This window comes from Pogoniulus pusillus, chromosome 5 (assembly GCF_015220805.1).
Source record: "Pogoniulus pusillus isolate bPogPus1 chromosome 5, bPogPus1.pri, whole genome shotgun sequence".
NCBI lineage: Eukaryota > Metazoa > Chordata > Aves > Piciformes > Lybiidae > Pogoniulus > Pogoniulus pusillus.
In genome coordinates, this window is record NC_087268.1 from 19,386,521 (window position 1) to 19,496,869 (window position 110,349).

The following is a 110,349-nucleotide window of genomic DNA, read 5'->3' on the forward strand; positions in this document are numbered from 1 at the left end:
GACTGGATTTCAAACAACAAAACCCAACTTTATTCATGAGCTTCACCTCACACATAAGACTTTGCTCACCATTACATTCAACAAACCTCTTTTCAAATCTCCACGTAAAATGTTTTCACTTCACAGTAACTCGGTTCTAGGATTTCCAGCCTCTGGTCCACATAAGACTTCTAAAGACTGTATGAAAAAGTAAGAAACTACTGATAAAAGCACGCCAGTTGTCTATAGTTGTGAAGTGGCATCTGACTGTGCACTGGAGACCAGCTGCCTTAATAGCAAAATCTCAGATCTAGCTTAGTTCCCTTATGTAAGCATTGTTCACAGTTTTTGTGTCAGATAATGATAAGAAACAGGAAATCCAATTTATCAATTAATGCTTAGGTGTAAGTGAACTAGAAACATTTATTGAAGTACAGAAGCTACTGCTGTGTTCTGCATACTGGTATATAGTCACCAAGGCAAAATACTTCTTGACCGACATGGCAGCCTTTTACCATGGGCATAACTGGATGGATTCATGAAGGGAGAGAAGCGGATGCTGTCTACATTTGCAGACACTGTCTCCCACAGCATCCTTACAGCCAAGCTTAACAAGTGTGGATAGGATGACTGAATAGCAAGGTGGATTGAGAACTGGCTGAAGGACAGAATTCAGAGGGTTGTGGTCAGTGAAAGCAGAGTCCAGTTGTTGGCCTGTGAATAGTGGTGCTCCCTAGGGGTCAGGACAACATATTTGTCAACGACACAGTTGAAGGGACAGAGTGTACTCTCAGTAAATTTGCTGATGATACAAAATTGGGAGGAGTGGCTGACACCACACCAGGCTGTGCTGCCATTCAGCAAGACCTGGACAGGCTGAAAAGTTTGGTGCGGAGTAGAGTTTGGTGTGTAGAGTTCTGAACCTGGGAAGAGTGTAGAGTTCCAAACCTGGGAAGGAACAACCCTAGGGAGGCTACAATACACAGTTCTATCAGTACAGCCTGGGGGCTGGCCTGCTAGAAAGTGTATCTGGGAAAAAAGACCTGGAAGTGCTTGCGGAAAAAAACATTTACAGTGAGCCAGCAATGTGCCCCTGCAGCCAAGGCCAATGGCATCATCAGATGCATTAAAAAGAGTCCAGCCAGCAGGTCAAGGAGGCTCTCCTCCCTCCTCTACTACTCCCTTGTGAGGCCTCATCTGTGCCCAGTTCTGGGGTCCTCAGTTCAATGACAGGGAACTGCTTCAGAGAGTAGTGCAACGGGAGACTGAAACATCTCTCTTACGAAGAAAAACCAAGGGACTTGGAGCCTTTCAGCCCAGAGAAAACTGGGAGGAGATCTTATCAATGCTTATGAATACTTAAAGAATGTGTCAGGAGGATAGGGCATCTTTCTCAGTAGTGCTGAGAAGACAAGAGGTGACAGGCACAAAGCTGAACATATCAAGTTCCATGTAAACATGGTGAGTGGTGAGTACTGGAACAGGCTGCATGCACAGGGGTGGTAAGTAGTCCCTCTCTGGAGTCATTCAAAATGCACCTAAACATCACCCTGTGCAACCTGCTTTGGTGGGGGCACTGGACTAGATAATCTCCAGAGATCTCTTTCAGCTCATATCATCCTGTGATTCTGTGTCTACAGCTTCATTTCAAGTACTTGTAGACAGCAAGAAGATCTCTCCTTAATCGCCTTCTCTCCAGACTAAGCAACCCCAGTTCTCTCAGCTGCTCCTCCCAAGACCCATTTTCCAGGCTCCTGACCAGTTTCAATGCTCTCCGCTGGACCCACTCCAGCACTTCAATGTCTCTTGTCATACTGGGGCACCAAAAACTGAACTCAGGTCTCAACGTGTAACTGCACAAGTGCTGAGTCCAGGGCAACAATCACTTCCTTGCTCCTGCTGTTCACACAATCCCTGATACAGGTCAGGATGCTGGTGGCCTTCTTGACTACCTGGGCACACACTGGCTCATATCCATCTGCCTGATGACCAACATGCCCAGGTTCTCCTCTACTGGTCAGCTTTCCAGCTACTCTTACCCAAGACTGTAAGCATTGCATGGGCTTGTTGTGACAAAAGCGTAGGACTCAGTACTTGGCCTTCTGTACTCAGAAGTTTGGATTTACTGACATGACTGATTCAATAATCAAAAAACAACCAGGAATCAGAAAGAGAATGGACAGTCTCCAAGAGGCTTTTTATATACAGGAAACTTTGAAACAAACATTCTGAGAATCTTTGCTGTTGTCCCTAAATACCAAGCAATCATCACACAACATGTGAAAATTTATAGCTCTTAAAGGGCACTACAGCAAGAAGCTGCTGGGTTATTAAACATGTTTTTAAACTATGCTCCTTGCACAAAAGGAATGCACACTGACAATACTGGTATGTTTCACATTCCAAAGGCACCAGACTGTAGACTGAAAAGAATCAACATTTGATGTGAAGTGTTAAATAGATGTATACACATATGTGATTTCTGTTATCACCACTGTGATAAAATGCTCAAAAATATTTCAAGATAATGATAAGTTAATGACTTCTGATGATGTAACATTTGATAGCAGATGGGCAAAAAAGGAAGTAGAAAAAAAGTAGATGGGCTCTCAGCCCATGAAGCTGACCAGTGTAAGGAAGCTTTTTCCATAGGTAAAGACTGCAGAATCTTCCTCTCTTATTCCTTTATCTCAGGTTAAAACAAACATGTCACTGATAACTATGACTGATCTTCCTATAGAGAAGAGAAATGGATGACTAAATTAATTAGATAAATTCCTTCCAGCATTATTTTCCTGTACTCTTAAACACGTAGCAACTTTGGTAAAGGTTAATTTTTGGATGGACGTACTATGTCTTATACAGGCAATGGAAAAACTGGAATGTTGAATCGAAGACATGAAACCAAACACCAAATCAGATACATCAATGTATCTAAGTATACTGCAGTTAGTCTTTTGTTGGTTAGAATTCTGAAAACTAGACTCACCTTCAAAGCGATAGTTCAGGGACTGCCACTCTCCTCCATCCCACTTACTTCAGTTAGTATTTTTCAATCCATTTTCCCCAGTACTGGAGGTTTCTCAGGTCACAGTCACATGAGCTTCTTCTGCTGCTGCTGCCACCTACCAGTTTTATTACTCTGTTGCAGCAGAAGGGCATACAGAAGAAGTTCTTGTTGAGCATGCACATAATAATCATTCTTTGTCTAAGATGTCATGGTTTATTCAAGTTTTACAACATTCCTCCATATACTAGGCAAAGCACTGGACACAAACAATAGGAGGGTTTGAAAGTCATTCTATTAAGAGGAAGGAGCATGATCTGTAAAATCACCTTTCAAGCAACATTAAGACATTAACTTCTGCAATATGTGGTAAATTTTGATCAGCTCTCATCATCAAAGATCATTTGAAGGCACTGCAAAGAACAAATATTGCCTTTCTTATCAAGGAGATCTTCACTACATATATGTATATAAATAAATAAGATTAGAGATGAAAAACTTTGAAACAATATGCATTTGTAGAGTAAACTGGAGGAAAATAAACTTTTTTTAAAGACAACATTCAAACTCACAAATTTCTCCCCCAAAAAAAACACCCAACCACATGCCTGAAAGTGTTACACCCGTCTCCTATAGCAGCTGATGCACAAAAATATACACAAATAAAGGAATAGGGCTGCCCAGTGCTGAGACTCAAGAAGTGGGTGTGTCTGAAAGGAAAAAGCATTGGAAATATAAGTATAACAGGTCTGTAAATTATCTTGGAAGTAAAACTGAAGACACAAATTATACACTCAGCTATACCAGTGAAATTGAGTATGATTCCACTGCCTTTCACAGAGCAATTCCAGGCTTATCTCAGCATAACTGGCTGTAAAATTATTCCCTCCCACCTTGATTTGAGCTGCAATTTATGGTAATTTTTGCTGATAAACTTGCTGTGTTTTAGAGAAAATAATATAAATTCAGAATATGAGAAGTATATTATTTTATGGTGCTGTAAAACAGTACACAGAAAAAAAGTCTGAAACGAGCTAATTCTTTACTGTTGTCAGGGAAAATAAAATATTGCATAAAATTGTCACCTTTTTGAGGAAAATAGATTATTCTCCTTAGACAAAGTAAAAAAATATTCAGTTTCCAGACCTTTAAAGTGATTTGAGATTAAGGCATGGAGTTACCAGAAAGGTATAAGTATCTTAAGCACTTTTACACTTTAAGGGTGACATAAAACACATCACCTCGTTCTCCACAACCAGACATAATCATCCCTAGTCTTTAGCACATATATTCTCTGATCTTTCCTCTTTACGAGACCCTACTCTAATGAATTTCAATACATTAGTAGTAGTTTTTTGTACCTACAAACTCCTAATTGATGGAGTTAAATTTCATGTTAAGTTGGTAAATGGAAGTCATTGATCTTTCAAAAATCTAAGTTTAAACAAAAAAACTGAAGGCAAACTACCTTGAAGTGATAAAGAGTAGGTAGAAATAACATATTACTAAATGATCCCACGTGAGGGGACATTGCGTTTGTCTCACCCAAGTAAAGCAAAGAACAATGAGAGTTTTCTTAAAGGCCAACATGTATGAGAGGAAATAAAGAATAAGAGTAAGATTTTCTCTAAATGACATCGCTGAATCATTCACAAAAGTTTAACCAAAATGAACTGATGGGACAGAAGGAAGGCAGATAAGTTAGCAAACGTATGGAAGTTACAGTAAGATCAGAAAAGAGTCAATTTACCTGACAATAGGTGGGTTTTGGATGTCACCAAACTGCAGCATTTACCATTTTACCCGCTTGCATTAATGGGGGGAAAAGTTTAGGAAGGAACATTCTCAAGGACTTTTCACTCTCGCCATCAGAAAGGGGAGAAGGGAAGGTTTTCTCTGGATTGATTGACTTTTTTGGCTCCTGAAAAGTTTTGCAAAGAACAGTAACAAAGTGTGAACTGTTAGAATGTATTTCTGTAGAAAAAAGGGAGAAAAAGTCACCAAAAATCAAGCAACAACAAATCCCACCCAAAATCTACACATGATTTGTGTCATTGTTTTAAATAAATGAACAAAATAAAAACCTTTTCAACTCAAAAACTGGAAACAAAGAGAGGCCTGGAGACCTCCCAACAGCAGGCCAAGATCCACCATAAGAACGCTCGCAAAAATCACCCTCAAACATTTACAAAAGACGGAAAGAAACAAAAGAAAGGCAGCAAACACCTGTTTATAAATCCTGCAGCGTTCAGTTTAAAACAACTCCTAAAATAGTGAAAAAATTAAAAATTAAAAAGACAGTAGCAACAGAAGTTACCTGTCCGAGCACCTACTATTCCATAGAGAGTACAGGAGTGGGTCGTGTGTCTCACACCAGCCATAAAGCCCATAAACCTTCTCAAAAAGAGCAAGCCATGAGAAAGATACTGCACATGTGATTTGTTTTCAAAGTCTCTCTAAGCCCTTAAGGTCCATTATGTATTTAACTGACAGGATTTTTACAATAAGAGAGTGAAAAGATTTAGCAAACGTCACTAGTTCAATTTGTTTGATTCTGAAGTCCAGTGCGACATCTGATGGAGTATCTCCTTTGCATCAAACAGACAGAGATGATCCAGAGGTTATTTCCTAACTACTAAATACAAAGCGGATCAAAATGCTCTAACCATCAGCTCAGAATAAAAACATTAACGGTCCACATACATATCAAGCATTGACATTGTGTTACGGATGAAGTGGTGTAACATTCCAAGAGAAAGTTTTTATAACACACATTAAAGCAATAAAGATACAATTAAAGATACAATCTCTGCATTGATACAGTAAGACAGCAATTATAAATGTGGTAAGTTGAACAGAAGAAAAATCTCCAGTATTACAAAAGACAAATTCCATCAGATACTTGCAAACAGAAGTTGGCAACTGGCCCCTTTTTAACATAAAAATATACAAAGATAGTTGCACCACTATCAGCTGTTTTGGCACTACTGTAATCCAGGGCTATGGAGACCATGATTCCAAACCCATGTAGGGAGGTAGTGTTAGCGCTACTATCTGGAAGTTCAGCATGTGTTTTTCAGCATACAGAACTGAAGGAAACACAATATACGATGCTAGTATGTGGCAAGTTCACCTTCAGTGGCAAACACTGCCTATTTACTACAGCCTATTTTTATGGGTGCTTTTTCCCTTAAAGTAAAAACAAGACACTCCCCCTTCACACCCCTTGCCCATTCTATACATTCCACTATTTCAAGAGCAATGGATAAGTAGGGAGTAAACGCATGGGAAGAGTGTCCCCACTCATACCAATGAAGCAAGGTTTTCATACAGTACCGATACCCAGTGTCTGAAAACAAATGTATATGATAATTCATATCCTGTCCCCTCCGTGACTACTATCTCCAAAAGAGCAAAGAAAGCACCGACCACAGAGGAGCATCTTATTCCAAGGGAGCCAAACTGTAAATCTCTCAATCCATTGTTCGTCTCCCCCGCCAAAAAATCTTATGTTTACTTCACAAATTTACTACTGTGAGATGTAAGATGGACATTCTAAGAATGTGGTAGGACTGCAAAGTTTCCATGAGCTACAAAATACTATGGAGACTCAGGAATAGTCTACAATGTTCAGTTACCAGCCTTTTCTTTAAAAGATGTTTCCTGTGATAGAGAGGTCTCACTATACCAGCTTGCACATCTACTCCCCTCCCTATCATTATTCCACATGTGCTCAGTGTGGAAAGATTGATCCTATCACATCTACCAGTAAAAAGCAAAAGGAAAAACACACAGAGTTTGGCTCAAGCCAGCCAAACAAACAAACAAAAGAATCAACAGAAAACCTAAATCAAGCCAAAACAACCACCACCCCCCAAAATTCCCCTTCACATAAACAAGACCAGAAGAACCTTTGGAAGAGAAAGTTTACTGCTCAGTGACTAGAAAACTGTTTCATGTTCTGATTCTGAAACTCTTCATGAAAGTTAAAGACTTTTATATTCTTCAGATATAACCTGTGAGCTTGAAAGCTCAGGAACAGACTTGAAAATACCTTTACTGCTGAAGATCCTTTTGTTGCTGGACCAGATGGTCCAGTCTCCTGCTTAAAACGAACAGCCAACCTTTCACTTGATTTTAATAATAATATTTAATTCTACAAAAAAAAAGTCATTTTATTACATTCCTTTAAAAATAAAATTTTTAAAAAAAATCAAACTGTACAAAGAAGCATGATCAAACCTCCATAAAGCAGGTTAATACTGTTTTGTTTATTGCCTCTTGAAGACTCTCTGCATAGTGTCCATTAGTTGTGTTTAAGGTCCAAGTGCAGATTAAACAGCAGAGCAGCAGAGAGGTGAGGAAGGGTCACAGAGGTGGGCAGTGCAGAGCCTCAGAGTACATGGGACATGCTCCATTAAAGTATCCAGAAAACAGTAGCATTGCGCACACACAACCCCCCCCTTCAAACAAAGCCTATTGTCACAAGATGGTTTTTCAATTGTGTTTAACTTCACTTTTTCTTTAGAAAAACTTAAAAGGTTTATCTTGTTATACATATATATATGTATGTGTGTGTGTGTGTGTGTATATATATATACATGTATTTCCAAGGCTTTATGAACCCAGAGAAAGAAAAAGGAATGAAAAGGGAAGAAAAAGAGGAGGAAAAGAAGGGTGAAGAGAGGGAATGAAAAAATGGACTTGGTATCTATTTTGGTTGTCTTCTCCAAAACAGCTCAAGGATAATGAGAAAACGCATGGCCAGAAGGACTAAGGAAAACTTGGCAGCCTGGAAAAAATAAGCCCTAACACAAAAAGCCAAAATCAAAAAGAAATAAAGAAAAGCAAATGAGCACACACAAACACACACAAGTGTGTGCACTCACACCACACACACATAAAGGTTCAGGATCAATTTGTTAATTGTTTGTGGACCTAAGTTGTTTTAATTTGTTTTATCCTTTCATTCTGGCTCAGCTACTTTCTTTCTTTTTCTCTTTTTCTTTTTTTTTTGTGTTTGTTTGCTGTTAAATTTCACTGCTTGAAATCTGCCGCATGCTTCCTAAAGCTAAGAATTCAGTAGTTCTCCCCAGTCATACTCTTTGGATTTCTGCCAACAACAGCTTTTATTTCAGTGGGGAAAAAGTAAGCCTGGTAAGCACTGTAAGAACTGCAGCTTTATTCTAAAGTACTTCTTGATGTCTGATCACTTTCAACCAACTTTGCCCTCCTCCACACCATACCATGTTTCCCCCCTCCCCAAAAGAGTAGGGGAAAAGAAAAAAAAAGGACAAAAGAAAAAAATAAACAAAGCAAAACAAAACCCCCAAACCAACCAACCAAAAAAACCCACAAAAAAACCCACAAAAAAACAAACCAACAAGAAAACCATGACCACCAACAAAAATAATCATAAATTAAAATAAAAACAAATAAACAAAATGCTGCCCCACCAACAAAAAGGCTTTAACTCAGTGGTTTTTCACTTTGGCCGCTGTTAAAGATGCAGGCATAGAGAAGGGAATGTTGGACTAACATGTATTAAAGAAAAAGAAACATTAACATTGCAGATCTCTCTCAAAGACTAAAACACTAACAAATACAAGTTGATGCACGTTTCTTTAAACTAGTGTAATTTTTGTTCACATTGCATTAAACATTATTCCGTACGCCAAACACTACAGTGCTGTTTATCTCCTCCAATCATGCAAAAAAGAGTTAAAATTATAACGTGCCAGTTCCGCCACAAATAGAATATGACCAATTTGCCTGCTCATTCCAATCCAAAATCAGGATTTGAAATGAGAAAACACACAAGCACTAAAATTCCCCTTCAAAAGCTTTATAAAGAAATATTGACACAAACCTGCCAATTAATACCAAATTGGCACAAATGACAGATTTGCACAGAAAGCTCACACTAGTCAACTGACACTTCTCAGCCTCATCATTTGAAAGACCATATCCTGCAAGGTTAAAAAGTGATGACTTCAAAACGATGCTGAACTTCCCACTCCCATCTAGAGGAGCAAGAACTGCAGGTGTTCAGATATCTGCTATTTAACACCTTCAACTCATGTGGAAAATGTGAGGCACACAGCAATTTACAGGATTAAGCCATATGGGGGTAGAATGGACTTAACTGGTCCAGTAATACACAGAAGTTTCTAGAGAGCTGCCAGACAGCTTTCTGAAAATATTCTGGTATGAATCATACTTCAAGTGCTTGCCTGTGAACACATACGAACTGTAATATGTCTGGGGATCAAAACAGTATCCAAATAAAATTCCCACTTAGGTTGTAAACTGAGCATCTTTATTAGAAAACTGATGCTGAAGAATGGACACCACTTTATGTTCTGCAAAGAAGTAGGGGCAGCAATCACAGTAAGCGTGCCTTTTGCTCTCCTGATTAACACCCCCTCCTCTGAGCTTCTCTGATAAACAGCATTGCAAGTTGGTTTTAAAAAAAAATTTTACAAGAGAGAGTTCTGGTGTCATCTATTTACACGTGGCATCACTCCACAAGAAGTTTGATCTCATTGGCTAACAGCTGGTTCATGTTGAATAGAGCCCCCGGGAGCTTGGAGAGCAACTCTCTCTCGGTGGTCTCAGGGTCGCTGTCGACAGAGCTGGAGCTAGCACTCATATTGTCGACAGCGGCACTAGCTGGAGGGCCCAGCTCTGGCTCACTAGTTTCACTTGCCGTGGACACCACAGAGAGCAAGGACATGCGCCGCGTCAAGCGACCGGGGGTAAGGAGAGAAGCGGCATAGTCCGCTATGATACCAGCTACATCTAGATTACAAGCCTTGTCAAAGGCGATGAAACCTACATTTGCGTTGGCCTCACAGACGTAGAATGAACCGTCATCCTTCATCAGCAGGTCAATACCGCACACGTCCATCCCCAAGATGTTGGACACCTGGACTGCCAACTGCTTGCCTTGTTCACTCAGTGAGCACATCATCCCTACGCCACCTGCAAGAAGTGAAAAAAATCCAACTCTCTCTCTGTGGTCTAGCGACAGGTTGCTTCATGTTTGGGAAGTTCCAAAAGAAGCCTGCAAGCATAATGCTGACGACTCAGAAAGCAACCTCCTTTCCACAGTGAACACTAATGAACTTAAAAAGCCACAGCAGCTCAAGATCATGACTTACTTTAAAAAGTTAAGTGCCCACTTCTTTAGTCATGAAAGATATTTTAATGATCCTACAATATTAAAAAGATGACCTAACAAACTACTCTTGTTACTTCTAAGGGAGAAGCCTTCCATGAATACTCCTAAGTTATCTCAAGAATCCATTTATCTTGATTAAATCAGGTGTCATTGGATAATCTGTAGTATTGTGTCCAGTTCTGGGCTCCCCAGCTCAAGAGAGACAGGGAACTACTGGAGAGAGTCTAACATAGGGCCACAAAGACATTTAGGAGGCTGGAGTATCTGATGAGAAGACACTGAGAGACCTAGGATTCTTTAGTTTGGAAAAGAACAGACTGAAAGAGGATCTTGCCACTATCTACATGGTGGAGGTCAAGAGCATGGGGCTGGGTTCTTTTCAGTGGTGTCCAGGACATAGAGCAATAGGCATAAATTACAGCACAGGAGGTTCCACCTGAACATAAGGAAAATCGTTTTGTGAGTGAGGGTGCTGGAGCACTATACCAGGCTGCCCAGAGAGGTTGTGGAGTCTCCTTCTCCGAAGCCATTTCAATCCACCTGGACATATTCCTGCATGTTTCACTCCAGGTAATCCTGCTCTAGGTTGAACTAGATGGTCTCTTGAGGTCCCTTTTGACTCCCACTATTCTGTGTTTCTGTCATGAGGCTACAGCTCTGTCTGATAAAATTGAGGAGTAAAGGGATTAACATCTGCTCACATCCCTTTCAGCTTGCTATCATAGGCTACCACCTCTAAAGCAAGAATTAGGGACCTTCAGTTGGTCCAGTTCACAGTCCCTCATCAAACTTCAGACTTCATTTAACATGCCATTTTAGTTTAAAAGCTCATATCAATAACAAATAAAAACATTTAGTAGAAAAACCTTTCAAGCTCTATTTCCTCAGCATCATGTAGTAACTAAAACCCCTCTGGCATTTCGACTAAACAAAACCTTAGTACACATGAACACATTTTATCCCCTCCCTACTCAGATTCAGTAGAGTTTCAGTGATGCAACCTCAGTCCTCCTTCCTTATTCTATCCTCAGAAACCACCATGGTTTTACACCCAAAGCTAAGCCTGAGCATACTACGATCAATGCAGCAACCTTCCCCCTCTTGCCAGAGAGTCTTCAGGGGAAAAAGCTGCAGGGAGGAGCCTGAAACTTAAGGCAGCAGAGCCTTAGGAGTACAATGCAATCCAAATGTTTATTGCCATCAAGTTTCCTCCTCTTGCCAACTGACTCTCTCTACTTCCCTTAGCCTCCTCACTTCCTTAATTTTCTGCTCTTCTTAACAGGATGAAATAAATTATAACACTGCATTAGTATGATGCTGCCCCTACCAGATCTGTTGCTCTGTGTTCCTAGAACTTTCTACCCATCCTATCCACCTCATACCTTGAGTAGAGACAGCCTCTCCTTCTGTTTGCTCAACACACATTCCACTTATTCCTCACTCTCCTGTTTCCTCTGTAAACCCTCGAGAGTAAGCACAATTAATACAGAACAAAAACTGCAGCTTATTTCAGTTGAGTTTGCGATTTTTCGAGTGGATTGGAAAATTCTGACCAAAACTATGAACAATGCTTTTCCTACCAAGTGAGCAGTTACTCTGCATCCTCCCATCTGTTGAGCAGCGGAGCATGGTGCCCACCACACGGCCTCCTACTACGATGACACGCACATCCTTGCCGTGAGACTCCTTAACGTATTTTTGAAATAAGTAAGGGGCATCATGACGGATCAAATGGCTTAGGTCAGCCAAATGGTGCTTGTCTCGTGCCAGGAACACAGCTTTACCTGTATGGAAAAAGTAACATGGGAAGATAATAACATGAGCTGTGTGACCAGTGCCGCTCATTCTGTAGTTTATGCCCATTTACTAATTCTCCTGTGTTCCACTGCTTCAGTGCTTCTAAGTGCTTAAACATTAACAGAGTTGAGGAGCTACATGAGGAGGTTAACAAAAGAAAAGAAAGAAAAGAAAAAATCACTTAGACAAAGGAGGTAGTCTTGTAATTTCAACTCCTTTTGGTACAATTCCTTAATGAGGAAAAAAGCAAGTAGTACGTAAGAAGCACATGACATTTAATTGGCAACACCCTTTTGCTCATCCAAGCATACTGGACCCACAGACAAATTGGTTCCTATGTGTTTAAGCTGTAGAGAGAACTGCTGAATACCACAGAACTAAGCACTCTGTGAAGTCCCTAGTGTGCCACTGCAGAACCAATCACTTCTCTGTCGGAAAGTTGCTGAGAGCTGCTCTTCCCAATACTTGGGAGCTTGCAACTCCAGAATGAGGTTTTGCTGTGGAACTGCTATGTTCAAAGGAAAACATTAGACTCCACAGTATTCACGATAATTTTGCAGAAGATTCCACAAGATATAAAATTAATGGAATGTACTGCAATTTTTGGAACACCCCCAAACAAACAAATAAAAACAAATCAAACATAAAACCCCACGGTAACACAAACAAAACCCAACCAACCACACCCCCACCATGCAACAACAAAGGAATCACCCAACAAAATTAGCAGAAATTAGCAGCTTTTCTGTAAGCAAAGATTCCTAGCACTTGAAGGCTTTTAACCTAAATCTGGTAATTTCATTCATTTCTAGAGCACATCAAAGACTTCTTTGTTCTTTTCCAATTTTCCTAGTAGTGATAAAAATCACTCCTGAAACAGACTACCACTTTCCACCTTCTTTCTAATCTCACAAGTTGTCATCCTTTCCCATCTCTAGCTACACTTCCTAACTCCTCTTCCCCTTTCTTAAGGATTTTTTTACGTGTCACATTAGATTTATGTTTTGCAATAAGGTCACACAATTTTTTATGGCATAATTGTTACTCAATTGTGCTACAATGTTGGAAAAAAAAAAACAAAACAAATTATAAATGTTTAGTCAGAAGAACAGAAATACAGCAGTAGCAGAACTAAGAGAAATAACACGTGAAGAATTCCACCAAGTGCTTCAAACTCTAACTGAAGCAGCCTCTGCTTCACCAGGATTTAAGGTCTCTATAAAACCGACCACTGCTTCAGGAACACGGAAGTGCTCATCACAAACAGAATATCAGAATGTAGCCTCAGAAAACATGACAAGAAAGCAAAAACCTTCAGGTCCTTTTTCTCATTCCAAACTTCAGCTTTCCTACAGGCACTTCATATTTATCGTATTCCTAAAATGACATAAGATGAATGATGCCTTGGAGGGGAACTATTTTGCTCTTGGGAATTATGAGGCAGAATGACATCTTGGCAAAAGTAAGATTGTCATGTTTGCTACCCCACCAAACTACACAAAAAATGGGCTTTTTCTTCAACCAGTACCTATGACCATGTTTGCCCGATTTTGTTTTTTTTAATGAAATTGGCAAATGTTTGCTCTTCAATTAATGTGAAAACGTTTCCCCAGCTCTCTTTATGTGAAAGGTTTTGCATTGTGCATAAAATACAATAAAATGTCTGGAATTTAAAGCACTCTAAAGCAGAACTTGAAAACAGACATTTATATGAATATTTGCTTAAAAGGAGTAAAAAGAAAGGAAATAGACACAAATTCTGTAACTATTTAGTAGATCTTAACAGAGGTGGTGGCAAGTTGAACCTATTGTCTGGGATATTCCACAATTGTCAAACTGATCTTGCTCAACAACAAACTCCAACTTGGCACCATAGTTCTATTAGCACTTTAAAACCGTATCAACATAATGCCAAGAAGCAGGTCTGATCTTCTTGTGTCCTCACTCTTCCATTACATCAACACAAGGTTCTGTGCAATCAAATGATAATTAGACTAAGGAATTATTTGAAGTAAAAATAACACATTGCCATTCATTCAACTTAAGTTCCTGAATCCATTTACTACAAGGCTACAGAAATGCTCATGCTAGCAGAAGAGATGCACCAGAGCAGCACAGAGTGGGAAGAAACTGATGCATAAGAAGAAGGAAGAAGCAATGTCATATTTTTATGCTTTTGTTTAAGGTAATTACTGGTTTGTGCACTTAAACATCAAATTCAGTCTCTTTTTATTTCTAGCATTTATTAAAGTAAGTTAAAAACAGTGCAACCTCCCATGTGAATAACCTCTGAAACAGATTTGAAACCTGGTTTCCTTTAGCAGATCACTAGCTAACACTAAACAAAATTTATGTATCATTTCATATTCAGCACTTAAAACTAAGGACTGGTATCAGAACAGTTTTATCTGAACCTGCTGTATGGTTCAGATATCTGAACCAACAGCATGGTCCGAGGTATTGCTCTGAAAAACAGAAATTCAGTCTGACAATACAAGTGATTTCATTTAAATCAGAGTTCTAACTCCAGCTGAAATCAAGTAGAAAAAAAGTGAAATTAAGATTGAATGAACTAAGATTCCCTTTCTTATGCCTCTAGAAACATGCCTAAAATCCAGGTAGGCTTCATTCTACTTCCCCCTAAGGCCAAACATTCCATTATTCCAGTTTGAAGCTCTCCTCACAGAAGTAGTCAGTGGCCCGTAATTTTGAATCCCTGTTCTCCTTGCTATGTCAAGACTAGGTTCTACTAAAACTGCTTCCCAGTGTTGCAACCTACTCAACACTCAGAATCCAAAGGGCGACATAATTTAGATGTACCACAAAGCCCAACACCTAACAGGAGACCTTCTGAACTACTATCCCTTAACATGACAAAATCTTGAGGAATGCTGATCAGAATATTCCTCGCCCTCACCCCTGACCTCACACCCACCTCGGTGACCCCGTGTGTTCTTCACCACCATAGGGAACTCCAGCACTTCCGCCTCATCAATCATTTTGGCAAAATTCTCATGACCACCTGGCAAAAAGAAAACCAACAACATTATGTGCCACCAATCTGGTGTGGATAAATTTGGGATGTAATTGCCATGCAATTCTCCCACCCTTGTAGCTTAGCTAATGCAGGGAAAAAAAGAACTATCAGTGAAGAACAACTTGGTCATAAAGCATGATCAGATTTTGAAGGTATTTGTGATCTGTGGGATACTAACTCCTACTTCCTTTGAAATGGAAGAGTCAAGCTGACAAAGACCTCTTGATCACAACCCCAAAACACTCAATCCAATCTTCCAAATTTTAATGCCCCAAGATTCCACCATCTTCTTCCAGTTTATTCCCTTTGCTTTTCCAAGTACCGCCTTTTCAAGTACCTAGCAGAAGAATAGTGCAGAAGAATAGCACAGAAGAATAGCACAAATATAACACCAGTAACAGTTCCATCCAAACTACTAGCCAGGAAAGCAACATGGAATATAAAAGACAAGTGATCTAGAGAGCAGCAACAACCCAGTCTTGTCACTTCACCTCCCCCCTTTCCATGATTTAAATTCTCCTGCGTAAAGTCTCCCTATTTTCTAAAGTAGTATTTCAACCTTTTCCTCTCACTACATCTGCAATGACCTTAGACAGTAGCTTTTAATGACCAGTCACATGACTATGGTTGATTCTACTCTATTCTACTCTACTCCTAAGGTTATTTGAGTTCAATTCAATTAACAGAAGGCTGACCAGAGTACAAGAAATACAGAAAAGACAGTCAGCAGACAAAGGGATGCGACCCCTTTAACAGCATGTGCTGTAAAGCAGAGAAATTGAGCCAAGACACTGGTCACAAAGCCAACAGCAGCCATTGCTACCCTGCCATGGATTTTAATGTGCTTCATGGAATAACATGTAATTCAGCACATCCTGTTTCTCTTGGCAAAGTCAGCTCCCAAACAAAAGACCAAACAAAGAAGTCACATTTCTGTCAAATTCCAGAGGCAGGTATTAAAACAAATGGCAGGCAGTTATGAACAAGACATGTTCTGCAACTACTTCATCATTCATGGTCTCCGCTTACCCTCAAAATATTACAGACTCCTTATTTTCCCAACGAACTAGAACAGCCACATCTACAAAGAAAAGCTGTGTTTCTTCTCAAAGGTATTTTCACAGTAATTGAAAGAAGGAGTAATTCCCAGTAACTGGGAGAAAATCATGGGTTTGTTTTTTTTCCAAGTTTGTTTGTGTTGTCAAGTACTGGTATCTCCCAGGAAGGAAAAGAAGACTGAGAGGTATCTCTAATCCTTTAATATATTGTACTTAGAAGCAGAAATAGCATCAGGGTAGCTCAGATAAATGCTTCCTCCAATTTGTACTCTGTCAAGAACCACAAACTCTGGAGGAATGCACAAGAAACATCAGTAAACAAATGTTCTGCTAGGGAATAAACTCTAAATAAGTGTTAAAGTTGAATGCAAGGGCCTGTACTTTCTTTTTGTCCATTCGCAATAACTAATATATTTGCAGATTTTTTAATTCCTATACAATTTTAACCTACTTCCATGTTTTACCAAAGTCTAGATCTTTATAGCATCCTATGACATTTAGGTCCCAGAGTTTTTTCCTACTACTTCAGATAATTGCCAAAGAGTTTACAGTGGTTTAGCAGTAACAGCTAAAGTCAGTTGCTTGGGAGGTTGATGTCCAGTTAAAGTGCTCTTCCCCAAGCATCACAGCTAATCAACAAAGCCAAAACCAGAACCTGAGTGTTTTAATTTAATTTTCCTTTCTGGTTACTGAATACTTTTCTGTGGAACCAGCCTCATGCTACTTAATTCTACCCATTTCCAGAAAGAGTTTCATCTTTTACACTACAAAAATATAAATTATGGTAGGCAACTCTGCCATCCTTTTGATCCAAATATCTTACCATATGAAAAAGTGTCTGGAAGAGGCACACCATGGCCAGCAAGTTCTTGGAATGTCCAGAACTTGTTAACACAGTTGAGGATGGCCTGAGGACGATTCATCAATCGACATCCCATCTTCTCAAGGTGGCGAAGGACTGTGATATCACTGTCACTCTGGACCCAAGGTGTTGGTACACGCACAACCACCACTTGTGGGTAAGCAGTGATGAGCTCCCCATTCACTCGGAGACCTAAAGAAGATAAAAACACGCCTGTCAATTACAAAGTCTTCAGAAAGTGAACAGCCAAAGAAAGACTGCACTGTCTGAGAAGTAGCAGACTTCCACAGTGAACACTGAAACAGCACAACTCTCCTAAAATGCCTCTTGTTAATTGCACTGCCTTGTACGTTACTCTTGATCCACTTAAAGCTGAGACTAGGCAAAGAACAGACTGTATTAGAGCACCCAATCCTGAACTCCTTCCCATGGTGAAGGACTTTGTTTATAGGTGGACACATCATCCTTCGCTTGTGTTAGCTGCACAGTGCTTCACAGCAGCAGCATCAATAGCTCAGGAGGCTTCTGCCTTCCACCACTGGTTCTTGCCTATGTAATCAGTTCATACCTTTCCCAGTCTCAGCTGTATTGATCCCTCTGTGTTATCACATTACACAACATATTGCCAAAGTAACAGAAATTACAGATGACCCATAATAAAAAGAAGTATTTTTAACACAGATCACTTCAACCACCTGATTTATACAAAGTAAGCTACTCAGAATTAATGTTATCAGATAATAGGGCAGCACCCTGTGACACTAAGGCAAGAGCTAATGTTTATAAATATCTAAAGGGTGGGTATAAGGAGGATGTAGCCTGTTGGGGTTTAAACAGGATTGAGCAGGGTTGGGCAGCACTGAATAGTCTGAGAAAATAAGGAGAGTAAGCAGGATTGAGTAACTGAACTGATAAGAAAGCACAACTGCAGAGGGGTGGCCTTGGGAGGCTAGCAGAGAAGCTGAGGGAGCTGTGAGGAAGGCAGGCTGGTCAGCCCTGGGAACAAGCAATGTTGTGGCTAAGTTGCTGCAAAGGGGGATTAAGGGGGGTAGTTGGTCAGGTCTGCCTCTGTGCGTGTGACAGCCCATTTCTGCCTATGTAAGCCTATCAAAAGTACACGCCCTTGTACCGAACTCCATTATATAGGTATCACACTTAGCTTCAATAAACAGATTGACCATTATACATCCCATTGGTGTAAGCCTGGTGTCTCTCCCTCTCCCATGTGGCCTAGAAGAGACGCCAACTCGACAGCAGACAGACTCTCCTCTGTGGTGTCCAGTGATAGGACAAGGGGCAGTGGACACAAACTGGAACACAGGAAGTTCCGCTTAAACATCAGCAAAAATATCTTTTCTTTGAGGATGGCAGAACACTGGAACAGGCTGCCCACACAGGTCACGGAGCTTCCTTTTCTGTAGATTCCACATCCACCTGCATGTGTTCCAAGATGATTTACTCCAGGTGATCGGGCTTCAGGAGGGAGTTTGACTAGCTGATCTTCAGAGGTCCCTTGCAACCACTCTGTCATTTTGTGAGAACTCAAAGAGAAGACAGCTTTACCATCATGACTAATGTATTCCATAATCATGATCTACTGTTTTACAGCATATGTCTTGGAAAATGAAAAACTGAAAGACAGGCTGCAGGAACAGGAATACAACAGGACTGTACAAGAAGGCATCAAGCTCAACAAAGAGAGCCTAGCATATGAGAATGGGGAAAGGCAAAGAGAATTTCATATTTGTTGTGTTTGCAATACATTCAAAGTAAAAGTTTCTGACTTAAATATAAAATACACAGCTCATTCTGCCTTTCACAACTTAAGGGTTAAAAAAATGAAGTAGCTGAGCTGAGAAATCACAGCGCATTTTTATGCCTATCGAAGGCCAGCTGCAACTATTCAGATCCAGTCCATATGAATTACCACCCAACTTTACTTCAAAGGTGCTACTTTTCAAATATCAACTTCCATCTTCTCAACCTCAAACACATATTTCCATTCAACAGATTTCATTTCAAGGTGCATTTAAATCAGGGAAGGTAGGTGGGGTGAAGAAAAAGGAGAGTATCCCCTTTTTTGTACTTCTGATTTCCTTTTCTTCTCCCAACTCCAACATCTGTTTTAGAGTTCATCTGAAATATTATGAAGCAACCACTTAAATCCCAAAAAGGAAGTAGAACCATGCTATCCAGTCCCTCAAGGGGACACAGAACCACACTCCAGAAAAGGCCAAAACAGAAACATAGCCAAGACTTTTTTCCAGTCCCCATTGCCATAATTGCACAGAGATGAGAAAATATAAGCAGATGGGTGCTCTGACAGTTCACCTCATTAGCACCAGGCACTGTCACATTGCAGCTGACATGACTTGTGTGTTTAAGCAAGCAGGCTTCAGACATACACACCCACCCCATTTTACAGATGCATCTCAAGCAGGACTGAAAGCACAATGTTGCTAAAAACTTAAGCAAGATGTGAACATCGCAAATCTTCAGAGAGAAGAAAGGTACAGATTCAGCAAACAAAATATATTTAACTTATTTGTTGGATTCCACCCTACATGCGTATTTTCTCATTTAGGTGCATGCCCACTTACACCCACTGTTGCCACTGGAATTGTATGCATAAGCACGCTGTCTAACAACCGTTTTACAATGCACTATATTCCTACACAGCCCCCAAAATACCACTGGATCTTTTCTGTGAACCAAAGCTACAATGTTCTAATACATCACATCTCAGTATATTTGGTTGATTTGCTTTCAAGTCACACCAATGCTAAAGTTTTGCACCACAGAGTCTAAAAAAGCAAACCAGCAGTTTGAGGAGTTGTATATGCTGTATCAGACCAGTGTCAATTCTGACAGATCACCATCCACTTCCTGCCAAAAGTGACTTAGGAAGTACAGCAATGTTAGCAACAGAACAGTCCAAGTTTTTCCTCCAGATTCAATAATTTTCTCTACTCTTCTCCTCAGAAGGAAAAGTTATCTAAGAGGGGCAGGAGAGTCCTGGCACTGGAGTTGGCAGGGCTCATTAGCCAGGCTTTAAACTAGATATGAAGGGGGTGGGTGAGGCAATTACTCTCTCTGAGAAGGAGAGAGTGGGAAGGAAACTAGGGACAATTAGGGAATCGAGAGCCCAGCTGAAGTGCATTTACACCAATGCATGCAGCTTGGGTAACAAGCAGGAGGAACTGGAAGTCCTGGTCCACCAGGGTGATTATGATATAGTTGCCATTTCAGAAACTTGGTGGGATGACAGGCATGGTTGGAGTGCTATAGTGGGGGGATACAGTCTCTTCAGGAGAGATAGGCAAGGGAGAAGAGGAGGAGGGGTGGCCCTGTATATTAGGGAGTCACTCCATGCCACTGAGCTTGAGGTGAGGGACGAAGGGGTAGAGATCTTGTGGGTTAAAATCAGAGGGAGGACAAACAAATCTGACATCCTGGTTGGAGTCTGTTACAGACCACCCAACCAGGATGAGGAAACAGATGAGATATTTTACAAACAGTTGGAGGCTGTCTCAAGATCATCAGATCTTGTCCTTGTGGGTGACTTTAACCTGCCAGATATCTGCTGGGAACTTAATTCAGCAGAGAGGAGGCAGTCCAGGAGATTTCTAGAGTGCATGGAGGACAGCTTCATGACGCAGCTGTTAAGTGAGCCTACTAGGGGTCAAGCTCAGCTTGACCTGCTGTTCTCCAACAGAGAAGGGCTGGTGGGAGTTGTGACAGTGGGAGGTTGCCTGGGGTGTAGTGCTCACGAGAGAGTGGAGTTTTCAATATGCAGGGAGATAGGGAGGCACTACAACAAAACCCACATCTTGGACTTTCGGAGGGCAAACTTCAATTTGCTTAAGAAACTTATTTCCAAAGTCCCCTGGGCAGCAGTCCTTGAGAACAAAGGGGTCCAGGATGGTTGGACCTACTTTAAACAGGAGCTCTTGAAGGCACAGGAACTGGCAGTTCCCATGTGCCGAAAGATGACCCGTTGGGAAAGGTGACCAGCCTGGATGAACAAACAGCTCCTGAAGGAATTGGGGGGAAAAAAAGAGCATGTATCACCTCTGGAAGGAGGGGAAGGCTTCTCCTGACATGTTTAAGGAGGTGGCCAGATTATGCAGGAGAAAAATTAGAGAGGCTAAGGCCCAGCTAGAACTTAGGCTGGCCACTTCCGTGAAAGATAATAAAAAGCACTTTTATAAATTTATCAACGCTAAAAGGAAGGGCAAGAAGAGCCTCCACTCCTTACTGGACCAGGAGGGGAACACTATAATTGATGATGAAGAAAAGGCTGAGGTCCTGAATGCCTTCTTCGCCTCAGTTTTCAACAGTAAGGAGGGAGGAGTTCAGGGCAAGTGGCCTCTTGAACTGGGGGATGGGGTCGGGGAGCAGTGTGTTCCCCTGGAAATTCATGAAGAATTAGTTCAGGACCTGCTGAGACATCTGGACACCCACAAGTCCATGGGACCAGATGGGATCCATCCCAGGGTGCTGAGAGAGCTGGCAGCTGAGCTAGTCAAGCCACTCTCCATCATTTTCCAGCAGTCCTGGCTCACCGGAGAGGTCCCAGGAGACTGGAAACTGGCCAACATGATCCCCATCCACAAGAAGGGTCAGATGGATGAACCTGGGAACTACAGACCTGTCAGCCTGACCTCAGTGCCAGGGAAACTGATGGAGCAGGTTATCTTGGGGGTGATAAGAGCACACCTGAGGGATGGCAAAGGGCTCAGGTCCAGCCAGCATGGGTTTAGGAAGCGCAGATCCTGCCTTTCTAACCTGATCTCCTTCTATGATCAGGTGACCCGCTTGGTGGATGTGGGGAGGCCTGTGGATGTGGTCTATCTGGACTTCAGCAAGGCCTTTGACACTGTCCCCCACAGCAAACTGCTGGCTAAGCTGTCAGCCCGCGGCTTGGATGGTAACACTCTGTGCTGGGTTAGGAACTGGCTGGAGGGCCGGACCCAGAGAGTGGTGGTGAATGGTGCCACATCCAGCTGGCGGCCAGTCACTAGTGGTGTCCCTCAGGGATCTGTGCTGGGCCCCATCCTCTTTAACATCTTCATAGATGATCTGGATGAGGGCATTGAGTCAGTCATCAGCAAGTTTGCAGATGACACTAAGCTGGGGGCAGATGTGACTGAGTTGGAGGGCAGAAGGGCTCTGCAGCGGGACCTTGACCGCCTGCACAGATGGGCAGAGGCCAATGGGATGGCATTCAATAGCTCCAAGTGCAGGGTGCTGCACTTTGGCCACAACAACCCCATGCAGAGATACAGGCTGGGGTTGGAGTGGCTGGAGAGCAGCCAAACAGAGAGGGATCTGGGGGTGCTGATTGTCAGCAGTGTGCCCAGGTGGCCAAGAGAGCCAGTGGCATCCTGGCCTGCATCAGGAATGGTGTGGTCAGCAGGAGCAGGGAGGTCATTCTACCCCTGTACTCTGCACTGGTTAGACCACACCTTGAGTACTGTGTTCAGTTCTGGGTCCCCCAGTTTAGGAGGGACATTGAGATGCTTGAGGGTGTCCAGAGAAGGGCAACGACACTGGTGAGAGACCTCGAGCACAAGCCCTACGAGGAGAGGCTGAGGGAGCTGGGATTGTTTAGCCTGGAGAAGAGGAGGCTCAGGGGTGACCTTATTGCTCTCTACAACTACCTGAAGGGTGGTTGTGGCCAGGAGGAGGTTGCTCTCTTCTCTCGGGTGGCCATGCGCCAGAATGAGAGAACACAGCCTCAGGCTGTGCCAGGGGAGATTTAGGCTTGAGGCGAGGAGAAAGTTCTTCACTGAGAGAGTGATTGGATACTGGAATGGGCTGCCCGGGGAGGTGGTGGAGTCGCCGTCCCTGGGGCTGTTCAAGGCAAGATTGGACGTGGCACTTGGTGCCATGGTCTAGCCTTGAGCTCTGTGGTAAAGGGTTGGACTTGATGATCTGTGAGGTCTCTTCCAACCCTGATAATGCTGTGATACTGTGATACTGTGAAACCCCAAAACCAACACTCAGTTCTCTACCCTAATAGACAACAGTTTATAAAACAAAGAGAAGAGCTACTCAAGGAAACGTGTAACTTGAATCACAGCTACTGACATGCGCCATAAAAACTAGCTGCAGTCTCCCAGCAACACAGCACTGCAAACGCAAGCAGCTTTATTAAAGAAAAAAGGAGACTCAGATTCTGCCATTTTGGAACAATCTGGTTTTCACTTGGGATTCTCCAGTTAACAATCAATTTGCTGGTCACTACTGCCAAGTGGGCTAGTAATATTTATTCATTATCATGTGCTAAAAGAAGTAACACAGAACATACCAATGCATACAATTAACTTATTTTCCAAAGAACTGATTCCTGAATGCAAACACAGATAAAGGAAAAAAAGATATGTTACTTGAAGAGTGGTTAAGAAGCAATCTTAACCTTAACAATTTAAGAGATAAAGAATGAAAAATTTACTTGAAGAGGGAATAGAGTTAAATCCAGTTGGTGGATAGTCACAGGGGGTGTTCCCAGGGCTCAATACTAGGGCCAGTTCTCTCTAAAATCTTTATTAATGCTATGGATGAGTAAATATGCAGATGACACTAAGCTAAGCTGTGAAGGAGAGTTGATCTGCTTGAAGGTAAGAATATTCTACAAAGCCTGAACAAGTTGAATTGAGAGGCCAAGGCCAACTGTATGAGATACAGTAAGGCCATGTGATGGGTCCTGCACTTGGATCACAACAACCCCATGAATGCTCAAGGCTCGGGGAAGAGTACCTGGAAATCTGCTCTGCAAAGACCTGGGTGTATTGATGCCCAGTTTGCTGAATGTGAGCCACCGTGTGCCAAGAAGACCAACAGCATTCTGTATCAATAAAAGGAGGCTGAGGGAAGCCCTTCTGGGTTTCTACAATTCTCAGAAAGGAGGTTGGAACGAGGTGGGTGTTGGTCTTTTCTCCCTAGTAACAAGTGACAACACAAGAGAAAATGGCCTCAAGTTGCTCCAGGGGAGGTTTAGGTTGGGTTTATAAGAAATTTTTCCCTGAAAGGGTTCCCAAACACAGGAATAGGCTGCTCATGGAGGCTGCTGAATCCCTGTCATTGGAGGTGTTAAAGAGATGCTCAGATCTGGTGTAGGGGTATGGTTTAGCACCAGACTCGGTGGAGTTAAGTAAAGGTTGGACTTGATGATCTTAAAGATCTCTTCCACCCAAAACAATCCTATAATTCTATGAAAAGGACATTTCACACTTATCTAGTGCTATGAACTTTACCAACATGAAACAAGCATTTTACCACTGTCTGGAGAACAACTTCTCACATTACCATAAAACATTTAGGTAATCATTCACCTTATGAGATAAAAACTCCTGAGTTGGAATATCAAACTATAAAACCACATATGATTTCTGCAATTGAACAAGACCTGTTCTTTCACTCAGCAATTATCAGCTTTCTTTGCTCTTTCTCTGCAATATTAAACTCTCTAAAATGGCACACAATCAACCTTTATCATTATACACAGTATCACAGTATTCAGACGATAAAGGAATTTTTGTAATGCAAACATGAGAATAAACCTGAGCAGTAGCACCACATCCCTCTACAACAAAACATCTCAAATTTCTCTCAAAGCCAGCTCAAAGCAGCACATGATAGAACTGCTTGGGCAGACGCACAATTCTTTATTAGTCTGCCCAACTGGTCTGCTGTTTTTAATTCCCAAAGAACAGCAGGTTGAGCTTAAAGTGTAAAGTAGCTGGTCTCTGCTAGAGAATGCTATCACATGAACATGTGAAGTCCACAGAAGAGGTATATACAGAAAGACTTCTTTTGTTACTAGAGAATTCAGAAGACATGTATTCATACCCTAAGAAATCTCTAAGACAGCAACACCTAACATGGCAGAGCATCTTCGCTTTGAAAGGCACTTAGGATGACCACTGCCTCTCAACAACCTGATTTAGTACAATTTTAGACTTTTTCATGGAAAAAAAATAAAATCTGAAAGTTTCCAGTCCTCATTCATGCATCCATAGCTTTTAAAGCACCTTCTATCTTCTTCCGTACAATTAATTTATCTCATCATCACAAGTCCTCAAAAAGCCTCACTCTTAAAGAGACTTACCATTACGTGGCAAGCATTTCAAATGAAATGCCCCAAAATACAGACATACAAACAAAACAAGAGTCATCCTGGCTTAGAAAGTTGTTGTCCATCAGCTATGACACCTGTATGATTTTCCCCTTTCTACAGTAAAACACAAGGCAAACCACTTAAACTCAGTCCTCAGTGAAGAGAGTCTACAATAATTAATCTCACAACACAACTGGGACAAGCTAAGAGCCCAAAGTCAGGCAGTGTAACAGTAGCCCATAAAGCTTGCATATCAAATGTACTTCCACAAGTCAATCACAAGCAGAGTACACAGGTTCTTAAAATGCAGCCTTTTGCCTTTTCCAACCCATAACAACTGGGGCTTCATCTACCCAGTTATCCCACTTTCTTACGCTTTAGGAAGTCCTAAGAAGCACTTCTGCATTGATGGCATTTTGGATAGCTAAAAAGGAGCAAGATTTCAAGAAGCTGTGTCTGGCTTCACAACCAAGCAGCATTTCATATTGTTGGACATTTTTGAAACTCAATCAACTCAGTTTGCACTCTACACAATGAAACAATACATACCTTTTCATAGAAATTACACAGCTTCAGAATACAGTTTAAAACCTCAAAGATTTGCAAGGACATCAAAATTAGTACCAGCTTTTACAGATTCAAGGAACCAATGAATCATTTTGGTTGGAAAACATCTTTAAGAGCCCAACTACAATCTAACTCTGCCAAGTCTGGTGCTAAACAATGTCTGTCCTACCACATCTCTGCATTTCATAGACACCTTCAGGGATGAGGATTCAACCATCTCCCTGGGAAGCCTATTCCAGTCTTTGAGAACCCTTTCAGGGAAGAAGTTCCTTCTAATATCTAGCCTCCCCTGGTACAACTTCACACCATTTTCTCTCATCCTATTACTAGGGAGAAGAGACCAGTACTTGCCTTATTTCAACCTCTTTCAAGAAGGTCTACACTCAGCCTTCTCTTGTCCAAGCTAAACAACATGGTTCCCTCTGCTATTGATCCAGCCTATTTGGATCCCTCTTGTGGTCGAGGGTTGCCAAGCCCTCATTTGGACAGAATTGTGGCCCAAGGACCATCAATCAAGCCCACGGCACCAGCTGCCGTCCCAGCTGCTGTTCACAGCTGTGGAAGAATTTCTCCCACAGCGGGGCATGAGCTGTAAACATGAGACCTTGTTATGGGAAAGGGTCCTTGAAGCTAGAAGGCATTGTGAGCACCCCCACACATCTGCTGAGGGCTGACCCTGCCAGACCCCTGGGGTGGAACCGAAGGTTGTTTTATAAGGAATAACCTATCTGTGCCTTACACATAACTTTGAGCCAATCTGTATTGTCCACTTGTGCCAGCCCCAGTCTGGCTGGATACACCTCCTCTGAACACTATTTAAGACACTGCATTACTTTAGTAAAAGGGCACTCGCACTCGCACTTGCACTGCACTGATCACACTGATTGGACTGATGCACAGAAGCTATAGAGTCGACTCGTCAGTGCCCCGATCCGTACCTCATCAGCCTCCAGACCGCCAACGTCCAGCTTGGCTTGTACCCGTGGAAGCTCAGACAGCGCGCCCCAATAACCTCTGAATTGTTCCAGTCCACAATATTTGGGACTTTCAAACTGACTCCGGCCAGCAAGTAACTGAGAAACTCGATCTAAGCCAGAATAATCTCTCAATAAGCCTACCAGTGGCACTTTTATGCCACAGACTCTCTTTCGAAATCTTTTTAAATCTTTGCTAAATTCCCAATTTGTTATACATAGACATTCTGTAATATAATCTCACAACCGCATACAAAGAACTTGTGGGGTAGTTGTAAATAAGTTTGGGGAGGGGGATTCCTAGTGTATATAATATTAAATCTTTTAAACTCTTTTAAAATTCGGCCTCATATTTCATTCCCCCAAACCCCAGACAAACTCCTCTGCAACACCTCTGTAGAGACTTCCTATCCTGAAACAGATCAACACTCCCACCTTAGCGTCATCTGCAAATTTAGGTTGGGAGTCCTTAATCCTCTCATCCGTATCATTGATAAAGATATTAAAGAGAATTAATTACAGCTCTCATTATAGCAAACATTAGCCATTTTTAACAAAAAATAACTCTCAGTAATATTGAACAATTTGATCAAAATATTTTCATTCCAAACTATAGTTTTTGAGAATAGTCAAAGAAACAGAGTCACCAAAGCTATGAAGTACTTAGGAGTTAAATTCAGGTCTTGAAGTATTCTATGTGACCACAAAAACCACAGCCAGCTTCTCCAGTAAAATGGTACAACATGTAGCTAAATACTTAAGAGTATTTAGTACACAAGCAGAAAGATACCTAGAAAGACTTACTATTACATCAAATTACTAACAGCCATTTTCTATCTTTATGCCATGTCAATCATCAGTATTGATAGATTACAATAAATGAAAAGAATGAAGTAGCTGGAAATGTCAGAAGCTGTAGCCTAAGGAAGAAACCCAAGGGACACTGACATAAGAGGAACAAATATTAAACTTCCAAAGGAGGAAAGACTCCTAGATGTTATTTTAGAAAAAAATAAATTAGTTCCATGATGAAGAACACCAAGCCATTCAATCTGTGTGTGAAGAAAACTGTATCATCCTTGCCACCAATGACCAACAATGTTTCTAACCAAACACATCAGAAGAGCAGGAATGATGCACGAGAGGTGGGTTTGCAGAAGTCAGTGCTGCCAGAAATCCAGCAACATTCTTCTTTCAAACTGATTTTTACAGAATTTTCCTGAGAACTTAGTGATTACGAGAAGTGTCCAAGAGTGACAAAATACTTCAATTCTTTGTTGACCATGGATAGCTACAAAAGAAACCCTCACCTCTGCGGCCACACCCCCTACAAGATGCCACTTCTCAGAAGAATTCAACTTCAGTGACTGTCTCTAACAAAATCCCTAATACCAGGTGCTCTGAAATAAAAAAGTAAAACAAAGCTGGAGAAAAGTGTTTCGGTGTTCAGACAGATCCAGACACAACTTGTGGAATACAATTCTAACAGGCACAGCATATGAGTGGAGTAACACCTGGTTATTGTGCACAGAGTGTTCCCAAAACTAAAATTCTAATTGAGCTTTCAAAAGCACTGAACATACACCAGTTCCAATCACGTTCCCTAACAGGAATAAACAGAGACAAAAAACTTCCAAAAATCTACCCAGTCTTTTTCCTCAGAGATGTGTGCTTAAAGTCTCCAGCCCTCTCAACTTCATTATACCAATTTATTCATACACCCATGCATGGAGTTGCAAACATTTCCCAAATTAACAGTCACTCAGCCAGCAGGCTATACGGAATTCAACTTAATTTCACCAGGAGAAACAGGCTGGCCTTCCATCACACAAACCTTTCCTTCTGTTCTGAGGATGCTGCAACCTGCTACCTGCATTTTCCAACTGATCAGTTATTCTAACAAAAATCACTTTTTCCTCCAAACCTAGCCTTACTCCTATAAGGTGCACCAAAATAGTGAAAGTAAGGTCCTGTAAGGTACTCCAAAATACTGAAAGTATTACTGTTTCTGCTTCATTCATCCTCCCATTATCTGTCAGCCGCAAGACTGAATAATATTTGGTTTAAAAGTTCTAAAGCGTTTAATAATTACTTACAGGTTACTTGAAGAGAATTAAATGTGTTTCACCCTAATTGCCATTGGAAAAAAAAAAAAGCAAAGCTTAAAACTCCAAAGATAAATGCCCCAAACCTTCCTAGCAGATTATTGGCAATTAATGAGACATGTTTCCTCATCAAATGCAGCAAGAAAAGCTAGATATCCAACCGTTTTACAAACCCATCATATTTTGAACATACTTTCTACCAAGAGAGTGGCAGGATTTAGGAATAATAAACAAAAGTAGAATTAACATTAACAAAACACTACTGCATACCTGGAACGCCTGCTCAACAATGTTCATTTACATTTCCATGTGTCTATCTCATAAAACAAACGTAAGCAACATAAATATCCACAAATTGAGTGATATGCACTTTAAATGCAATTTTATTTAAACTAGAATTTAATCTTTGAAGAGCAGCTAAGTGTTGAATTTTTAGAAATTCATCAACTTATTAATGCCAATTAAATTTCCCTCTGCATTTTGCACAGACATTTTCTGATTTGCATCACTTCCCATTTGACAGACAATTTATTAGTTTGAACACTCAGTTGTCATAGTCTCTGCAAAATTTCACTGCCATGCAAATGCTTCACCTAGCATTACTACACTGTTTTTTGCTCTACTGCACAGAGAAACAAACTTCTAGAATAGTTCTGTGCAGGATGTTTAAGTTTACCATTTCTCCCTTCCTAGCCTACTTACTAGAGTTTTTGAAACCACATGAACAAGTTCTGGCTTTTAACTCCATGGGTTTAATATGACTTTAATCTCTTTCTCCACACAAATTTAATCAGAAAGGCACTTCTGCCAAGGTAACACTTCCACACCTAAGCAATTCAAACAAAATTGCAAACAGCAGAGCCTAAACTCATCTCTCTACAGCAGTATGATGGCCCTCTACTCAGAAATGGAGAACAGAGAAATAGAAAAATGAGAAGCAGCTTCAATTCATACAAGATCAATATAAATATTGTGAAAACTTTCACCGAAGTCTCCAAACATAAAGCAAGCAGGTTATCTGAGTTACATCATCTCTATTTCATGTCTTTCTAGGACTCAAGAGGACCAAGAGGTCCTCTCCCAAGAAGAATGCAAAACCATTCTTAGAAATGCACAGGCTATTGAAAAACTTGGGAAGGACAACTATGCTTAATGATGGCCATATCTTAAGAATTCTTTTAAGGCACAAAGGGGAAACAGGCCAGATGCTTCTAGGCATACCTCACTAAATAAACACTAGGCAGACTGATTATGGCTAGATCTGTGTTTCTGAGCTACACTATTAGTCACAGAACCCCAAACATGGCCATAGGATGGGAGAAAATGGCCTCATGTTGCACTAAGGGAGGTTTAGGTTGGATATTAAAAAAATCTTCTTCATCAAAAGGGGTTTCTAACATTGGAATAGGCTGCCCAGAGAGCTGGTCAAATCCCCATTCCTGTGAGTGTTTAAAAGATGCAGAGATGTGTTGCTGAGGGACATGGTAGAGCACCAGACTTGGCAGAGCTAGAACACAGTTTGACTCAATGCTCTTAAAGGTTTTTCTAAACAGAACAATTCTATGATACAATGATTTAACCTAGTTTAACTGCATACTGTAGCAAAAACAAATAACCTCATCTCCTGTACCCCCATACTCCTAATTTTCACCTTTCATCATACAATTATACAGGAAGCCAGATTAGGCTGCTGCTCTAACAGGTGAGAAAATAAAATTAAAGAAAAAAGAAAAAAGAGGGGGAAAGTGGTGGATTTTTTTTTCATTTTATTATTTTTGCATTTGATAACTAGCTAACTCAGCTCAGGTAGTCATAAAGTGGTTAGGATGCAAGGATGCAAAAGGAATGCTTTGTTTGTGAGGGGACACCAGGACAATATCCTTCAGCATTTAAGTGAAGAAGCGTTTTATTGCACTTTTCAGTTAATACTGTAGTTGCAGAGCTGTACAGACTTGGGTTTCCACTGCTATTCAAAATGAGTGGTCCTCTTCTGCTCCTAATATTCACACTCAGTCTCCTCACAGAGCTCTTTCTTTTGTGCTAACCGCAATATTAGTGTGGCTGTAAAGTGAGTTAGATGAGGCAACTACTCTGAATTAATACCAAATCAGCAAAACCTTTTTCTTTTTATTTTTTTTTACCTCAAAGCAATTCCTAGGTTTGGATTGTTACAGAGACCCAAGAAAAAAAAACCTGGAAGTTATCAGTCTGATAACTGAGCAGACACCTGTCTATATCTACTAGGACATACATACCATGACAGGCAGGATATACTGAACAAGACTTGTCAGAAACAGTAACAGAAGCGACAGAAATACAGCCCATGATTAAGGATTTGGTTTATTAATTCATTTACAGAGGAATCTGTACTAATTCCTTTAGATCGTTTTACCTTTTACCTTAAAATCATCAATTTAGAAAAATATTCTGATAAAGTGAACATGAATGTCAAATTAATACAATATTCTGACAAATGAACACTAGGTGATCCAAGGAATCTTGGTATCTCTCATAGAATCATGGAACCATTTCAGCTGAAAAAGAGCTTTAAGATCATGACTAGCACTGAACAAATAGCAAAGCCCCTAAACACACACTGAAAACTGCACCATTTGAAAATGGCACTGTATAGGGTTAACCCTCCAGGGGGAGTAACCTTGAACCTGATCCTAGATGGTTCTGACCCCTCCCCAGGGGTGGGTCTGAACACTACCAGGTGATGGCTAGCCCACTCCCCCTTCCTGTCTAAAGATCCATAAAAGCAGAAGGACTTCCTGTTTCACTCTCTCTGCGCTCCCTGCTTACCAGCATCTCCATCCTGTTCCTCTTTGTTTTACCACGTGGCCATCACCATCAAAATCGGGTTCTATTTACACATTTTGTATTTGTTTTCTCTTCCCTGTACCTTTGTAACTTCCCTACCTCAGATACCTTTTTAATTTATTGTTAAACTTTTCTTTTTAACTTCCAGATGGAGTGAGATTTCTTTATTTGAGTGTGCTTACCTTTTTCTCTCTCTACAGCTAATTCCTTTCTTTTAGGAAAGAAGGGGGAAGAGGGAAGTGCACTCTATAAATTGTAATTTGGTTCTATCAAATTTATTTGAGTCTCTGGGAATTTAAATTAGAACCGAGACAGGCACCAGAGTCTGTATGGTTTCAAAGTCAGTATTTATGATAAATAAGTGTTCACAAGTGTAGTGACCTTGGAAACTCAAGGTGTTAATGATCTAGGAATACTGTGAAAACACGTTCCCAATTGAAAAGCCGATGTCATATTAATATATCAAAGACAGCATGAACCGGGTGTAAGAAAAATTAAGGACAAAAATGGAAAATTACATTTCTATAAAACAGAAATGTGATTGGAACAGACCAAAGTAGGGAAGAACTCGTGGGTCAATTAGGATCTGAAATAAAAACTGTCTTCTCCCCTGCATGTTACTCTCTCCTGTTTATCTAATACACTTTAGCTGACAAAAGAAGTAAGGTCCTAACCCAGCCAAACACCTGTGAGCTGCAGTGACTCAGCAGCTGCCAGAGCTGAGGTAACAAAAAGATGAAAACACAGGAAACAGAAAAAAAACCAAAACACCATGCTCTGTCATCAAAAGATATTCCCAGCCACATCTCCCTGTTGTTTGCACTTCAAGACAGCTTTGTAGCTCACATGCTGGCATTGTGAGCCACTTCCACAAACCTGAACTGCAAGTGCCTGCACCAGGGACAAATGACCGGGAAACAACGTCGACAGAAGAAATCAAGGGCTCCCCATTTTGGAAACCAGGAAGTGTAAGTTTAGCAAGGCCTTCTGATGATATCTTTACCTAAACCCACTGCTCAGCACAGATCACACTTCAACAGCAAATATATACATCTGTTTACAATCCAGACATGGTATTTTAGTTTCTGTGTGGCTGCAGGTGAGACCTCTTGTATCTCATTAAGATTTTTGTACACCAGGATGTCTCAGAACATTTCTGGGTCAAATAAGCATTCCTTACAATGTTTTGCAAGTCTAAATCACTCCCAACTAACAGAACACACACTGTTCTGGTAGGCCAGAGCCTACCAATGCTGAGAGCCTTAGAACTAACAAGTTCTGGAATCTCTCCACCCTTTCATCCTCAAATGAAGAAAACCATAAACATCAAACATTCCAATCCTAACACGCAAGTCCTAAATGTTACAGAACAAGAACTACATTATATTTAAACCAACCTCTATTCTTAACAGCCAGTTTAAAAACGTCCAATTTCTGTTCATTTTAAACAATAAGTAAATTAAAAAATAAGGAAGTTCAATTAGTAAGTGAATAAATAAAGACAAACTTGGGGTGAGGGGGAGAGCAGCAAGGATAATTGGAAAGGTCTTTCCCAAAGCCAAAAGAAATCCAAAGAAAAATCTAGAACGGCAGAGGGTGTTCCTTGCATCTGACATGGAATTTTCCCTTCAAGGTCCAAAATCTACAGAATACCATTAAAATGCATAACTTATGCACATCTTCTCTCTCTCTGCTACCACACAGTATCTTTTCATCTCAGTAATTTTGCTCTTTTATTACTTAAACTGATAAATGGAGCAGCAATCCATGTGAGTTTTCCATTTCTAACGAAGACACATATCCTTCAGATCTGCCTCTCATAGAAGACGTCTAGAATCACTTCTACATTGTCAGACACTTTTAATAAATAGTATCTGTTCTAATTGTCCTTTCCAATAACAGTTTCAAGCCTCTTCATGAGTAAAACATTTTCCCAAACAGGCGCACACACAAAAAATATATAAAAAGTGTTCTAGACCAAAAGATATGATCAAAAAATTCTTAGTTTTGACAGAAATTAATGTAAAATTGTACATAAAAGAAAGCTAGAGAGGAACAAAATATTTTTTCCCCACACATCTGTAAGCTTTCATGCCGAGCCTAATTTAGAGAGTTAAAACTACACTACCATAGCTGGATGTATGCTCCATGTCCATATTATAATGAAATCTCATCTCTTCTGGATGCAGAAGCTTCCACCTAGTGTCAAACTTTTTTCAAGCATGACAAATAATTACAAGCATTAAGGCATGCAGTTTACATATGCAGCATCCCTTTCACCTGCAGCCACAGACTCTTGTTCACCTCCAAGCATCCACAACGGGCATGCACTTTCAGAATCCTGCCTCACCTTTAGTCCCAAGCACGTAAGGAGGGGTGCACAAAGAACCATTTCAGTCTTAGGCCAGAATGATCCTGGGAAGACTGACAGAAAAACAAAAGGAAGCAGGATATGAACACACACATCTCAAAAACCTCCAGTCATTATTCATAAAACCATTGAATCATTTTGGCTGGAACAGACCTTTAAGACTATTGAGTCCAACCATAAGAGTAGTTTCTTCCTCTACCTTTCTACCTACACATACATCATGACTCTAAGCTATAATCTCCCCTCACTGGCAGCTGGATAGTTCACACGCCTGGAGTACTGTGGTGAACTGATGAAAGCTCTTTCAGAAAGAAAGGGTATGAGGAGGTGCTGTGGGGGTCTGTGCTCCACAAAATTGAGTGGAACACACCCATTCAGCTTTGCTTTGGAGTGCATAGCATTAGTCAAGAGACTAACTTGCAAATACAGTCATGACCATGCATTTGGATACTTCCCCCCCAAACTCCATGAGGGTGGTCAGACTTTGTGACACATTCTCCTACAGTATGCTTGGTATCTTAAATGGCTGCAAAATTAGGATGCATGCTCCACAATGTACTACGTCACAGCTCAAACTAGATTTGTGGGTTCATTGGGAAGAATCCTTTCTTCCTTTTGCACAACCAAGATGATCTGACAAGTTTTTACAGTCTTTAATAAATAAGTAAAGTTCTTCATGCTTAAAGTGGAAAGTGCCTCTACAGTTTGACAGGTGGAGAGGATGGAACCACCACTTGATTCCCTGACCACAATGAAACTGGGAAAGGGATTTAAGAAGAAATTTAGTACATGACAAAGGCAACTTCTTTCTGGAAAGCAAAGAAATTAAGTGAGGGGGGCTTTGGGAGTGACCAGGAGGTGGTGGTTGATGTGTAAATTGTGAAGCTTTTCTGTTTCAGATATAAGTAATGGAAAACTGGTCTTGTTTACAATCATTCATTCCATCCTCCCAGTGGAAGCTGCCATCCGACAACACAGTTCTTCATACAAAGATGCAAAAATTGAAAGGGGCACAACAGGGAGTCATCTTTAAGTCCCAAGTTGAGTTTTAATCCAGTTTTATGGAAAAATTAAGAGCTACTCCAAGCCTTTAAAAAATTTCTCCGGAACAAATACCATAACTCTGTCTCCCTGGGAAAAAGCAGAGGTGGATTTCAATCCATGCAAATGAGAGCTAAATCTTTAATCTTGGTCTCCAGGATATTTATGAACAGCACCAGAGTCAGAGAAACAGGGACACAAATCAACACTAAAAGGAGAACTTGATATGACTTCTTCTGTTACTAACAACTTCTCTGAGGAGGAAATGGCATGATATACAAATGAAAGTCAACCCTTGATAATATACAGCAGTACAAAGACAACAAAAGAGAACCCAAACAAAAAGAATTCCAGGACTGGAGTAAGCCATTTTCCAAAGCAGTTGAGAAGTACAATGACAAAGGGCCACACAGATACACATACTCATGAAACAGGTCTGAAGGAGAACAAGGCACAGTCACAACCTCCTTAGGTATTTAGACAATATAATAATTCCTTAGTCTCATTGCCAGGATACATATATATGTATCTTGAATGTAAAAACATCCAGGGACTACTATGCAAAGGCAAGAGTATTGGGTTACCCAAGTAACTATCTCTGCATCACTCCCAGTTTTCTCTACTATTTCCAAGATCTGGTTAGCAAAGAGTTGATGCATCCTGCACAAGCCCTCTGTGAGTGCACATATGTTATTTACAAAGAATTCATCTGTACAGTAGTACATTAAAAAAACTACACTAAGAGAAAACTATACACTAAGAGAAAATTATTGAAACCATGAAGTTAAGCACATAAAGAATAGAAAAAGTCACACTTCCAGGTATGTCTGCAGCACTGATTTGCTACCCCACTCACACACTGCCTTCAACTACACAAAGAAGCACGGGTTTTGTCCATGATATCTAACTAATGTGCATAGGAGGCAGAGCATTCAATCAGCAAGCTGCTACTCAGTACTGGATTTTCGGTGTGTATTTCACAGACAGGCGTACAGAAATCCTTGCTCCAAACACACCATTACTCCTTTCTTCTTAAGTTTTATTTATTATACTATTATACTTTATTATACTTACTTATTTTTCCAACATGATTTCCAATATGGGGAAGTGAAATACAGAGATAAGTATTAAAGAAGGAATACTAGATGCCACATTTGGGAGATAATTTCTCAAGTGCTGATGCTTCTCTGATTATTTGTAGATGCATCCAAAATTTGGGCACTCAGAAAACAGCAAAAGCATGCAATTAAAGGCAATTTCTGAGCATCCTGATTTAAATCACCAGGTTAACACTTTTCTTCCACCAGTGTTCTGCTTCAATCATCACAGAATTCCTGTAACCACAAAGAAGGCATCAAATTTCCTCTGCTCCACTATGGTAGAAGTTCAATTTCCAGAATGAACACTTTCTACTGATGATAAAACGATTACATCACTTGATGAAGTGCTGATGAAAAAGTAGCATTTGATCAAGTAATACAATTGTTTTATCTGAAAACAAACACACAACAAGGACAAAACTGTAATTTTCATTTTGCCAGTGTGAAATTTTGGGGTATTTGTGTTGCAACTCATAATAGCACTTCATCTTTATACTGACAGGTAATCAAAAGCAAACGTCATCACTTGGCATCTAAGTAGCAGGTGCGTGACACTAGTGGAATAGCACACGAAGGTTACAACAGTTCCATCTACCATACAGACCTTAGACACTTGAGCTGACAGCTAAGTATCAACAGCACTGCGGCAGCAACACTTAAGGTGAAGGGGCTCCACTGTCAGTAAATATTACGTAAACATAATGAGGAACATTTCTTTGCAGGAAAGAAGAACTCTGTAAGGTTTGATTCCACTCCAAGCCAGCAATTACTGCATGCAGCCTGCTTTGTCCCTGTGTGCTAGTTTGAAGCAAACTAGAATGTTTTGGTGAGAAGAACTAGATTATAGGCTGTGAAAGGAAAACAATGGTGATGTCTACTTCCCTCACAGTCTTGCTGAACAAGAAATGAAAACATTAGATAACACTCTCGCCATTTTTCTCACTCACTCTGGCTGGGCTGCTGACTGAGCTGCATCTCTCTAACACACCCTCCACTCACCTTTGCTTCTTAACCTCTTAGCCGAACCTCTATTCTTCCTTGGGACTGGGCTAAGGTTGAGAGGGGCAGGGGGAAGGTGCAGGGGTGGTTGAGAGCCCCTCCTGGGGACTCAGGTTTCTGGGAGGGGAGCTGTGCTTCTGTATTACCTTTTACCTTGTATATTTCTGTATATAACTGTATATACTGTAAATATCTGCTTGTATATTGTGCCAGCTGTAAATAAATAGCTTAATTTATTTTCCCAGAGCTGGCTGAGTCTAGTCTGGGTATTTCCTAAAGTGGGGGGGGGAGGGGGGCCGGGGAATACCCAAACCATCACACCCTGCTTCTCACTCTCCACTGACCCCTTATAGGGATTACACCTCTTCTCTGCCTTTGCCTTCATTCACATGTTGTTACTTCATTTGCAAACTACAGATTTCTCCTAACTGAGCAGCTTATTCATCTTTGATTTTGAACACCACTCTAACCACTCATGTTTCCCACCTTGCCTCCAATCTTGTTCTCCATTTGAGGCTCCTTGTTCAGTCTACATCTCTTTCCAAGGAAGCTCCAACACATAACCCATGTTTCCACTCATTTTCAGCTTCTGTTTCCTTCCTAAAGGTTGAAGTTTCCTATCTAGCAAGTTTCACTGCAGTCCCTTCCTGTTACTGTTTCTCATTCCAGCCTGTTTACATAACATGATTCCTTCACATACGAGTTTTTTCCTGCTGACACCACCGTCTCCAGTCCTCAATCATTCTTCTTGTATGTGCTACACTTGAGTTGAGAAATCTGCTCCATTAAGGTATTTGTCAGTGATAAGAGGTGTAACTAACACAAAATCCTCATTTTGATTTGTATGCTCAGATCAAGCTGTAGGCAATCCCAAAATAGACAAGGCCACAACACTCCAACAACCTTTTTGGCATAATACAGGAATTTCCAATGTTTAAGCTGTGAAGCTTAAACAAGTCTCTAAGATGCCTGATAGACTGTTTTTTTGAAATGGTTAATAATTTGGGTTGAATTTATGTCTACTTCACAGATACGCAGAAGCCACTTCAGACAAATTGAGCTCCAAGTAATTGTTTTTTTCCTCAAATGCCTTCCTTCTACTGAATTAACATAAAAACTAACTCCCTCATAAAGACATTTAAGAATTCAGCCCTCTCAGCAGAGATAATGTTAACAAAGAAGCACAAATTAAAACCAGTAACAAACTGCTTCATAAGAAAGTTCTGGCCCACTGTAATGATGGGTGATGAGACTCACAATGTCAAAAAATACCTCCTACAATGTTCTGTCAGATGCAGCATGTTGCTTAAAAACAGACTCAGTACTAAACTCGAAGATTTCCTCACCCAAACTAAGCAAAGTACCAGTTTTGTATCAGTGCCAGAACAATAGATTAAACCACGTTTCAGACACAAAGTGGCACCGTTTCAGACACTGAGTGACTGGAAAGATGCTGAGTACAGAAAAAAGATCTGGGGGTCTTGATAAACAAAAGGAACATGAGCCAGCAGTGTGCTCAGGTGGCAAAGCAGGCCAATGGAATCTTGGCCTGTATCAGGAATAGTGTGGCCAGCACGACCAGGGAAGTGATTGTCCACCTGGAGGACTCAGCACTGCGGAGGACACACTTTGAGCACAGGGTTCTGTTTTCTGGCCCTCACTACAAGAAAAACATTGAAATCCTGGAGTGAGTCAAGAGAAGGGTAATGAATCTGGTCAAGAGTCTGGAAAATAGGTCTTGTGAGGAGCAGCTGAGAGCACTGTGGCTGTTTGATCAGCAGAAAAGGAGGATGAGGAGACACATTCTCACTTCCTAACAACTCCCTGAAAGGAAGTTGTAATCAGGTAGTAAGGTGTGCATTGATCTCTTCTCCCTAGTAACAAGTGACAGGATGAGAGGAAATGGCCTCAAGGTGTACATGGGGAGGTTTAGACTGGATATTGGAAGAATCTTCCTCCCTGAAAGGGGTCTTGAAGACTGGAACATGCTCCACCCTGTCGGGGCCCAGAGGCTGGTGAGAGGCGAGATCGGAGTACTGACGACTCGACTCAGCAGCTTGCTATGCATCAGTACAGCTTTATTAGGGTAGTGAAGCCTCTTATATAGTGCTCAGAGGAGGTGTATACAACCAGCCTGGGGCTGGCACAAGTGGACAGTACAGACTGGCCCAGAGCCACGTGCAAAGTGAAGATAGGTTGCCCTGTGTCAAAACAACCTGAGGTGTCCACCCCAGGGGGCAGGCAGGATCAGCCCCCTGCAGCTGTGTCCGCCCCAGGGGGCTGGCAGGCCCAGCACCCTGCAGGTGTGTGTGGGTTGCTCACTTGTCCACAGCCTAGCTTCCTGAGCCAGCAATGCTCAAGGACAACTCCCATCACAAGCTCTCACGTCCTGCTGCAGGAGAATTCTCCCACACCACCCCAGCAAATCCCTATCCCCAGAGATGTTTCAGAGATACAGAGATATGGTGCTGAGAGACATGGTTTAGCACCAGACTTGGCAGAGTTAGATAATGATTGAACACAATGATCTTAAAGGCCCTTTCCAAATGAAATGATTCTACGGTTCTGTAAGACTACTATGGTTCTGTAAGCAAGTAATATGCTCTTCTTACTGGAAAGCAGAGAAGGCAGCATTACATATTAGGGCATCTCATTCATTTATCATCACAGTGTCTGAAATGATACTTTTAAATAAATCCTGACGTTCACAGGAGGTAAACAATGTCAGTACATCAGCCATTTCCACTTATGTCACCTATTCAGATGTGAAAGCATAAAACCAGCAAATTAAATTAGAAATGCTGATCTCAGTGCATAGAAGTAAGCAGTTGCCAATCTAGACGTAGTCATAAACCAAGTCTTCTAGTTGCTGTGATGTCTTTGACAAATCTTTTCTACAGATTGTTGCTGCATTCATAACCATAGCAAAACATTGCACTCATATTACAAGAACATATGCAGACTTGAACACCTCTCCTATAAAGAAAGAGAGAACTAAGACTGTTCAGTCTTGAGGAGGATCAGGGGACCTTATCAGTGTCTATAAATATCTGAGCGGTGAGTGTCAAGATGAACGTGACAGCCTCTTTTCAGTGGTGCCCAGTGACAGGACAAGGGACAACGGGTATGAGCTGGAACACAGAAGGTTCTACCTTAATATGAACAAAAACTGCTACACAGTGAGGATGATGGAGCACCAGAATAGGCTGCCCAGAGAATCACAGAATCAACCAAGTTGGAAGAGACCTCCAAGATCATCCAGTCCAACCTATCACCCAGTCCTATCCAATCAACCAGACCATGGCACCAAGGGCCCCAGTCAGGCTTTGCTTCAGCACCTCCAGGGATAGTGACTCCAGCACCTCCCTGGGCAGCCCATTCCAATGCCAATCACTCTCTCTGCCAACAACTTTCTCCTAACATCCAGCCTAAACCTCTCCCAGCACAACTTGAGACTGTGTCCCCTTGTTCTGTTGCTGGTTTCCTTAGAGAAGAGACCAACCCTCACATGGCTACAACCCCCCTTCAGGTAGTTGTAGACAGCAATGAGGTCAACCCTGAGCATCCTCTTCTCCAGGCTAAAAAACCCCAGCTCTCTCAGCCTCTCCTCATACGGCTGTTCTCCAGGCCCCCTCACCAGTTTCATCGCCCTTCTCTGGACATGTTTCACTATCTCAACATCTCTCTTGAATTGAGGAGCCCAGAACTGGACACAGGACTCAAGGTGTGGCCTGATCAGTGCTGAGTACAGGGGAAGAATAACCTCTCTTGTCCTGCTGGTAACACTGTTCTCGATACAGGCCAGGATGCCATTGGTTCTCTTGGCCACCTGGGCACACTGCTGGCTCATGTTCAGCTACTATCGACAAGCACTCTCAGGTCACTTTCTTCCTGGCTGCTCTCCAGCCGCTCTGTCCCCAGCCTGCAGTGCTGCTTGGGGTTGTGTGTGAAGCCATGAAGACTCCTTCTTTCAAAACTCAGCTTCATACATTCCTGTGCTACCTGCCCTAGGTAATCCTCCTTTAGCAGAAGGGATCTCTAGAGGTCCCTTCCAAATCCTAACATTCTGTGACTATCAAGGATTTAGTTTGTATTTTTAAAACATATTAAAATGTCCCCAGAGTATCTGGGGACTATTGAGTATAATAGTTGGGAAAAAAAGATCCATGATCTCATCCAAAACCTACTACTAGTAGGTCAGACTGTCTTGTACTGAAACAATATATACATTTGTGTTTCATCACGATATATGGTACTGTCATTTCATGAAATACTTTTTGAATAGAGCAAAACCAAACTACTTGAACCTATTAAAGGCCATTATTTCCTTGAGGGTCAAATTTAATTAATTCTAATCTATTGAAGTAATGTTTCTACCAAAAATTCCATCTCAAGATGATTCTCAATTGTGTGGTAAAAGTGGCTTCAAGAGCTAATTGAAAAATTAAGCCAGTCATTTTCATGAGGGTGAGGGAAAGTAAGAGAATCAGTTCATTAATTCAAGACCTCCATGGTACTATTTAGAGCATATAAAGAAACCTGACAGATGCAGCTTGACTTTTCACAACAGGGTCACAAAGGGATTTTGGTACTTTTCACAGTAAACATTTGGTGGTGGTGGAGACACTCTTTTCCCTCACCGTTCAAGGACAGTTACTTTTACTTGGATATATAATCCAAATACTGACACAGTGACGAGGCTACACAAAAGTTCTCAGCTAGTCTCTCTCTGTTCATTATCTATCTGGTTTGTGTTACATAAAGCAAACATCTACCAAGTCAGAGATGAAAATTTGTATCTCTAAGGTTAGCACACAAACTTAGGAAGAAATACATTTGTATTTCACTACTTATTAAGGTTGGACTCAATCTTAAAGGTCTTTTCCAGCCTCAATGATTGTATGATTCTTCACCTAAGACAGAAGTTCTAAGAGAAGTCTCTCACATCCAGGCAAATGCCCCAAACTCCAGATTCAGTAGAGTTTCAGCTCTTCTCTTCATGTGATGGATCAATAAACTCCTGAAAAGCCTCCCTAAAGACGGACATAGATGATGTGCTTTCTGGGAAGAAAGTGGGAAACAACTGACCACACCTGCAGCAAAGAAAGCTGGCCTTATACTATGAGAAACAGGATCAGAATTTGGCTTTTAAGATAGAGGGTTGTAACAGTTGGCCAACTCAGGTGAGTGAATCAACTTGATGTGTAAATGTTTATCCAGGAGAGAAGTGTGAGCCTGAATGTCTTCCTGAGATAACAAGATCAGCATGAGGGAGCATATACAGGACTCAGTATGACCCAGAGTATAAAAACCTGAATGACAACACAGAAGAGCTTTGAAGTGAGAATGGGCTTGAGCCGGCTTAAATGCCAAGCTGGGGATGTCCAGCATTGTGATGGTGACCTGTAATGGAATCACAGTTCTATTGTAATCCAACAGCTCCATCTATGCTACTCACTTCTACTGCTAAACTAATTCTCAAATAATAAATATTTTTATACTCTGAACTGAAGGGAACACTTACAAAATTTTTACAAATTACATTCTCTTCCATCCTGGCAAACACTTACATTAAAAAGAAATCACATGTGCACAGCCCTGAGTTCCACAGCACTGTACTATAACAGGCTATATACCTAGAGGCCACTTTCAAATCAAGTTCTTATAACTTATAGGAGATATTTACTATTTTCTGACTGATGCATTTTCTAACAGGTCTTTCTTAGACAAAAACTGATAAAAAGTAGAATCTGACAGCATGCATTTGGAGCATACTATTTCAGTGACATTACATTATAACTACTGCTGTTATTTACAGAGTTAGTGCAACCCGCTCTCCTTGCTCAGATAAAAAATCCAGGAGAAAATATTGATAGCCTTTTTACCACACCAAAATGGATCAAATCACTAGTCTCTTCCAATATGTGCTCTTCCACTATGCTAGTACTGGGTGTGTTCAATTATACAATATTGCTGCATGTATCACACAACATGGCTTGTCTGAAATGAATAGAACTGCACTGAAAACAGAGTATTATACTGGAGTATTTATATTGGATTACTTTTGTACTTTAGCCCTGAAAAGTGCGCATTCCTCTTCCCTCTCTTACATTAAAAAATGTTCCTGTGATATGGAAGAGAAATTCTTCACTGGTGTAATTTCACCAAAAGAAAGAAACAAAGAAAAGAAACAGAAGCATGCCCTCTCAGCAAAATAAAATGAAACAGTAAGAAAACCCGCATTTTATTTGTTGATCCTGTCAAGATGACTAAAAAGTACAGCAAGACAGTCCTCAGTTCAGCATTTGTTCTATAGGGAAGCACAGAGCAGTACAGTAGGAAAACCCTTTCGTCAATTAAAATAAACAGTTAACTAGTGTAATTCTAGCAGGGCTTCTCTGACAATACAGCAGAATACCTTTTTTACAAGGTATTCTGCTCATGTTCTCATGGCACACAACACATCCTCCTTAACAAAGCTTGTTTAAACTTTTTACAATGACAAAGACATTTTAAAACTCTTTATCACACTTCCAATCCTAAAATATTCTTCAAACAGGTAAGAAATCCTGTACGTTCTTCCATTTCAAGAACAATCACTGAAAGCACATTATCACAGACATTGTAATTATTAATTATTTGCAATACAAGGAAATAAAAAAATGATAGTGACACTTTTTTTTGTTCTTCTTTTCATTACAGACTTTTTATGCAGCAGAAGGCAGATATAAAAGGAAAACACTATTCTCAAAACGAGCATTTCACCACATTTTATACACTGAATTTGTATGAACAATTGTATAGGGTTAACACTCCTGGGGGAGTGACCCTGAACCTGACCCTAGGGGTCTTGGCCCCTCCTCAGGGGTGGGCCACACTCCAGGTGATGGTTAGCCCACTCCCCCCACTTCCTGCGGTATAAAAGAGACAGGAGTTTCCTGTCTCTTCCCTCTTGCTCTTTCTCTCTTCCTGCGTTCATGATCACACACACACTGATACTGCATACCAGCACACCACGTGGCAGCCACGAGGCAGAGACACCATCACACTACTCGGGTTGTATCCATCCCTGTTTGTATTTTGCTGTTTTCCCTTCCTTATCCTTTGTAAACTCCCCTACCTCCAATCCCTTTTTTTTCTAAGTTATTGTTAAACTTTTCCTTTTTAACTTCCAAATCGAGTGAGATTGATTTATTTGGGTGTCCCTACCTTTATCTCTCTCCCTGTCTTTTGGGGAAAGGAGGGGGAAGAGGGGAGGGCACTCTATAAATTCTATAAATTGTCATTGGGTCTACCAAATTTATAAGAGTCTCTGGGAACCTGCATTTGAACCCAAGACAATTTATTTGGCGTCTCAACGTGGGGCTAGGTAGAAAGAATTCTTTCAGAGAAGATTTGGAAGTTAAAAAATGGATATTCTGAGAGTCTTAATCATTAACGCTTTTGCATGGCTGTTGTGGGGCTGGCTGTTAAAGTTTATAAGTTACCATGTCTTCTGGATTGTCATTGATATGCTCTGGGAATATTCTAAGCATTTGCCTGCCCGAGTCTATGCCTATTTCCTGAATTCTGTTAGTAATATCACTGTGTTTAGAAATGTTTCTGGAACATGGAATCAATCTGAGTATATGCATTGGAGCACAGAAGCTCCAGATATTTTGGGCAAGAAATGGTACTGGATAGCTGTTATTTCACTGTGTGTAAATGTGGGTTTGGGAATGAACAAGGTAGCTCTGAACTTAGACACGTGGAAGTATCGAGTGGGCGCCGCCATTAGGATGCTTAGGGGGAGGGGTGGCCCTCACTGCCCGAGCTGCAGCTGCGGGGGTTGGGCGACAGGGCAGACAGGTCAGACCGCCCCTAGCGCGGCTCTGCCCCGAACTCCGCCCCCGGTCCCGCCCAGGGCAGCCCCCCGGACCCTGCCCCCTCAGCCCAGCCCCCTCCATCTGGCTCCAATTACCACGCGGCCAGCCAGATCAAACCCTCCCGCAGACAGCGATCCAGGGCAAGGGACCTCTTCGGGAACCAGCACCCCCCAGCAACAGCAACCAGCTGGAAATGGACCTGATAATGGGGTTATCCTTATCAGCTCCACGCCCAGAAAGGAAATCAGGCACACAAGGCAGGAGTATGCAAGGGCAAACGGACAGTCCCTTTTAGCCTGGCTTTTGAAATGCTGGGATGCAGGAGCAGAAACCGTGGACCTAGATCAGAGGGAGGCAAAGCAGCTGGGATCCTTGTCGAGGGATGGAGGTGTGGATAAGGAGCTGGGAAGGCTCGATGGTACCCACTCACTTTGGGCCAGGCTTCTGACAGCTGTGAGGTACAGGTACCCGACTAAGGATGACATGATTTTCCATCCCCTTAGATGGACAGATATGGAACAGGGGATCTCATACCTGAGGCAAATGGCGGTTCAAGAGATAATTTATGGAGCCAACCAGATGCCCTCGGACCCTGATGATGTCCGCATGAAGCCAGTCCTCTTAAAGAAACTGACCCAGTGTGCCCCTTCTACATATGCCCCCCACATTGGGAGCACTGCTGCTGGGCAGAGACCCCAACAACCTTCCCACAATCAGGGAGTTTGTGAATGACCTGAGACAGTTTGAAGACAGTTTGTCGAGGAAAACCTTAATTGCCACTGTAGAGACCCTCACCCAAGAAATGAACGAGCTGAAAGCCTCTTTCTCTGAAATGCAGAAGGCAGAGGATGACTGCTCTTCACCTTCAGAATGGGTGCAAGTCTCAGCTGTAAGGAACACACGCCGCCGTGCTACTCCTCCTCCCCGCAGGAGACCAGCCCAGAGCAGACAGGGTACACACAGGGGGTCACTCTGGAGAACACTGTGTGACCATGGGGAAAACATGGACAGATGGCATGGCCAGCCCACCTCTGCTCTATCGGCCAGGGTAAGGGAACTGCAGGGGACAAACACGGGGAATAACTCCTCCAGAAGAGGGGTTGCCCCAGTGTCCCGCAGGCAGCCCTCTCGCTCAAGGGGTGGTGAAGCCAGTAACTCAGGTCCATGTGCCTCATGCGGTCACACTGCTCAGAATTAGAGGTGCCCTGTCTCCAGCCAGGCGGAGGCCAGGGATAACAGAGTATATTGGGATGTGTTTGTGAAATGGCCTGGCACTTCTGAAGCTGAGAAGTACAGAGTGTTGGTAGACACCGGTGCCCAATGCACTCTGATCCCCTCCAGCCACAGGGGGACAGAAACTGTTACAATTGCAGGAGTCACAGGGGGGTCTCAGGAGTTGACTGTGCTGCAGGCTGAGATAAGCCTCACCGGGAATGTGTGGGAGAAGCACTCCATAGTAACTGGCCCTGATGCACCTTGCATCCTGGGGATCGACTTTCTCCGGGAAGGGTACTTTAAAGATCCGAAGGGGAACAAGTGGGCTTTTGGCATAGCAGCTGTAGAGACTGCAGACAAAGAGCAGCTGTCTATCATGCCTGGCTTGTCAGATGACCCTTCCGTGGTTGGTACCCACAAGGTGGAAGATGTTAAGTTACCTATTGCTTCTCGTGTAGTTCATCGCAGGCAATACCGCACCAACAGAGACTCCCTGCTACCCATACAGCAGCTGATTCGCCGCCTGGAGCAGCAGCTTGTCATCAGCAAGAGCCACTCGCCCTTCAACACCCCCATATGGCCAGTGCGAAAGGAGACGGGGGAGTGGAGACTCACGGTGGATTTCCGAGGCCTGAACGAAGTGACTCCTCCAATCAGCGCAGCCGTGCCTGATATGTTGGAGCTGCAGTATGAACTGGAAACGAAGGAGGCCAAATGGTATGCCACAATCGACATTGCTAATGCCTTCTTCTCCATCCCCATTGCAGAAGAATGTAGGCCACAGTTTGCCTTCACCTGGAGAGGAGTCCAGTACCACTGGAACAGACTGCCTCAAGGGTGGAAGCACAGCCCTACAATCTGCCATGGCATCATCCAGACTGCACTGGAGAAGGGTGGAGCTCCTGAACATCTGCAGTACATCGATGACATCATTGTATGGAGTGAGACAGCAGAGGAGGTCTTCCAGAAGGGTGAGAAGATCATTAATATCCTGTTGGATGCTGGTTTTGCCATTAAGAGAAGCAAAGTGAAAGGGCCTGCCAGAGAGATCCAGTTCCTGGGAGTTCGATGGCAGGATGGCCGACGCCACATCCCTATGGATGTGGTGAATAAAGTGGCCACTATGGTGGAACCCACTAACCGGAAGGAGACACAATCCTTCCTGGGGTTTGTGGGCTTTTGGAAGATGCACATTCCCGGGTACAGTCAAATTGTGAAACCCCTCTTTGACGTTACAAGAAAGAGGAATAACTTTGGGTGGGGACCTGAGCAGCAGGTGGCATTTGACCAGATCAAACGAGAGGTGGTCCATGCCATGGCCTTGGGACCAGTCCGAACCGGCCCAGAGATTAAGAACATTCTCTACACAGCAGCTGGTGAGAATGGTCCTAGCTGGAGCCTATGGCAGAAAGCTCCTGATGAGACAAGAGGCCGCCCACTCGGGTTCTGGAGCAAGGCGTACAAAGGCTCAGAGACCAAGTATACCCCCACAGAGAAAGAAATCCTAGCTGCCTATGAGGGAGTCAGAGCTGCCTCTGAGGTGATTGGGACGGAGTCACCACTCCTTTTAGCTCCAAGGCTTCCAGTCCTGACTTGGATGTTTAAAGGGAAGGGTTCGACTCCGCACCATGCCACAGATGCCACTTGGAGTAAGTGGATGGCTCTGATAACTCAGAGGGCTAGGATGGGGACTCTCGAGCGTCCAGGCACTGTAGAGGTCATCACCAACTGGCCAGAGGGCACTGACTTTGGAAAACCAGCAGAAGAGAAGGCAGTGACCCGTGCCGAGGAAGCCCCCCCATACAGTGACCTCCCTGAGGAGGAAAAGGCATATGCTCTCTTCACAGATGGATCCTGCCGCCTGGTAGGCAGCAAGCGAAGATGGAAGGCTGCCGTCTGGAACCCCACACGCAGGGTTGCAGAGGCAAGAGATGGAGGTGAATCCAGCCAGTATGCTGAGGTGAAAGCCATCCAGCTGGCCCTGGACATTGCAGAACAAGAGCAGTGGCCAATGCTATACATCTACACCGACTCATGGATGGTAGCAAATGCCTTATGGGGGTGGCTGAAGGAGTGGAAGAGAAATGATTGGGAGAGAAAAGGGAAGCCTATTTGGGCTGCTGACCTCTGGCAAGACATTTCTGCACGCCTGGACAAACGACCAGTTAAAATCCGACACATCAGTGCTCACATCCCAAAGAGCAGAGCCACTGAAGAGCAGCAGCATAACCACCAAGCTGACCAGGCTGCCCACATCTGCCAGATTGACCTGGACTGGAAGCACAAAGGTGAACTGTTCTTAGCTCGGTGGGCACATGACTCTTCTGGTCACCAAGGAAGAGATGCCACATACCAATGGGCCCGAGACAGGTCCGTGGACATATCCATGGAGGCCATAACTCAGGTTATCCATGAATGTGACATCTGTGCCACCATAAAGCACGCTAAGCGCATGAAGCCTTTGTGGTCCCCTTTGTGGGGGACGGTGGTCAAAGTACAGGTATGGGGAGGCCTGGCAGATTGATTACATCACTCTGCCTCGGTCTCGTAGTGGCAAGCAGTATGTGTTAACCATGGTGGAGGGAAGCACGGGGTGGCTGGAAACCTACCCAGTACCTCATGCTACTGCCCATAACACCATTCTGGGTCTGCAGAGCCACATCCTGTGGAGACACGGTACCCCAGAGAGAATCGAGTCAGACAATGGGACCCATTTCAAGAACCATCTTGTAAGTAACTGGGCAAAAGAGCATGGGATAGAATGGGTTTACCACATCCCATACTACCCACAAGCTGCAGGAAAGATTGAGCGACACAATGGCCTGCTGAAAACCACCCTGAAGGCTATGGGAGGTGGAACTCTCAGAAACTGGGAGAAGCACCTTGCAGAAGCCACTTGGCTGGTGAACAGCAGGGGATCAGTTAACAGAGCTGGTCCTGCTCAGTCTGCCCTACGGCCCATTGTTGAGGGAGATGGAGTTCCTGTAGTCTGTGAAAGGAATCTACCGGGAAAGACTGTGGGTTGCTCCTGCCTCTGGTGGGGGAAAACCCATCAAAGGGGTGGTATCTGCAGAGGGTCCTGGTCACACATACTGGGTGATGATGGAAACTGGTGTTATCGAGTGTGTCCCTCAGAGAAACCTCTCTTTAGCTGAAAAGGTTTTGAAATCTCAGAGTTGATTCCATGTGTTCCAGATACTTCAGGTTATCTTGTATTATAGTTGTATCATAGTTGTATCATAGTTGTGCAATACTTGTATCATAGTTCATAAGGGGTTACAAGTTGTTTTTGTAGTTATACCCTCACCACTACACGGCGTCCAACAGAACCTACATCACAGCAGCAGCTATCCAGAGTCCTACAACATCGCATCACACCACGGCGTCCAACCAGAACCCTGCATCTGATTCGTCACTGATGCCCTGCAGTGAGAGACTGTTCCTGATTTCCCTCCAGAGGATGTCTACAGCCATCTCATCCACACCTGTTCCCCTGATGCCAGACACCAAGAGAGACTGTTCCTGATGTTTTTTCTTCACAGAGGGAAAAGACTTTCCTGAGTTCCAACAAGAACTGTTCCTGCTTCACTGACTTTTTCTTCCGTTCCTGCCCTGCTCACATCTCAGCAACCTGCACCGGACCAGAGGAGCACATCGCCTTGAGATACAGCCGGGGACCAAGAAGGACTTTAAGAACTCTTAACCCATGGACACCTTTTTTTTCCCATCTTTGGAGAAGAAGACTGTTCTTAGGAAGGTGGAAGTGGTCTAACCAAGGGGTGGAATGTATAGGGTTAACACTCCTGGGGGAGTGACCCTGAACCTGACCCTAGGGGTCTTGGCCCCTCCTCAGGGGTGGGCCACACTCCAGGTGATGGTTAGCCCACTCCCCCCACTTCCTGCGGTATAAAAGAGACAGGAGTTTCCTGTCTCTTCCCTCTTGCTCTTTCTCTCTTCCTGCGTTCATGATCACACACACACTGATACTGCATACCAGCACACCACGTGGCAGCCACGAGGCAGAGACACCATCACACTACTCGGGTTGTATCCATCCCTGTTTGTATTTTGCTGTTTTCCCTTCCTTATCCTTTGTAAACTCCCCTACCTCCAATCCCTTTTTTTTCTAAGTTATTGTTAAACTTTTCCTTTTTAACTTCCAAATCGAGTGAGATTGATTTATTTGGGTGTCCCTACCTTTATCTCTCTCCCTGTCTTTTGGGGAAAGGAGGGGGAAGAGGGGAGGGCACTCTATAAATTCTATAAATTGTCATTGGGTCTACCAAATTTATAAGAGTCTCTGGGAACCTGCATTTGAACCCAAGACAACAATAAAAGGGACTTGTGCACAGATGCTGGCACTACTAGAAGTCAGTATCAACTAAATTTTTTTTTGGTCGTCTGTACCTTTTTGTTTGAATTCTTTCCTCCTAATTAGAAAGTTTGCAGCAAATTTCCAAGTCTTTCATTATTTTAACCACATAAACTAAGCAGTCAGAAAAACAAAGTTCTAATATTGCACTTTATTCATTTTTTCTGATCAAAAAATCTTTCTTGTGAGAGAGGCGGGTCCAGTGGAGAGTCACGAAGATGATCAGTGGCCTACTGCACCTCCCCTATAAGGACAAGCTGAGGAAGTTGGGATTGTTAAATCTGGAGGAGGGTCCAGGGATACCAGTATTTAGGGGACCTACAGGAAAGATTCAAGGACTCTTGATTACGGATTCTAGTGATACAGTGAGAAGTAGAAGTTTCAAGCTGAAACAGGGTAGATTTAGATTAGATGTAAGGAAGAAAGTTTTTACTGCAAGGGTAGTGTGACATTAAAACAGATTGCCCAGAGAAGCTGTGGATGCCTCAACCCTTCAAGTGTTCAAGGCCAGGTTTAAAGGGACTTTGAGCAGCCTGGTCTAGTAGGAAGCATCCTAGCGCACATCCAGGGGGTTGGATTAGATGATTTCTAAGGTGTCTTCCAACCCATTCAATGATTCTATGAAAATACAGGTCTGTGCAATGGAAGAGCCATCTCAACATTGAACAAAGGTTCAGCAGTACCAGTCTCTCTCATATATGCAGCCACTGACAAGCAATCAACTGTCCACCATTCACAAGGGGCTAACAACTGGAAAAAAGGTGGAGAAAACCAAAAGCATTATCATTCATTAAGAAACAAGTAATAAGAGTCCTTCTCTAATAAAAAATCTAGTAAAGCAAGTACAACTGTCGTCCACATAAGATTTTTCACATCAATACTCAACGATACTGATAGTTCTGGTATCTTCCTAACCTCTCACACCCCAAAACACACACTTTGACTTCCCAATTTAAGTGCTGCAGCACACTACTGGTTGTGTAGTCATGTTGTTCCTGGCCTTGGAAGGCTGACACAGCATTAAAACACACGCTTCAGCAAGAGGAAGCACTTACTGCTTAGTACACTACTCTGCAAATCTGTCAGACAGCTGTGCCAGGACAACTTCCTTAGGTGACAGAGCACTGGAACAGGGATTGTTGGAAAAGTGACATAGAAGCTCCCAGCTAATGTCTGTTTTGTGAAACATTAGGCTAATTTTTATTTATTGACTGTCATGTGTGGAAAATGCTTCTTTCACTTTTGTACTTTTCCATCATGTTTCCCCTAGATGACCATTCTTGAGAACTCTTACAGTTAAAAACCTGGCAATGCTTCCTGACAGGTTTTCTGATATGGTGACATGCATGTATATTCAAGATTATGGGCCCTGCAAGTATGGTTATTCAGGCTGACTGCTCTAGAACACATGTAAATTAAAAACTTCAGTCCTTAACACAGGCCTCTGAAATGACCATAATAAAGTACTTCTACAAAGAAACCTCTACCTCTCCACCTTGCATAGGTATATTTGGACTGAGCACTTACCTACCAGTGACATGACATACTGACATTTCCTGAAGAAACAGAATGATTTTGAGAAGATCACATTCATTGTTAGCTTTGCTATTAAGCATCAGCTTGAGTTAACAGAGGCAATCATCCACATAAGAATAGAAATCCAAGACAGTAAGGAAGAAAACTTCAAGGACACCCAGAGTCACAAAATAAAAATCCTTTCCTCTTATATGCATTGTAAGATAGCTGTGCTTGGTGTCACAGTACTGCCAAAAAATTCTTCCTACAATATATGGCAGCTGTTGAAATACATTGTTATTAAAACATCATAGAATCACTAAGACTGACAAAGGTTTCTAATATTATCAAGTCCAACTGTCAACCTAAAAGCACCATGGTCATTAAACCACGTCCTGAAGTGCTATATCCACAAGTTTTTTTGACACTTCCAGGGACAGTGACTCCACCACCTTCTTGGACAACCTATTCCAATGCCTGACCACTCCTTTTGTAAAGAAAATTTTCCTAATATACAATCTAAACCTCCCTGTCACAATTTCAGGCCATTTCGTCTTGTTCTCTTACCTGATATGTTTCATCCTAATAGAGCAAACATTTGAATCGCTGGTATTAATACTAGAGATGTGTTTGCCTAAGGTATCTAATGGTATGGATGACTTTAAAGGTATTTTCCAATCAAAACAATTCTATAATCTAATATTGGAGTGGTCACATAGTCATCAACCTCTAAACACAGGCAGCATTTCAGAACCTTCTCTACACAGTCTATAACTGCTATCAGTAGCGCTCAACATCAGCCTCACAAGTGACTGAACATCAGAAATGTTTTCAAGTGGTTCTGAGACCAATACTTTCAACAACACAAGATTCACTCCATGTCCAACCACCTTCCAGTCCTTTGCATACAATGTAGTTTGCTCTCCAGCTCTAATTACTGAATTACAACCCATTTCCCAACTCTGCAGACGAGGCAATGGCTGCCTAGTAGCAGGAAACAGGCCAACTCTGCAGTGCTCGACAAGGCACTTTGCCAAGGCTACTTGCCTCTGCCCCATCACTCCCAGAGCCACTGTTACAAACAGCAAGAAAAGCTTTTAGAGTAAAGTGCACTGCTGTACTAAAAAGTATCAGAAGACTGCTGCAACAGTCTTTCCTACAGTGTGACAGAAGATGATTTTAAAATATTGAGAGCTTTAATACTGTCATACAGCAACTGTTTTGTAGATGTATCTGATCAGTTTTCATAAATACTTTAAGGGTAAGTGTCCAGAAGAAAGAGCCAGTTTCTTTTCAGTGGTGGCCAGTGATAGGATGAGGGGCAACAGATACAAACTGGAAGATTTCCCCTCAGCCTTCTTTTCTCCACAATAAAAACCCCAGTTTCCTCAGCTGCTCCTCACGAGACCTGTTCTCCAGATCTTTCACAAGCTTTGCTGACCTTCTTTGGACCCTCTCTAGCACCATCATGTCTTTCCTGGAATAAGGATCCCAAAAACTGAACTCAGTACTCAAGGTGTGTCCTCACCCATGCTGTTTCCAGGAGGATGATTACTTAGCTGGCCCTGCTGGTCACACTATTCATAAGGCCATGCTAGTGGCCTTCTCATCCACCTGGACTCGCTGCTGGTTCATGTTCACCCAGCTGTTTATCAACATCCCTAGCTATTTCTCTGCTGTCTCCCAGCCACTCTGCTCCAAGCCTGTACCCTACATGCAGCTAGTTGCAACCCAAGTTGCCTTCCTACTCTCCAGCAAATCAACACTCCCTCTAAAGTAGTGCCATCTGCAAACTTACTGAGGATACTCTCAATCCCCTCCTTCAGATCACTGACAAAGATACTAACAAGAACGGTTAAAGACAGAATAGCTGCAGTATCACCCTCCACCTTTTTCCATACATGTATTCTTGCCCATGTCTATTTCCAAGGTTGTCCACGTCTATTTCCTTAACTATTTCACTCATTTTAGTTCAAGAAGCAAAAATAACAGTTTCATGCAGCTGGACTTCTCCACTTGTTCTAACTCAGCTTTTCCCTACTCTTCAGAGAACTTCTGCCAGTGTGCCATGGAAAATGGAACATATAAGCATGAGTAAGCAGGCATTTACTTAAGGCATAAACTATAGCGATTTTCAAAAACTATTTGTTGAAAATTATTTCCAAAACAGTTGAAGCATAAATCAGTTTTAAAACTTCTTTCTGGTCTTTAAATCTTCAATTCTCCACCTCTTAACTAGCATTTACAGTCACCTCTGGACTCATGAGGTGTTGAAATACCTAAACTGATCTTGAGCTGCATCCAAGTTCATCAAGTGGTCAGTAACACTGGAACTTCGCAGATGCTTGACATGCTGGACTATTCCAAGCTTCAGCTTATGATGAAAAGGAATCAACTGGTGCGGTTACACTGTTAGCTTGACTGGGAACCCAGCTCTGCTGTACAGGTGAGTAATGTCATGAGCTGGCGTTCACTGACAGCAACAACCCCACCTGTTCCTCTGGCCACATCAGATAGAAGGCAAATATTATAATTCTGTGACATTTTGTAGGAGTCTCAGAATCATAGACATTTTCTGCATCTGTCTTTTTCTCTAGACTTCAGTGATAATCTGCATCGACATGTCCATATGCCAGCATTCTGCTCCATTTTCCTAACTTTGGAAGTGTCTTTTCCACTCTATGTTCAAGATAAATAATTGTCCTACACTGAATTATTGGTCTCTGAAATCTACAGACAAAGTCCACAAAGTTTCACTTAGTGTATTGCCTACATGAGTAAAACATCCTCCAGTTTCCAACTTGACTTTGTAAGTTAATGTGCTTCTAACAACGCACTTAGAATATTGTCTAGATGACAATGAACAGAAAAACATTCTAATTGCAAGCGTATGTGAAAACCTATTGCTTCCTCCAATACCACGTGTTACAATCAGAATGTAAGGTAAGTTTTCAACTAAAGCAATGGCAGAACTGAAACCAACAGCAGATTATCCACTGAAGACACATTCTCTTGATCAACTCCTCTACGTTGTATAAAATTTTACTCCATATAGACCACTCACACAAGAGTAGATAACAGAAAGTGTACAGAACACATAACCTCTTAATTTTGTTCCAGAACATCTTTTTTTTAGGTCAACTGAGGACATCAACAAGGGAAAATGAAACAAAACTTTTGCTCTGTATCACCCATAAGAAATCAGTACCAAAACATGTGGACAAGGACTACGAAAATGAAAATTGAAAAATTAAGAGGGAAGATTTTTTGGCTCTCTCTCCAAGAGAAAGAACAAGAAAAACCCCACATCCTCCCCTCACTATAAATTAAATAATCACAATTAATGTGGTCCAGATTATTTAAAGGAATTTTCTACCTGCAATATTTCAACACTTTCCTTTCAATCCTCTTCAAAATGTAATTTATTTACATAGCTTTGAATGAACACTTTGTACAAAAAAATCATTTCCTTTTTTGCATTCTAGTAATCTTAATTTTTCTCATTCTTCTACTACATACATCTCAGCATTACTTCTACAGTTTGCACACTTTATCTTTTATCTTTTCTTCATGCAATAGATGTAACATTAGATGTTACAAGGAAAGCAGCAGAAAGGCCCACAATTGATGCTTAGTTCCTCATAAACAAGCAGAACACAGGAAAGAAGAAATTAACACAAGAAAATAAAACCCACACTGAAATGCTGAAAGCCTAGTTACACAAGTCAGAAGCTGCAGCTACAGCCCAGCATGGCTGCCTTCACAGAAGGCAACGTGCTCACAGCAATAAGATGGTCAAACTTTTTGAAAAGAAGTTGCCCTGAAGACATCCTACAGAATTTCATGTCTTTGATAAAAATCAGAGACACTTCAGAAATAGAAGGAACTAAAAATTTAGTAATACAGGCATTATAGAAACCATGTTTTCCCATACATTTGTTTTAAGCTTGACTGAGAATTACAGAGGGAACTGGACAGGCTAGATTGATGCATCAACACCAACTCTATAAATTCAACAAAACCAAGTGTCAGATTTTACACTTGGCTTACAACCAACTCCAGACTTGGGACAAAGTGTCTGGGAAGTTGCCCAGAAGAGAAAGAAGACCAGAGAGTGTTCATTGACAGCTGGCCGAACTAAAGTCAGCATGTGCTCAGGTAGCCAAGAAAGCCACCAGCATCTTAAGCATCATCATGCCCTGTATGAGGAATGGTTTGTCCAGCAGAACCGGGGAAATGACTGTACCCCAGACTCAGCACTGGCAAGGACACACCTTGAGTACTGAGCTGAGTTTTGAGATTCACTCCAAGAGGGACACATTGGTGCTAGAGAGGGTGAAAAGAGGGGCAGCAAAGCTGGTGGAAACATCTGGAGAATGAGTCTTGTGAGGAGCAGCTGAGGGAAGTGGGCTTGTTTAGTGTGTAGAAAAGAAGGCTGAGGGGAGACCTTCTGATTCTCTACAACTCCCAGAAAGGAAGCTGTAGTGAGGTGGCAGTTGGTTTCTTCTTCCTAGTAACAAGGGATAAAACAAGAGGAAGTGGCCTCGAGTTGCAACATGGAAGGTTTAGGTTGGATCTTGGAAGAAACTTCTTCCCTGAAAGGAGTCTCAAAACACAGGAACAGATTGTCCAGGGAGGTGGTTAAATCCTCATCCCTGAAGGTGTTTAAAAGACACAGATATGTGGAGACACTGTTTAGCACCAGACTTGGTAGAGTTAGAGAATGGTCGGCTTGATGGTATTAAAGGTCTTTTCCAACCAAGATGGTTCTATGATTTTTAAATGATCACCCAAAGTGAGGGATAAAATGGCATAATGCTGTCATCAGTTCTTAACTAGCCTGCATGCTGGTTTAGGCATTTGAGGTTCCTGTGTGGATCTGCAGTTTGAAGTATCAGTCACTACTCAGCATAAGCCTTTAATCTTGCAAAATCTGATTTTGTTTCTGATTTGGTCTGAAGCAGTAACATAGTTGTGAACTTTGGTCTTGGGTTTTTTTCTCATACTCTGTTAGAGAGCATCGGAAATAAACATGGAAGATCAGGACAGTTGGAAGATTGGAAAGTTGAAAGTATGGAAAGATAGGGAAGAAAGGGTAAGGTTGGCTAAACAAGTTAGACGAGAGAAAATGGCCTCAGGTCGCACTTTGGGAGGTTTAGGTTTGATATTGAAAGAAAATTCCTCACTTCAACCACTGTAAAAGTTTCCCCAGGGAAGTAGTTGAATCCTCATTTCTGAAAGGGTTTCAAAGAAGCAGAAATGTGGTGCTGAGGGACATGGTTTAGCATCAGACCGGGAAGAGTTAGATAATGATTGGATTCAATGATCTTAAAGGTCTTTTCCAACCAAAATGGTTCTATGGTCCTATGATTCATGATACAGTAAGGTACAAATTCTGAGTTGTAAGATTCCCGTCCTTTACAGACTCCCTAATAAGGAGCAAGGTATGAGATCACAGACAGCCTGTTCTTCAGGGGCAAGGGTACTTTTAAATTTTCTTCCCACAGATAACTAGTCTCTAAACACCTTCAAACATTTTTATTCTCCCCTGGATCTCCAGTGATTTACTTTTTTTCTGATTTACGCATGGGAAAAAGGAATGGAAAAGGTAAAGGTACAAAACAATACTGCAGTCTCCTTCTTCCTATAAGAAATCCAAACTAAAAGTTGAAAACAGCATTATTTTAAGAAGTGTTACACAGCTTGATACTTGTACTAATATTCTTCCTGTAACAGAAGCTTACTATCTACAAAATCCTTTTACTTAGCATTTCCAATATATTTTAATGTTTGCATTTCCTTTTTAATCAACACAGAAAAAAATACAAGAACTCTTAGAAGCTAGTTTACAAGTCTAAGTTCTAGTAATAGGCAAAGCTGTTCTGCTGCATGAGCTTTGCTCTTCAGCTCCCATCTTTTTTAAGCATATTTGTCATCACACATTTGTACAGCAGCATGCTTCAATTGTGTCACATTAGTACCTGTAGCCTCAAGAGAATTTGTATTGTCCACTGAAAGTTCCTTTTAGTTTCATTTAAATGTGTTTGCTATCTTGAAGTCGGAACAGAAACAGGATAAAGAAGTCCCCCAAAGCTTAGAATGTGACCCATGAACTTCAAGAATCTATGCTAAAGTCAAACTCTGCAGTTTCTCCTTAATCCAGAGATCCTATAGTCCTAATCCTGCAATTAAAAAACCAAAGCAATCTTTCTCTCCATTCTACAGAGTAAAACCAAAATCAGTTCTAATGCAAATTAGCAAAATTAACAATTATATTTACCGTAATAAATGCTAAACCACCTGATATGACATATATCAACATGATTTAGATGATGTATGGCAGTCTCACACACATGGAATTAATTACTAAGAAGTACACATACTCCATTTTACAACCTTTTTCCAAACTACCCCTTAGCACATTCCCAGCCTTATCTCATTCTCACCAAGATTTCCATCCTCAATGGTCAGCACCACTTCATCCATCAGCAAGGCCCGGAAATCTAGCTCCTCTTCACAGCACTTGGCCTTCAGTGCTCTCAGGATCTCCTGCTGAGGGTAATCTTCTCTGATGCGACGGTCTGTCAGGAACCAGAGTCTGGGAGCAACTGAACTGCACATCTTGGACTTGCCTTGCAACGTTCAAGGTTTCCTTACAATGGAATTTCTAGATGGTGGAGAAGATGAGACTCTGTTAGAGTACACAGGATTCTATCTCCATGTTCCCCATTGTACCAAGTCCTACTCCCTCTGCACAAGTCAGTCTTTTTCAATGAGTGCAACTTTCAACCTCCTAGTGGGAAAATAATGCAAAGCAAGTAATGACAGAAACAAATCCATTTACATAAAATTGGACGCAAATTCTGAAAATCAGGTCTTGGTCCTCTGCTTAGTTTAATCCACAAGAAGTACACATTTGACATAACTTTCCATACTGATAAGAGCATGCCCCTTTCATAATACTACTAAGAGGTGTGACAAGTACTGAAAATATTCTAAGTGACCATGCCTGAAGGCCAGAATTTCAGCATCACGATTGGGCTAATTCCTTACAGTTGGAAATAAATTGGCATCTCTCCTCTGTACTCCTAGAACACAAACGGGAGAGTCGATGTATCCCTCTCCACCATACATGGAAAATAAGAGTGCTGAATTCTTTATGTTAAAAAACAGTCCAGAAGAAAGAAATCCATTAGAACAGCACTTTTCATATGAATATTTTCAGGCCTATACTGTGTAGCATCTTTAGAAATGTCCAGAACACACTAAAACAATGGAATAGAATGTTAATACCAAACATTATAACATGCAAGATGAAGCAAAATCAGTCTGAACCTCAGTACTGGCCCTTTCTTCCTTCAATGGTTTTTTTAAAGCATCACTTTTAAACATAAGCAGCACTCATGAATTCAGTATAAAATCTGGAAAAAAAATCAGTTCAAATCAAGAATTTCAATGGTGTTACGAATCACCACAGCAAGGTACAACGCAGGAGGTTCCACCTCAACAGAGGTAGACATTTCTTTATAGTGAGGGTGACAGAGCATTGGAACAGGCTGCACAGAGAGGCTGTAGAATCTCCTTCTTTGGTGACTTTCAAAACCTGCCTGGATGTGTTCCCATGCAGCCTGCCCTATGTGATCCTGCTTTGGCAGGAGTGTTGGACTCCACGATCTCTAGAGGTGCCTTCCAGTCCCTCACATTCTGATTCTGTGAAGGTACTACTCTTTTTGCTTGGAATGCAGAGGAACTTAGGACTATTTTTCAAGGATGTAGGAGTCCTGGTGGACATCAGGATGACCATTAGCCAGAAATGTGCTGTCATTGCCAAGAAGGCAAATGGCATCACAGGATGCACTCAGAAAAGTGTGGCCGGCAGGCTAATGGAGGATGTCCTCCTGTACTACACTCCACTTCAGAGGCTTCATCTGGAATACTGAGTCCAGTTTTGGTCTCTTAATTTCAAGAAGGACAAGGAACTACTGGAGAGAGTCCATCAGAGAGACATTAAAATGCTGAGGGAAATGGAGCATCTTTCTTACAAGGAAAGGCTGAGAGACCTGGGGCTCTTAAGCCTGGAGAAGAAAAGGATGGAGCAATGCTCTTCTCAGGGGGACTCCAGTGACAGGACAAGGGACACAAACTAGAGGTCCACTCCAACCGCTACCATTCTATGGCAACTGTGATTTTTTGACTGTATACCAAAATACTTTAGAAGTCTTAAAGAATTACACGACTATTCGTTTACACTCAAAAAAAACCCTAAGAAGCAGCACGGTGCAGGGAAAAAGCGTTCTGGAGTAAAAGAAGAGTCATTTTCTATGACACATTTTAAACTTTCTTTTTAAAATAAAGGGATGGAAATATTTTACACCACTGTAGTTTGCAGGCAATTCAAGCAAAATGAAGCTGTGATAGAAAAAGTTTTGCCTGGTAGTCCTAGTGACAGGACCAGCTGTCAGCAAACATAAGCGTAAAAAACCTACAGGTATACAACTGCTTCCATTTAGTATTACAAATCATTTTAGCTTCTACAGTAGGCCTTGTGACAAAAGGATTCTTTTCCTACAACAATAAGAGCAAGATGATTTTTATTATTATTATTAATTAAAACTTTTTTTTTCTACTAGTACAGCGTTTTCTTAGCAAGAAGAGAACATTTTTACTCCTGGAACCAACAACCACAGACTGTGAGGTTTTTTCCATTGCTTTGGTAAATGCGCAATAATAAAGTCAAGGACTTAGAGTTCTTCACAATAACAACAAACTGAAATAAAGCAGAAGCTAGAGAAAGGCAACTGTAGGATGCACACAGGCCCTTGACAGTAGTCAAGATGCTGAAGGTAAAGCAGAAAAGGAGTATTTGCTCACTGCAGGAAAATGGGTACAAGAAGATGTAAAGGGTATCTTTTGATATCTCAAAGAACCCCTTTTTTCTTCTTCAAAGAAGCTGCAAGTGAAGAGAGCAAGATGAAGCTTAGGCTTAAAACAGCTAACAACTGTCAGATCCTGCCCCAGCTCTGGCCCTCTCAACAATGGCTTTCTCTATGTGGCAGTTTCCAGGAAACTTCTTAGGACAACAACCTCACCTAAAAACTGGGACAAGTTCCATTTTTCAGAAGCAACACTGCTACAGCACAGTTCAGAAGGCTTCTTGTAAAATTTTTCTTTATTTCTGCTGTTTGCGTGAATGACTGGGGAGATCAAACAGCCCCACCTATCTCCTCTCTCTTCAGAAGCAGCTCTACCTACTAGGCTGGCATGGCTGATCTTACAACACTGCTACATGACATTGAGTAACTGAAAAGAAATAGGCAGATTTTATCATAATTGAAACAATAACAAAAAAAAAGGAGGGGGGGGGGAGGAAGAACCCATGACAGATTTTCAGACTATTTGGGGGTTTTTTGGGTTTAGGTTTCCAGTTGGCTGTTTTTTTTTTCCTCTCAGGACTAGTTCTTAACACTGATACAAACAAGTTATTTTCTTTCCAGCAGCCTTCTCCCCATTGTGCTTGTTACCAACCCTTGATATCTTCACTTCAGGGATCACACCCATTTTTATAAAATCTCTTTTCTACATGGCCCCATCTCCAACCCCCCATGAATCTGCACAGGCTTTGCCAGCATCTCTGACTTTCACTTCAACACTTACTTTCTTGAAAATCTACAAAAGTTTGAAAAGGACCAAACTTTGTTCTTGAAAGGTGCTAAAGCATCATCATGAAGAGCCATCCAGGTATGTCAATTAGCACATTAAACCAGCAAGCACACTAAAATGCCTTAAGAAGTCATCTCACTCCTAATACTGTGTCTCCTTTCTTCCAGATGATCAAAGTTTTATAAATACACACACATGTATATAAAGGCTCACATCTCATCTGGAGGCAGGCAGGTAACAACTTCAAGTCTGAAGGTAAAGATTATGAAACTAGTAACCCCAACTAATGGTTCTCTGACCTTCAGCCCAATACCACATGCTTTTTCCATGTAGATAAACATCTTTTTCACACTAACATTCTGCTTATGAGAATCTACTTAACAATTTCAGCCTCTCCTTATAATCTCTATTTTGACTGTGTAAGAAGTCTTAGGGAACAACAAAACCTGTTATTTACCCTATTAGCCCATACATACTAACAATCTCTCTCACATTCTCCAAAAAATGGCATGTAGGGGGAAAGCTTGCCTTGCAGTCAGATGCACAAGAACATGGGTAAGATAGAAGCAGAGAATGACAAGGATTGAAAGGGACCTCCAGCGGTCATCTAGTCCAACTCCTCAGCCAGAGGAGGCTCACCTGGAGCAGACGGCACAGGACAGCATCCAAGCAGCCTTTGAATGACTCAGAGACTCAGGCTGTTCACTGCTCCATCACTCTCAACATAACTAAGTTCTTCCTCACATTTAGATGGAACTGTGTTCTAGACTGCACTCCACTGTTGTCTTTCTCATCTATCCATCCAGTTAAACACTCATACAAGGCCATCAGACTAGTCAGACATGACTTCCACTTAGTGAATCCATGTTGACTACTTCTGATAACAGCTGTTCCATCATCTTTCCAGGGATGGAGGTGATTTCCAGAATTATTCCCTGAAAACCAACTCAACATTTAACTGTAAAGCACACGGTCTTAGACAATATTTGGTGCGCATGAAATACTTCCAAATCTATGAGACTACCTACTGCAAAGTAAGTTTAGCATATGTAATGGGAAGAGCAGACATTTAACTGTCTTCAAGGCAAGCAGTTAAAATGCAGGCTTCACTAAACACCACTACTGTCAGAGCAATCTTTCAATAACTATTTAATAGATTTATGAAATTAAAGGAAAAAATCATCATAAGCTTCACTCTATAATAAACAGACTGGAAAAAGTAAAACAATGTTTTCTGTGATAAAAATCTAACTGCCAGTCAAGCAGACACTGTTTCATCTGCTCCAGAAAGACATTGCCTGGAACAGATTCTTAGCAATGGTGCTCTGAGTAACCTGATCTAGTTGGAGATGTCCCTGCTTACTGCAGGGTGGTTGGACTAAATGACTTTTTTAAGTCACTTCCAGTCTAAACAATTCTGTGATTCTATGAATGCTCACCTGAACTTTGAGCTGTGGCATCCCTCTACTGCTTCAGCTAGGCTTTATTCTGGCATTCATAAAGCATTCCTCCCCTCCTCATCATAAACAATAGTTCTTCCTGGATTCATTGAATTTGTAATATGCCTTTAGCTTTAGGTTCAAGAAGGCAAAGTGCAAGGTCCTTGCACCTGGGTAGGAAAATCTTCAGTACCAATACAGAGGCTACGGGATGATGAGATCAAGTGGACCTGTGGACTTGGGAAACTGTTGGATGAAAAGCTGGACTTGAGCCACCAGTGCATACTTGCAGCCCAGAAGGCAAACATCCTGCGCTACATCACAAGAAGTGCGGCCAGCAGTTGAAGAGAGGCAATTCTGCCTGTCTGCTCTGGTGAAAACCCACCTAAAAGTACTATGTCCAGCCCTGCAGTCTTCAATACAGGAAGGACATTTACCTGCTGGATCAGGTAGAGAGAAGGGCCACAAAGATGTTAATAGGGCTGAAGTACCTCTCCTGTGAAGACAGGCTAAGAGAGATGGGGTTGTTCAGACTGGAGAAGAGGATGCTCTGGGGAGAACTTTAGCTTGGAGAACTGATGTCATTAATGTTTATGTAAAGGGCGACTGTCAGGCTCTTCTTGGTGATGCCCAACAAGGGGTAATGGATAGAAGTTGAGGAACAGGAAATTCCATGTAAACATCATTTTTTTGCAGCAAGTGTGACAGAACACTGGAATAGGCTGCCCAGGGAGTCTGTGGAGTCTCCCTTTCTACATATACTCAAGACAAACCTGGATGCATTCCAGTGTGATTTGGTATAGGTGATCCTGGTTCTGGCAGGGGGGTTGGACTAGATGATCTTTTGAGGTCACTTCCAGCCCCAAACTTTCTGTGATTCTGTGACCTCATAGTAGCTTTCCAGTGCCTAAAGAGCACCTACAGAGAAAGCTGGAGAGGGACTTTTTATAAGGGCATGTTGTGATAGGAAAAGGAGCAATGGTTTCAAATCAGAGCAGAGTAGATTTAGATTGGGTATTAGAAAGATGTTCTTTACTATGAGGGTGGTGAGACACTGAAATGGGTTGCCCAAGGAAATTGTGGACCCCTCATCACTGAAAGAGTTTAAGACCAGGCTGGATGACGCTCTGACCAACCTTACCTAGTGGAAGATGTCCCTGCACATGGCAGGTAGGTTGGAACTATATCTTTAGAGCCCCTTCCAACTCAAGCTACTTTGACTGTAACAAAAGCTTTTACCATGCACGTTTCCTGCTTTCCATCATACATGACTATGCTCTACTGACATAGCAGGGGACATGGGCAATCTGATCAGCTGTCTAGAGAGATCTACGTATCTTCTCTGAGAACCACTCAGAGAAGTGTTCTTCCTTCCCTTGAAGAAAGGAAATAGGAGATTCATCTACATCTCCATTTACTTCTTTGTCCTGTCTTCCACACCCAAAAAGGAGGAAAAACTGAACCCAGCCTTTTTCTTTTTCATTATGATGCATTTTCCCCTGTGCTGAAACAAGAAATCCATTATTAGGAGATACTAATTCCTTTATGTATTATTGACAAATGTGTGACATAAAAGATAGGCAGCATGCAGAAATATCATTCTGTATCCTTTCTATTCAGACAGCAACTACTCAATGCCTTTATCAATCAGAAAGGCTAGGCTGTTCCATCCCTGTGGGGTGAATGGAATCCCAGCCGTTTGACAGCATTAGGAATCAATGTGATGTAGCCATTTCAACCACTCGAGTTGTGATCTTATGTTGTAGCACACTCCCACTGACAAAAGTGCAATCTGGGAAATGATTATTGGAACAATTATCACCGTTAGCCCCTCCCAGAACTTTCCTGGCTCAGTCTCTTGGCCTCAGTTACAGCACTTCCTCAGCTAACACAAGTCCAAGGATTTCAGTTGCTAATTGACAGGTAGAACCTAATCCTAGTTTTAGCACACCTCTAGGCATGTTTAATTCCCACAGCTCAGATAATGGTTATAAAAATCTCATGGAATTGAGAAGGAAACAGCAAAGAGGCTGACAGCCATGGGAAATAGAGTAGGAAAACCATAGTTCCCAGCACACACCTCACTACAACTAATACTGCACCTCTGCACTTATCATTAACGCATATCCCTTCATACTTCTTTCCAGAACAAGCTGGAAGTTATCCAAACTGGAAATGGTATTCTGCTTTCCTTTTTATCGTAAATTAGCTAAGGCTTGAAACTGAGTACGCACTTTGCATAAAGCAGTTGTCTCTACCACTACAGCAGTTTCTAGAATGCTGTTTAAGAGGCCACACCTCAAGACATCGAAAACCAAAGAACAGCTGGTAGATGCCTATTAAGTTTTCTCTTTTAGGGTATCTCAAGGCAGAGCTGAATTATAAAGTAAATTTAAACTGGCACACTGGTTAAATAGCTAAGGAGGGATCATTTGATATATGACCAATTATATGAGGCATCATATACCATCATGGAAGGCTCAGTCACAATTTAATGAGTAGCACTTGAAACATGCCAGAAATACAACTTTCTATCATAGGGAAGACTGGTCTGAGAACAGCTATCAGCAGCTTCAACTATAAAGCACAACTCGTTTTTTCCGTGCAAAGACAGCACCACAATGATGACCATATCTAAAGAAAGCACGATTAAAATACATATGCATGATGAGTATAATGCAGAGCGGTAAGTACAGAGATAAAAAATGGCATCTTGAGCCACTCGTTAAAATGATTTTACAAAAATAAATCCAAGATAAATCAACTCATTCCTGATGTTGCTGCGTTACAGTCATGCTTAAGGACAACCACAAGAAAATTTCCTCTTACCTACCAGAGATCGCTTTTCCTAAGACTCTCATGTAAGACAATCACTACACATTTTTTTTAAATTGAAGACTCTGCATTTTATATAACATCATGAGCAGCTGCAGTGCAATCTGCCCAATGCTGCTGCACTATTATCCACCCTCCACACATGCATCGTAGAACTGAAGTCACTGCAGTCAAGAGAACCCCAAGCACACCCTCTTGGAAAGTGTATCACAGTATTCACCTCCTTTTGCCTGTGAGATTTCTAGACCGCACAGTCAGAGCATACAGGAATATATTAATCATTACCACTCATTCCTAGTACTACCCCAGACTGGGCAAATGCAGTCCCCGTGATAGCTTTCATCTGCTATCGAAGCGATGTTAAAGATGCTAACAGCAGTACTTCCAGGCACAACTGCCTCTAAAGGCAGACATCCACACCCCAGTCTTTCCTCCTCTGTGTACATGCTTTCAAGTAGGTGATAACATTCTTCCTTCACACACCCTAGCTCTTGATCTCCAGTGAATTAATCTGGCCTCCTCAGTCTCTAAAACACTAGCCCCATACGGGTCAGCACCAGCTATGCTTCTACTTGGGTCTTTGCACAGACTGATCTTTTTCATTCTCCTTCAGTTTGTGTGCATATATGCCCGTGAAAATAAAACATGCATTTCCTCCCACATCAGCCGTTTTTCGGATAACAGAGGTTCTTCCACCTCTGCCCAAGTTCCCCCTCAGTGCGGCACAACAATCTCTACCCACCCTCCTCCCCGACCCCTATGTACAGAGCCAGCTTTTCCCTCCTCCCTTCCCCCACCTCATGCTCTGTCTGTGTGCATGGCCTCTCCCAGCGCCGGCAGTGGGGGAAGGGGCGATGAATGAATGGGCTGAAAAGACTTACCAGAAATTTGGGTGAGGAAGGAGGGAGTGGGAGACGAAATGAAAAAAAAACACCAAAGATGTGGTTTCCTTCAGCGTGCCAAGCGCTGCTTCAGTTCTGGCTCCCTGAATGAGATGACGTGTCTTGTCAGGTACCCCTTTTTTCAGGATTCTCTTATTAACCAGAAAAAGGGTGGCAATGAATTCTTCTGCACTGCACTCCAAGGGAGAGAAGGATACTACGGAAGGGTGAGGATGATGATGATGTTATCTTGATCCTACAACGGGTAATGTACAGCAGATGCCACAGGCGCTATGGGGTAAAAGGGGGAGTAGACGACTGTTAAAATAATTCCCAAATTGTCAATTGTCCTCCCCTTACTGAGGCGGAGGATGGACGGGAAAAGGAAGAAAAAGAGTATTGGTGAAGAGCTGACGTTTTCTGTGAAAAACAGGCTCACTCCTCGTGTTTCAGCTTCCTCAGAAATAAACCCTTAAATGACTCTGAAGTCAGCAACACCTAGGGAAGGGGCGGGGGGAAGAAGGAAAAAAAAGAAATATTCTTATTAGATATTAAAAAAACACACAAAGATATCCAACAGAGAGGAACTAAATCTCTATAGAAGGAGAGGTAGCATATAAGAGTGAGCAACGCCAAAAGATGGTATGCACACGATTAGGGGAAATGTGCAACTCAGTAATTTACAGAAATCTGTTACAGCACAAAGCCAGAAAAAAAAAAAAAAGAACACAGAAGGTGAACCAGGTTGTTCCTTTACTGAACAATGTGGGTTCAAAGGAAAGATAAATCTGTATTTACATGTGAACACATAAAGGAAGTTTCAAAACCCAGGAAAACTATTCCTATTTATTTGTGTCTTTAAACCCCTCCCCCAAGATAACATTGAGAATTCAAAATGAGAAGACTGAAAAAAAAAAAGTATATTTCAGGTCAGAAACATCGATTCCTACACATTAGATCCCATTCCAACAGAAAATAAAGTCATTTATAAACGGTGACAGAAAAAAAAAAAAAAAACTGAAGTAACATGTTTAGAGGATGCTTCCTTAAATGGTGCGAGTTAATAAAAAGATGAACAGCCGCACACTTTGAAAACGAAGACCCGGTTGGCTCCTAAACAGCTAAGTCACCCATGTGAAATTTAGGTCTTTAAATATCAGAAAACAAAAGAAGGGATGAAACCCAATTGTAAAGATGCTCTGGCTCAAACCGCAGGCACACACAAAATAGGAAAAACGGGCCCCAAACAAGCGCAGATTTCCACATTCAAGAGCCTGGGAGCTGCTCATCACCCTGTTCCGGCAGCTGCTCGGACACAGGACAGCGACGTCCAAACCCTGCTGTGCGCAAGGCGGGAAGCAACCCCCCACCATCAACACGCAGCATCGCACGGCTCGGCGAAGCGTGAGCACAGCCACTCGCCAGCCACTCGCCCGCCAGAAGCTGGCGCCGAGGCCCCTCCACCACTCCCCCGACCCTACCGCGCACAACGAGCTGCCGCAGCTGCTACCCACCTGGACGTCTCGGCTGTCCGGCCCCTGCGGGCGCGGCGGGAAAGCGCCGGTAGCTCGGAGCGCTGTGACCCCGCTCCTCGCTCAAGGGATGTACAAGGACCATGAGCACAGCGGGGCGGAACGGCTGAGAGGACGGTCTCAACACCCACACGCACACACACCACACACACCCCGGGCACGGCGGACCCCACCCCCGGGCTCACAGCCGCTCAGCGCGACATCTCACCAGCCCCGGGCACTGCCAAGCCCAAGCCTCTGGAGCCCCGCGAGTGGTCGCACCCCGCCGGCACAGCGCGCTCTCCCACTTCGCCCCTTCCACGCTCCGGCACCGGGCCTTTGGAAGGGAAGTCGCAGAGCGAAGAAGGTTCCAGGGAGACTCGCCCCTTCCTCCCCGCCAGCGGCGGTAGTTCGGCAGCGCAGTCCTAAAGCGGAGCGAACACCACCACCATACGCTCCACTCGTCCACCCCCGTATTCCCCTTCCTCGGCGTCCCTCCTCCCGTGGTTGGAACTAGAAACGCGGCTGTTCCCTGCTCCGAGACCCCCGCCCCCTGTGGACCAAGCTCCAGACACAGCTCTGCCGTATCCTCCAGCGCTCGCTCCCGCCGCCTGACTAAACGGCGACAGCGGGAACGGCCAAGCGCGGCTGGCACCGGTTGGGGGAGGGGGTGCAAGGCGGGGCGCCCGGCTTCAGGAGGAAAGGGGAGGTCGGGCTGTGCCGAATCAAACGACTGCTAGGGCCTACTCGGGCCCCCAGTGTTACGGGGCTGAGTATCAGCAATCATACGCAGGCATATAATGGGCAGGACCTCCTGCCTCGCCCCTGCCCCCGCCACGAGTTTGGTCAAGCTCCCCTACCCCGCCATGACAGACTTCGGCCCGGGACCCAGGCGAAAAAACACATAAATAAGAGAGCTCTGCCTGGCTGTCTCCCACCACAATGCCGAGCTCTCTAAGGTTCTGCACCCCACCAACCTACCCCTCACTGTCTGCTCACAGGTGCTGGAACCGTCTCACTGCCACCCATAAGCAGCTACAGCACAGGTAGCCAGAAACCTGTCCCTCATGGGCTACGGCAACTGTCGTTGCTGCTGTTGGTATGTGACACACCATGCCAGACCCACACACCACCTGCCACACACCATTGTGTCTGACATCCCTGGTGCACAGCTGGGCCTACATCATTCCTTAGTTTCCCTAATAACTCCTGGCAACCAATAAATATGACACATGTATTCACCAACGCCACTTATTTATCAGTTTCTGTGGCACACCTATTCAGTTTTCTCTGTCCCATACCCCTTTTATTTACTACACATTATCTGTATGTTTCATGTTGTCCTGTGTAAGTGCATCCTCCAGTCTTCATAACCTCTAGATACAGCACACACAGCTTGAACAACATCTGTTCCTCAACAACCTGTATTACGCTCTCTGCTTTTGTAAACATGGGACATACCTATGTGGTCACACTTTCTATGGCTGAACACCCACACTGGCATAAATCTCAGAATCATAGAAGAGTTTGGGTTGGTGGGTTGGAAGGAACCTTAAACAGATCTAGATCAAACCCCTTATTCACAGGCAGAGACACCTTCCATTAGACCAGGTCGTGCAATGCCCCATCCAAGCTGGCCTTGCACACTTTCTTCTACCTCTTGAGAACCTTGCAGTTCTGTTCCAACTCTCCCACCTGAACAACAGACAATTTACATGTCTCTTGCCTCTATTGTGTAGTTCATCTACATGTGACACATCCAGAACTGCTTCAGACGAGCTCACAAAGCTGCAGGATAAATACATGCCATCCAAACACTTTCCTCAATATTTGTCATGATGGGGCTGATTTCTACAGTAGTAACGTAATAGAAAACAGAATCCCCTAAAATCTGCTGCAATGTTTATTAATTCACACTGCAGAATGATATGCCGTAGTATTGTATGATCCACCTTCCACACAATTACAGCTAGTAAGAAACATATATAATGCAAACATCATAAGGCAAACAGCATCCTAACCTGTATCAGGAATAGTGTAGCCAGCAGGACCAGGGAGGTCATTGTTCCCCTGGACTCAGCACTAATGAGGCCACACCTTGAGCACTGTGTTCAGTTTTGGGGCCCTTCCTACAAGACAGACATTGAGGTACTGAAGCATGTCCAGAGAAGGGCAATGAAATGAAGCTGCTGAAGGGTCTTAAGAATGGGTTTTGTGAGGAGCAGCTAAAATAACTGGTGTTGTTTAGTAGCCCAGACAAAAGTCTTTCCTCCTCTGTGTACATGCTTTCAAGTAGGTGATAACATTCTGGCAAACAAAGTGGTGTTGTTTAGTAGCTGAGTGGAGACCTTCTTGTTCTCCACAACTCTCTCAAAGGAGGTTGGAGTGAGGTGGGAGTTGATCTCTTCTCCCTAGTAACAAGTAACAGCGCAATAGGAAACTCCAGGGGAGTTTTACGTTGGGTATTACAAAAAACTTCTTCCCTGAAAGGCCTCCCAAACACTGGAATAAGCTCTTCAGGGAGGTGGTTGAATCCCCATCCCTGGAGGTGGTTACAAGAGCCAGAGATGTGGTGCTGAGAGACTGAATTATCTCGAAGGTCATTTCTAATGAAAACAATGTGATTCTATGGTTCTGTGTTCATTGAGTACTTTCAAGACTGACTTTACTTATGAGTATGTATGTTTATTTGAGTCTGCAGACATCTGGGGACAGACTGAAAGAGTTGGGGCTGTGCAGGCTGCAGAAGAGGAGGCTCCCAGGTGACCTTATTGTGGCCTTCCAGGATCCGAAGTGGGTGTACAAAAAAGCTGAGGAGGGACTTTTTAGGCCATGAGGGAGTGACAGGACAAGGGGGAATGGAGCAAAGCTGGTGATGGGTAGGTTTCAGACTGGATGTGAGGAGGAAGTTCTTCAGCATGAGAATGGTGAGAGCCTGGAATGGGTTTCCCAGGGAGGTGGTTGAGGCCCCATCTCTGGAAGTGTTTAAGGCCAGGCTGGATGAGGCTCTGGCCAGCCTGCTCTGGGGTAGGGTGACCCTGCGCATGGCAGGGGGATTGGAACTAGATGATCCTTGTGATCCCTTCCAACCCTGACTGAGTCTATGATTCTGTGATCTTGGTCCTACTCTCCAAACTCCAGGTGTGATTCTGACAGCTCTTCTAAAAGTATTTTTGTCACAAATAAGAGGCAAGGCTACCTTACAGATTGTCAATGACCAAATCCTCATTTAGTCAGACATCATCTGATGCTCTCCTGTCTGCTTAGCTGTTCATTAAGACGTCTAACTTCTTATGTCTGCAAAGCAGAGACCACTTCTGGAATTCAGGTTCTCATCTGGGCAACTCTGCAACAATATAAGGAAAAATATACTGCCACTCACTGAAATGCCATCTGAAAGTACCTAAACACCACCAAAATGCTGGATAGTAATTTTGTTACTTTGACAGTAACAAAATAGCTCATTGACAGGTTTACTAAATTCTAAACCTTTGGGAATGGAGTTCCCACCTGCATCAAGTTCACACTTCCAGAAGTTGTAATTTCAGTTTGTGAACTGCAGAGCTGTGTTTACACAGGAAATTTTACTACCAGAAAACTACTATGGTATCATTGCTTTGCTGAAGATATATGCAGTCACTGTGCATCATTCCAGCATGCACACATATTTCAGAATAATAATTTTTATGGATTCACATCTTTTGTTTCTAAAAGGAAAGAAAATGTCCATGTTGTAGGGTACATAGGGTTAAAAACAACTTGCTACACCAGTACAGCTTGGAAGCTGACCTGCTAGAGAGCAGCTCTGGCAAAAAGCACCTGGTAAACCTGGTAGACAACAGCTGACCAGAAGCCAGCAATGTGCCCTCATAGCCAAGACAGCCAATGCCATCATGGGGTGAATTAAAAGTGTGGCTAGCAGGTCGAGGGAGGTTGTCCTTCCACTCTACTCTGCCCTGGTAAGGCGTCATGAGGCATCCTCCATCTAGTTCTAGGTTCCCCAATTCCAGAAGGACAAAGATCTACTGGAGAGTGTGCAGCAGAGACCCACTAAGATGATAATGGAATTAGAACAGCTACATTATAAGGAAAGGCTGAGAAGCCTGGGGTTGCCTGGAGGAGATTAAGGGGCACTATCTCACCTTGGCAACAACCCCAGGGCAATTTTCAACGCCTTTATCTACTGCAACCCATCTGGTCACTCCTCCCCTGCTTCTTCTTGCTTCTGAATCTGGTAACATTTGCTTTTCCCTCCCATTTGCTGATGATTTCTCTGTTCTTCCACTCAGGTGAAGACTTAGTCCCAGAACCAGAGGCTGAAGCTGAAAAGCTGCCGGAAGCACAGCATGTGGACCAAACAGGCTCAGTGCCTCATACAATTAAGAACACAGCACATGGCTCAGCATGACCTTTCTATTTCACTGAATCACAGAATGGTAGGGATTGGAAGAGATTTCATGAGATCATCTAGTCCAACCCCCCTGATAGAGCACTTTCATCTACATCAGGTTGCACAGGACTACATCCAGGCAGGATCTAAAAGTCTGCAGAGGAGATTCCACAATCTTTCTGGGCATCCTGATCCAGTGCACTGGCACACTCAGGTGAAATAAGCTGTTCCTTATATTTAAATTAAACTAATTTTGCACTTCCCTAGAATTAAGTGAGAATTTATTATTATTGTTGTTGTTGTTATTATTTGCTAGTGAAGGTGTGGTCTCTCCTACCCCTTGTAGACTTTTTCTCAGGAAAAAAATGTTCACTACTGGCTAGGGCCCCTTGTGTTAATGGTTCAAAGTACCACATTTCACCCTCTAGGAAAGAAATAGAATTGTCAGTAAAGAGTGGATACCTCTGAACACTAAACATTCCTGGCATGTTTCTTTTGAGATTTTTCCCAGGCACTTTGAAACGCAGAATATAAGGACTGGCCCAAAGCCTTAATATATGCAAAAGCTGGTTGATTCCGTGAAACATCTTTTGCCATCAGGTTCACTAAAAAACACAAATCAGTAGTGACTTGGTCCTGAAGACAAAATCTGCAGGCAATTACTCTGTTATTCCCATCAGAATCGCAGAACCAGACTGGTAAGAGTTGGAAGGGACTTCTGAAGATGTAGTCTACCACCACAGCCCCCTCTCTGTCCACCTCACCCCTCACTAGAGCAGGATTGCCTAAAGGAAAAAAAATCCTATGTCTCTGTTGTGGTATGGAAAAGCTTATGATGGAAAACCAGAGGCAAGTCCAGTCTAATTATTTGTACAAATTTGCTTGTGTGTGCAGCCACTACTCACTTAGTCAGTTCAGTCCTATAGTTATGCTTCTGGTTTCTACTTGGATGGCTGAGTAATAAATAAAAAAAGACAAGGTAAATAAATCCCAGTGTTCACACAGGAAAGTTTGGGTTCATGTATGAACACAGATGGTCTCATGAAGGGAAACAATTCCTGGATAGTCTCAGTCAGTAAATGGCCATATCATTCGTGTCTCACAATATGCAAAATGAAGACCATGCCAAATGGTGCAAAATCCTTTTTAGTTTCATGCAACCTCGGTTTCTTTGGTTTTGACTGTTACGCTGATTTCTGCTGTTAATAAGCTACCCAGAGAGCGCAGAAAACAGACATTACTGCCAACACAGCAGCCTCCCAACTCTAAAGGGGCCTGCAGGAAGTTCCCGGTTTCACTGACTCAACCCCAGAAGTATTCCTGCCTAGCTCCATGCCCGTCTCTGATCCCATCTGCCAGCTGCTCCGGGCCTGTCTACCGAAGGCTGTCCCAGACGAGCTACCCTGCGGTTCCCTTCTTTTCAGACCACGGTGCCCGAGCCGCCACAGTGGCCCCTCAGACGCGTAGCCTGCCCGGCGCCCCGTGCATCGGCACGTCGACCCCGTCATTGCTTTTGGATATCCGCGGCTCCATCGCCCCCGCGAAAGGGGCTTCCCCAAAGCCTCCACTGTCAAAGCGGACGCGGCTGGCGGAGTTGCGCATGCGCATTCCCGCCTGTGTTGGGAGGGGGATGTGGGGAACAAGACGCGACGAGGTAGTCGCGCTCCAGCCCTGCAGCGGCTGGTCGGCTGGAACCGGCAGTGGCCGGCTGGAACCAGCGGCAAGCAGTCAGGTGTCAGCATCTAACCGGTGTGCCCTCTTCGCCATCCCATCCACCGCAATGCCGACTCCGGACAGTGCCCCGGTGCGTGGCAGAGGGAGAGGAAAATGAAGGGGGTTCTTCTGTGTCAGTGGGTTCCAGGAGGGTCTGCAGCCCAGCCTGGAACGAAGAGCGGTGTTGCCGTGGAGAAGTAGACCGTGTACTGGCAAGGAGAGGGTATCATTCGTCCGACTCCTCTGCCGGGCGGTGGAAAAGGAGCAAGTAAGCAGAATGCTAGGGTGAAAAATCGTTCTTTGAATGTGAATTCTGGGATAAAAGGAGTTGGGTGCAGGTGATGGAACAGAAGGAGCAGGAACTGCCTTCTTCCAGTCATGTGAAATCGGGACTGCAAATGCTCAGGGCACCATGCTCCCAGAAGGAAGGGCTTTTCCTGCCAGCGAGCAGCCGTTTGGAGACATGAGAGGGAAGAGTATGCATCTCGTTGAATAGGAAACTTTGGAGAAGGTCAGAGGCTTCTGTTGCCCTTATTCTGGGCACAGCTTGAGAACCGAGGGATACAAAGCGGCTAAGGCAGGCAGAGTTATTAACAGAAACAAAGGGATGGATGAATAGCAGCTGGTAGGCTTCAAAGACTGGTATAGAACCAGCCATTCCCGTTCCTGAAGATGTGAATTTCCTCCAACTAAGTGGCAGTTAACGCTGCAAAGAAACAGGAGCAGTATGGAGGAGCTGGACAAAAAGAAAAAACTTCTTATGCTGGAACCAGTAGTTTGGAAGGAAAACATGTCCTTCTCCTTCCATTTTGTCTGCTTGGTCCCTTCTCACTTTGCATCATTTTCCCTTTACCATCTGGAGAAAGTACCCTTTCTTTTACCTGTCTGCCTGCTTTTGTTTCCTCTTCCTTTTTTTTTTTTTTTTTTAAATTCCTCTTATGCCCTTGTCTGTTTCTTTGTCCATTATCTTTTGATGAATGCTGTTGCAGCGGTGACTTAGGATTTCAGTGCCTGTTGAGAAGGATCTGATGTAACCACAGGGTGTCCATACCTTGCAGACACTTTGCTGCATTATGACTGATAAACACCTGCCCTGTGAACTTAAGAGCACATTAAATCTCCCCGAGTTTGTTTGTTTGTTTCACAGTTGCCTTGTTATTTTTCCCCTACGTCCGTCAATTTACTGGACAGACCTGATGAAATTATGTTGCAGGAAATATGTTTTTTTTTTAATTTCTCATTCACGGGGCCTGAGTTCTTCATCTGACTGATGCCCCCTCTCACCACTGGCCAGCACTAAACACCCAGCACCTGCCTACACATGCTTCAAACCCATGGAGGTGATGAAGGGGCCAGTGCCTGCAGCTCAAATTCATGTCTCCCCTGTCAGAGCCTGACACCATTACAGAAAGAGGGCTCTGTGAAGTGCAAGGGAGCTCTTCCCGTTCCCTTCTTCTGTGTCCAGGTTCCCCGAGGGAGAAGTGAGGTGGAGGTGCCTTGCAGGCAGTCCAGAACTAGGTCAGCATAGCTGGGAACTGCAACTGGTGCAGTGTGACTGGGAGGGGGGGAGTGAGAGGAGCCACGCTGATTGCTGCCAGCACACACCTCTCCAGTAACTGTCCACCCCAGCCCCTCACCCCATGCACCCATCGCTGAGCACCATCAAGCTACTTTCCCCACTTCCTTGGGTCCTGGCCATCTCCTTTAGGCATCAAGGAAGTAAGGAGGCTAGGGATAGGCAGAAAGAGACCTGCAAAAGGGGAGAAGGGAGATGAAGAGAGGATGGTAGTTGATGCTAGAAGATAGATTGACAGAAGTTGGCAGTGGAGAGTGGCAGCTGTATAGGAATGAAGAAACAAAAATCTGGGCAGGGAATAGGAAACAGATGGGAAAAAAAATTAAAAGAGGAGAGGCCTGAAAGGCAACAAACAATGACAAATGATGTTTCAGCACTTGCGATTGGTGCAGTGAGGAGGAGGTCATCTGCATTCGTTACAGAGCTTGGACAAAAGGACTTACTGCCCATGTCAGAATCCACAAGGATATGAAACTGCTGCAGCCAGACACTGCACACATGCTCACCGTCACCAGTGGTACAGTTGTACCTCCTTCCAGTCATACAGTTAAAGCACACTTCAATAAGGTTTGTAGTATGCCTTGTTTGACCTTGGGAGTGTTTCTGGATCTTCAACATTGCCTCCTCTTTAATAGCTCCAAAGATATGCAGACTGCAAGAGTTGTGTTCTTCTGTTGTTGCTGTACAACACATGTCTTACTTTCTCTCGCTCTGACTTTCTCCTCCCTTTTCCTATTGCTTTCCCGTTTTCCCTTTCTGTCTGCCCACTGAGAGCATTGTGCTCAGGGCTGAAGTCGCTAGCCTGCTTGAAACCTTGCAGCCTTGGAGAACCACACACCCAACCATGCCTGCCTCGTTTCCTACACACCCACCCCCATCTCTTGTCATCAGCCTCACTACATCCTTCCTGTTCTGATGTCCCTCCTTCCCAGCCTGCCTTCCCTTCCCCATCCCTCCCCCTCTCTCCCCACAGTGCTCTCAGCCCACACTGCAGTGCAATCCATCACTCCCAGCCGAGGTCCTCAAGCCAGGGGAGGGGAAAGCCTGACTCCCTGGCAAGCAAGGGGTGAACAGAAAGGGCAGCTATCGCCTCTGCTAAGAAGTGGGAAAGGTTCACAGTATACAGACCCTTCTGGAATGGAAACCTTTTCTGCTTCCAGCTTTTTTGTTTTCAAAGGAAAATTCTTTCTGCCAACATTCCATTGAAGGTGACTGCAAGGAAACCAGGGTGACACAGAGAAAGCCAGAGACAAAAAGGCTTGTGCAGAGAGAAAACAGGAGAAATAAACAAAAGAGAGGGAGAGAAATAAGAAAGAAAGAAGGAAAGAAGGGAAATGAGAAAGAAAAGAACCATACAGAAGAGGAGAGAAATAAAGGAAGAAATACAGAAATAGGAGTGGAGAGAAACATTAGAGTGAGGGAAAAGAAAAAAAGCCACAATAATTAAATCAGAAAATCAAGATGGCAGGCATGGCAAGAGATCTCCAGGAAGGTACAATAAATAGCCGAAAGAGGCTTGCAAAAGTAGATCGGTTGATAGGTCAAAATAACATTTAGATATTTTCATAGAATTGTAGAATTGAAGAAAAAAGAATTGAAAAATGTCTTTAAGATCATCACATCTAGTCATTTTAACAGACAAATGTAGAGTGATGTAATTTGAATGCAAATATTCCTATGCAGCTACATATAAATGAAATTATGGCCTTTTAAAAATTTTAAGAACAATTACAAATGAAGAAATAATGGGTGAATAGTTGAAGTCTTTTTTTCATAAAAAGATGCATATCAAGGCAGCTGCACAGATGGACAGAGGCAAGAAATTACTAGAATAACATGAAATTACGATCTTCAACTACCAGTATTGTTAACCTTTTACAGTCATCTTGTAAAGGTGGTGTTTATGCTGATGCAAAATTGTCTCCATTTGGGTGCTAATTTCATCTCTTTAAAGCTGAGGTGCACTAGCTCAGTACAGGCCCTTAAAATGCAGATGTATCACATTAGGACAGATCTTCATTAAGGTCACTTGTCTGGCTTTCCATCTACCATGGAGTCAGAATAGCAGCTATACAGGGAGAAAGTCAGAAAAAAAATGCAAGTGACCTGGTTGAAACCAGCTATGCCTATGGAAAAGACAGTGATCTACATCAGTGCATCTGCAATAATGCCCTGGATCTTTCTTTGTCCAAATTCCTCTGTGCCAACTGTAGAATAAAATATAACCAAGTATTTAGAAGATAACTTAGTTTCCTAATTTTCCCCATGACATAAACTTCTGTGAATTTGCTAACATGTAGCATGATTTCCGATTTTTCTGCTCAGTGCAATTGCTGTTCTCCTTCCATAAATTCTTCCAGAAGCAGGCTAAGTGCTGTCAGTGCTGATGCTGAGAAGGTCTTTTAACACTTCCATATTTTGAAAGGCCTTGACAACAGATGTTTTCCTAAATTCCACAGAATTTAAAGCAAATTGCTTTTAAAGTCATTATTTTTGCCCCCTTCCTTTCTATCAGGAAGCAGCGTGGCCAGTAGGACAAGGGAGGTTATTCTGCCCCTGTACTCAACACTGGTCAGGCCACACCTTGAGTGCTGTGTCCAGTTCTGGGCTCCTCAGTTCAAGGGAGATGTTGAGATACTGGAAAGTGCCCAGAGAAGAGCAACGAAGCTGGTGAGAGGCGTGGAACACAGCCCTGTGAGGAGAGGCTGAGGGAGCTGGGGGTGTGCAGCCTGGAGAAGAGGTTCAGGGCAGACCTCATTGCTGTCTACAATTTCCTGAAGGGAGGCTGTAGCCAGGTGGGGTTGGGCTCTTCTGCCAAGCAACCAGCAATAGAACAAGGGGACACAGTCTCAAGTTGTGCCAGGGAAGGTTCAGGCTGGATGTTAGGAGGAAGTTCTTCCCAGAAAGCATGGTTGGCATTGAAATGGGCTGCCCGGGGATGTGGTGGAATTGCTGTCCCTGGAGGTGTTCAAAAAATGATAGGTCGGACTGGAAGATCTTGGAGGTCTCTTCCAACCTGGTTGATTCAATGATTCTGTGATTATACTTAAAAGCTTATTGAGTTGGAAGGAACCTCTGAAGGTGAGTTTGGAATGCCTCCACAACCTCTCTGGGCACTTTGGTCCAGTGCTTTAGCACCCCCCTTGTGTAAAGAATTTTTTTCTTATGTTTTACTGAAAATTTCTTTAAGTGACATCACAGTGGGGGTCTGCTACAGGCCACCTGACCAAGACCGAGTGGATGAGGCCCTCTGTAAATGGACAAGTACAGCTTTGTGTTCATAAGTCCTGGTCCTCTCTCAAGATTTCAGCCACCTGGATATCTGTAGGAAGGACAACACACCAGGGCACCATCATTCTAAGAGGTTCTTGGAATACATGGATGACCATTTCTTCTGGGTGACCAAGGAACCCACAAGAAAAGGTGCTATGCTCAATCTTGTCCTCACCAACAAGGAGGGGCTGGTGAGTTATTTTATTCTTAAGCACAGCCTTGACAGAGTTTAAGATCCTCAAAGCATGAAAGAGTCCAAAACAAACTCACTATTCTGAATGTCAAGAGAGCAGGCTTCATCCTCTTCAGGGATCTTCTTGGCAGAGTGTCATGGGATAAAGCTCTGAAGGGAAGAGGGGCCCAAGGAAGCTGGTCAGTATTCAAGGGCTATCTCCTCCAAGCCCAGGAGCAGTGCATCCCAAGAAGGCAGCAAGAGTGTCAGGAGGCCGTCATGGCTGAACAAGATGCTCTTGGTCTTCACTCAGGTGAAAATGAGCAGTCTATAAGCAATGAAAGCAAGAGCAGGCCACCTGGGAGAACCACAAAGAAGTTGTCTGAGGTACCAGGGATCAAGTTAGGAAATCAAAAATTCAGATAGAATTAAACTTGACTAGGAACATAAAGGGGAAGAATTTCTTTAGGCAAATCAGAGACAAAAAGGCGGCTAGGGAAGATATGGAGCCTCTCCAAAGGGCAAATGGAGACCTGGTCTCCACAGATAGAAGACTGAGGTGCCTAATGACTACTTTGCTTCAGTGTTCACTGGCAAGGGCTCTATCTGTACTGCCCAAACTTATGAAAACACGAGGAGTGTGAAAAGGAGTATCTGTCCATTGTAAGCAAAGATCGGGTTCAAGACCATCTGAAGAACCTGAAGGCATACAAGTCCATGGGGCCTGATGAGATCCACCCACAGGTCCTGAGGGAGCTGGGAGTACCAGGGAGTTGTATACGCTGTGAGCAGGTAGATTTTCTGCTCAAACAAGCAGTGCAGCTAGAGGATGAGGTTGAAAGATTAAAAGATGAAGTTCACAGGCTTAGAAGCATCAGGGAAACAGAAGATGAGATAGACAGGTGGTGCCAGGCTCTTACAGGCCTTGTGGAGAGACAGGGTTACCCATTAAAAGATACTGAGGGTCAACTACTCCCTGTAGCTCCACCCTGCCAGACTGAGGCCAGTAACCTATAGGAAAAGAGGGAGTGGAGGCAAGTCCGTGGTCAAGGCAATAAACAAACTCCTGCTTTTTCGACCTCTCCCTCCCCCACCTCCCCTCACCCCCTCAACATGGGGATGTGGCAACAAGTTCCCACCTGCAGTGGTGGGAGTGTTGCTTCAGTTATTACCAGCGCCCCCCAGGTGCCCTTGCAGAACAGGTTTGAAATCCTGTAGGTTGGCCAGTGAAGAAGGTGAATCATCTGGCTTGGAGGAATTCCCAAAATTAAGGAAGCCTAAGCCCACCATACAGACATATCAAAATATCTAAGGGCTGGGTGTCAGGAGAGAGGGGACAGGCTCTTCTCACTTTCTCCCTGTGATAGAACAAGGAGCAATGGATGTAAGTTGCAGCTCAGGAGGTTCCACCTCAACACAAGGGGGAACTTCTTTACTGTGAAGGGTCACAGAGCACTGGAACAGGCTCCCCAGAGAGGTTGTGAAGTCTCCTTCTCTGGGGATGTCATGAAGGGCCAATAGGCCCAAAATAGGCTTATACATGCCATTTCTTGCCTGGACATGTTTTTCTGCCCACACCAGAGGTAAACACATAAACGAACATAAAAGGGGCATAACAGACCTGGCGCTATAAAGTCTGGCCTGTCCAGGGCCCCTGGTTGTGTAACGTGGTTGTATAAGCCCACGCACCTAGCTTATGGCCCACCAGATGCAAGGCCCATGCTATCCCCATATATGAGAAGGGCAAGGCCTGTGGCCTTTGCCTATTATGGTATGCCTTGGTTAACTGCCAAACTGATTGGTCATTCTGGTGGCCAAGGGGCTATTAATCTTGGCCCGCATTTGATAAATAGGAGGTACACAGGTGAACAAAGTGCTTATGCCTGCTTATGCTTGCTTTTGCTTATGCCTGTCTGCTTGACTGCCTGCGTGCTCACCCACAGTGCTCACTCTAATGCCTGCTTGCTTGCTTTGCTGCTATTTGCCTGTGCTATCTACTTTTCTCTACAGAGACAGAGTTTCCCATGAGCTCCCAGCCAGCCAGGCACACCTGCACTCCACTGCGGTGAGTTACCAGGACTAGAGCCTTTAATTGCCTGCCTTTATCTATGGAGCTCAGTCTCCTGTGCAGCCATGCACCCTATTGCATGCCCGCTGCCTTATTATTGCCTGGTAAGCTCCATTGCCGTGAGTTACCAGGAGCAGACCCTGGATTGTCTGCACGCAATCAGCCTGTATGGTCAGCATGACATTGTGCTGAGACTGCATGACGTCCTGCCAGAAGAAGCGAGGAGACAAGGTCAGAGATTGCATCCTTTCCCCTGAAGCCAGGAGGATTCCAGCCTCAACATCCACAGGCAGTTACCTGAAGATTGGACACTTGTATAGGCTGTGACGTAGCCCCAGAGAGCGATTGATAATTAGTAAGAATTTGTGAGTAAATACTTTAATGCCTCTGTAATTCTCTATTGCCTTTTGCCATAAGCATAAAGAGCTTGGGCCCATCTACTGGGCAAACAGCATATCGACCCCAGGCAGCATGTGGACCACAGGGAAATTCCTCTCTCTGTTTATAGTTTGAATGTTTGCTAGTTATTAACAAGTTACTGTTTGATGTTATTCTTAGAATGTCTTCCATAACCGTGTAAGAACAAATATTAAAATTCAGTGGTTGGGGGTGAGGAGAGTTCAGAATATTAAAATTAATAAATTATGTATTTTTATAGAATATCCTCTCATACCAATTAATTTCTCCCCTCCATGAAGGGACTCTCAAGGCCTGTCCAGATGCTTTCCTTTGTGACCTGAGTTAGATGGTATGGTCCTGCTCTGGCAGGGGGCTTGGACTCAATGATCTCTTTGAGTCCCTTCCAATACCTAATATCCTGTGATCCTGTGAACTGGCACTGTCCACCATATTCAAAGTCATCTAGCAACCCAGTGAGGTCCCTGCTGACTGGAAAAAGGAAGACTACAGAAGCTATAGACTGGTCAGTCTCACCTGTGTGCCTGGCAACATCATGGAATAGATCCTCTTGAAGGCCTTTCTAAGGGACATGGAAAATGAAAAAGAGGTGATTGGTGGTAACCAACATGGCTTCACCAAGGGCGAATTATGCCGGATGAACTTTGTGGCTTTTTATGATGGAGTTATGTTGCAGGTCACGCTGCCTCCTATCTCTGCTTGCTGCGGGACCACGGTAAACAAGCCCATAGACCAGTGTGGTGGTGGGCTAGGTGTGATGGAACTCCAGATGATTTAATGTGAATTACGCAGAAGCCAATTTTACTCGTGTAACAGCCCGGATATATACACTCGGACAGTAGAGCACATGCCTACACATTAGCATAATTAGTCAGGGACAACCCACCACATCTGCATATATACCCGCCTTGTTATTCTCGTTAGCGAAGTCCCCATTATCTATTCCTTCTGAGATAAGTTGGCCAGTTGCTTGTGAGAACCAAGGTCTGTTATTGTAAGAATCTGCCTGTTGTCATTTCTCTTCACTCTGTTCCCACAACTCTCCTGCACCTGCACCCCACAACTCTTCTGCATTCTGCATTCTCACAGAGTTACACTGTCAGTGGATAAGGGAAGAGCAACTGGTGTCATCTACCTGGCCTTGTATAAAGCCTTTGATGCTGTCCTGTATGACATCCTTGTCACCAAATTTGAAAAGTGTAGATGAGTGGTGGACCCCTCACTGGATAAGGAATTGGCTGGATTGGCACACTCCAAGAATTGCAGTCAATGGCTCAATGTCCAAATGGAGACTAGTGACAAGTAGCATGCCAATACTGGGACTAGTGCTATTTAACGTCTTTGTCAGCAACATAGACAGTGGGATTGAGTGCACCTTCAGCAGGTTTATGGATGCCATCAACCCGTGTGGTCCAGGTGACACACTGGAGGGAAGAGATGCCATCCAAAGGGGCTTGGACTGGCTGGAGACGTGGGCCCAAGCCAACATCATGAAGTTCAGCAAGGCTCTTTCCTATCACTGGACACCACTGACAAGAGCTCAGCCCCTTCCTCCGGACTCCTATCCTTTAGTTCTTGATCAGTATTGATAAAGATCCTCTCTCAGTCTTCTCCCAGCTAAAATGCCCAAAGTGTCTTAGTCTCTCTTCGTAAGAGAGCTGCTCCAGTCCCCTCATTCTCCTCATGGCCCTCTGTTGAACTTTCTCCAGTAATTCCCTGTCTCTCTTGAAATGAGTAGCCCAGAACTGGATGCATTAGTCCATGTGTGGCCTTACCAGGGCAGTCTAGAGCAAGAGGAAAACCTCATTTGACCTGCTGACTACACTCTACCTAATGCATCCCAGAATACCACTGGCCTTCTCAGCCAATGAGGGCACATTGTTGGCTCATGGTAGATTCACCTGGGCACCCAGGTCATTCTCCACAGAGCTGCTTTCCAGCAGATCAATCCCAACCTCTACTGGTGCATTCCTCCCCTGGTGAAGAACTCTACACCTGCCTATGTTGAACTTCATGAGGTTCACCTCATGCATCCTTTTTTTTTTTTAATGAAATTGAATAGAGATAATATTTTTTGTTATATTTTGTATTTGTTTTATTGCTATTTCTGTTCCCACTCTCAGTATCTCTCAGTCTGTGCGCATGAAACATTGTCTCTGTGCATGCACCTGTACACTTAACCTCCTTCTGATGCCACTTTTAATTGAAATGCTGTGTCCTATTCAAGCACTGCAAGCGGTCCTGTTTTCACCACATCTTGTAATATCCAGTACTTTCCATTGCCCTGCCTCTGGACTCATGAGGATGTGTGAGGATCTCTCAGAGGCTTACATCTCAGTACTCCAGCACTGAATGTCAGAGTAGCCCCTCTAGTATGTAATTTTTGAAGTTGATCTGCTTTGGGGGAGTGCTGGTGGAGACACCACTCCTCATTTTGGGCTGTTAGGGTAGGCAAAAAATACAAACAACTGTGGATGCAGTAGACTCACACAGAGAAAAGCTGAGGAGGTCCTCCATACCAGATTAGGACCTGCAGACACAGGAGCCACATTATCTTGAAGAATGTGTTTGGACTGCAGTAGGAAAAATGAAACATCATGTGTCAGTGTGTTGCAGCTCCCTCCAGTGTCCACAGACAGAGCAGCGAGATAACTCCACTTCCTTACAGAGTCATGGAATCATAGAGTTATTTAGTTTGGAAAAGACCTTTAAGGTCATTGAATGCAACCGTTATCTAACTCTACCAAGTTTGGTGCTAAACCAAGCCCCTTAGCATGACCACTGCAGTTTGTCTGGTACATAAAATACTGAACTGCTTCCAAACTTGCAGTTCCATCACCAGCAGCACACCACTGCCCAGCTGGAGAGTCCAACGAAGGGCCACAAAAATGGTTAGAAGGCTGAAGCATCTCTCTTATGAGGAGAGACTGAGAGACTTGGGGCTATTTAGCCCAGAAAAGAGAAGACTGAAAGGAGATCTTATCAATTATTATCACTGGTTAAAGGATGGAGGTCAGGAGGATGCAGATGGGCTTTTTTCAGTGGTGCCCAGTGATAGGACAAGGCCCATTGGGCACAAACGAGAGCACGGGAGGTTTCATTTAAACATAAGGAAAAACTTCTTTCCTTTAAGGGTGCTGGAGCACTGTACCAGGATGCCTGGAGATATTGTGGAGTCTCCTTCTCTGGAGACTTTCAGAACCTGCCTGGACACATTCCTGTGCAGCCTGCTGCTGACAAACCTGCTTTAGCAGGAGGACTGGACTAGGTCACCACTAGGAGTCCCAACCCTTACCGGTCTGTGATTATGTGACTAGAGATGAACCCTGTGGTCCTTGGAAGATGGCAGTACATCTACAAGTTGCTAGATTGAAAACATTTGGCATCAATGAAAGTTTCTAAATCAATGTGCTCAGAACATAAAAGGCCTTCAGGATATTGTAGTTACACAGCTAAGCACTAATAGAGGTTTGAATGGGAACATTGAGGCACAGAGTGAAATTAAAAAAAAACAAACCAAGCTGTGTGGAAAACTGCAGCCCAAACATACTGATATATGTGGACTTCCAGAAAAAGCTGAGGATCTGAGATGATTCCTTAAACTAGGGTGCAGTTGTAATTCCCATCACTATTTTTGTTGTTAAATCATGTTCTGAGCATCTCCACTTGACTCTGTTTTAGCCAGTGTCTGGAAATGGGAATGATGGTGTCTCACTCCAGTGAAACAGAGTGATGGTGCTTGGGTCCAGAGGGCTGCCCTGGTAAGCAGGGAAATGCCTAGCTTTCCCTGTTCCTTCTACTCCACTTCTGGTACTGCCCACCACCAGTGCTGTCCAGTCCCCAGGAGTCTTGGGAAGACCACAAATAAGAAGGAGCAGTTGTTCTATCCTTTCTCTTGAGCACTGCCACAACCAGTGCCCAGCCAGTGTTAAGTAAGAAGTAATAGCTTTGGTTATGTTACATGTGGGCAGCAGTCTTCTGGATCTCTGGCGGCAAGGACATAGTGAAGATTTCCTTAGTAACCATGTACAAGATATTAGAAGATTTTATTCCTGGCCTACAATTTGTTGAGAACAAACAAGGGTTACCTAGCTACCAGGATAAGCCTTAGAAGACACAGCTTTCTCCAGCAAGAAGTCTTTCATTGCTGCATTAGGAGGGGAGCTTGGATCTTTTCATGGCTTTCTTCTTGGATTCAGGACTGCTTGTGACTTGAAGCAAGAGTGTGCTGGGTCACACAAGAGTGTGCTGGGTCAACACAGCCTGCTTTCACAAGTCACTCTACTCCCACAGAGACAGGAGGGAAAGTAGCACAAAACCCCCCCTCTGGGTTGAGATAAAGAGTTTTACTGAAAATTATCGAATGCACAATTACCTTAGCCTATTTGCAGAAAATCACAGCAAAATTACGAAGCAGCGTCAGAAGACAGTGATACCAACCCTGCCCAGTGGACAAGACCAACATCCCAAAAACAGAAACCAGAAGCAGCTACTGGAACAGGAAGCCTCTCTTACTACATTCTAAACTTCAAGACCTAGCCAGCACTTTAATTTTGAAGTTGGCATGATGGCAGCATGATATTGACTATAATCATCAGATTCAACTCAACCCATGACAAAGAGGCACCATCCAACCAGTGCCTCCCTAGGAGGATCCTGGGACTGTTGGAGGAGGGGTTAGGGGAGAGATGCTGTTCCAGTGGGGCCTATGGGCTTGCCCCTTCCTTACTCACAGTGTGTTCAAAGGCACAGGGCAATTTGAAGGATGGCAGTGAGGCTCAGCTCTCAGTCTTCCTCTTCTTATCTCAGTTCGTGTCTTGCCCATTTTCCTACTTTTTAACCTCCCTGTTCCCCACCTTTCTCAGACTGCCCAGAATGCCAGTGGTGTTGCAGAATAGACCCCATGACCTGATGCCTGTTCACTGCCCAAACATGAGCATGGTCCTCAGGACGAGCACAAATTGCCATCTTCATCCCTCTGGGACAGTCACCAGCCCCCCACCTTGGGACAAGACAGTGTGTTGATGTCATCACTGTCACTGCCAGCCACTTGACTGTTTGCCCATGGCCAGTGCAACAGCAATGTTTCCCCTACCCCAGTCTATTCCCACTGCCCACACCCAGCTACTGGAGCAGAGTGGAAGGCTTGGGGCCTTTACCCTCACCAGCCAGGCAGCTGGAGAAGCGTGGCTCATAGGATGCACAGGGTGTCTGGAACATGTGTCTGGAACATGGCGATCTGGGGGAGAACTAAGGCAGAACCAGGGGAGAAGGCAAAACCCCTTCCCAGCACCCCGGCAAAACAGCAATGTCGTTTAGTCAAACAGGGATGTGGGCTCTGTAGGGCGTCTATGTGCAAGAGACAGGCAGGGTAACAGCAAGAGGAGGGAATTGGGGTGGAAAGAGGTAGCAGCTCTTTGAGGAAACACAGCTGGATATAGCAGTGTGAGAAGAAGAGTGTCTGTGTAGGAAGGCAAAAGAAAACGTAACGTGGATGTGTAACTGATGCAAGAATCCGTCCCTGGTGCTGGGGTGGGGGAATGGGAGGAGCAGGCTCCCTTTGGAGGATAATAAACTGTGGAATGAGGGTGTGGAGTGCTGCTTCTTGCTCCCCCCCTCATTCCAGATGAATGATGACACCACATCCCACCATCTCTCTGGCTTCTCCTTTTTCTTTCTGTTTTTTTTGTTGGGTGGTTTTTTTTTTCCTCTCCCCAGAAAGACATTTTGAGGACAACCAAAAGTAGAACGTGTTCTGGGTGTGGCTGCTTGTGATTTACACAATAGCCAAAGCAGGGGGGATCACTGAAGGGAAAGACAGAGCGTCTGCTGCTGAAGGGAGTGGAGACCAAGGGCTGCAGTAAGTGATGAGGACTGTATCTATTTGCTCAGTGCTCCTCAATTTAAAAGTAGAAGAGGAGAGAGGTAACAAGGAGAAATTTCTTGGCATGATGGAGGTGGGGGATGGGGTGTGGGCGGGGTGGGGGGGCTTAACCACCTGGATGAGAAGAGAGGTGGATACTGGAGAAAGGAGATGGAAAGAGAAAAAGCAGATGGAGTTATAGGTTCTGTCCAAAATGTTTCAGAAACACCTGAAAAAAATGGCTAGATTAAGAGGGAGACAGGTGGGTGGGAGGCTGGAAGAGCTAAGTGGTCATGAGAGGGAAACGGAGATAGCAAGCAAAGAGTTTTTGTGCTGCAGAGGAGAATATCCTTGTTCCTGCCTTAGCTTTCCTCTGACTCTGTCCTCCACCCCACAGGGATGAAGATCTCTGGAGCCTGTGTACTGTTGTGTCTCTTAGCAATCTTTTTGTCCCCAGCTGGTGAGTCCTTACCCCACGGGGAAGATTTCTCCACTCTGGCCCAGTGGAGTTTCTTACTCAGGCTAATGTGCAATGATCAAAGGACAGAGACATGATCGTTGGCAGGGAAGGACCAAATAGGAAAGGCAAGACAGATGGATGGGGGGTTGTGAAGAAGAAAATAGGAACTGGAGACTTGTTTCTGTGTGTCTACTCTGCAGTAAGTCCTGAGGTCCACAGATAGAGAGGTTCAAAGCCTCCACCGTAGGAACGTTTGGGTAAGCAAAACAGCCAGGTGGACAGCTAAGAAAGAAGGTTAGATGTGCCTTGTGCTTACTATAGACTACTGTACCACCTTTATTTGCATGACCTGCTGAGCATTTCCCAGTGCACCACAAAACTTGTTCTGTCATAGCTGTGAAACATTTGCTGTCACTAGGAACTCCTGCTGTAATGGCCTCACTCTGGGCCACTCAAATGCCAAGAGGTTTTGTAGGATTTTTTTGGTAGCTGTTTTCAGAAACCTAATCTTCATGGTTCAAACCACTCTGCTTTCGTTGGTGTCTTGCTTTGTTTCTCCAAGTCTTTGTTTACTTGGAGAATTTGCCAAAAATTCAAGTAGGATAAAAGTTGGGTAAAAACAAAACAAAACAAAACAAAAAAAACCACAAGAGAGCACCATCAGACATTATAATCAGAAGACTCAGAACAGAGCAGAATAAGGTTAAATCCACTGACTACAAAAGACTTCTCCCAGGAAAGACTGTATGTAGGAAATAGATAGCTGCACCGATCACATTCAAATCAGGTTATTCCAATCTAAGTCTTCTTGGTCCTTCCCTCCAGTAGAAGCCTGATTCTGCTTCCAGTGTTACTTTTTCCCGGAAGGGTGCACAGTAAATTAAGCATGGTAGTGAGGCATCCAAGAGATAAGCTACGAAGTTAGAGAGAAAAACAAAAGGCTGCAGTTCTTGTGCTGCATGAAGGGGACCTGTGAGAGATAATTCTTACTTTTATGTATTTTATTTTAGCATTTCTGGGGTTTTGCTTTGTTTTGTTTTAACTTGGATAATTACAGCAATGACCAGCTGGTCTCTCATTGCTACAGATTCAGTGAATTAAGGTTTTATTTTTAAGGTTTAATTTATTGCACCTCGGGCAATAAAGTCACATTGTTTATTAGGCATATGAATTGGGTATCACAACAAACATAAACTGATGGGATTGAAAATCAGGTTAAAAAGGTGTCTCTTTTGTCTACTCATATGCAGAGGTTTCATTTCGCTTGTGTCTTACTGTTTTAGAATAGGACCAGTTTTCTAGTTCTGATCTAAGGAGAAGAAAAAAAAAAAAAAAATACTAAACCTTGACTTTTCAATGTTAGAAAAAATGAGGAGAGCCTCCCTGCTTTTTTGTCTACAACTCCTGTTTCAAACCTGGCATCCTGGCATCTGCAAGAGTTTTTTGTTTTATATCAGAAACATGTGAGAAACTGTTCAATGTCACTTTTCTCCTCTACTTGTTACCATTAAGAAATTAACCAGAACAGGGAAAGTTGGGGCAGCACTTTATTAAGTTATTATAGGTGTCTGGTTCTGCTGGGGTCAGTTGCCTGCAGCCGAGCCCCTGCTAGTAGTTGGGTAGGGAAGGGAGTAGCAGGGCCCAGTGACTCCTGTAACACTGCAGAGCAGGATTGTAGAGGGGGTCCAAAGAGTCCCGTTGCAGCCTGCAACTAACTGCTCTTGGAATGAAGTAGAATGAAGACAAAAATTCCAGACCTGATAGTTTTACCCTTGCAGTCCTCCCATTAAGAACAGAATGCTAAAGGTTGAGTTCATAAGATGTAGCAGGGTGTATTGATTTGGGGGCTTTTCTTGTGCACATCCCTGCAGTTCCTCAGATGACTGCACTTTTCCTGCCAACTCTTTCCTTCATCCCACCCCAGTTTACTCAGACATTTCCCTCCTCTGTGGCTAGCAGGAAATATTTTCCATTTCATGACTGCTTTAAGAAGCAGCTCTCTCACTCTTTATATTTGGACAAATTAGCAGACTAGCTCAGTTTCAATTTCTCCATTTCTGTACAGCGTACACAGCCAAACCTGTACTCAGCACTTGTAAGGCTTGAGAACTGGGTTCAGCTTTGGGGCCCTCACTAGAAGAAAGATGTTGAGGTCCTGGAGCAGGTCCAGAGAAGGGTAACAAAGCTGTTGAAGGGTGTGGAGAACAGGTCTTGTGGGGATCTTCTGAAAGAACTGGGGTTGTTTAGTTGGGAGAAGAGGAGACTAAGGGGGAACTTTCTTGCTCTCTACAACTACCTGGGAGGAGATTGTAATGTGGTGGGTGTTGTGGTGTTGGTCTGGTCTCTCCTAGTAACAGGTGGTAGGGTGAGAGGAAATGGCCTTAAATGCCCAAGCAGAATGACGGACCAGATAATTATTTGCCTAAAGAACTGCAAGACCTGGAATCTGTATCTTACTTCACCAATGGCTTAGTTTGTGATATCAAGCAAATAATTTCCATGACTCAGTGTCCTCATTAATAAAATGGCAGTAGGGATTTTGACCATCTTCCAGAGCATGGAGGCAGCATTTGTTTACAAAATGCATCAAATGAGGTCTCAGGAATACAAAATCTGGTAGCAGCTCTGGAGGTATTCACTAGCTTGTCCCTGTGCTTAGCCTTTAATGCTGGTGGAAGCATCAGAGATAGGATCAGGACCCACTGTATCCACAGGTCTTTAAAGAGAAACCTTGCCAACAGTGCAGCCTGAAGCACAGAGGAGAACATTTCCTCACTCAGCAGAGGGCAGTGCTGTTTTCTGGACAGATAAGCACCTCACAACAATATCACAATGCCTGCAGACTGTAGAAGTCCCTATTTTTGTTCTTTCTTCAATCTCCATTCTCTTGCAGACTGGCTTCCATGGGTGGTCCATGGACAAGAAGTGGAAAGTGCAACTGGTAAGTATTAGAGGCATACTATGTGCTAGGGATTGTTCATGTTGTCCTGTGTAGTAGCAGCCTGTTTAATTACAAATACTTTTCTTTGTTTCCTTGCCTCTGACCTTGTAATCTTGCCTTTTAATGAGGAAGAAACAAGCCCTCTGAGACAACCTGCTAAGTTTTGTGTGCTCTTTACAAATAATTCACAAATATCAGGGTCCTGAATAGTTAAGCCAAAGTACATGTAATTATGTTCACAGTGAAGGGCTGTGGGAGAGCCACAAGAACTGATGAAAAGGGTGCACAAGTGGCATGATGCTTTATCAAGTGAGGCCACTGAAAAAGGATATCAACTGGTCTTCATACTGGCCCTGATGGTGAGGTCTGAGTTGCTTTGGCCCTCTGGACCTTTTTCAGAAGAACCCCAAAGGCCCTGCCTTTTCTCCAAACTGAAACCTCTGGCTAAGGCATCAGACATTTCCCAGCTATGGTCTTGTAATTTGTAATACCTTCTGGGACTTGCCAGAAAATTTATCAGAAACCAATCCAAAACACGGACACCAAGTTTCCTTTTCCTTCACACTTGATACCTTCATCACACTTAACCCAGCTTTGCCATCAGTTACCTTTCAAGGAAACTCATCTACTAATGAACTTCTGCAGTCAAAGTTCTGGAGTTGCCTCACTCCTTCTCTGTAGTGGGTGCCTCAGCTGTCTGTTCTGCTGCAGGAGCCATAAACCCATTTCATTTCTGACATCTTTCTTTCCTGTTGAGGTGCCCACAGTGGCCATATCCAGAATTCAATAAGGATTAATCCAATATGTATGCTAAGAAATCCATTCTCACACCAGCAACTCAAAAAGGGGATGTATACAAGTGGGATGGGAGTATCACAATTTATTATTGAATTTACTGGATTGGGTCCCACTGTTTCATGAGCTTACCACAGCAGCCAAGGTAATTCCAGCTAGCTATGGCTAGTTATTTAAGGGATTGCAAAGTAAAAAGTATGCTTCTCAAGGACATTCTTTCTTTTCCAGGTGAAGTTAGCTCTGACTCTCCTATCAACACCTCTGGTAAGCTCCTATCTCTTGACTACTTCAGGCTTCTTACCTTCTTTTCACCTTTACTTCTGCCTACATAGGCTCAGAAATTACCTATTACCTCAGAAACTCTCCTTCCTCACTTTCAACATCTAGCTTTTCAGTTTTCCAGCTTTTATAGCTGTCTGGGACATGTTCCTTCTGTGGTCTGTGCATGGAGATGAATTAACTTAATTGCCCGCTCTCCAAGGAAATACCAGTTTCACCTGGTGTACCGGGGTCCTCTGACAGAGATGGCAAAACTTCCTCCAAAAAGACAATAATAAAGCAAGCTCTGAAGAGTGGTGGAATCAGGAGGTGGAAATACTGTCACTGCTGTTTGTCCTTGCAGCTTTGTCACTGGGGGGCAGCAAAATGTATGCAATAGACAGGGCACATGGAGAACACTTGAAGGATGACTATTTGGAGCATTTCCATGTTCCTCCAGAGAAAGCCAAACCTTGCTGTGGAGGTAGTGTTGCGGAGAGCAGGATTAATTCGTGGCCGAGTCGAGAATTTATCAAAAATAGCTATTTTTTATTTTTACAAAAACCCGCCCCCACAACTATGTATACAAAGATTAATTTCGTTTGATAAACAGGTTGAGTTGCATGAGAATTCTACAAGGATACCATTAATAATCTGACTATATATATTTGGAAGTCAGTTTTTGGAAAAGGACTCAGCTATTAATTAATAGCGGTTTCTTACTAAATTAAGCTAAGCCAAATAACTCACTCAGGCTGGCTCGTGCGGTCTGTCTTCCTCCTCCAGCGGCTGCAGGAGTCGTTAAGGGTCGTTAAGGGTCGTTAGGCAGACAAGGTGTGCCTAACAGTAAAGCAAATCCTTTGGTCTCTCTGCAGTCCAGGCACAGGAGAGTGGGCGAACTCAGGCAGAGACATGCGTCCAGACACAGGCAAAATCCAAAGCGGGAACCCCAAAGGCGGGAAGACCCCCAATATTTATAACCTTCGCTAGACAAAGGGCAGAGTTACCACACCTTAGGCGCGAAAGCACACGGCCAATCCCAGCCTGGCTCCAGCGCGGGAACTCACGGGGCAGTCCCCGCCCCCTTCACGGCTGTAGGGCAGGCGAGGGGGGGGGAAGCCAGGCGGCTTTTCCCCTTCCCCCCCGAAGTCAGGGCAGGAGAGGAATTTAGGGGTACAGGACTCCAGGACAGGTAGTCCCAGAGGAAGGACAGGAGTTGATGGCCGTAGGCCATTTACAAGACAGACTAATCCTGTCTTCTGCTGGCCTTACTATGGAAGAGAGGGCCAGAGGTTCAGGAAGGAGCCTACTCATTTTGTGAGTCCTGTTCCAAATTTAGCACCACTGGCCTTGGCAATGGTTTCTCTCTCTGCTGGAACAGTCTCTCAAACACATTCCTCTGAGGTGAAAAGTGTGAGGCAGAGCAAGGAGAGGGAGGACACATTTGGTTGATGATACAGTTCACAGTGGTAGGCATTGAAAGGGATCTCAAGAGACCTTCTAGTCCAACTCCCTTGACAGAGCAGATTCACCTAAAACAGGTTGCACAGCACAGTGCCCAAGTGGGTTTTGAATGACTCCAGAGACAGAGTCTCTACCACCTCTCTGGGCAGCCCATTCCAGTCTTCCACTAGCCTCAAAGTAAAGAATTTGCTCCTTATGTTTAAATGGAACTTCATATGTTCAAGTTCATGCCCATTACCTCTTGTCCTTTTGGTGGACACCACTGAAAAATAGACTGGGTCCATCCTCCTGACACTCACCTTTTGAGCATTTATAAGCACTGGCAATATTCCCTCCTTAATCTTCTCTGGGCTAAAAAGCTTCAGGTCCCTCATACTTTTTTCATGAGAGAGGTGTTCTAGTCCCCTAATCATCTTCATAGCTCTTTGCAGGCATTTCTCTGTCATTGATCTGGAAAGCCCAATAGACAAATCAGAGGCAGTAACACTTTGCTCATGCTGGAAGTGTACTGTGTGTAGGAGAGCTCATCTGTGAAAGGAGTCCTGTTCCCCAGGTCAGCAGTTTCATGGTCTCTGCCCTGTGGCATTGTTTCTCAGCTGGCTAGAGTACTGTGGATGAAGCTGACCCACTGTTGCTCATTATTGGAGGAAAATTTGTGAAGGCACAATATTGTACATGCAAAAGGTCCATGAAATTCCTGGTGGCAGAACTGTGGGAGGGGGAAAGAGGCTGAAAGCTCAAATTAAGATCTTCCAGAGAACCTTCTCTTTTTCCAGATGCAGCTGTCACACCATCTGTGCTTCTTAGTCCTGGTGAGTTTATATGCCCCCAACTCTGTCCATGCCCAGTGCCTTGCACACTTGGAATCCTGCCTTTCCTAACTGCCTGTAATCCCAACACCAGGAAGACTCCTCTCTATGCACATGTATTTTGTTTGTGCTTCTGGCTGACACAATGGCATGCGAACAAAAGAGATCCTCTATAAGTATTGATAACTTGTACCTGGCAGTCAGTCCTCCAAGCTCCTTTCCAGATTGTCACTGGGTAAACAGTCCTGGTTTACTGTGAAACAGGTGAGTTGCTTGTCAGAGGGAACCACAAAACAACCTCCTTTTGACCCCTCATCATGAACAGTAAAAAAACCCCAAAGTTCTGGGGATGCTGTTTCTTTCAGGAGTCACCGTTCCTTAATAAGAGGCAGTCACAGGTTCCTTTGCATTTGCCCAGGTTTTTGAATCTAAGTCAAGATGCCCTTACAGTGCAAGTCTGAATGGCAGTGGTAATGCATGGCAGATTTTTAATGTTGTTGTTTGGGTAGCTGCCACTAGATTAGTATTGGATTTGTGCCTTCTCTTATGGTTTCACGACAGTAAAAATGTCTTTTTTTTCCACATTAGAAGTTACAATGGAGGGCTATTTACAGACTTTTCCAGTTATTAGTTTTGAGTAAGGTGATGTGTAGTAAGAAATCATGGTAAATCACACCAACTTTGCTACCCTCTGTCTTCCAGTTCAGTCTGACAGTGAAACTGCATCACCTTCATCAGGTATGTTTAAGTTTGCTGCTTGTGCCTCCTCCCAGATCCAAATTATCCCAGTGTTACTCAGGCAGGTGCTGGCAGATCATGGAATCACAGAATGGTCGAGGTTGGAAGACCTCTGAAGATCATCTAGTCCAACCTCCCTGCTGGGCAGAATAACCAAGGCTCAACCACACAGTAGCACATCCAGGCAAGGATGTCCTGCCCTTAAGAGACAGTGAGTCCACAGCATCTCTGGGCAGTCTGTTCCAGTGCTCTGCCATCCAGAAACTGAAATTTTTCCTTCTGTTTAGATGGAACCTCCTGTGTTAGTTTGTGTCCATTATCCAGTCACTGGACACCACTGAGAAGAGTCTGGTTCCACCTTCTTTACACTTACCCTTTAGATACTGATAAGCATTCATGAGGTACCATATCAGTCTGCTCTTCTCAAGGCTAAACAGCCCTAGCTCTCTCAGCCTGTCCTTGCCAGAGAGATGCTCCAGTCCCCTTGGCATCTTACTGGCTCTTTGCCACTAAGATATTTGTCCTTCTTGAACTGTGAGCCAAGAAGTAGATGTAATATTCAAGACAAGATCTCACCAGAGCAGAGTAGAGGGACAGGACAACCTCTCCCAATTTGCTGGCTCCACTTATGAATGCATCCCAGGATGCCATTGGTCTTCTTGGCTGTGAGGGCATATTGTTGGCTCATGGTGAGCTTGTTCACCGAGTCTCTCAGGTCTTTTTCCCTAGAGCTGTTTTCCAGCAGGTCAGCCCCCAGAATGATACAGGGCGTTATTTCTGCCCAGGTGCAGGACTCCACACTTGTCCTTATTGAGTTTCATTTGGTTTCTTCAAGCCCAGCTCTGCAGCCTGTTCAGGACTTGCAAAACAGCAGCACAGCCTGATGAGGTGTCACATATTCCTCCCAGTTTTCTATCAACAGCAAACTGGCTGAGAGTACACTCTGTCCATTCATCTAGATTGTTGATGAGGATGTTGAACAGTCCTGAACCCTGAGTAACACAACTACCATGGGCCTCCAAGTAGATGCTGCCCAATTACCATAACCCTCTGAGCTCTGTCCTCCAGCCAGTTCTCAATCCACCTTGCTGTCCAGTCATCCAATCCACACTCCCTAAGCTAGGCTGTGAAAATGCTGTGGGATGCATTATTGAAAGCCTTATTGAAGTCAAGGTAAACTATCCACTGCTCTCTCCTCATCCAGAACAGATATGTTGAGTCAATATTTTTTAATTGTCAGTGGCCGAGATCTGGCTTTTCAGAAGGAAATGCAAGAAGAAGCAGCATAGTTAGCTACTGAGTTCATTACCCAGAAAACAAAGGAAGTGTGAGATTGCAGATCAATTAGAAACACATCTTAAAAATGTGACTGTGAATGACATTTTGCTCATTAATATCTGTCCTCTTTCCAGCATCTGCTTTCCATACTGAGGATCCCCAGTGGAATTGTCTTGCATTTCACTCAGCTTTCCTTACTTTCGTCTTGTGAGGCAAGGGGATCAGAACAGTCTGCCTTATTTTCTTCTTCTCTAAACCATTCCCATCTCTCATGAACAAATGGAAAATAGAGGTTAGGGCCTTCCCTAAGAGCCTGGGGGACAGTCCCTAGTGATGAAGCTGTATGTGTGCCAGAATGATGCTCTATTGCAGCTCTCTCTGTGTGTTCCCAGATTGTCGTGAAGAAAAGTTCCCTTGCACACGCCTGTACTCTGTTCACAAACCAGTGAAGCAGTGTATCAGCTACCTCTGTGTTACAAGGTAAGAAACCAACATTCCCTCAGAAAAGCCTTAAAAACTCTTGGCCTGTTCAAGAGTTGTTTCCTTTGAAAGCTAGAGGTTCCCTTGGGGAAGCAGGTGGCAAGATTCATCTTCTCAGAGTATTGGTTTAGAGTGATTAATTAGAACAGCATAGTAACTATTACCTGTGCAGCACTATGAAGCTATCCTATACTGTAATCTGTATTTAATGTATTTGGGTATTTCACAGAATGGTAGAATTGTTTTGATTGGAAAAGGTCTCTAAAGTACTTGAGTCTAGCTGTCAACCTATCACCACCATGGCCATTAAACCATATACCAGAATGCCATGTCTGTATGTTTTTTTCATACCTCCAGGGACAGTGACTCCACCACCTCCCTAGACTAACTAATATTGAAAATGCAGGATTTGCTTCCTTATCAATGATTATACATGTTTATTGCTCTTATCCCCTTTTTGTTTCTTCGGGTCCCTGTTCCTTTTGCTGCTGTCCTTTGCCTGTTCCTGGTGACCCGCTCAGTGTGCGTCGCATGTACATAATTAACAAAGAGGTGTGCTCACGCATTGTCTGCAAGGAGAATGAGGTCATGCAAGGTGAGTGATAGCACAATATAGTCAAGAAGAACAGCTGCAGCCGTCTGATAGAGTTTCCAAGCTACCAAATTACCCAACCCAAATTCTTATGTAGTAGTTTCCTTCAGCTTGGTTTGGGATACCTCTAATGCAGTGGAGCCTTGCAATCAGTACGCATGCTACGAAAACCACTGAGAGGTAAATACTGTATCACCAAGAAATAGGAGAGCTCTGTCTTCCTCGATTTGATCACACTCTGCTAGCCCCAGACACACCCTTACTGAAAGTTGCGTTCCTCTGAGGTTAAAGAGTAACTCTGAATATTCATGAACAGGAACAGAATCCAATTTAGATTTCTCAACGCAGTCTTTGTTGCAGCAAAACATGAGTGATTTTAATATGTATTGTACATGAATAAAGCCAGAAGGTAATTAATCAAAACCTAAGGACTTATGCCCTTGCCTCATATGTGTGAGGATTCAGTAGTTCCAGCAGTTTCTGTAAATGCAGTGTAGGATATACCTGTAACTTTTCTGGTGGTGAAGAATTCAAAGGGAGCTTCGGGTACATGTCAACCTATGTCTGCTCTGTCTTCAGATGAGATCTGCCGTCAGCTGGCTGGCCTTCCTTCTCGACGTCTCCGCCGATCTGGGCAGCCTGTTAATGTCCCTTGCAGACAATTCCTGAAGCAGCAGCGCAGACAGCCTGATGCTCTGTAAGCTACCAACAGTAGGAGAGAAAAAGGAAGGGAGAGAAGAGAAATCATCGTCCACTACCTGCAATCCAAGACAAGTGCTTCTCATTTGTGATTTCTCCACCATTTCCTTGCTTCTCTGCCTTCCCCCACATCCTCTTCTTCAGGTGCTGCAGCACAGAGTCCCCTCTCTGCTAGTCTGTCATGGAGGCTGTTATCATCTCGTACATCTGTTGCTGAGGATGTGGGAAGCTCCCCTATTTCCTCTCTATATGGCAAGGCCACAAGCTGCTTATTTCCCAGAGGTCCTTATAAATGTGCTGCGTCTTCTCTTGCTTTGCCCCTGCAGAGAGACAGACATGGCGAAATCCTCTTCAATGGTACAGATGCCCTAAGCCACATCTCATGCAGAGGAGTGCAGACTTTTATGCCCTAGGAGTCCTAAGCTGAGGTTTCTTTCATGGCATCAGTATGAGCTCAGATATGGCTAGTTAGCCTGAGTCTCTCGGGTCCTCCTGAGCCACTGAGTTTGCTGTGCAATAGCACAGCCTCCTCCTGTGTCTGCTGGCCTCAGAGAAGTGAGATGACACCTCAACCCAAGGCAAACCTCATTGTCTTTGCATGGCAGCAGATCATTTATAAAAACCTCTGGGAATTTTTTTTGTCTCAAGCCCATTGCCTCCCTCACCTGCAGTTGCTGCCAAAAAGAATAATTCTGAGTTTAGTATGGCACTATATTTTTCTCAAGAAGATTACATTGGGGCAGAGTGCTGCCACTTCCTCTGCCTCCACTTCTCTCCTCCACTGAAGCAACTTTGATGCCCGTTGCAGGCAAGTTCCAAGTATGGCTGCCTCTGCTCTTAAGCGCAATAGAGCTCACAAAGAATGTGTGTGTTCTCCCAGTAATGGGAACTTGCAGTGAATTAGCTTGCCCTGGTAACTTGCCTTGGTCTGGCTACCTCCACAATCTCCAGTTTCTAAGCCAACTTTCAATATCTCCACTTGAGTTCCTACCTCCTGACTCGGGAGCTCCTGCTCACAAACTGGAATGGGATGTGGGAGAAGAATTGCTGTCTGGGATCCCTGTCTTTTTCTGCCCATTCTCTAGCTGCACTGACTTGTATAGAGCCAGGTGCTGGTGGGCATGTAACTGTGTCTGCAGGTATATGTGCTTAAAGAGGCAGGCCAACCCAGGGAAAATCATTCTGCTAGCACTGGATGTCTGTAGTCTGCCCCAGTAAAAGCGTCTGGAACTTTATCTTTCAGATATATGGTGAACCTTTCCAGGTATTTGGGCAATTTTCACTGTGCAGTTGGGTAGAGTGAGTGGGGAAGAGCTGTCTGGAGTGTATTAATCACTCAGTGTGACTCATAGTGGCATTATTCTGTGAGATGCTGGAGAGCTGAGCAGTTTGTCTCACTGCAGCAGCTCAGCAAGTCTGTCCCTAAGCATTTTTCCCAGCTAACAGAAAGCCTGTTTTCTGGAGTGGGGCTTCACCCCTGTCACACATCATACTCTGATGCTGAACTGGAGGTCATTCAGCCTTGAGGAGCACTGGTCTGCTGAATAGAGCCAGAGTCACACAATACAGAGGACAGATTGCTGCACAAAGGCAGACATCTCAATGAAAAAAAAAGGTAATGGTAAGAGCCTCTTCCTGAAACTTGGATTTCTGATGTGTGCAGCAAGAGGCTGATTGCATCCTCTTCATAGAAGATTAGACCCTGTGCAGACACACATTTGTTCCATATAAGGGCTGTCGATGGCCAACTTAAGTCTCTGTATTAATCCAGTGTACAGGATAAAGAGTTCCGCATTGTTCAATGGCTGGAATTTCATCCTGTACATCAGGGCATCACCCCCCCTGCACAAAAGGTGATACTCCTTTTGAGTACTTGAGGCTCATGCTACTAGGGGTGGAGGAGGAAGTTGTCTATACTGACAGTGTGCATGTTTCTGTAGAGAGAAGAGCGTTTGGAGCTTGATCTCAAAGACACTTGGGCCACTGGCAGCCACTGACTTCTGTGCTGGGACATATGCAGAATTTGCCTGTGTGGGGGAAGTGAGGATGAGATGTTAGAGGGAGCTCTTGGAAACTGGGCCAGACCAATCTCCACTCTGTAGGACTGAATGTAAGTTGATATAGATACATAACTGTATAGCATAGCTACTGTATGGCATATAGGAATTTGACATTCATACAGTTTGAGCAGCCTTTCTGCTGCTTGCTTTCAGCAGGGACAGGAAGAAATGCTCCCCTCCAAGAGAACAGTGTTTTAATGCTAGAATCCATGTAATACACACAGAAATATTAAAATAAATTCTATTTCCTGCTATTCTTGGCAACTCTTATGTGTTTGAGTTTGTTTGTCTCTAGCTGTCTTTCCTCCACATTTGATACCAGCCCAGATCTCTCTGTCATTTTGACCTCTTTGCTCCCTGCTAGTCCCATGTTGCCACCCTCTCTTCACTCATAGTTCACGGGACTTCCTGGCAAGTTTTTTTGTTTTTTTTCTAGAGACACAGTAAATAATCTTCAGCATTTTTTAATTCACATGGATAGCCATGCTAGATTTTCCTGGCAGTTGGTGGGCCAAAGATAACTTCAACAAGGCCAGGTGCTAAGTCCTGGAAATGGGTCACAACAATCCCATGAATGCTCCAGGCTTGGGGAAGAGTGACTGGAAAGCTGCCTGGCAAGAGAAAGACCTAGAGGTATGTTGATCAAGAGTCGGCTGAATATGAGCCAGCAGTGTTCCTAAGAAGGCAAACAGCATCCTCACCTATATCAAGAATAGTATGATCAGCAGTATCGGTGAAGTGACTGTACCCCAGTACTCAGCACTGCTGAGGCTGTGCCTAGAGTCTTGGGTTCAGTTTTGGGGCCCTCGCTACGAGAAAGACATTCAGGTGCTGGAGCGAGAGAGAAGCTGGTGAAGAATCTGGAGAACAGGTCTTGTGAGGAGCAACTGAGGGAACTGAGGTTACTTTGATGAAAAGAAGGCTGAAGGAAGACCTCCTCACTTTCTACATCTGCCTGACAGGAGGTTGGAGTGAGGTGGAAGTTGGTCTCTTCTTCTTAGTAAAAAGTGATAGAACAAGACTAAACGGCCTCAAGTTGCACCAATGGAGGTTTAGGAGAAATATCTTTCCTGAAAGGGTTCTCGAAGACTGGAACAGGCTGCCCAAGAAGGTGGTTTAATCCCCATCCCTGGAGGTGTTCAAAAGCTGCAGTTACATGGGAGGGGCATGGTTTAGTACTAGACTTGGTAGACTTAAATAAGAGTTGGACTTTATTATCTTAAAGGTATTTTTCAACTGAAATGATATTATGATTATACTTTCCCAGTCAAGATCATAGGTAAAATCCCACTGAAAGTTAGCAAGTTAATTTCACAGAATCACAGAATGTTAGGGGTTGGAAGGGACCTCTAAAAGTCATCAAGTCCAACCCTCTGCCACAGCAGGATCACCTAGGGCAGGCCACACAGGAATGCATCAGGCAGATTTTGAAAGTCTCCAGAGAAAGAGACTCCACAAGCTCTCTGGGCAGCCTGTTAAGCAATGCTTAACTAACTTCAAAGCTAATCAGATTGCTCAGAGCCTTATCCAGATGAATTTTGAAAAAAAAAAAGGATGGAGAATCTACAGCCTGTTCCAGCACTGCACCACACTTTAGATAGAAAATAGTCTCCCAATGTCAAATGGGAAATTCCTTTCACAGTATCACAGTATCAGCAAGGTTGGAAGAGACCTCATAGATCATCAAGTCCAACCCTTTACCACAGAGCTCAAGGCTAGACCATGGCACCAAGTGCCACGTCCAATCCTGCCTTGAACAGCTCCAGGGACGGCGACTCCACCACCTCCCTGGGCAGCCCATTCCAGTATCTAATGACTCTCTCAGTGAAGAACTTTCTCCTCACCTTGAGCCTAAATTTCCCCTGGCGTAGCTTGAGGCTGTGTCCTCTTGTTCTGGCGCTGGCCACCTGAGAGAAGAGAGCAACCTCCTCCTGACTAAAACCTCCCTTCAGGTAGTTGTAGACAGCAATAAGGTCACCCCTGAGCCTCCTCTTCTCCAGGCTAAACAATCCCAGCTCCCTTAGCCTCTCCTCGTAGGGCTTGTGCTCAAGGCCTCTCACCAGCCTCGTCACCCTTCTCTGGACATGCTCAAGTATCTCAATGTCCCTCCTAAACTGGGGGACCCAGAACTGAACACAGTACTCAAGGTGTGGTCTAACCAGTGCAGAGTACAGGGGCAAAATGACCTCCCTGCTCCTGCTGACCACACCATTCCTGATGCAGGCCAGGATGCCACTGGCTCTCCTGGCCACCTGGGCACACTGCTGGCTCATGTTCAGTCGGGTATTGATCAGCACCCCCAGATCCCTCTCTGTTTGGCTGCTCTCCAGCCACTCCGACCCCAGCCTCTATCTCTGCATGGGGTTGTTGTGGCCAAAGTGCAGCACCCTGCACTTGGAGCTGTTGAACACCATCCCATTGGACTCTGCCCATCTGTCCAGGTGGTCAAGGTCCCGCTGCAGAGCCCTTCTGCCCTCCAACCCAGCCACATCTGCCCCCAGATTGGTATCATCTGCAAACTTGCTGATGACTGACTTGATGCCCTCATCCAGATCATCTATGAAGATGTTAAAGAGGATGGGGCCCAGCACTGATCCCTGAGGGACACCACTAGTGACAGCCGCCAGCTGGATGTGGCACCATTCACCACCACTCTCTGGGCTCGGCCCTCCAGCCAGTTCCTAACCCAGCACAGAGTGTTGCCATCTAAGCCGCGGGCTGACAACTTGGCCAGCAGTTTGCTGTGGGGGACAGTGTCAAAGGCCTTGCTGAAGTCCAGATAGACCACATCCACAGGCCTCACCACATCCACCAAGCAGGTCACCTGATCATAGGAGGAGATCAGGTTGGAGAGGCAGGATCTGCCCTTCCTAAATCCACGTTGGCCATCCCTCAGGTGCGCAGTTATTGGCCCCAAGATAACCTGCTCCATCAGTTTCCCTGGCACTGAGGTCAGGCTGACAGGTCTGTAGTTCCCGGGTTCCTCCATCTGACCCTTCTTGTGGATGGGGATCACGTTGGCCATTTTCCAGTCTCCTGGGACCTCTCCGGTGAGCCAGGACTGCTGGAAAATGATGGAGAGTGGCTTGGCCAGCTCAGCTGCCAGCTCTCTCATCACCCTAGGATGGATCCCATCTGGTCCCATGGACTTGTGAGTGTCCAGGTGGCTCAGCAGGTCCTGAACTAATTCCTCATGGATTTCCAGGGCAACACACCGCTCCCCGACCCCATCCCCCAGTTCAAGAGGCCACTTGCCCTGAACTCCTCCCTCCTTACTGTTAAAAATTGAGGCGAAGAAGGCATTCAGGACCTCAGCCTTTTCCTCGTTGTCAGTTACATTGGTCCCCTCCTGGTCCAGTAAGGAGTGGAGGGTCTTCTTGCCCTTCTTTTTAGAATTGATAAATTTATAAAAATGCTTTTTATTATCCTTCACAGAGGTGGCCAGTCTAAGTTCTAGCTGGGCCTTAGCCTCTCTGATTTTTCTCCTGCATAATTTGGCTACCTCCTTAAACATGTCAGGAGAAGCCTTCCCCTCCTTCCAGAGGTGATACACCCTCTTTTTTTCCCCCAATTCCTTCAGGAGCTGTTTACTCATCCAGGCTGGTCGCCTTCCCTGCCAGCTCATCTTTCAGCACATGGGAACTGCCAGCTCCTGTGCCTTCAAGAGCTCCTGTTTAAAGTAGGTCCAACCATCCTGGACCCCTTTGTTCTCAAGGACTGCTGCCCAGGGGACTTTGCAAATAAGTTTCTTGAACAAATTGAAGTTTGCCCTCCGAAAGTCCAAGGTGTGGGTTTTGTTGTAGTGCCTCCCTATCTCCCTGCATATTGAAAACTCCACTATCTCGTGATCACTACACCCCAGGCAGCCTCCCACTGTCACATCTCCCACCAGCCCTTCTCTGTTGGAGAGAGCTTGACCCCTAGTAGGCTCACTTAACAGCTGCATCATGAAGCTGTCCTCCATGCACTCTAGAAATCTCCTGGACTGCCTCCTCTCTGCTGAATTAAGTTCCCAGCAGATATCTGGCAGGTTAAAGTCACCCACAAGTGTGGAAGAATTTCTCACCAGTCGAGGACATAAAGTCATAAACATGGGTAACTGGCGCTGAGAACGTCCTTGGTTCCCAGCGAGGCTAGGAAATCGAGATGTAAACAACTGAGCACCCCACACACAGCTGCAGTGGGCAGAGACTAGATAACCAAGGGGGCTGGAGTGGGTGGTCTGGGAGGCTGACCCTTAGAATGTTGTGATAAGTTAACCTATGCACACCTTACATGTAACCCTGGACCCTCTGACTGTAACCAATCTTAAGCTGAGCACGCCTCTTGCTAGAATGCATATAAGTCACTGTATCATGGAAATAAAGTGGATTTGACCATCTAACCATATTGGTGAACAAAGAGTCATCTTCCCATAGCGCTCCACCGAACGTGATTCCCAACATCTGGCGCCCGAACAGGGACGTCAGGACACAAGCCGGCCGCAGGTGAGACTGCGTTGGGGGCCGGAGGGTTGGCCCGAAGACAGAGGGGTCCGATCAACTTGTGGGACGTTCTCCGTATCGGAGAGAGTAAGCGTCATTCGGTGCCGCTGGGCCGGGTAGCGCTGCCCCGAGGTGGCAGTAGTCTGGACGTTCATTTCCGGAGTGAACAGCCCGTGTGTAAGGCAGGTAAGGCCCACAGTGGATTTGCTGGGGCACTGCGTCTGCTGGCGTATTTATCTCGTGAGAGAAGTTCGCCGGACACTGAGCTCTGAGAGCTGCTGGCCCGGGCGTGTGTGCAGGGTCATGCGAGTAATGAGCCTCCCATGATTTTAAGATCGAAAGTGCAGCGGGAGGTCGGAGACGCACTGTGGGACGCGGTTCTTAGCAACGGCACAGACTCTGAGTCGCCCCGCCAGCTAAGTCCCGCCCGGCGGGAGGTGCTCCGCGCGTTACTAAAGATGGAAGCCGAAAGAAACACGGCGGCGGTGGTCTTCCTGGTATTACTCCTAGCCCTGCCGGCCGCTACGAACAGCTCTGACGCGTGCGCGGCGCCAGGTTTTTCCTCCACCCCCGCCCCGAGCGTCCCGGAGAGAGAAGGCTCCGTGGTTCGGTTTTTCGGTCTCGGCAGAGCTGCTTCCGTTAAAGGCGTGGCTGGGAAGGTTGCCAGCTCTGTGGCGGAGTTGAAAATGAGCGTGCCGTACGATCCCGGCGGGCACCCGTGTCGCCCGCCGCGCGCCCGCCTCCGCCCTCCTTCCCTACTGGAGCCGCGCCCGGTAGCCCGATTGTAGCCACGTTGACCGCAGGAGCAATACGCGGTTCGCAACAAGGTTGCCGGCGATTTGCCTTTATAGTACCATCTGTGACTGAAGCAGAGCCTGCGAGCCGCCCTGAGTACACAACTTTGCCGCGAGGTATGCAGACCACACCCATGATGGCGGCTGCCTATAGCGACTCACTGACACACCCATAGTGGCGGCTGCCCGTAGCGACCCGCCGGCAGCCAGTTACAATCGCTTCTCAGCTTGGAAAAGTTTTCGGCCCTGCCGCGCGGAGGGCGGCTGCCTGCCGCTGTGTGTACTGTGTCGAATCTGCCGTTGTAGCCCGCGCGTCCCCGCGGATGACTGCGTGCGATACGGGACACGGACTTTTAGTTTTCAGCCGGTAAAAGACGTTACTGAAGGTACAGAGGAACGGACGGTAAAGAGAGAACGGACCGACGGCAGACGCGACCGCACCGGACGGCTCGGGACCCTCCCTTTCCCGCGGCTCGGCGGAACAGTCTTCAGATCCGCCCCCTTCACCGCCGCACGCCCGCCCATCTCCGACGGACCGCATCCCAAAGCCGAGGGGTCTCCCGCGAGTCTTCAACAGCTGGGGGACTGAGGGGGATGCTGAGGGGTCGGTGGGGTGGGAAGAGTTTGTGGGTTTCCTTGAGTCGTTTCGGAGTTTAGTCAATTTGCGTTTGTATAGCTACAGGGAGATTAGCTGTTCGATAGCTCACAGCTTAGCCTCTGCCTTTTTTTTTCTGGAAGAGCCTGAGAGGGAGGACGGCAGTTTGGAAGTTTTCAGGGTAGATTTCGTATTATGTCCTCAGGATAGGTAATAGGGGGAAAGAAGGACGAAAACAGCAAGTGGTGGCTGACCAACAGCTGGGGGTTGGGCAAGCTGGAGGGCCGAGGACAAAAGCGGCGCTGCGGCTGCTGGCCTCCTCCCCCTCCTCCTCCCCCCCCTCTAGCCGCCTGTGGAGGGCCCGCGGGGCCCCGTTCCCCCCCCGCCCGTTGTTTCTTTTACGGATTTTTTTTTTTTTTTCTTTCTGCCGGAGTTATCTCCTCTTACGGATTTTTTTTTCCTTGCTAGGAGGCAGCGAAGCCTCGAAGCTGTCTTGACAACACCAGATGCGAGGAGAGAGCTCTTCACTGAGGGACTGATTGGATACTGGAATGGGCTCCCCGGGGAGGTGGTAAAGTCGCCGTCCCTGGTGCCCTGGAGCTGTTCAAGGCAAGGTTGGACGTGGCGCTTGGTGCCATGGTCTGACCTTGAGCCCCGTGGTGAAGGGCTGGACTTGATGACCTATGAGGTCTCTTCTAACCCTGATGGTACTGTGATACTGTGCTACTGCAGACAGATGTCAGACAGTTTATGGAAATGATAGCAAGAATGACGAGGATGACTTAGGACCATTTTTGCCCCTGTTACAGGCATGGACACGCACAGGTGTATTTTTTAGTCACCTGATGATAACAGTTTGCATTCGAAATGATAGCTGATAGTTCCTGGCTGGGGTATTTATCGTCACCTTACTGGTTAATTCCTTCTACAGATTAGGCAGCAATGACTTTTGCACTCCCTGCTCAGTGGCAAAAAGAAAAAGAGGGAGATTGCTAGGACATAGCAGAGATGCCAGTGCCACTGACCATGGGTGGAAACTTATACAGACACAGAAGGCACCAAGCAGGACAGACTAGAACTCAGATGCATTGCCTCTCACAGCGAGGGTGTAGGCACTGAGATCCACATTGCAAGTCACTAAACAGATTCTGGACTAGGAGCAGGGAATGATAGAGCTTGTAGGCTAATGCCAGTCAGCTCCTTCCCCCAATAACAGATAAAGACAGGACTAGTATAGAAGTTTACTGGAACAGCTGCTAATTGCATGAACTGAGCCTTGTGACAATTCTGACTTTCCCCTTTTCTGAGAATACCATGGTATTGTTATCTTCTTGGATTTTCTTTGCTTTTCTTGAAGTTCCTATAGCTGATAGATATTTAGGGTAAGATAAGTTAAGACTAAGGGTTTGTAGTTTTGGGAACTTAGGACACAAGGATGTTATGGGATGTTTTTCTTGGGTACATTTAGGCATTATTGAAAAGGGGAATATGGGTTAGAGGACAGTAGGATAGCAGAAGAAATCTTTTCCTTTTCGGGATTTTTCTAATCACAGCATACAGACTAGGCCAGTGGATCTGCTAGCCTAGGCAATGGATGTGTCTGCATTTGTTCTTGTATCTGCTTGTGTTTGACCATTTATCTTCACAGGCCTTGATGAAGACCAACCTGATTATGACCAACTTGTTTTTTCCTAAAGTGAGCAGAAGTCTTGCTCAGATGGCAGAACTGTGAAAGGACTTGAAAGAAGCACTGACATGATGATTGTATTTGTATGGATCTTTAAGGTTTGGACCATGGCTAACGAATTTGTGTATTTTTATGAGTTTTCAGTGATTGTGGTTTAATGGAATAGGTTCAGTTTAACAGCTTTGTAAAGGCCAAGGCCCACTCAAATTGGCATAAGATGGCAATGTGACTTTTTTCTCTTGCAAGGGCCCTGCAAGAGATAAAAAAACACTGCCCTAAATTCTAAAAGCAGATGAAGAACTGTGGGAAAAGGCCTAAGTAGAATAGACTGATAGTAACATCTAGGGCATATCTTTGTATTGTATTTAGAGGTTAGTAGTTCTTAAGCACAATAGTCAGACACAGCTCATAGCTAAGGAGTGTAATGAGAACATCAAGTGAACCCAGAACTATGGGAGTCTGAGAAGAATACTCGACAGCTGAGTGATCGGCGAGTCTGCAGCGTCGACTGCCACACAGAGCCAGCGCAGACGTGGCACACCTGCACTCTCCTGTGACTGTGATGTTCGTCTGCACTTTTGGGTTTCTGAACGAATGGCTTACTGTCGCTTGCAGAAATAGCTTTTGGGATTGTTAGCTAAGCTTGGGTTGTTAGCTTGCCAGACTAATGCTACTGATGAAAGCTCTAACAGGTTTATTCTTTTGATTGTAGCACTGTTGATTTGTAGCTGCACCATTCACCCCTGTGTTAAACAGCCTATGATAACTTCCTTAGCAATGAGGGTGGACACTGCGGTTCAAACAACACTGACAAGGCCCATATTAGACCCTTAGGTGCTTTTGGAGCAAACAATTGGTGTTATGGTGTTAAAGCATCAAGAAGGGGCCGAGGTCATCTGTTGTGGAACAACAGAACCGCTAAGGCACTTCCCACTGGTGTGTTCCTTATTTGTGGTGATAGAGCCTGGCAAGGCATACCAAAGAACGTTTATGGAGGTCCATGTTATTTGGGTAAATTGACAATGTTTGCCCCTCATCTTAGTCAGCTTAGGAACCTAGCTCGACACCGGTCTAAGCGATCTTTAAAATTGAGTCCTAATTGCAATGACAACGTTCAATTATTATCCACAGCTGCTCGTGTTGCCTTAGCTGTATTTCTACCAGGAGGAGCAGCTGGAAAAGCATTAGTACAGCTAGAGAGACTCGCGTGTTGGTCAGCAAAACAAGCCAATGTCACCACAAAGGTTTTAGGACAACTATTGGTTGATCAAAATTGCCTTCGTCATGCCCTATTGCAAAATTGAGCAACCATTGATTTTCTTTTGCTAGCCCAAGGACACGGCTGCCAGGACTTCGAAGGGATGTGTTGTTTGAATTTATCAGATCATGGTGAGTCCGTTCACAAGAGTATAACCTGGTTGAAAGGCCGTATTGACAAGATCGAAAAGGAAACATCGACTTTTGATGACTAGTTGCAGAACCTGTTTGGGACAATCCCGGGGTGGTTAAGCAGCTTATTAGGAGAAGGCTTACAGCTATTTGTTATTTTCATAATAATTCTGCTATGCGCTTGTATTGTCTTTGCTTGCATTAAGAAGAGCTTAACTAAGGTAGTTAGCCAGGTGTGGGTTGCTCAAAAAGAAAAAGAGGGAATTGTGGAAGAATTTCTCACCAGTCGAGGACATAAAGTCATAAACATGGGTAACTGGCGCTGAGAACGTCCTTGGTTCCCAGCGAGGCTAGGAAATCGAGATGTAAACAACTGAGCACCCCACACACAGCTGCAGTGGGCAGAGACTAGATAACCAAGGGGGCTGGAGTGGGTGGTCTGGGAGGCTGACCCTTAGAATGTTGTGATAAGTTAACCTATGCACACCTTACATGTAACCCTGGACCCTCTGACTGTAACCAATCTTAAGCTGAGCACGCCTCTTGCTAGAATGCATATAAGTCACTGTATCATGGAAATAAAGTGGATTTGACCATCTAACCATATTGGTGAACAAAGAGTCATCTTCCCATAGCGCTCCACCGAACGTGATTCCCAACACACAAGGACAAGATCTGATGATCTTGAGACAGCCTCCAATTGTTTGTAAAATACCTCATCTGTTTCTCATCCTGGTTGGGTGGTCTGTAACAGACTCCAACCAGGATGTCAGATTTGTTTGTCCTCCCTCTGATTTTACCCCACAAGCTCTCAATCCCTTCGTCCCTCACCTCAAGCTCAGTGGCAAGGAGTGATTCCTTAATATACAGGGCCACCCCTCCTCCTCTTCTCCCTTGCCTGTCTCTCCTGAAGAGGATGTATCCCCCCAGTATAGCACTCCAATCGTGCCTATTATCCCACCAAGTTTCTGAAATGGCGACTATATCATAGTCACCCTGGTGGACCAGGACTTCCAGTTCCTCCTTCTTGTTACCC

The 110,349-nt window shown here is 44.0% G+C and overlaps 2 protein-coding genes across 4 annotated transcripts; one reads left to right on the forward strand and one right to left on the reverse strand.

Moving 5' to 3' along the window:
* Window positions 1–4,938: 4,938 nt before the first annotated feature.
* On the reverse strand, window positions 4,939–68,941 carry RIMKLB (ribosomal modification protein rimK like family member B). 3 transcript variants are annotated; one of them, XM_064143402.1, is made up of 8 exons: window positions 68,322–68,941; window positions 67,223–67,305; window positions 66,808–67,098; window positions 58,439–58,659; window positions 16,885–17,115; window positions 14,902–14,988; window positions 11,750–11,953; window positions 4,939–9,970 (listed from the first exon to the last, which is right to left on the reverse strand). In XM_064143402.1, the coding sequence occupies exons 4-8, from the start codon at window positions 58,611–58,613 to the stop codon at window positions 9,507–9,509; spliced, it is 1,161 nt and encodes a 386-aa protein (XP_063999472.1). In that variant the 5' UTR covers window positions 58,614–58,659; window positions 66,808–67,098; window positions 67,223–67,305; window positions 68,322–68,941; the 3' UTR covers window positions 4,939–9,506. The 3 variants fall into 3 exon arrangements, with proteins under 3 accessions (XP_063999472.1, XP_063999471.1, XP_063999473.1); XM_064143401.1 differs by having other exon boundaries at window positions 66,808–67,305; XM_064143403.1 differs by lacking the exons at window positions 58,439–58,659; window positions 66,808–67,098; window positions 67,223–67,305; window positions 68,322–68,941 and adding an exon at window positions 18,102–19,591.
* Window positions 68,942–87,557: 18,616 nt separating this feature from the next.
* Window positions 87,558–100,628, forward strand: LOC135175371 (microfibrillar-associated protein 5-like). The gene is given in 10 exon segments (XM_064143405.1): window positions 87,558–87,722; window positions 87,724–87,787; window positions 88,188–88,250; window positions 91,144–91,191; window positions 92,215–92,250; window positions 94,485–94,520; window positions 95,220–95,255; window positions 96,926–97,013; window positions 97,535–97,608; window positions 98,185–100,628. Coding segments are annotated over 10 exon segments (732 nt in total). The 3' UTR covers window positions 98,307–100,628.
* Window positions 100,629–110,349: the final 9,721 nt, after the last annotated feature.

Bases quoted from the DNA above. Each gene is read 5' to 3' on its own strand.
- RIMKLB (XM_064143402.1), bottom strand. From the start codon at position 58,613: ATGTGCAGTTCAGTTGCTCCCAGACTCTGGTTCCTGACAGACCGTCGC. The intron at 11,954-14,901 runs GTGGGTGTGAGG...TTTTCCATACAG, and splicing joins GAACACACGGGGTCACCGAG to GTAAAGCTGTGTTCCTGGCA. The intron at 9,971-11,749 runs GTAGGAAAAGCA...CACTTCTTGCAG, and splicing joins GCAGAGTAACTGCTCACTTG to GTGGCGTAGGGATGATGTGC.